Source organism: Indicator indicator, chromosome 5 (assembly GCF_027791375.1).
Source record: "Indicator indicator isolate 239-I01 chromosome 5, UM_Iind_1.1, whole genome shotgun sequence".
Lineage (NCBI taxonomy): Eukaryota > Metazoa > Chordata > Aves > Piciformes > Indicatoridae > Indicator > Indicator indicator.
In genome coordinates, this window is record NC_072014.1 from 14,933,372 (window position 1) to 15,057,397 (window position 124,026).

At 39.7% G+C, this 124,026-nt stretch overlaps 5 protein-coding genes across 5 annotated transcripts; 2 read left to right on the top strand and 3 right to left on the bottom strand.

The window, feature by feature from the left end:
- Positions 1-28,172: 28,172 nt before the first annotated feature.
- CPO (carboxypeptidase O) lies at positions 28,173-43,396 on the bottom strand. The gene is made up of 11 exons (XM_054381198.1): positions 43,317-43,396; positions 39,581-39,656; positions 39,042-39,166; positions 36,140-36,254; positions 35,338-35,439; positions 34,487-34,591; positions 33,763-33,873; positions 31,505-31,598; positions 30,719-30,921; positions 29,656-29,740; positions 28,173-28,444 (listed from the first exon to the last, which is right to left on the bottom strand). Exons 1-11 carry the CDS (start codon positions 43,394-43,396, stop codon positions 28,173-28,175), a joined length of 1,368 nt encoding a protein of 455 aa, XP_054237173.1.
- Positions 43,397-57,050: 13,654 nt separating this feature from the next.
- FASTKD2 (FAST kinase domains 2) lies at positions 57,051-68,136 on the bottom strand. Its single transcript, XM_054381182.1, has 11 exons — positions 67,453-68,136; positions 66,998-67,101; positions 65,741-65,849; positions 64,130-64,253; positions 61,980-62,119; positions 61,516-61,688; positions 60,962-61,125; positions 59,704-59,925; positions 58,700-58,784; positions 57,560-57,674; positions 57,051-57,159 (listed from the first exon to the last, which is right to left on the bottom strand). Exons 1-11 carry the CDS (start codon positions 68,134-68,136, stop codon positions 57,052-57,054), a joined length of 2,028 nt encoding a protein of 675 aa, XP_054237157.1. The 3' UTR covers position 57,051.
- Positions 68,137-68,707: 571 nt separating this feature from the next.
- MDH1B (malate dehydrogenase 1B) lies at positions 68,708-75,957 on the top strand. Its single transcript, XM_054381184.1, has 9 exons — positions 68,708-68,729; positions 69,159-69,271; positions 70,192-70,326; positions 70,487-70,629; positions 71,303-71,805; positions 72,782-72,923; positions 73,854-74,017; positions 75,072-75,211; positions 75,931-75,957. Exons 1-9 carry the CDS (start codon positions 68,708-68,710, stop codon positions 75,955-75,957), a joined length of 1,389 nt encoding a protein of 462 aa, XP_054237159.1.
- A 3,584-nt stretch (positions 75,958-79,541) lies between these two features.
- DYTN (dystrotelin) lies at positions 79,542-98,954 on the top strand. The gene is given in 21 exon segments (XM_054380959.1): positions 79,542-79,595; positions 83,792-83,864; positions 85,857-85,958; positions 85,961-86,057; positions 86,971-87,043; positions 87,414-87,450; positions 87,920-88,014; positions 88,660-88,731; positions 89,076-89,213; positions 89,215-89,240; positions 90,156-90,267; positions 92,031-92,176; positions 93,672-93,802; positions 93,805-93,845; positions 95,529-95,566; positions 95,568-95,594; positions 96,633-96,702; positions 97,463-97,730; positions 97,733-97,879; positions 97,882-97,940; positions 98,862-98,954. Coding segments are annotated over 21 exon segments (1,899 nt in total).
- A 3,620-nt stretch (positions 98,955-102,574) lies between these two features.
- Positions 102,575-106,840, bottom strand: FAM237A (family with sequence similarity 237 member A). The gene is made up of 2 exons (XM_054381397.1): positions 106,432-106,840; positions 102,575-102,720 (listed from the first exon to the last, which is right to left on the bottom strand). The coding sequence occupies exons 1-2, from the start codon at positions 106,838-106,840 to the stop codon at positions 102,575-102,577; spliced, it is 555 nt and encodes a 184-aa protein (XP_054237372.1).
- Positions 106,841-124,026: the final 17,186 nt, after the last annotated feature.

Sequence of the window (124,026 nt, forward strand, 5' to 3'; positions counted from 1 at the left end):
GAAAGCATCAGTATAAGGGTTTTCTAATAAAATTTGCTGAATCTGTGTGTAAAAATATGCTTATAGAAATATACTTTCTATGCTGCCAGCCTGAGGCCTGGCAAGAAAAATTCTGATTTTCCAACATAATCATTGCTGTTTTCCCTTAAACTAAAATAAGTATTGTTTCACGTGTACTATATCAAATACAAGGGCACGTGATACTGCATTTTAGTAATTTTTTAGACTGAAGCAGCACTTTAGTGCACCTTTGTTTTGCTTCGTTTTCCCCTTGGGAGATAAAGAGCAACCAAAAATACAACATGAATTTTATAAAGATTGGTCTAACAAAAAAGGAGTTTCCAGGGTCCAGAGTATTCTGCAGTATCCCAGAGTTGTTTATTGAGGGGGGTTTGTTGTTTGTTTGTGTTTGGTTTTGTTTTTAGTTTTCAATAGCCAGAAAATTGTATTGCTTGGATAAAAGGGCAAATGAAGAAGAGAAGGAACAGATTGAAATCTTAGATTCTTTCAGTGTTGTGGACAAGGCCCTGAACATTCTGATGTAACAACTATTTTTTAAACAGAGTTGAATTAGGTGTTCTTCTGAGGTACCTTCCAACATTAATTTTTCTGTGTTTCTATGATTCATTTCAGAGCTCTCACTGATTAAATGTATACTGGTTCTAGTCCTTCCCAGTCTTGTGCTGGCAGAACAGCCTGTAGGGTTTTTGTCAAACTATGATAGTTTCATCCTTATTAAACTTTATAAGGCTTCTTTGTGAGGGAGTCTTAGAGAGGAGGAAATATTAAAACAAAACACCAAAACCCTTAACAAACCAGTTTGAAGCAATATTGTACTATGAGATGTGTCACCACTGCAGGGACCAACCAGGTATTAAGGAAACAAGTTTGCTAGCCTGGAAGACCCATGTAATGTCTCAAAAATTATTTCCAGAACCTGAAATCTAAGCCAAAATGTATTTCTATAAAGCAGAACATTTAATGTTCGGGGTTGTTTTTGTTTGGTTGGGTTGTTTTGTTTGTTTGGGGTTTTTTGTTCATTTGTTTTGTCTGTCTTTTTTGGTTGTTTGGTTTGTTTGTTTGTTTTCCTTAATTCTTACTTTCCTCAGACTTTTTGGAACTGGGTTTCCTCTTTTTGTAGGCTAACACAGTACTGACCAAACACAGATGGGGAAAGAAGAACCTGAAAGCAAGACGAACCCCCAGATCCTTGCTTTTGGAACTGTTTTCACTTCAGGAGTATAAAGATAATTAATCGCTAGGGTGTGTGGCTAAAATAGAGTTGATCAATAAGATTGTCGCAGTAATGGAGTGTATCTTACCTGTGACTTTTCTGATACCTACAGAATCTGTCCTGACCCTAGACAATTTGGGCTTTTTAGCTGTCTCTAACACAAAGGTTGCTCCTCCTATTTAACATAGTTTGTTTATCTCTGTACAGAAGAGGTCATAAATGGTGCTTTTGACAAACTAATGAAAATCCAACTTGCTTAAGTGTTTATTTTTTCTCTGCCTATTCCCTTAATGTGTGTCCAAATCTTTAAATTTAAAAAAAAAAAAAAAAAGAATTTTTTGTAAATAATTTAATGCTTTTAGGCCAGCACCCAGTGGATCAAGGGCTTTTATTCTTGATTTCATCCAGGACTTGTCACATCCTGTCATTCCATCCAATAACACTGTTTTCAAGCTTTCATATCCTGGGTGATGCCTCTAACCCAACACTCTTAAAGTACTTTTTTTCCTGATATCATGTAGACTTGCACTTGCAAAGATCCCCACATACCAGGAACAAAATCAATGCTCAACAATACCTCTAGCTTGAAAAATGAAAATTATCTCCTCCCAGGATGCTACAAGTACCCATTGACAAGCTTTGCCTGTCTTTCATTGGCATTAAATTTACGCCTTCTTGAATGATTGTTTCCATGTCAAGCTCGGATACTCTTCTTCCTTCTGTCACATTTGTGTCTCCTTTTATTAGCAGTTTAGGGATGACTATTGCAGTCTTTCTCCTCCACAGCTCTACATTGGCTTCAGTGGCAAGATTTAGCATTGTGAAAATAGTAGGATCTGGCCTACCAGGTACAAAGATCTGCCTCGTAAAGCTGAGACTTTCCTCCTCTGTTAGAGGAAAAAGTCCAAGACATACTTATGCCATATAAGTTATATATATAATAATACAGTTATATATATATAAATTCTATACACAAAAACGTGGAGATGGGGGAGGTAAACTGCCTTTATGACCTCAAGAAGGGGTTTCCCTACCTAAAAACTTTCAAATGCAGGCATTATTTTTCAAACAGGGTTTTATAATTTTCCCTAATGCTTGTTAATGGCATTTTTGGTGCAGTAATTGAAGTTGAAACTCTTTGCGATTTTCAAAATGAAAGCTTTGATGATTTTTTTTTTGTTGTTTTTAAGAGCTTTGGTCCTAACTTCTATATACTGCCAGTAAAATGGTTCTTCACCTTGGGTGGAGATGTACAACAGTATACCATATGTACTTACACAGTAGAAGAAACTGAGCTACTGACTTACAGTTTGTAGTAGCCAACCGTGCCTATTGCTTTGATTTAGGGAGGGCACTTGCTGTTGCCACTGCATTTTAGAAATCATGTCAGCTTCTGTAGGAGAGGTGTTCAACAATGATGGGAAATACATGTTGCTGTGTACTGTGAATGGGTAGGCTGCCAATTTGGGGAGGGGAGGTGGGAAGGGAGAGAGACCAGGGCTTAGCATGTGCACACTAGTACTGAACTAGAATAGGCAGAAAGGTGACAATTTTAGCCTTTATTGTTGGTCTTTTGGAGAAAAGAAAAGCTAGCATGCAGTCCCTGAAAGGCCTGATGGCTGAAGGGCTGATCTTTACTTTGTATTTTGCAACATAGATCTTACCCGTCGCTCTGTGTTTTAAATCCCAGGCCTGTCAGATTCTGGAAGTGGATCAAAACACTGGTTTAAACACTGTTTTGTTACCAAGGCCATGTCTCTACCAGGGAAGTTGCCCTGTGTTGAAGTATCTGTCTAGTTAAAAATCACTTTGTAGCTGCACCTATTACTTGATTGCTGGATTGAGTTTGCATTGGCATCCTATGCAGTTAAGCTGAAGTGTGAAAAATGCTTCAACCAATTAAGATACCTCTACTGGAAGGATGTTGCACCAGTTTAAGTACCTGGTTTTAAAATCACTGCATATAAACCAAGAGCTTTTCCCTTAGAAACAAGGCCTTAGTTTAGCATATCTATTCATCTAGTTGAAAAGATAATAATGCAGGCTGAGATTTCTTTTTTCTTACTTTGCAAAGTGGCCTATTTTCTTTCTAGTTCTTTGAAACCTTTCTACCTTGATGTCTACTACACATTAGATTTTTGTTTGGGGGATTTTTTTAGGGACTATGTATGCTCCCTACTAATAAAATTAAAAAAAAAAAGAAAAAAATGAGAGAGAAATAACAAAAAACAAACAACATTGCTTGAAGGACTTTCATTTTGCACTATAATTTTTCTTTTACCAGATGTGTCTGACAAGTGCATTTTGTAGATGCCCTCGGTCACGTTCTCTCAGGCCTACTCTGGTATTTCTAATATATCACAGAAGTACCCAATCTTGTAGCCCTCAGTTCTGCCTTTTTTTGACATTTTATTTTTTTTAAGCTTTTTATATATATATATATATAAATATATTACTTTGTCAGTTTTTTTGCTGTACAAAAAGTCTTAAGATTTAAAAATATTATTTGTATTATATGATGGTGGTATGTTAATGTTACAAAATTATTAATGAAGAAAAAATTTATTTTTGTTACTGGTCTGTTTCATAATTCTTTTTTAAATTGGTATATTGTAAGATATCTATGCAAAAATGTTATGTGACGCATTTTTATTTAAGAATGTAATATGTGTAATAAACAGTAGAATGTGTTTGGCCCAACAGTGTTTAGTGTGCCTTGTATATTATTTCTTTATGAAAACTTCCGTGAACAGTGAAATGGTTTTTAAGTATCAGTTAAGGCTATGGTTCTGTAAACAGTTATTGACATAAAATATATAACTTTTTGGTATGCTTTTGCTCATCAGAATCACATTTTTTAATTTGAATATTTTTAAAGGTATTTTATTAGAGTTCAAATATTGCTTATATTCATTTTGAAAAGATGCTCAAGAAGGAGGTTTTTATTCTTAAAAGCTGAACAGATTTGGCTTGTAATACTGCTTCTGCTGGAGTCAGTGACTTCTGTTACTTGACAGTTTACACTGTTTGAAGATCTCAGCCAGTGTTATGTTTGTAAAAGACACAGAGAGCAGTTACATCGTGTTTCCCTGTCTACCTTTAAACTGGCAGTCAGTGATCAAAATAGGACTAGACTTTGAGGCTCCTGAGCACTTCTAGTCCATGTGTCAGGAGTGCCTTTTTGTTCTCTTTCCCTTGCCTAAGTCATTTATTCTCCCTCTTTAATTGCAAAATTGCAAGCACTTGGATGCTCAAGTACTAAAAATGTATTTAGGCAGTTAAAACAGTCACTCTGAGCACAATTACTTTGCAGTATCATGGCATTAAATGAAATAACTTTTTCAAGTCAGGACAGTATCTCTTCAGGTGTTTGCTGTCTTGTGCTCACACACTGCAGCAACCACAATAGGCATTGCATATGAACATCCGATAGGGCTCATCTGATGCCCACTTGATGGCTTTCATTTTTGGGTGTGGTGGGTTGAAAATTCCCCCCCCAACATAAAATTGCCAGACCATGGAAAGCAAATGAAGCTGTGTTTACAAGCAAAACTACAATCTAAAATACGAAATGCAATGAATATGTACAAAATATACAGTATTTACATGTATTTACAATTTATAAACAACACAAGAACTCCCTCTGGACAAACCAGGGGACTACTAATAGCTTCCCCCTCCCTTCTCTGTTCCCCCTGTACATGAAGAGAGGAGAGAAGAAAGGAGAAAAGCAGAGAGCAAGATGTTTGTTAATACTTAGCCACAACAAAACAATGCAGCCAAGGTCAGCAAAGCCAGCAGAAGTACAAATTAGTATCTGCCGGAGCAAGGAAGATGAAAAAAGAGAAGGTTAGTATAGAAAACTAACTTTTATGTTAGGTATTTGTCCCATGGGATTATTTAGACCTTATCTTTTTTTTCTTTCTTTTTTTTTTTTTAATCCAATGGTGATTTATTTACATTCTACTACTTTCTGTTCAAGATCTGTGGAAAATTTTCTAGGCACAGCTTGAAACTACCACACTGGGACATTCCTCACTTGCCCTGTTGGGAAGCCTGCTAGGACTATTTATGTCAGGCATACAGATGGTAAGATTCCCCTCCTGACATCTGCATCTAGAAGTCAGATGACAGTTCTAACCTACTCATTTATACTCCTGCTGTAGCTAACGAAGAGAAATATCCAGAGGTGACTCAGTCCAGGGGATGAGTTGAACGCAAAAGAAACCAAAGTGCTGTCAAGCATTTCTGAGAAGCACGTGGTAAGCTGGAAGACAGAAGTTACAATGCTGCCCATGGCTGCTCTTGTCACTCGGGTTGTACTGGGTGTTAGATGATGGACAAAATTTGTAGTGTTTGGGCACATGCTAATGACAAGCTCTTGAGCACTGGAAATGGGCTCAGCACAGGTAAAAATTTGGGGCTTGTGTTCTAAATGGTCAAAACCGCACAGTGCTTTGGCTGCTTCAGTGTGGCACTGTTGTTACTCTTACAGAGCATGAGGCAATCAGTTGTCACAGAGCTTTTTGCATTCTACCATGCAAGAACAAAGCCAAAAAACATTCTCTTTGTTGTAGAGACAAAGTATTGAAGTATTTGTATGGCATCAATATGGAGTTATATATGACATAGAACTCGTTCTGCAAATAGAATTTTGACTTTATAGCTTTTATCTTGTAAAGACAAGGTCCAGGTTCCTTTAGTTTCTCTGTTCCTTGAAAACCTCTGTAAACTTTTAGCATCTCACCTACTTCAAGCTTTGTGACAGTTATATGTCTGTATGTTTAGATAAAGATACTTCTAGTGTAAATTAATCCTCTGCACTCCACCTGTGAGAGGGACTTCCAGAGAGTGAGGGAACAACCTTTCTGAAGGAAACTTCTGGGCAGCACTGCTGGTTCTTTGGTCTGTATTCAACTGGCATGAATTGGACGGAGGATTATCAACTGCAGGTAAACATAAAACTGGCTTGTTTTCCTTGAACTTACAGAAAATACAATGCAATGCTTACTATCAATACTTCTTCTTAGAATTAAGTAGGAATAGCTGTCAGACACTTCCCCAGGCTGGAGTCTAGGGAAAAGAGACACTGTGAAAGAACTCCTTCCCTCTCAAATTGTTCAGGTAGCACACAATCATGCACCTTGGGCAACTCCCACTGTCAGGGTGTGGGAATTGTCTAAGGAAAGAATAGAAAAATTTATTCATTTCTAGGATTAGGAATAGGTTGTCATATGCATTACTTTCCTCAAGTATCCTCTTTCCTAAGGTACTTGAGCTGAGAAAAAGAAAAATGAAAACTGCTTTTTACAAAGCTTAAATATGTAGAGTTTTCTCCTTTTTTCTATCTTTTTTTTTTAGTATGTCAGTCACTTTTGATACGAAATAAACACTCTTAACCTCATCATCTCTATCCTTTTTCAGCATTTTATGCTGCCAGATGACAATTTCCCTTCTTAGCCCAAGACCATCATTACATTTAACTTGTCAAGTATAGTCCTCCCCTTGCTCAGAAACCCCATTCCCACAAAAGTTTGTTATGTGCTGTGCCTGGGCCAAAATCACTTTCTGCTTGTGATGGGTTTGGGTTTCCTTTGTTTTGGGGAAAATTATGGATGGTTAAAATACTAGATAAATCAAGGATTTTTATTCCTCCTCCTTCACAAGCCATGTGGCCTTCACAAGCCAGCTGATCCAGAAGAACTATTTGAAATGGAGGATGAAACAGTCTCTGAACCACTTAAATTCAAAGCTTATTGATTCTAACTGCCTTTAGCTGTGCTAGGCATGGCCAGCTGTGGAAGTGGATACACATCTGTTAAGAACCATTCCAACATCTGTTTTGTGTGCTGGCAACTGTCAAGGTGAACAAGTAATCACTGTCAGCGTGAATGCAGCTTTCTGTGTTGTCTCCTACACACATGTTTGTATTTATACACATGTATATAGGGAAATCCAAATTCTTAAGTTCCCTCCTGACCTTCCTGGTGACTCTATAAAACAATCCTTAGGAACATTCTCCTACCCCTATACTTAAGTGATGTGAGAGGAGGAGAGGAACAAAGCTTCTCTGAGCGTAGTAGTAGTATGGTGTTAAGAGGCTCTGTCTGCCAAGCCAGATACTCCTGTGACACTCTAAACCCTTCACTTTGGTCCATATTCACAGGCAGGATTCAATGCCTAAATATCTTTATTTGCATAATGTTTTCTGCAGGGGACCAGTCCATGCCTCAGCATTAATAATGTAGCAAATTAACAGTCTGCTCTAAGAACTGCTCCTTTGTGTGATGATAGCCCAGAGTGGCATATTTCCTACAACACCATAGTTTATGACTAATGCACTGGTTGGATGTTCCATGTACACTTATGCCACAGATTACCAAATGGCAGCAACAGTGGAGATCTTTTCCAGGCATTACACAGATTTCTTCTTTCTGTTTGTCTATTTTATTTTATTTTATTTTATTTTATTTTATTTTATTTTATTTTATTTATGTTTTTAAAAAGAAAAAAAAAAAGAAAGAAAAAGAAAAGTTTACTATCAGTTCACCTCAACACCTTCTTTTTTCTTATTTAATTTCCCCAGCACCCCAACCTATAAAACTGTGTGAAATCTTTCTACCAAAGACCTAAAAACCATGATATCCTCTTGGATTCATGTTTCATGTGGAATCTCAGGCTGAGAGAAGCCTCAGGATAGGACGTTGACTGACTGGGGAACAGCAAGGCAGTTGGGATGATACAGGGGAATTGGGGTGCTCAGTATGTTTTTAATGAAACTTGTAGCCATTGAATGAGCAGAGTTGACTGACACAGAGAGTTCCTATTTCCCCCTTCTGTCTGTAGCCTTTTCAACAGCAGAACAGTGTAAATAAATTTAAAAGGAAACTGGGACACGCATTTTCAAAGAAATATTATACAAAATTACAAGCAAAATGCTGGATAAAAGAAAAATTTGTTCCTTTTTTTACAAAAAGCCTAACAAGTTTTTTCCATGTTCTAACCAGAGAACAGAATTAAACTTTCTCTCACAGTTTCCAATGAGCCAATGGAAAGGTCAGTAATGGAAGAGATGAATTAAAAAAAGAAAGTAGAAATTGTTTCTCATTATCATTTTCATGACAGGGAAAAAGTTGCTAGGAAAACCAACCGTCCTTGAAAGGAAAAGCTTTAAAAAAAAAAGAAAGAAAAAAAAAAAGAAGAAAAAAATAGAAGTGAGCAACCAGGCAGAAAGGATATCAAGAATAGTGTGGCCAGCAGGAGCAGGAAGTCATTGTGCCCTGTACTCAGTGCTGGTTAGGCCACACCTCGAGTACTGTGTCCAGTTCTGGGCACCTCAATTTAAGAAGGACATTGAGACTCTTGAACGTGTCCAGAGAAGGGCAACGAGGCTGGTGAGAGACTCTATCTATTTTTAAAGATAATTTTGCTTCTGCTGTTCTTCTTTATAAATTCTTACATGTATTTTTATTTACTAAAATATTTTTAAAGCATTAGCAACAATTTTCCACATTTACCACATGTGGGACCATTTTTTTTGGCGTTGTTCACAAACACTTAGATTGGTAATCAAAAGATGTCCTGGACCCTCAGGAAAGATAAAGTTTTACATGGAAGTTTTATTTCTTCTTCTTTTATTTTACTTTTTGTTTACTTTTTGATTTACTTGATATTTGTACAGCTTCTTGGTGTTAATTTATGGTTTTCAAAAACATGATTAAGTAGTCCTCTTATAGAAGACAACATGAATAAAAATCCAGCTCCAGTCTTATGTGTACTTAGTCCTCAGGCTTCCAGAGAAACTAAAATGGTTCCAAAATATAATTTCTGATTAAAAGGTTGAAAATGTGCTGATAATTTTATAACTTATTCCCCAACCTTATCGTTTAATTAATTGCCTTCTTGCACACCCACTATATTTAGGAAAGAACTTTACATAGATGCATTATATATGACAAAGCAAATGACAAGGGGAAAAGTAAAAAAAAAATTAAGAGAAAGGGAAAAGAAAATAAGAAGAAAATTGAAAAGAAAAAAACTAAACCAAACCGCAAAGATCATGAGACAAAAAGGTAAAGCATAAAAAAAGAAGCTGCAGAAGAGAAACAGCCTCCAGTTCAGGAAAGACTTCCCATGTCTACCATGTCTAAAAAAGGTGACTAGGTGATTAATCATGTGCTTGAAGTTAAACACACAGTGAGTTGTCTTGCAAAATCAGGACATAGGAGTGGAAGAAATTCTGTGCTGAGTAAAACATCCTGATTTTATTTCCTCAAACACCTTCTTGTCTTTAAGACCTTGTCTGTTTTGTCTGACCAGAGAATTGATAATCACAGGACAAAATTAATCTAAGCTCTGCAGCAATTGATTGCCAGCAGGTCAGCTGAAGCCTGTCCTGTGGACAATTGATGGAGTTTTCCTGTTGCTAAGGAATCTTCTGGGGAAGACTGTGAAACTCAGCATATGTTTTTTCTGATTTTATTAGTGTGGGAACAGAAATTTGGAGCAGATCCTCATTCTTTACATTCATCCTCACTTGCAGGTATCTGAGTGCCAGGAATGTAAAAAAAAAAAAAGGACAGATTCTTATTTATGTTCTGATACCTTTGCATAGCTGCATAGAAGGGCCTTCATGTGAGAATTAAGAAAAAAATGGCACTGAATTATAAAGTGGTATAAATAGCATTTCTGTAAATGTGAATCTGACCTCAGGTATTTGGAGCTCCAGAGTGCAAGAGTAGTTAAAAAATGCAGTGGCAGAGAAGTTTAAATTCAGGTAAAACCTGTTAGGAAACATAAGACAGTGTGATATGTAAAGCCATTTACCCCTAGGTAAATCAGGAATAGTTTTCCTGCAATCAAGAGGGGTTGTAAATTGAGCCTGGAGCAAGATAGTACTCCTAGATAACATTTGCTCAGGTTACCTCCCTTATTGGAAGGATTGTCTGGTCCAGGCAGGTCTATTTGAAGCTGCAGCACAAGAGGATAAAGGAAGAATGTTTGAGGACTAATTAACAGGATACCAGCTGAGTGGGCCTCATTATTTTGAAATGTAAAAATTTTTGTTGATTAAATCTGGACCATTAGCTGTGCTCTGTCATAAAGGAAGTTTCATCAGAAGAGAAAAAAGAGGAAGCAAGAGGCTTTGTGGTGTTGGGAAGGCCATTGAAATAGTGGATCCATTGGGGAATGTCCCAAGAATAATCAGGTTGCTGAAAATGTGAGCAACTTGCCCTGTGCCAACTGGGGCTGAGAGGCTCATGCTCTATTCAGACTATGCAGAAAGAAAAATCATGACTTACACTGACCAACAGTTAGCAGTCAGTTTAAAAACAAGGCAAATTCCTGTTCAGCAGGATCTTGGTAATGTTTCATGTAAGTGTATGTTCCAGTGCAGCACAGGTGAGTTTTGTAAGATCTTTACCATAGTTTTTTATTTAGTCCAGATGCCTGAAATTCCTGTCCATGGAACTAAATTTCTGAACATGTAAGAAGACTTGTAGTGGATTTAAACACCCTGACAATTGATTTGCACTAGAATAATCACCTAATTTAAACCCTCCATGAAATGTACAATTTCTCAAATTCTATCCTCATTATAGCCCACAATGAAGGAAAAAATATTTGAGTTAGCAAAACAACCATGGATAACAAAGCCGTCCTTTCAATATTTCTGGTCCTGTGTTGTGCATTTCTAGATTTAAAATATGCAGTCAACTTCCAAACAACCTCTTCTTGACCTAGGTCAGGGAGCCAAGATCATAGCATTTGGATTTTGCAATCCAATTCTGTCTTCTTCATAAGTTCAGCAGGAGACTTCCCAGGCATATAATTACCAGAAATCATAGTGATCTTCTGTCTACCTTGGGAGAATGTTATATGAAATGTAGTTACCTGTATATTGAATGACCAAAGGACCAACAGTATTTCTCCACAGCCCTACAGCTCACTCACCCTGACAAAGTACTATACTCTGTGTGCTGCAACTTTCATGTAGATAGTGAGCAGTATTTTTCATGAAATTTGTGGTGAAGGCACTGTGTAAGCAGGCCAAACTTGCAATTATGGGGTTATCTCCAGCCCCACTACACTGATAATTGCTCAAGTTCTTGGGCTACAGAGAAGGTCTCTGTGGTATTTGAAAAGATGAGCCCCTGGAAGAACTAGAAGGCCTCCTTATGTATTGTCAGAGCAGAAAATAGTTCCTCCTTGTTGTTTAACAAGAAACAAGGATCCACTTTTCTCCTCATTCCGTCCAGACAGAGTTAGGCTTTGTTTTACCCATTCAAGACAGAAAACTTTCAACACTAGTATGAAAATGTAGGTTTGTGTCATGGTAGCACCAAGAAGAAATTATTAGGTGCAGGTTGCCCATTACACTGAGTGCTGCACAAATATCTGAAGAAAACTATCTGTGATAAAGATGTTGACTTCTAGTTTAAGATGAAGCATCAACACCCAGGGTAGCAGGAGGTGGAAATCTGGGGGAATGCATGGTTATAGAGACCAACTTTGAGGCTGTAAAATGGGTAAAGATTTTGAATTCTTGCCCTTTCTGAAGCTAAAGCCCCAGGAAGGGGACACCAATAGGATATGTAAAAAAGTTCTTTTGAAAAACTTTGTCTTTTGGCTTTATCAACTGACTAGCAGTTGTTTTCACTGCAAAGTAAAATGAAAAGTGAAGAAAAACAGAGAGTGAGCATACCAGATGCTTTTTATGTCTTTTTAATAAAGCACTAGTAGAGTATTATCCCAAATGACTTATACCCTCTCAAACAATCGTAGCTCTAGGAAAAAGCAAATATTGACACTCCAATATTTGCCCAGCAATCAGTGAGTGGTATACAGCACTCAGGGCATTGTTGTTAGAAGAATCAATTAGGAAAATGGAGAACTGAGGTCCTCCAATTAGGAGTGTATAGTAAATACTGTCATTATTGAATGTTCACTCTGAGAATCTTGCTGAAGCTATGCATTTATCTGCTTGTCAGTAGCTATCACTTGAAAGGCTTATTCAATCTGTCTACTTCCCAGTATCCATACCTTCCATTAAAATGTTATCTCCCACAGTGAAAATAGGTATATGTCATCCTAGGTTCACAGAGTATCCACCTGCTGTGCCTCCAAAAATGATTAGAACTGGCTTTATCAGAGGATGTAATCCTACATCTGAGGAGACATTGAAAATGTAATCCCAGGGAATGTTTCTTCTAATTCCCATTAACTGCATGATCTCCTGATGGTGACTTCATAGATTATGAGACATCTACCCTCTTCCTGCAAACACTTGTTTCCATCTCTGGGCTTGACTGATGTTAAGGTTAGCCTTCCTGTGTACCGAAACATCAAGAGTTGAAAATAAAGGCCTGGAGTCTTGAGTAAGTTCTCCTATTCCACTCTATGCCACCACCGAGGCAAGGGAGTCAGCAGTCACTCTTCACACAGGGAGAGCTGGAGTTCTAGCTCTTCTGTGTCACTGGGGCACTCAAAGCAGTTAGAGTAAGATAGTGACTGAACCCCTAAATTTTCAGTGAATGAAAGCTAGTTCCACTTGCTTGTATCTGCAGTGCATGGGATAGAAGATCTTACAGGAGATATTCAGGGACCACTCTAAGCACTCCATCAGGGACAGATCATTAGTGTGTTTCCTGGATGCTACTTTCTGATTCTATTAGCATTCATAAATGCCTCAATGTCTAGCATTTTTCCATTACAGCCTATGTAATTTGTCACTGCTTCTCCTAGGACAGATACTTGTTCTGGAAAAATGAATCTGATTGGCTTGCTTTTAAGACCATAGGTTTTTCTGTTCCTTCTTTTCTGATAGCTTAATTGTTGGTTTTGGCATCTGAGTCACAAGAAGATGTTATATAAAGGGTATTCACACTAGAATGAGGTTCAATGGAGTTGAAATTTAAATTCGCCTCAAATTTAAGACTATTAGAGCAGCGAGGTTGCAGTGAAGCACTGTTTGTCATTTGCAATTTCTGAAAAGCAAACAGCGTAAGTTCTGTGGTCATTTATTGGCTTCTTTTCTGGCCTCCTAAGTGATTTTCATTTGCAGCAGGGTCCCACATTGCAGAATGGAGATTGATGGAGCCATTCAGCACAGTGTCAGCAAATGTATGTAACCTCCGTGCTGACCACCACCAGAGTTAGTAGGAGAACGAATCAAAAAGGGTTTGAGCAGAAGATGGTGTTGGTACCATAGTGACCATGCAGTTGCTAGGATGTTATTATCACTCCGGTTTCAGGAAGGGGAGAGTTAATTGCTATGGCTTTATTTAATTTCTCTAAGGGAATACCTGTTTGCCAGTCCTACAAGACACAAAAAGCCCTGCCTGTTGCTCTTTGCAGCATCTGTGCCTGTTTGACCCTGAACATCTCCATTATGAAAGCAGAATACATAACTGTTATCCACGAAGTGCACACATGCAATGCGAACAACTGCCCTTTCCCCTCCCACTTTTTAAGCTATATTTCCCCCTTCCATGCACAACACGCACTTACTTGCTCACTTCCCTCTGGAAGTTTGAGAGCTTTTTTTCTTTTTCTCTAAGTCTGAAATTCAGCTATTAAGCCAAAGAAGGCTCAGGAAAATGAACTCTAATGTTTAGTGAGAAGAAAAATGCTACTGTAAGGATTGGATAAATAATAACAAAAAAAAAAGCTCAGGGTAATAGAGATTGGTCAATGAGTCTGTCCATGGCCTCAGATAGAACTGTGAGTTTAACATGGCAAGGTACAGTTAAGAAGCTAAGTTGTTTCTGTGGATATCATACAGTTTCATATTATCATGAGGAGCCATTTATTTATTTTTGCATTTGTGAGTCATTTAGGCAGTCCCTTTATGCTAGTGAAAATATGTTTATTTTCCCACTCTGTTGTGTGTTCTGTTAGTATCACAGTAGTTGAAATAGTTGGGCACACTAGAAACTATTTGGTGCTGAATTTGTTTTTCAGGTTTCTTTGTCTTTTCTCTTTCTTCTTTAGGCAGATATTTTCATAAACCAGTTCAAAAGCCCCCAGGCACTTTTAATACAAGTTTTCCTTAGCGCCTCAATAATAATCCACAAGGATGCTATCATGAGCACCATATTCATACTGGACTAGAATATGTACAAATAGGCTTGGCAGAGCCTCTCCAGGAAAAGGAGTCCCTCAATTCATTCCTATGTTTACACAGAGATGTAAGGTCTGTGATGTCTTTTACCCCTTTCAGACAAGATAGAGGTTACACTGTATTTCCCAAGCTTCCCCAAACAAATCAGAAGTGGCCACAGCTTCAACTGCTTCTATTTGACTGAAAAAAAAAAAAAAAGAAAAAAAATATCAACAAACCTAGAAGCTGTCAAAAGAGAAGCTGAAGTGAAAAGTAAAAGGAATGTTGCTGTGAGAAATACTGGCCCCTGACCAACAACAAAAATTACCATATCCCCCCTCCCTCACCAAGGATGGTCCTGGTAGCTGCTGCCACACATGCTGTTGCCCGTTTCCTCGTGGTAGAAACTAATGGGACACTGGTGAATGTGATCATTTTTATGCTTTCTGTAACCTCTTGGCTTCATTTGGATTTTAGTAAAGCATGGACACTCCAAGCAGGGATCTGGTGTCATGTCATGCTTGTCACTGTATGTGTAGACTATAATGAGGGTACTGAAGAGGTTATTATCTAGAGAAATGAGGCACGACAGGTTTGCAAAGGAAATCAGTGGGAAAAACGAATGTGAAGCGTTTCCAGCTGAGCTGAGCAGTTCCCAGCTGAGGGAAGCAACAGTTAAGAGCTCAGAATCCAGGAACTGGAGACAGAAGACCCAACTTTCAAATCTGACTCAGGTGTGCTCGCTCGTGTTAAAATAATGTGGAATAGAAGCACCCTTACTTGACGGAGGTGCCCTCCCCTTGATGGGCGCAAGGGGATTGTACTGGGGGCTCCAGGCAGTTACCTGTGGGCTCCTGAAGTCACATAAGCTGAATTGTGCCATTACTGCTGTCTGTGGCAAAGCAGGATGGCACTGAAAATGATATCCTCTTTACATCCTGAGCCAACATGACCCAGTTAGCTTGCAGCAGATGTCAATCAGGGTGTTTGCCTCTGATTGTGACTGAGCAGGAAGCCTGCTCTAGTGCCCCTGGCTTGGCTCTTGCTTTGCCCCCAGTTTGTGTCCCCATTATGTGTCACTATCTCCTTGTGCTGCATACTGTCTAGGTGACAAGGTGACTTATTTACATTCTTTCACTTTCTCTGTTCTGAACTTTGCAAGGAAAAATTAAAAAGACAGTTTCAAACCATCACACAAGGTATGTGCACTGTGTAAGAGGTGCTGTCTTTGTTTTAAATGTCACTATCACACCATGGCTCTGGCCTCTTGGTATTGGTCTTAAGAGCTACATAAATAAAAATTAATGCATAAACCCCCATGCCTTAACAATAAAGGAAGGGTGGGCTGGTCATGACCCCATGATGCATATTCTCACCCTCCTTAGGAGTCTTCAACCCTGTGTTGTTATCCCATGATGAAACTTATATTACCATGTTTTCAATGTGAGCTCACCAGCTTTCTCCTGGTGGGAAAGTGCCTCTGTTTCTTTGTTCTTTCTTGTTTGTATGCTTTGATTCACATACTACCTATCTGATGTCCTTGCCTCTGCCAGTAGGAGGGTAGTAATTTTGAAAAGGCATTGATGGTCTGTCATTTCATACATGCTTCAGATAGATCAATGAAAGTGATCAGTGAAAGTACCAACTCTTCCAAAGATCCCACTGGCCAGTAAGCAGATGCTATGTAAATGCAAAGAGCTGCACAGACCGCTCCACTGTGTGAGGCAAACAGATAGGAAAACAGGAACAGGCTTCCTGGAGAGGGAATCTGAATCTGAAAAGGGAATTACAGAAAGGGTGATTAGGCACTGGAATGGACTGCTCAGGGAGGTGGTGGAGTCACCATCGCTGGAGGTCTTTAAGAAAAAATTGGATGTGGCACTTGGTGGCATGGTTTAGCTGATGTTGTGGTGTTGGGTCATAGGCTGGATTTGATGATCTCGGAGGTCTTTTCCAACCTCAATAATTCTGTGATTCTGTGAAAAGAACAACCACAGGGAGCAAGAAATAGGAACAACAGATTGGAGGACAGCTATATTGGTGTCAGTCCTACTTTTCTAAAATCCAAAGAAGATGTGTCAGCATCTACAAATAAGTGCAAACTCAAGACATGAGAACTTGCCCCCTCATTGCATTGACTGTGCTGGTATTATCTACTTTCTAGTCACTTTGTTCAGCTGATGAAACAAGCCTGGTAAAACGTGTCATATATCTTCCCCAGGAACAAATCTGCGACATCTGAGTGTTTCTGATCTAGGACATCATTTTCCTCTGGTGTTACTAGCAAAATCAGTGCTACCACCTTATGAATCATCTTGTACAGCAGCAGTTTTTGAAGGTGTTCTGCTTTCCAATGCTGCGTATCTTTTAATAAGTCTTTTTCTAAAGTCCTGAGGCCCTAGGAAGCCAATTTATAACACATCTCTTTTTAAATAAAAGTGCCAGAACCCTACATATTCAACGAGCTTGATATTAAGTTCTTAAACATGAGGCCAAGATGCTAAAAATAAGCAGCAGAATTTTCAAGAGCGATGAAACCTGAAGAGCTTCAACACCACATCGAGAAACGATGTATTCAGTCCTTTTGAAAAGCCAGAAAATAACAGAAGACAGGGCTTGTGATGCAGCTCTCAGTTTCTATCTGCTGTGAAGTGTTTTACTACATTTAAAACTGATTTCTCTTTAGAGTAATACGCACCCACTGAGGGACTGCACCAGGGTCCAGAAATTTTCAGCACCTCTTATTGTTGATCTTTTCTCGTGGCTGCAGTTTCACCTTATATGAAATGAAAGGTGGGGATGAAGGATAGAAATGTAAGGGGAAAAGAGGAAATTATGGTGACTAGATTTATGAAGCAGATTGAGATCTCCTGAAGAAAGCAGGACAGAAAAGCCAGGAGCTATCATGAGCACCATATTCATACTGGACTACAATATGTACACATAGGCTTGGCAGAGCCTCCCCAGGTAAAGGAGTCCTTCAGTTCATTCCTATGTTTACACAGAGATGTAATTATAATTATTATAAGACTCCACAGTCCTGATGTAATGAGAGGGAAATTGCTGCTTTTTTATGTGATTGTCATATAACCAGTCCTCTGCCCCATAAGTCATTGCCCCATGACCTTGTTGTGCAGAAGAAACTTCTGTTACTGTACACAAACCATAAAACATGAAGCTATACTACCTGGCTTTTGGAGACCAAACAGTGGCTGTGCTTGGAAAATTACTTCCCTGGAAACTCTTTGTGCTAACAAAGTATGTTCCTTCCCTGCAGGCAGATCCCAGGAGGCAAGAGCATTCAGAATTCCATGACTTGGGATCACAGTGGCAGAACTGGGCTTTGTTTTTTTTTCATTATGAGCAGTCCCCTAAGCAACGAAATAGGTAGGAAGAAAAATAACTAGGCTAACAATAAAACTAGGGGAAATCCCAGCCTGAGTCATTGTAGGAAAGGGAATCAGCAGCCCCTTGAGCCTTGTGACACTTACTCAACAGGAAAAATTGCTTGAGATTGTCATCCTGTTACCTGATAAAGATGTGGGGTATGTGCTTAAGGGTCTTCCTACCTGTAGAACAAAATTTCTTTTTTGACTTACTGTCTGCTTAGCTTTATAAAAAGAGCAACATTCTAACAATTGAAGAAGGAGATAGTCTTCTTTTCAGCAGGAGCTACATTCACATTGCAACCATATTTTTCCCAGACTATCTTTAAATGGGGAAAAAAATCCTGGCAATTTCTACAGAATCGTTCTGGGCAACTTATTGCAGAGTCTCACCAATCTCACACTGAAGATCTTCCTAGGATCCAGTCTAAACCTACTCTCTTTCAGCTTAAGGCCATTCCCTCTAGTCCTGTTGCTAGACACCGTTATGAAAAGTCCCTCTCCAGCCTTCCACTAGGATCCCTTCAGGTGTTGAAAGGCAGCTATAAGGTCCCACCACCAGAGTCTTCTCTAGGCTCAATAATCCCAGCTCCCTCAGCCTATCCTCATAGCAGAGTTGTTCCAACCATAGCAGAGTTGTTCCAGTTGTGTGATGATAGTGGCTCTTATTGTGTATGACTACATATTATATGGCTCCTCAGCATTCAAGCTCATTTTTTAGTCATCCTCTTGTGGTTTGGTTCAGGCTTTTTCATGGTGGTAATGCAATTGAGTCATCTATGTCTAATAATCCTCATCATTTTCATGGGAAACAATAATTCAACAAAGCAGCATAATTAATGAAGTCTAGTTTCATCTGAAATTGTGTCTCTGCCCACACACAGTCTATAACCCACTTCTCTATTTCCATCATTAGTGTGCCAAAAAACACCCTCCATTTGTTTCTGCTCTTTTCTTGGAAAGACCTCCCCTGCTCTTTTCGTACAAGACTTAATTACTGACCTCATCACACCCCTCTTTCCTACTTAAAGTCACTAACGTGGAGTCCATACTCCACATAGCCACGTTTTTTTACAGAGCTCGTAGGAACTTCTTATTTTTGCGACTTCTTCCACACTGTCAGTTTGGCTGAAGGCAGCCAGCTGGTTCACAACTTTATTAAGGAGAGGCTGAGAGACAGCGTGATCTCTCAGGCCTTATTTCTTCAGATAAAGAGGATAAAACCACAAGGTAATTAGAACCCAAGTCTTTATGTCTATGGACCTGGGGTTTTGTCTTTATCCCATACAATTGGTGATTTTGCTGAGGAGTTACTGTATATATTCCCACTTGCTATTAATCATTACATTTTACTGCCATCCACTGAGGACAATAGAAATGTTTTAGTATAATGGTTAATTTGTCTAGTTGGCTGTAAGAGACTGGGAACTGCATTTAACCAGGGCAACAATTCCCTTCTTTTTTTAAACAGCTTGGAAGTTTCCGGCGACCTTGTCTGACTCCTGGTACTTCTCCCATACTGTTCCCTGTCTTCTAAATTGGCGTGTGTTGCCAAAAGTGCCTGCTGCCCAAGGAGTGGATGACAAGGCTTCCTGTCAGGCTGTCAACATAGTTCTTTTAATCAGTCAGGGATTTGTTGCTGAATGAAAGACATCTCCCCCAGACATCTTTGAAGTGAATGGACTTCACAGAATTCCCAACCCAAATTGCCGTGGGAAACTAGGTAAAAAGATTTTAGAAATCAAGCTCTGTTCTCAAGCACATTAGGGTTTACAGGGTCAGATCCAGCATTGCTAAGGCCAGGAGAAGTTTGGCTATGGACTCAGTGAGTGCAGGATTAAGCCCATTGCCACTTGGCTACCATGGTGACAGGTACCTTAGAAATTTCTGAGACATTGCTGGTGTGCTGGACTAATTTCACACAAATTTGGAATGGTCTGTACAGCAGGTCTAACGTTACCATTTAAATTACAGTCAACTGCTTTTTCTCCTAAAATGTATTATATAATATATATATATTTACATTATGGAGGTACATTGTGGTTCTGCAAGTTCTCTTCTAGAAAAAAATGTCTGCTCACAAAAGAGGATTGTTTCTCTTTTAGCAGCTTCTGTTTCCACCCTTGTGTTTGGAAAATGGTGCTGTTCTTTAGTGAAAAGCCCTCTGAGACACTCTGAGTTTTCTGCAAGGTCAGAACACCTCACCCGCTCACTGAAGTCTGCTCCTAACATAGTGTTAATGTTCCTGGTGGGTGTTTCTAATGTGTCTGTGCTTTTTGAAGCTGAGGAAGAGGTGGGCTCGGTAATTTCACAGAGTACTGTAACTTCACAGAGTACTACAGCACCATGTCAACATTTGGGTTTAGTTCTCTAAGTGAAATCTTCTGCACTTGATACTGAAATCAGATGCCTCTCAAAGAAAAGTGACCTTTAAGCTGAGTGTATTTCACTAGAGCACCTTTTAAACACACTATCAAATACTTTTCAAGGCTTTTCTGTAGAGAAGCAAAATGAAAAATTTGCACTACATTACTAGAAATACTGTGTAAGAGAAATGTGGTGGGCAAAAAAAGCATTGATTAGCTCTAGGACACTATGTGGTTTCAAAGTAGACCTGTGCATAGAAACAATTTCTCTTCCTGTGGAGCCATTTTTAATTTCAAATCTCTGTGGCTCAGTTTGAATGCTATGGCTACTGACTGAAACTCCAACGATCTGGGCCCATTCTGTGTTCTGCAGTACATCTTGCTAGGTACCCTTAAAAAAATGGTGTTCTTTCCCCCCAGTTTACACATGATTTGTTGAGTAGTTTCTCTTGCTACTGAGAGTATAACTTTCAACAGCCATGTAGGCCTCACTGGGGGTATGACAGTCGCATAAAAGGTATTATTTTTCTGTTCAGAAACTCCAAATTAGTTCTTGATAGGTATCATTGTGTTTGATTGTACAGGGAGATGAAATAAATTATGTCTGTCCCTGAAAGTTTACAGTATGAGAAAGTTCCAATTTAGCCTATTTGGAACATAAATTATTCTTTCTTTGTCACTTTTGCATCAACATAGCCCTTCTGAGAGGACCTTCACCTAGGAGAAGATGGAAGAATAACAGCTAGATCAGTAAGACTGACTAGACTGCCTAATTTGAGTTATGTTAACTATGGAGTAGGTGTAGGATTAGAACAAGCTTTGTCTCAACAGCTATCTCAGGCTAGAGAACTGAGGTGTAATTCCTGATTTTTTTGTGGAAGGTAGGAAAACAGCTCAGTCTTCTGCTAATATTATTTAAAAGCATACAATAGTTTTAATGTCAGATTCCTTGTAAACTGGACAAACCCCATACATTACAGATGGGGGGAAAAAAAGCTTCATGGCTGTCTTATTAATCCAGTCTAAAGGAAGGGACAATTTCTGGAATTTACTCTTGTGCAGTTCCTGGGGCACTGTGGGTCACAAGGTAGATAATTAATGGGTGAAGCCAGAGGCTGTCTCTGGATCCTTGAGAGACTGTGGGATTCAAAGAAGTAACTAAGAAAAGTAAGACCTGCTGAACCAAAGAAATATATATGTATATGTATGCATATATGTGAAATATGTATTTCCCACACTGAACAAAGTCATATATATTGGAAAACATTGAGAACTGAAGGTAAAAGTACAACTCCATACATTTTCATGCTCTTTAAAAGGAGCAGGACTCCTATCAATCTCTTGATCTGTTTTCCTGGCACACACAATGACAGTCCCATATGCAGATGGAGCCAGGGAAGTTTTACTGTACTAAAAAAAAAAAAAAAAAAAAAAAAAAAGCTGAAATGGTGAAATGGCTTTTGGATTCACTATTTCTCCACCCCCATCATTCTGATACTTCTTTCCATTTCTTTGCTGCTTACATTGTATGACATTTCTCCCACTTGTAAAATATATGCTTTATTATAACATTTCTCATGCAGTAAAAAAAGTGCTAAGTCACATAGTTACCAGACTGGAAGAACTACCCTTCCTCCAATTAGCTGAGCAATCATGTAAGAGCCATCATGTTAACTTTAAGTATAGATTATTATTATTAAGTTTGTATTACCTTGGCTGTTTGCCTAGAATACCCTTTATAACTCAGGGTTGCACAAAAAATTAGTAATACTCTAGTCCTACACAATAAGACAAAAGATCAGCATGATAAAAATGACCTTAGCATTCAAGAATCCTTTAAATTTGTCATTTTAAATTACATTTAAAAATAGTTTAGATTGCTTTCCATGAATAATTACTATTAATCCTTATTCCCCTTCTTTCCTCTTCCCAAGATTATTAGTGATTCCCAGTTGCTCAGATGCTAAGTATATCCTTGGATAATGTTTTGGGGATTTAAGGCAGTAACATGCTTATGCAATTAATGGGATTCTGTAGGTAGCAGACAAAAGACAGCTGGATTTCTCCATACACAAGTAGTTTGATACCTGTCTTTGAGATGCATTTTGACTGTGCACTCTTGTACAATCATTTCCTCAGTCAAATGACATTATCCTGATGCGGGATGGTTTGTCCCTCCTGAGCACAACCCTTTTATAATACTTCCTAGTCAAGTGTTTGACTAGGTTTTTCCACATTTCTCCCTCTAGGTAATGATCTCCCTAAGTATTTTCAGAATCACACCATAATTGGTTCAGGTCAATGTCACGGGTGACAACTGGTGAAGCAAGCAACAGCGAATTCAAACAGTTACAATATCCCAAGTGTTTGACCATGAGGGACGTTGTTTATCCTAAGGAATAAAATCCTTAATTTGTGTCTAACTAGGTTGCAGCATGCAAATCTAAAGAATGTGCAGAAATAGTGATTGAACTGAGAAGAGAGAATTTAGAGTAAAGTGGCCTTTCATGGACTGATGTTTTTCTGTTATATATTTAGAAACTAGGAACACAGACATTAAACACAAACTTACTTGCTGTGTGTTAGGTGATAGCAGTGGATATGGCATTCTTGCCACAATCAGTTGGTTGACCCTAAATGACAAAAAAAAACCCAAACCTTTACTGCAGCCTCAGGATGGAAACTTCTATTATGTGGTTCTGGCAAACAGACTTTTACACCTAATTATCACAAAGTCTGCTGCCTACTCCTGTGTTCCTTACTGTCTGGTTATGCTTGTGCTCAGTATCTTCCTCACTAGTTTTAGTTCTTCTGCCCTGTGCCTCGCTGATCAGAGCTAAGTAACATCCATTGGTGATCCTTCTCCTGCTCAGCCCTCTCCCGGGTATGGATGTTTGAGAACAGGAAGAGTTTGTATTTTCAAAACAAGACACTCATGCAGAAGAAGCTAAAACTAGGGAAAATGACATTATTAGTCCATCTGTGACCTACCCATTTCCTCTTTCCCACTGCTAAAGCCAGTGTTACTTACACCTTTGTCAGCACAATAAATTTCCATCATTTTCACAAATGCTCTCCCTCCTCTAGGGATTTTCCATTGCAGTTGGTACTAGGCAATCCTAACTACCTCTCCCTAAATTTCAGCACCTTCATTTGAGGCATTCCCACACAACAGAGCACAGCTCTGATACAGGGATGTACCTTGGGTCAAGACTGAGAGTTTTTCACTTAGAATAGAATCTGCACAAAATAATAATGTTTGAGTGGATTTCTGGAGCATAAGCAGTTTATCAGGAAGCAACAGCAAGTGCTTTCCTAGAAAGGTCAATTGACAGAGATGTTTTCCACACTCCCCTCAAAACTGTAGGTTTTTACTCTTCCATTATGTGATGCTCTAAGAAATGAGGCTACACACATTCATTTAATATTATAGTTCCCCTGTGATTTCTCTACTTTCCTTAATGAGGGCAGAGATGCTAACTTGTTAGGAGCCTGAGGACTGTATCAAATTAACATAGCATGGAGGAGAAATTAACAGAGAGAGGAGCTCCTTGCATGAAATGGAATGAGATCACTGATGGCTCTTTCTTCAATCTTTATTTTTGCATTGCAAACAAAATGATAACAAAGATAATATAGAATGCTGTTACTCAGAACTGGAATGCCCTTTTTATTCAGTAACCCGAATGACCAAAAGTCATTAATCCTTTGCAATGCTAATCATATAATAAAGCAAACATAATGTGGATGTTTAACTCCAAGAAAGAAAGGGAAGAGGCATGGGTCTTGGTAAAATTATTGTGGAGAAACAATTAATAAAATAATCTTTTAGCTTTGCATGATAGCCTGCAGTTTTGCCTGTTCCTACTGTTATTACAGTAGGATTATGGCCTAGATCAGTGATCTGTGAGGTGGGTGAGGAGCTGGCTGACAGGCCATACCTAGGGGTAGTCAGGAGTTCTATCTCAGCCTGAAAGCCAGACAAAAGTGGGATCCCCCAGGGATCAATATTGGACCTAACACTGTTTAGTATCTTCATAAGTGACCTGAATGCTGGGATCAAGAGCACCCTATGTAAGTTTGCAGACAATACCAAAATAAGTGGGAAAGGTGACACTCTAGAAGGGAGAGCCACCATCCAGGAAGACATGGACAGGCTAAATGAGTGGGCTTGCAAGAACCTTATGAAGTTCAACAGTGACAAATGTATGATCTTGCACCTGGGAATACATAACCCGGGAGTGCAGCCCAGACTGGGATCCCTGTGGCTGGAGAACAGCCCTGTGGAAAGGGGCCTGGGGGGTCTTGGTAAATAACAAGCTCAGCATGACTGAACAGAAAGCCAACAGAATGCCAGTCTGCATCAACAAAGGCATTACTAGGAGAGATAAATAAGTCATTGTTCCACTCTACTTAGAGCTTGTCAGACCACACCTGGAGTACAAGATGCAGTTTTGGTCCCCACTGTACAAAATAGGTGTGGACAGGCTGGAAAGTATCCAGAGAAGGGCCAGGAGAATGATCAGAGTACTGCAAGACCTGTCATGTGAGGAAAGGCTCAGAGAACTGGGTGTGTTCAGTCTTGAGAAGAGGAAGCTTAGGGGAGATCTCATGACCACGTACCGGTAGATAAAGGGTGGCTACCAGGACAACAAAGACTCCTTTTTTTACAAAGAGTCACATGGAAAAGACAAGGGGTTATGGATACAAGTTACTCCTGGGGAGATTCTGACTGGAATCAAGAAGACATTGAAACAATCTCCCAAGAGGTGGATTCCTCTACATGGGTCAGTTTTAAGATTCAGCTTGACAAGGTGCTGGGCCATCTCATTTAAACTACATCTGGAAAGGGAGCACCAGATGATCCCTGGGACCCTTTCCAACCTGGCATTCTCTGTGATTCTGTGAAATTAGAATGCAGCTCTCTGCATAGTTCATCATAAAGCAAAACCTGAGAAGAGTCAGAGAAAGCAACAAAGGAATGCAGGAGAGATAAAACAGGCAATGGGTTAATGAAGTAAGGGAAGGTTCAGTAGAAACACCCACATTATGCTTTTCTTTAAAAATTTCCTTTGCAAAACACAGTTGATAAAATCCACCCTCTCTGCAGTGTTTTTTGTCAGCCATACATATCACTCTTCTACAAGCATAAAAGCTACACAGAGAAGTCAGCAGCTTGGGAGGATAGAGCCTGTGTAATGCTTGTAGAGATCAATTTGCTGCAGCCTTGGCCTTTTAGTGGTTGTGGCTTGCTTGTGCAATGATAGTTTCTAAAAGGGGCTGTAGGAACTCATTGCAGGGTGGGTGTTCTGCAGCGGCAATGGGACAAGGTGCTGCTTCCACACCACCTTCATTTGTGGTTTCACTATACAAAGTGGGTGAGTCATTGCTGGCAGAGCTGTAAGCCCAGGCATGATCAGTGTACTGACGATAGCAGACTTTGAGAATATTATTGCCAAATATCTCATTTCTTTTCTGGCAAAGTCTTCCTCTCCACTTCTATGATTCTTGAGTGCTGATAATGCTGGAGGCTAAATCCCCCTACATTCCCCTTCCTAGGTGCCATGTGCAGGAGTATCTTCCCCTGCCTGATGGTGGCTAGTACAAGAGGAGATAATGGGGGACGGAGCCAGTCCTCATACAAATTAACTTTGGGACACACTTAGTTGTATCTTGTAGTGATAAACAATTTTATCAAAACATATCCAAGATCATTAAAACCAGCTCCCTTCCTCTCTGGTTCTAAGCTGTGCAATGTCTCTGAATCCACTAAAGTAGCCCTCGCTGGCAGGGTTTTGTAGCAGTGTAGTCATGGGTTAGTTTTGGAAAGCACTTGGTGGCAGCCCTAGCTTAGGTTGGCTTTGGCGAGGTGAGCATGTGGGCATCAGTCCCCAACGGGCACTGCCGTCTGCTGCTGGTGCCACTGGGGAGCTTCATTGCCACTTGCCAGCAAATGGCTACCAAATACTTGTGGTCAAACCCTACTTGCTTAATGATAGCTCAGAGTCACAGGCCAGATGGACTTCTGTCATTTCTTACGGTTCCAAAGACACAATATACAAATACAGAGGCTTACAAGTGACATCCTAAACTAAACATAAGTTTGGGGAGTGGTGCTCCTATGAGAAGAAGTGCTAATTAGCAACGCCTTGTGCTACAGAGCCCAGCAATAGACAGATCATACTGTAAATGGTTGGACTGGAAGTACTATGCTCTGGGGGACCTGCAGGAGTTAGACAGATTTAGCTACACCAGTTGGTAATAATCTGAGGACAGTGAACACAGGAGCTGAGATTTGTTGTCTAATGCTACAGCCAAAATAATATGGAATGACTGCAAGGTTTGTCTTATTTATTTATTTGTTTGTTTGTTCATTTATTTATTTATTGACAGTATGATGGTCAACTGATATGCATCCTTCTCTTGGCAGCACTAGAAAAGAACTAGACAAAAGAATTTTCCAGGTTCTGCCATGAACCTTCTATGAGATCTTAGTCAAATCACTGAGTTTTCTTGTACCTGTACTTTATAACTTGAGGGCAGTAATATTTCCATCTTCTCGATCTCCTTCTTTATGTGCAAGCTTTCTGGTGCTTAATCTGCATTCACCATCACTAATCTTCAAGCAGTCAAGGGGCAGGGGGTTGGGGGTGGGGGGGGGGGAAACTCCATTCTCTTCCTCAAAGTTGGAAATATTTTGTTGAAAATCTCTGGTTAGAATACTTTCAATTTTCAATTGGAATTTGCTAAGAAATTCAGAGATTTGATTGATTTTTTTTTCCCCTGCATGCTTTATTTTCTATCAAAAAAAAAAAAAAAAAAAAAAAGTCTGTGCTATTACCTGTAATAGCCTAGCCTTGTGTACCCATTTCTGGGATGCAGGACTCCTGTATGCAAAAGCAGACAAAATACATGTTAAAATAGGTCGTCTTCATTTCGGTGAGTGCCCTGCACCTTCTGGTGTTGGCTGTAGCAATCCAGAACCTTTTTCCTTGGTGTTTCCTTTCAAATGGCTCAGGTGGAGGATCCTTGCTCATAGGGCTGAATGAGAACCTTTCCTCTGGCACTCCACATAGCTTCCAGTTTTGCATGAGGGTCCCAGGCAGGTTCCTGTAAGCTGCAGGCTCCCACAAGCTGTGGAGAGCAATGCAGCTGGGTCCCAATCCCTCTGCAGAGTCAGCCCCAAAGGATTAAGGTGGTTGGTAGGAAAGGCACCCCTCTGCAAACAGAATTTTTAAAATGTACCATCTGTAACGAAATCCCTGAGGAATCTGACCTTAAGAAAGAATTTGTTGCCACTGGTCACATCATTTTGTGTTGAGGATGTGAAGTTGATGAAGCAAAGAAATTGGTCTCTGCTCTGTACAGTAGAAGTAGCACCTCATCCTCATCTTCCTTTTCCCTTTCCTTTTTGTATTTTTGAAGAATTTGGGCAGTCTCTATCTTCACTAATCTGACTGCATGTAAGTGACAGGGCCACACTTCTTGTCTGTCCCCAGATGCTTGCACCAGCTTCACTCTTCAGCTTGTTTCAGGCTGTTGTTGGTGATTAACTGATTATGAGCTTCCCCTATCAGCATTCAAGGCCCCATATTTCCTGGTAAATCCCACTCTTAAGGGAAGGGAAGTGGATATCAAGGAAGCGATCCAATTGTCTGTAATGGGAAATGGGAACATTTGTGTCTCATAGATGTCCTGCTAATGCCAGCAAGACCCAAGAATCAGCAGGGTCAAACGTGGGGAGAATTGTGACAGAGCAGAACTGTGGCTGATGGAAGGGCTCTATAGGCTCAGGTGAGCCCCTGAAAACATGAAACAGGGAGCAGCAATATTCTTTCCTAATGTGTATTTATCATGGCTTCTTGTGAAGTGAGCAAGTGAACTTGGGAAAGTGACGCAGCACTTAATCCTTTCCTCCTTCCCTAAAACAGAGCTATCAAAACAACAAGTGGATGCTTGCATTTTGTGGTATGAGCCTTTATTGAAGTTTTTGACATTCGGTTCCTCTGCTCATGTAATTTTGTCTTTTCAAAAGGACAGTGTGCTTTGCATGGGAGTCTTCTGCTGGGTTCTCTAAGCCATTTTTAAGAAGCAGTCCATGTAAGTACAACATTCAGGCAAAGGCTCAGGCAAAGGCTGATGCCAGAGGTCAGCATCACAGCCCCATCTGGGAAGTACTTGTGGTCAACATAGTCTATGATAGCTGTCACAGCCAGCATAGTCTCCTCACATGTTGGTTGGATCTGGTTAGAAGGTAGAAGAAATCCGTAAGTACCCTTGTCTCGCAGTTCAAATGTATAGGAGAAAGGAATGCCAATCGTGTGAGCCCAGTCCCGTGAGGAGCCTGAGTTACTGTCTGTGAATTTAAAAACAGAGGGGAGATGTAGGAGTTAAGCATGGTCTTTCAAAATACTTCTTGCTGTAGTCAATTCAAGATTATACCAGAATCCCTGAACTGAACTGTATCTGTATATCATTGTGATGTGGAGAGCAGAGTTTCTAGGTGCTGCAATTCTTAATTATAGTAAAAGCCTTCCACAGATTTTCCTAAGTGAACCAACTCTCCATGAGATGGTATTGTACAAGACAAGGAGGTGAGTTCCAGGGTTTCTAAGTTTTTAACAGTTTTCTGTGATTAGTGTGGGGTACAAGAGGGACTGGCCATTTCTCTGTTCTGGTGCTTCATTTCCTACTCTGTCACTGCCTAGAATTTCTTTGAATATTTATTTTTAAGCATAATTTTGGTCATGTTTGAAATTTTCTGCCTACTCCCCAAATCAGTGTTCATCTTCCTCATGTTTTTTCTTACCTATGCAGTATAAATACAAACCCTGGCAAAATGCAGTCCTAGGTATGGACAAGATACTTCATACTTACACCACATTGCTCCTGCAGTAGGGGACTTGTGTGACTCAGGAGCTGGCACAGAGAGATGCTATGAATATGCAAAACCATAGGGGTACTGGAGCCAACTACTTACTGTGCTGAGTGGCTAGCATAACTTACTGCTTATTAGGAAAAGAATGTATTTACCAGACAGTCTCTAGGGCTCTCTAGTCCTCTATGTAAAAGACTATCAACTGGTGTGTTGGTGATGTGGCTATCCAGCCTATTAGGAAAAGGGTGAAACCAACATATTTCACAGAGAACTGTAAGAAGCTGCCATGAGATAATGTTCTGATGGAGTAACTATAGACCTGATGAGGATTTTAATTTTTGCCTGACTACAGTGAAGACAAATAGGAGTTTTGCTGCTGACTTCAGCAGAGCCAGGATGATCTATCACCAATGTCCTTCTGTCCCTTGTGATGTATCTGTGAGGAATTCATATCAATGAATTCTAATCAAGCTTCTAATCAATGCCTCCTTCCTTCCTGCAGTCAGCTTTATAATGTACAGTGTTACCTTGTATTTAAGTGCTGCTGCTTAGTTGTTCCAACAGGCCAGTCCATTAAATATTACTCAAAGAAGAAACAGCAGAACAGTACCTGCTGATGCTTGTGGCACATGGATTGACACTCTTCTTTGCAAAACAGAGCAATCAAAGGGGAATATAAAGAAACTTACATAAAATTAAAGAGGTTGGTCCTACTTGATAGCTGGTCCCATACTTTCCCACCAGGGCAGAAGCTGCTTGCTTTGCAACAAGCATCTGTAAGTTCAAAACAGACACAATATTGTCATCAATGCCAGTACATTTGGCAATTATTTATTACCTAAACAATAATACATAATACATAAATTACCTAAACTTTGATCTCTTTCAGTTTTACATTTATGTATGATCACCTTTAAGTCTTGATATTATTAGTTCAGGACTTTAGAGAAACCTATTATAAATGTTTGGGCAAACCTGTTTTGATTTTTTAAAATGCAAATTACGTTTACATTTTTTAAATGTCTCTGCTATTAGGTAGAGAAGGTACTTGCTTTGTTGTAAAGGAAGCAGGCTGCATTTTTGAGAATTAGAGTATAGGCTCTTTAACACTGATACTGACTGCAGCAGTGATTGATCTCTTACACTTGTTATATTGCCATAGATTCTGTATCACACCATCTTTAGAAACTGAACCATGGACAGACTAAATTACTTCTCCAATGACTCACATGAAGTCTGAAGCCAAGTCCTTCATGCTCTTGACTACTGCTCCAGATATTGGAATGTTCATAGATACTCATGTTAATGAGGTCGTATTAGAAAACTCAGAAATTGAGGGGACAAGTAACAAAGTAATAGGTTCCTACTTTACTTCCATTTTCCTAGTGAGCACATTTGGAATACCCATTCTGGACACAATTGTGGCAACCATGTGTGTATGATGTGCTGGCATCCTATAGTGCAAGCACATGCTTGTATGCAGAAAGAATTTGGTGTTTTTCTCCAGTTACCTTGCATCACAGTAACACTGTCTGTAGTAGTTTAATTTTCCTGACTTGAAACGAAGGATTAAGATTAATTCTGAGGCAAATAAAGCTTTTTGATACTGTGCAGAGTGTCAGCAGCTCTGGGAACGAATGCCTTAAATAAGCCTATCTCCTCTGAAGGAAAGGCAAGAGGGCAAATAGAGTTGTACTATATGGTACTACCTGTACTTATTCTCTACCATAGAAGATTAATGTTTTGCCCTACCAGTTCTTCACTGTTACTTGGAGGTTCAGTTGTTGAGCCATAAGGCGTGAGGATGTACTGTCCATAAGAGTGCATTGTTAAATAGCACAAAATGTCACTCTTCTTCTGTTCAATAAACTGAGCCACAGCTCTTGTCTCAGGCTCTGATTCTGGTCCAGATCCACAGAATACTTCACTGCTGCAGTTGTGAGAAACACCAACACCTGAAGAGGAATACAGAAAGTGAATCAAAGGAGAAACATATAAACACCAGTTCAGAGGGAACAGGGGAATTTACATCAGAGTGTTAAGACATGTGTTTATGTGGGCAGGGAGACTAGACAGCTCAGTGGGACTTTAACATTTTACTCTGTTGGTAACAACTAAAATTTACTACAAGACTGAAGTATTTAACACATATTTACAGGCTGCCAGCAATGAAAACAATCTACACCACCACAGTGTTCCACCTGCCAGGGAAGCTTTGGGGGCTCCTTGAAATACATGACAAACAGAAATACTGTCTTTTAAGTGACTAACTCCTAGCATTGCTGGCCAGAGCTGATGCTTGCTGCTGCAGTAAATTAGAGGTATAGTTATATTAGCAGCAATTTTCTGATCACAAAAGTAAATGCCAGTTGAAAGTCAATGACTTAATATTTTTACAAACCAGGTTTTTATATTTACATATGTCTTGATAACAACAAGATGAGTATTCCTTTCTTATAGGACCTCATTTTCCTTCAGAGACTATTTATTACTCTTGCTTTACATTTGTGTTTATGATCTGAAGTACTTGAAACTTACTGCCCCAGGAGGAATTGAAGTTTCGGTTCAGATCTGTCCCATAGCAGGTGCCACCGTTCATATGTGGAGAACGGTTTTTCCTCCACAAACGTTCCTAAACAAAAGGAACTTCATTTACATAATAACTCAGTGATGCATAGGACCTAGTGATAATATGGTGTAAAGACTTCTTTATTTTAGACCTCCATATTCTGTAGAACTCTTTCAACTATGTGCAAGGCTGAAAAAGCTTCTTGATAGAACTTTTTACGGACTACAGCCAGGCTGCCATCTTCCACAAGCCTGTATCGACCTTGAGTTTCCTGAGCTTTAAAAAACAGAGGTATGCTTTTTCTGTAGTACTCAACTGCTTTCGTGCAGTGTTACACTCCTTATAAATACTTGGCACTGTGAGGGGTACTTTTGTGTCCAAGAGATGATAGCTGAACTTATGCTTGTTTCAGACACAAGAAGATGAATGCTTTTTTTTTGTCAGCTAATCTTGCCGCTGCTCTGTAGTTCCCCACTATACTCACTGCTATACTTAGTTCTCTGCAGACCTCACTGCACTGCCTGTATGAGCTTCCCAGCTGAATTACTTCTACATCCAAGTGCAGTGTGTAGCGTGCCCTAAGCCTGCCAGGGAGCAAGCTGGGAGACAGCAAGATCCAGGTGGTGGTAGGCTAAGCCTGTGGGGCCATGCTGAGGTCCTGCATTAAAAGGTGTTTCAGCTAAGCCCAGGAGCCTGGAAGTATGGTGAGACTTGCTGAAGACCAATATTTTGCATTATCCTCTGTAGAAGGGAATAGATTTAAGGTTTCTAGGTATGTACTTTCAGCTGCCTATGACCTCTGTATAGCCCCAACCCAAGATAACGCATGTGGTCACCCGAGAGCTTGCTTGCTTTGTAGAGTAAAAATTTTACTTGTTAGACTACAGAACTATAGATAAAAAATGAGGCAGGTGGAACATTGAAGAATAACCATTGTCTGTGGCCATTGAGCTCTCACTCGACTTAAAGAGTATGCAGTTTTGGAAGGTCAAGAAAGAAAGAAGTTGTTTCGAAACCTGACAAGAAAGAAGAACAAATGAGAACAGACTGAACGTTTATGAAATTCTGTCAAAAGTTCTAAGAATTCCGAAGATTATGTATGCTCTGATAGAATCATATATATAGAGATAGTTATAGTCTGATTCTTTGTCACTCTCTGAGGAGGTGACCCAACGCTGCTGTTCCTGCTAACCCCTCACAATAAAGTGCTGTTCAGAGTAACCCATCAGAGTTTGAGTCTCATTCAGGGTACAGTGGGAAGCTGCCTCTTTCGTTTTCTGCTTCATCCTCCATGTGAGAAAAGGAAGATTGTGGGGGCATCCCTATTTCTGTTGCCAGTTAAGGATTCACTGGTAGATCGTAGAGGTGAAACACCCCCAAGGGGTGGAACATCCCCAGAGGGAGGCCGCAGGTGTTGTAACATTCCCTGGCTGCATTATTCCCATTATTCCCATTCCCTTTTCTGCATTAGTCCTGTATAAGGAACAGACCTTCTGGTCAGCTCTCTGTTGGCTCTGGGCGTTTTGGCTCGTAGCTGTGCCATCGCTCTCGGCTGTGTGGGAGGGAGGCCTGGCTGGCAGGAATCATTTTCTGCTGCGTAACAGGGCCTACGGGGGGGGGGGACTAGGCTGTCCCCGATTCTGACTGTATATGTCCTTTTCCCTTAATGCCTTTTGTACTTTGTTTACTTTTGTAAATATTATTTCTATGTAACTTCTAGTTCCATGTGAGTGTTTTTATGCACTCCTTTGGGTTAAATTCTGTAGCCTGTCCTGAGCCAGAGGCTCAGCCCAGAACAGTTTCAAGATCAAATAACCCAATATGTGGACCAGTTCTCCTCTTGTGCTGCAGAGGTGCTTAGATCCATCTGCTGGTTCAGATCTCTTGTGAGGAATGACTGACTCATCCAGGCATGCTTAACTCTATCAACAAAGCTTGAGCTGTTAGCAGGGTAGTAACTCAAAAGCAATTGATCCTGAGCTTTTGTCCTTCTTTCTTCCCAGGTCTCATGACATTGGCCAGGAATTTTTAGCCCTGTAATCTCAAACGACTGCTGATTTACCAGAAGAACCAAAACCTCTGTAGGAGGATTTGTGTGAGTAATGATTCTGTTGTTGTTCTTTGTTGAAATATAATTACTGTGATTGTATCTGAAATTAACAAAACATGCTGCACACATCTAACCTAGTTCCTAATCTAATCTAGTTCCTGGATTATGGTTACTTACTTTTTCCCAGGAATACATGTAGCCATCAATATTGAGGACTGGCAAGACATAGAGGTCCAAATTCTGCAGAAATCTACTTATCTTTGGGTCAGATTTGTAATTTTGAAGAATCTGCAGAGAAAAAACATAGAGGATTGAGTAGAGTCTCTAGTGGTAATCACTGGAAAGAGCTAGTTTAGAGCTATCATCAGGGAATCATTCACTCCTGGATATCACCATGGTGTACAGAATCTACTTATCTCCAGGTATGTTGAGATATCTACTTTTTGCCATTGACAAAGTGACAATGTAGCCAATTACAGTATACTTCATGTGGATACAGTCTTGCAGGTATGAAAGCCATATGATGGCATACCTGCACTCCAGATACTCCATAACAGGTGGAACATTGTTGTGCCACATCTTTGGGTTGCTTTATTCCAGAAGGACTGTGGCTTTGTGATGCAGAGAGGCTTAATCCAAAAGCCACTGTGGAAAACGGAGAGATTGCTATCAAGTTCAGTGGTTTTGGAATCAGTTCAAGTGGAGGAAACAACACACTAACAAATATTGTCCCATATCTCTTCTCAAAAAACTGTGATTTGGATTTCAGTCTCCACATTAGTACTATGTACTAATTTTGAAAACCATATTTTAAAGGAAAAAGCATAATTCTTGGTACCACAATACAGAAGAAAGTATCCAAAGCGATATGAATTTTTAAAGTGGAAAAGTGAGGACTCACTTCTTTCACAAACCACTGGCAGAAGGCCGGAGAGATCCATTCTCTGGCATGAATTCCACAGTCCATCCAAACAATCTTTTTGGTTTTATGTGATGGCTGACTGATCTGAAAGAGAGTAAAAATGATCGTTAGAATAAAATAGCCTAGCATAATACGAAAGAAAAGGATGTGCCTTGATTTGCCATTGAGCTTTCCGAGATGATTATAATTACAGACATCATTATGGCAAGCTCTACTTCCTAATAACCTCATTTCCCTAGTATTGCAGGGCAAGAGTTTTAAAGTGTCTGTTGTGCAGGAGTGTCAATACAATATTTCTTTTTAATTTATGGTAGTCATTCACAGGACTGGTTCCTACTTTGAGATTTTCTCTTTTCAGAAGGGGAAGCACAAAAAGGCAGGGAATTTAATTTTACTCAGTGATAGGAACATATTAGACAATAACTAACTCAATTATTAAGACTATGGTTTTTACTAGAACATCCAATAAAAAATATCATGGAATACTCAGAGCAGAAAGGCTGTATGCTATAAAAGTAATAAAACCAACAAAATAAAACTTTTTATCCTCACACACTGCTGTTGCCAAGCTGGTTTCAATTTTATTTGTATTTCTAAACAAGACTTCCATTAAATTTGTTGTTTTCACTGCATAGTAGCAATAGCAAGGTTATGGTGATAGTGTATATGAAAGCTGGCAAATCTTACTGTACTGCAGAAAAGAAAAATGATCTGTTATTTCAGTGTATTGTGATGAGCACTATCTTAGGAAAGATCTGAATCTTCTCTTCTCCGGTATGCTTTTTTTGTGAAGATACCTTTTATTCATTTTAAGAAGATTCTTCCCTTACCTGTAGATAGTACATTTCTCGATTCTCAACTGTCTTCCCCAGGTAATGCTGAGTCACCAGCTCACTGTAGCTCTTCTGAATCTGAATCATCCATTGATAAATCTGAAATAGTCAGAATTGTTGATCCAAGGTGAGTTTCCTTCTCTTTCTCATCTCCATTTCTGGATTAAAGCGTATTCTTTTCCTTAGACAAGCAACGTTTTCCTCAGAGCTTATTTCAATCTGTATATCACTGAGACTCATGGAAAGCCTTTCACTTGCCTTTGAACAAAGGCGTGGTTATATCTCACTAAGTGATAAAAGATAATATCACAGCAATACAACACTGGTGCTCTATCCTGGACCTCATTCAACAAGCCCATCCTATTCAGCATATTGATTTCACCAAATACGGAGTCATACCACCTAATCTTCAAAACTGTATTACATTGCACTTCACATTTGGTTCAGTATCAAATACGCTATGACTTAAGTGAATAAATACTAGAGATAATGACCAGGCATTACAGGGCAGAAAGGTAGCAAACCAACCAACTGAACCCCACCATATCATTTGCAAAACAGATGGCTACTTCACACAGAATATTTAGGTTTTGGTCATGGACGAACTGAGGATTTAATCAAAATCAATGGCAAATTCATGTTCACTTCAACCAGATCAAGATTCTAGTCAAAGAGTAAGGATTGATTCTACAAAGAAAACAAGCCAGAAAGAGCTCCACTGACTTCAGCTGAGCTTTCTGCAAGCATAGTGTTGAACTGTGTCATTTGCAAAAGAGCAGCAGCTTGCATTCCTCTTTACCTCTTCCATTGGATGATATTCAGTGTAGACATAACCTTCTGGAACCTGCCTATGGCTGCTCCTTTCCCTTGGCATGCTCTGATCCACAAGTTCCTGCACATTAGGAATTAAGACTCTAGGGAAGGGGAAAGAGGAGATAGAAGAGAAAGCAATCACTAACAATTACTGCAAAACTTCAAAGTACTGAGATTTTCACTAGATTTTAACAATAAGTTAATTAATTTACCAGATTTTTTTCCCTAACATTGACAATTCTATAAAAAACAATCAAAGAAACATACAAGTAAACAAACAAACAAAAGTGATATCTTTTCTTCACCTCTTCTGCTTCTGGGCAAAACTCTGCTTGCATTCTAGCTACAGATTAGTTCAGAAATAAGTGTATCACAGGTATTATTCCATGGTCAATGGAATCTTTTCATTGGCTTCAGAGGGCTTTGGGTCTGTGCTTTCTCACTGCACTCAGCCCCTTGCAACACTGTTACAAATCTGTACTCCTAAAGGCTTGCAGTAAAACAATTGGAAACGTAGCTTAAACAGGATTGATTTCCAACACTGTAAGTACTAACAGGCTATTCTGCTAACAGTGGCACTGATTGGCAATTCTGGAAACTACACATAAGAAGCTTTTAAGAGTAGACACATCTGACTTTCAGTCTGAGCTTTGATGTTTATTCACATAGGAACTTCAAACGAAAATTCAGGCAGTGCAAATTCCCATGAACTGAAATCACACACAGAAAATACCTGGAGAACTGAAATCCCAGAGTCTGACACAGTCAGAATATTGATGTTCTGATTATGATTTGTCATTTCTATCTCTATCATTATATACCTCACTGTCATGTTACCTTCCTTGCATGTCAACTGCCTTCTAGAAGGTGGTTCTTGCTTTGAATCTAAGAGCTTTAACATTGCCATACTCCTTCCAACCCCTTTGAAATATAAAGCCAAAATTTCAGCTTGACTTTTAAATTCTTCACCTCTTTCTTTCAGGAACCCCACACAAGGTGGATACAGCTTTGGCCCCAGTCCAAGGGGAAAAAAAATAAAATTAAGCTCCTAACTTCAGTTTAATGTTTCCATTTCCACTATAATCACCTGAAACCATTAGAAATTGAAGAGTCTTGACATAAATAAGAGGTTAAATATCTTCTGGAATGTTACCTATGTCCTGAATACCTAAACCTGACGCTAGATCATTTGTACTGGCTTCCACCTCACCTCTCTCCTACTCTGGTTGTCAGGGCATCACACTTACTAAAAAGAATTTGTCAGGCGAGATGCAGGATGTCAAGATCAGCTTTAACTCTAAACATCTTTGAAGTGGCACTGGTCCTCCTTTAACTTATCTCTGATTAGTAATAAGTAAATGTCAGTGTAAGCCTATAGGACATTTGTCAACAGCTTTGAATGACCAGCTTTGTAGCCAGCAGGACAAAGGAGGTTATTCTTCCCCTGTACTCAGCACTGGTCAGCCCACACTTTGCATACTGTGTCCAGTTCTGGACCCCTCAATTCAAGAAAGATGTTGAGGTACTGGGACGTGTCCAGAGAAGGGCGATGAACCTGGTGAGGGGCCTGGAACACAAGCCCTAGGGAGGGAGCTGGGGTTGTTTAGCCTGGAGAAGAAGAGGATCAGGGGTGACCTCATTGCTGTCTACAACTACCTGAAGGGAGGTTGTAGCCAGGTAGGGGTTGGTCTCTTGTCTCAGGCAACCAGCAGCAGAATGAGGAGACACAGTCTCAAATTGTGCCAGGGGAGGTATAGGCTAGATATGAGGAGGAAGTTCTTCACAGAGAGAGTGATTGCCCATTAGAATGTGCTGCCCAGGGAGGTGGTGGGATTGCCATCCCTGGAGATGTTCAAGAGAAGACTGGATGAGGCACTTAGTGCCATGGTCTAGTTGATTGGATAGGGTTGGGTGATAGGTTGGACTGGATGATATTGGAGGTCTTTTGAAACTGGGTAGATTCTATGATTCATTGATTCTGTGATTCTAAGATTGCTTATTTGAAATAGAGCTAGCTACTGGTTATCTGGAAAAGTGAATTCCAAGTGAGAATGGGACTGTGTGAGGAATAGATCTTATTTAATCCCATTTGGCTTTATAAGCAAACTTTGTATCTGGATTAGATCTTCTGGTTGGAAGTAGAAGTGTGGCAGCTAGTGAAGAAGTGTGGCTGGGTAGGTGTGATCTTAGGCCATTTGCATCCTGTGGCTCCCAACTGTGTGCTGTGGGGTCCTGGGATAAAGGATCCAGGCTGCAATGTTGCTGTCTGTCTGGTCTTGGGAAATTCTCACCAGAGGTTTGTGTGTGTGAGACAGGAGTAGGAACCTGCAACTTGGAAGAACCTGGCTAAATATAGACTTTGAAAGGGTTCTTCTGCAAACCAGAGGAACAGAAAAAGATGGAAAAGGGAAAATGAGAGCTACAAACTTCTTCTCTGCAGTAATACCAACTAAATGCTTGGATTCTCTGAAAAGAAGGAGGACCCTGTGTTCGAGTACCCATGCTTTCCAAGAGGAAAGCATGCTTCTGTAAGTGGTGGTTGTACCAAGTTTGGCTTCCTGACTGCAGACAAAATAACAGTCATACATCTGAGTGCCATCCTCTGTCACTGAGACAGCAACAGCAGGAAACAAGATAGATAAGGCACACATCTCAGCTCCAAATTTACAGTCCAGGCTACTTGGAAGGTGGATAAACAGAGCATAGAGGAATGTGCTTTTAAAACCCAAAGGGATATATAGCATCTGTGCATTGGGTAGGTCAAGGTAAATTGGAGGCACTTGGAGCAAAGGTTGGGTCCTATCATCAGAACTTGCTGACTGTTCATTTAAAAAGGCCAGGTCCTTTTGTGACAGCAAGGAAGATTGTTAGGAAATTGGAGGGTTTACTTGTAGGAGACCATATGCCGATCTAAGCTGTCTTTCACCTCCTTCACCAGAGGGGCTGAGACCCTTATATGTAGGTCTTCTCCAACACAGATATCTTGAGGCAGCAAGGGTTTCCACAAATCCAGCTGTGCAGAGAAGGAATGTACAAATCAAGCTCTGTTTTCAGAATGAGAAAAAATATTTAAGACAGAGTAGATGTATATCAGTAAATAGAAGAAATTTTCCTTCAAATTCTCCTCCTAACTGTTCTGTAGCCATCTGTTCATAGAGCATGCAGCATAGGCTTAAAGTTTGCATTGGCTCAGGCATGACTGATAAGGAGCAGCACCTTTAGCGAGTCATGCAAAGAAACTAGATTCTTCCCATAAATTCCTTTGGGTAGTGGAATGGCAATTCCACCCTGCACTAAGGAAAAAAGAAGTTAGGTAAAGCTCTTTCAAGTTTATTTTAACCTTCATTCCTGCCCACATTTACATGCTCATCTGTTCAACAGACCAAGACCCACTCTGTTTTTTTTGGGCACACTTGGTTATTCTTACCAGTAAAGTGCTGCAGAGATGCTGAAGATGCTGGACTTGTTGAAATGTTTCTGGAACAATATGTAAGACCTGATGCCTAGAAATTGAGCAGAGGAACAAGATCAGTTTCAATGTCTGTTAAAGTATCTGTGAATTCATAACCCAAAAGAAAATATTTTCTTATGTAGAAGAAAGACAGAACATGTAATCAAGTGCCGTTCCAAAAAAAAAGTATCTGGTGAATACGAGTGGTGAATTTCTGGAATGTTTTAGCTACAAATAGAACTAGGTGATGTGAGTTTTCTGTTGCTAGAGCATTAGTATGACTCTGCTCCCTTGCCACTGGCAATTTTTTTTTTTAAATCATATCAGCTTCACTGAAGCCAACTGCTCACATGAGCCCTGGTCTTTGCAGGACCAAGACCAAACCAAGATAAGTAGTAATATATAACAAACCATTTATTTATATAAGATGTCCTTTTCTTTTTTCTTTTCTTTTCTTTTCTTTTCTTTTCTTTTCTTTTCTTTTCTTTTCTTTTCTTTTCTTTTCTTTTCTTTTCTTTTCTTTTCTTTTCTTTTCTTTTCTTTTCTTTTCTTTTCTTTTTTCTTTCTCCTTTTCAGGAATTATTCCAGATAAACTTGAGTCTTTGTTGATCTATTTCAGCATGCAAAAACATTAGATAGCCATGATAAATGAATATTGCTGAGAGCCTTTTGCTATCAGCCAATTGCTGATATGTTCACAAGCTACTTGTCATGAGAACAGTTGATTTATTCTACAAATAGCTAATAGTGCAGTCTCCAAAACTGTGTATTATTACTCAAATTTCTAGCCTACTGCTTCACAGTCGCCTTCAGTGACTTCAGTGGGCCTTGGACCCTTTACAGAACAAAGACAAAAAAAAAAAAAAGGAACATTTTGCATTTTAAAGCTTTTGTAACAGAAATTCTTGTTGCCAAAGCTTTGCATGGTTTTTTATTAAAGCCATGGTCATTATGGTCACCAATATACTATGTTCTCATCATCTGAACTGCAACTGCTATCATTTGTGCTTCCAAATGTGCAATTATCAGCTTAATATACATGCAAATAGAATTCACTATTCAGTCACATTATCCATGGAAAAATATGGGGATTTGGGTTTTTTACGTCTCTTTTAAAAATATCACCTTTGCTGACAGAAACATAGAACCTGATAGTTAAAACAGACTGTTTACTACTGGTTCAGGTGACGCAGTTAGACTATTGGACCCTCATCTATGGGACAAAATTATTACATTTGCCTTGCTAATGATTTGGTATGATAGTCATGATAGCTTTGTAATAAATCTTGTAGATACAGGATAAACATCTTTCCTAGGAGAATAAACATCTCAGCTGCAGTTCAGAGTTTATTCTCTCTAAATGCCTAGGCTCGCTTTGCTCTTTGTCTATCAGGAAGGGGAACAATATCCTGTAATATCTTTCTATCCTCATTGACATTATGTCTTAATTACACCAAATGAAAGAAATGCCAGACAGTCAGATTGCTGCCAGATGGCCAGCTCTTATTTACTGATAAACCTTTTACAATAGCCAGTGTGGAGAGAAATGATTTTTAATAGTAAACTAAGATTAGAAAGCACACACTCGTTTATGATTATGGACTATGATTCTCAGTGGAGAAGTACAAAGTCAGGCTATGTGACCACGTGAGAACAACAGTTTGTTTTTTAATGCTACAGTTAAGCTTTCTTACCAAATTAAAAAACTGTTCTCAGCACAAGCTCTGTTTCCTTGGATGCTCATATACTGCAGAGCAAATGGCAATAAAAATGGGCTTTTTTAGTCATTTTATCTTTGTGCAGGTACTGCCCACCCAGTGTCACACTGACCATTTGATTGAGTGTGTTTTTAAACTCCATGCAAGTATTCAATAGGTTAAGACCTGGACAGCAATAAGAAACAAAAATGAAGACTGCATTACCAAGGGTCTGTTGAATTCTCATCAGTGAAACTGATAGGCTCTGGCTCCATCTGAAGACTAAATATTATCCAAGGCAAAAAAAACACATTCTAAAGAGAGAACTAGTGATTCTGTATGTTCTGCCAAGAGCTTTGCCAGGAGAGGTATTGAATAGGTATACTATGAAGGAACTTACTTGTAGCAGGTATGACTTGGTTTTATCTCCTTTTTGAAACTGTATTCTGGGTATATATAATTAGTCTACAGGCATTCAGCACTCAGCTACTTTTTTCTTACTTTAGAAAATTCCATGTGCAAAGTTATATGTGGATAGCTGGCCTCTCTCCACATTATATTTTTGCCCCTCCAGCAAATACCAGCTGCTGTAAAGGGAGAGTGACCTATCATTCCTTGTGAAATTGAGGGTAAATGAAACCAAATAGTTTAGATAGGCAAAGAGCATTGTTTTATATCACTCATTTTCTTATGAAGCAGAAGGGAAAATGGAAAAGGCATAAAAAATAGACATTTCATGCTTTTCAAAAACATTAATCAGTAATAAAAAGTGTGATAATCTAATTCTCTGAACACCTTGAGGTGAAGATTGTCTGAACCAGTTCCATTAGCATTTTGTTTGTTTGTTTGTTAATGTTTCATATTTCCTACAGGGGTTCTGTATCTGAGCTTCTTTTGAGACACTACCTTTTCCATAAAACCTCAGCTGTCTTTTATTACTGGGTAATTTTGCCCAGTCATACACACACATACACTTTATACTCAGAAAAGGCACTTTATTCCTACAGCATCTGATTTCAAAATTCATTATGAAAGAGACTAAGCTAAGCCAAACGCATTTCAGCTAATGGAAGCAAAGCATCCTGAGGTACATTGTCTCCTACGGCTGCAGCCATATCTTTGTTGGCTTGGATTTGGTTCACTCTTTCTTCATTTCCCATCTTTATAGTTTCTTTCAAAATCTTATAAAGCTTGTATCTTAGTAATCCTTTCTCCAGATTTTCAGTTCATAAATGTTACAGAATCACAAAATCATAGAACCACAGAACGTTAGGTGTTGGAAGGGACGTCTAGACATCATTGAGTCCAACTCCCCTGCCAAAACAGGATCACCTAGGGCAGGCCACAAAGGAATTCATCCAGGTAGATTTTGAAAGTCACCAGAGACGGAGACTGCACAAGCTCTCTGGGCAGCCTCTTCCAGTGTTCTCTCACCCTCACTGTAAAGAGTCTCCTCATGTTGGGTGGAACTTCATGTGTTCTATCTTGTACCCTGTTACTGGGCACCAGCAAAAAGAGACCATCACCTTCATTTTGACACCCACCCCCCAGATACTTATAGACATGAGTGAGATCCCCTCTCAGCCTTCTCTTCTCAAGACTAAACCGGCCCAGCTCTCTCAGTCTTTCTTCATAGGAGAGATATTCAAGTCCCCCAGTAATCCTTATAGCTCTCCATTGGACTCTCTCTTGAACAGGGGAGCCCAAAACTGGACACAATATTCAAGGTGTGGTTTTCCCAGGGCACAGTAGATGGAGAGGAGAACCTCTCTAGACCTGCCAGACTCACTTTTTTTCATGCACCCCAGGATGCCTTTGGCTCTCTTGGTCACAAGGGCACATTGCTGTCCCATGGATAACTTGCTGTCCGCTAGGACTCTGAAGTATTTCTCCATGGGGCTGCTTTCCAGCAGGATGACCCCTAGTCTGCACTGCTTACATTACTATTATTTTTACACAGTTCCTGGGAATTTCACTGCATGCACAGTTCTTCATGATACCCTGTTCACACTCACCTGTCATATGGCAATTTCAAGCTGAGTTTTCCAGGAATTAACATCCCCAGAGAAAAGATGATCCCAAGAAAAATCTGCATCTTTGTGCAAAGGACCCAGCCACAACAGTGCAGGACTAGAGAGGAGGATAGATCTGGACCAAACACTTCATTTATGCATTTACAATATATAACCAGACTTATCCTGGGAGGGAGCCTGCCCTTGTTGAATCATTAACTTCACTTTAAATAGTCCTACTTTTTTATGATTCTCAAATCTCTCTTGCCCACCAGAAACATATACAAATAGTCACATGGCTTCTTCTAAGAGGTACAAGGATTATTCTACATGTCACCTTCAAATTCTTGAAAATATGTGACAAAGTTGTTAGTCATCAGAGAAAGTGTTACTCTGCAAGGTCCATGGCAACTAGTAAAGATTAGCTTATGAAAATCATAGGGATGGGAAAACCAGGAGAACATTGGTAAAACAAGCTCAGTCCTTGCTTTCTTCTTTCCTGTGTTTATGTCTTTGTGGAGCATTTCTTTGTCTTCTTAACTGTGATTCTGTCATTGGCCTAGCCAAAAGGAGGACATGAAAGAAAGAACCAACGTTCCTGTAAAAGGAAAAGATGGGGACATCAGTCTCATGTAAACCACTTTGAATTGAACCAGATCAGTGTCTGGCCACATACTATCAACTTTATACTGTCATAAACACTGTTTTTATTACATATTCAAACCAGTGGGCTTGTTACTATCTAAAATGTTTAAATTTTTTGCTTAGCTCATGTATCAAGGGTAAACAGTTTAATTTCTTCCTTAATAGACTACACTTAGACATACAGCACAGTTCTACTGAAAGAAATTGTTTCACTCAACTTCTCTCTTGGATTAAAGCTATCCCATGGTGATTTAATGCAGAAAACTGCATGGATTTGGGGTGAACAGAGTCCAGTAATTCAGTTTTTTTGTGTACGCGTGCAGTGGACACTAATTGTAATGATGGTACTTCTGTAAATCTTTCTCAGCAAAGCAGTCCTCTTCCATTACTGCCAAGACTGCCATCAAGGAAACAGGCAGCAGAACTAACTCAGTGTAAAGGAGTAAGGGCTTAACTCAAAAGTGTGTTCTCACAAAACCAGGCTGCATGCAAAAGAAGAGTATGTTCTTCTTAATAAATGACACCAGACTCCATTTTCTTGCCACACACTATAATCTGCTCAACAGCCTGAACCTGAAAAAGGTCAGTATTTCCCTCCATGCAGATACCCAATCTACAGTGAGTTCCAGAAGAGCTGAAGGAAGTCCAGTTTACAGCATTAGAAGCAGCTCAGTTTGGGAGGAATTAGATAAACAAGCTTGTGTTGAAGACCATATTCCACACCTGAAAGTCAGGACATCTGCTCAGATAACCTTTGCATTTGCTTCCTTTGCCTCCATCACTGCTGTGAGGTGGAGTAATGTTTTGAAGTCTTCCTCAGTGTTGTTTGTACCCTTTGACCAGATTGAAATGTGGGGTTCAATCCGTTGACAGAGACTCAGAATGTAGGAACAAGAAAAATGGAGGAATAAAGGAAAAAGCGAGAAGGATTTTTTTTTTCTTACAAAAAACATATGCACAAATAGAACAGATCAGGATACACACTAAAATTCAACCTCAGTCCAAAGCTTACACTTCCAAGCTGAAAGCAGAATCTATTTATTCTGTGGTGAAAACATTATTCCTATGATGCCAAATAGTTATGAAGATAGATAGGGTCATTTTACTTAATGGGCGTAGGACTCTGAAGAAATGACAGTTGCTTACTAGGTCTTTGATTCAAATTCCTTTGAAGTCTGGTTGATTTTAATGGGCTTTAGATTAAAGTCCTGTGCAAATAATCATGGATATTTCTCACCAATTTAAAAAATGGACTTGTCTGGGGAATCCACCAGAAGATTTTCTCAAAGAAGACAATACTTAAGCATGTACACAATGTTCAGCTTGCAAGCAGCACTGATAAATTCAGAATAAAAGCCATTAGAGGTAAAAATGCAAAAATATCTCGGGACAGTTAACTTCAACAAGCCTATTGCCCTCTTGGCCATAAAAACATCTCTCTCAGTAGTAAAGTCTGCTCTTGGTCAGGTTCTTACTGACAGCTGCTTATCTTTCTAGCAAATGTGCAAGGCAGCTTAATCCATTTATTCCCTCCTTGAATACTGCATGAAAAAAGGCACAGGACATTATGGGGAAAGGAAAGGTCATAAACACGGCACAAACACGCCACAAATATGAAACCATGCAGTGTGCTTTCTCACGATCAAGTTTACTTTGCAGGTCTTCCATATGTTATTCATAGAGATTCAGAATATTTCTTCAGCATCGGTTTAGCCTCTCAACTGCCCCATGAGACAAGCAAATATTATTTCCACTACTTAAAAGATTAAGGAAAAAGGGGGGAAAAGTGGCTCCCCAAGGTGACATAGGAACACTGCTGCAAAGCCAGGAATAGAATTCAGATCTCCTGGCTCCCTGTCTAGTGCTTCCTTAAATATATGACCATCTGCTCTCCTGCTGGAAGTATAGATACTATATGCTGACTCCAACAAGCTAGCTGCTAAGCCTGTTAGTTTATCCTCTTTTTATCCCATACTGATATCATCTCAAGCTAAGCTTTTGGCCTGGCGTCAAAGTGATTTCCAGTGTTTGAATGATTTGACCTGCTTGTTATTGTTTTAACCTTGCACCACACATATGCTCAGCTATTTGTGACTTATCTGCATACAGTCTGTGTAGCAACAACTACCAGCTAGAACTGTTTTGTTTAAAGATTTCATACTGAAGCACAGCACATGTTTTAAACAATTATCTTACAGAGGCAAATTTGATCCTTGCAGCTCCCTGCAACCAGATTTCCTACTGAGCTGAATGTAACTTTCAAGGACAAAGACCTTATTAAAAAAGACCAAAAAAATTACACACTTGTGTGTTTCCACAAACATCAGATCATCATGTTAAGTTTTCTCAGTTCTATAGCAAAATCCCACACTGACACCATCTGAACTGAAAAACAAACTAGAACTAGATGGAATTCAACATGATCAACATGTTGGCTGCTTTTTTTAAATCATCACCTTGATGCTGAGAAAATTATCATCCAGTAAATCTCCTCTTGTTGCTGCAGAAAACTCACAATACATGTCCAAGACAGAATCATCACTCAGTAGGGTCAGTACAATAGCATGCTGACTAATATGCCTTAAATCTCAGTCTCCTCCCCCACTGAAGATGGGAGGTGGATACTTCAGATGTTTTAGGGAAATATTCTCTGATTACCACTGTAGCTTTTCTTGGAGGAAACACACAATGAATTGACAGTTCTGTTTCCCATTGACTTATCATAGGAAATAGCTTATTCTATAGGTATTGTCTTTTTCTATAAATACTAAAAGATAGTTCTGTCTTTCTGAGCAATGTCAAAATATTCCAATTCATTCTACAATATTAAGTATACCGTCTTAATTCTATAGCACATGAATATTCAGTAATACATTGTATGGTTTGCAATGTGAATCATTGTTCCTCTCAGTATGATAAGCCTTAGGTTCTCACAGCTTTGTTAGAGAAAGGTTTTTCTGAAATTCTCTGGACTCCATTGTGGTTTGACAGTGCTAACTCTTCTGAAGCCTCATTAGCTCCAGCAACAATCTTAGTATAAGCTCTCTTCCAGAGTCCTCTTACTGAGTTTTCCTCTCTTTCTGAGATTACACTGAAAACACCCCATTAACTTTACATTTGAGATTTTAACACAGTCTTAAACCAGAAAGAATTCCATCCAACATACACTGGATTCAAATTACGTTACTAGCAAGCCTTAACATTGGTTCCATTTAATCCAGCCTTAAGTGCAAGCAAGATCATCCAGTGACATAGGATACTTAAGATTTAGCTTAATGGAACAAATTTGACAATTGGTACATGATGTAGTCATTTCAAGATATACACGTTTACAGACACTTTCACAGGTTTCACAGCATTTATACACACGCATAATCACATATTTTGAGCCCAAACTGGAAATATCAGTGCGCTGTGTCGTTGTGGGGAATAACACCTAACTTTTCTCCACAAGTCTCAGGATGCCAATTTTAGACAGCTTTGTTACCAAAGAGGAGCTTCAAGCACCATTTCATTTAGCAGATCCTTGCGGAACTGTATTGGTATTGGGCTGGCAGAGCAGCTTCCTCAGACACCATTTTGTTTAACCAGGAAAGGAGAATGTTATCATTTAGTTATCTTTCATTAAGTAACCTGGGTGGTTATTTTTCCTTCATCCTTCAGACATGAAAAAATGTCACTGCTGAGGGATTTTGTGCAGATTTTTTCACATACAAGCTGAACTACAGATATTTTCCACTTGTTAGTAAAACATAAGAAACACTGTTAGTTCAGCTCCAGCAGTTAAGGGTGGTGGCCTTTACAAGGAATTGTGCACAAAATCCTACAATCCTACAGTTCCTATGGGAAAACTGCCTGCACAGGGATTGTGCAATTTGACTTGAAAAAAAAATAGTAGGAGTGTGTTTCAGGTGCAAAGGTGAATTGCTGAACCCAAAGACAGACATACAAGCTGGCTGCAAAATGCTGCCCTTGTAGTTTGATCAAAGGAAAGATTCAATTTGCTGACAGTTTTTAATGTCCCTGAATCCATTGTCAGAAAGACCAGATAGATTTTCATGCTCGCCTTCACCAGTCCTGAAAACTGTTCCTCATAAGAATACCTTCTGATAACGTGATTAGAATGTATGATTTCAAAGGTAGTGCACTGGGGGAAAGGGATTTTCAGAAGTGTTTCATCCTATATTGATGTTCTGAGTGTGCAAGAATTAGGCAAGGATCCTCGATTTTGTGAAGAAAGAAAATTTCTTGCAAACTTTTTGCTGCCAAAGCAGTATGTTTGTTTTAATTAGGCCTTTTAAAAGATGTTGTGTAACATTAAAAGACCATCTTGTATTTTTAAATAAAATAATTACCTTGTAAGTAAATAAACTAGTATTATTTTAGTGCTACTAGCAGCCTGCAGAGGATGGCATATAAGTCTCCATTATGGCTTAATAGTTAAAAGACAAGCTTACTGCATTGTATTCTGGAATAACCAACATTATATTTAATGACTTCTATTACAACCACTAAAATACTTTATGATTATATGTGAATGTGCTTGCATAAGATTTCTTAGACCTAAACAATATATACTATATTCACTTTAACTGAAGTAATTAGTTTTTGCAGCTATAAAGCATGTTCCTATTAACCTTTGGCCTCCATTCTATCAATGATATACAGACTCAGCTTTCTGTTCAATACCAGCACCATTGAGCAGAACAGTAATGCTTGCAGCACACAGTTATGTATGTACATCCATGCAAGGCGAGTAGTACTACAAACACCTCAACCATCGTGAGGATCTGTTAGCAATGGTTATGATGCCCCCGAGGAATCTCAGTCATTATTGCTTAAACTAATAGTGCCTGACAAAAGATCTAAGTGGATCTCATCTGGGCCAAACAAATCCGTTCTACTCAGTCATTCTACTTCTACTCAGTAGAATTTCCAGTGTATTTTTGCAAATAAGCCTTAAAAGAATTTTTAAGCCAGGTTTGTATGCATGGGTGTGACAGCCAATAGTAACAGCTTGTATTGGTGTCTGATTTTGTAAAAAATGGTTGCTACTAATACTATCTGCAGAAGAGATTGGGTAGTGAAACTTTGGAGTGCTCTTGTTACAGGGTTGAGTAGGTTTACAGAAAGGCTATTACCATGGCTTGCACAGGTTACAAATTCTGGGATTATTCAGTGAAGGTAGGCTGCTTCTTTACAATTAGCCAAGGCTTTCGTTGTTCTCATGGCTGATCTGTTACCCCTCTTTGTACAAGGAGCAGACCTGAAGCATCAGTCAACATCTGTGCTGGGAATGTGCCTCTGCTACCAAGCAGGGCATTCAAGTCATGACACTATGAGGATAGTATGAACACCAGGACACCGGGTGTGCCTTGAAGACCTCCTGAGTCGTTTGCCCATAAGCAGACAGATAAGTGGCGGCAAGCAGGGAGCTGAAATCAAATTGCCCATGTCTCTGTCTAGTAACTTAGTGTCAGAACATACTCACTGTTCAGAGAGAGTGGGTTTGATCCCTTCATTGTTGTTCTCTTGTTTTCCCCTTCAAATACTGAGTTATTAGATTCGACAAATTAATATCAAGCTTATCACCAGCAGTGGAAAGTTTGGAAAGTTCTCTTTTTTATTCTACACCAGTAGAAATAAAACCAACCTTCATCTTTCTGCCTACTGAGAATGAAGTCTTCTTGCTGGCATCAGTGAAGCACTTACTATTTTGTGCTATTCCTTAAGCATAGACTGATACAGAGCAAATCTCCAAAGACACACACACATATTTTTTTGCCTGCTTAAATTTCCGTATCTCTAGAATTTTCCTTGCATTTATATAGAAGTGACCCAGTCTGAAGATTAATTTACAAGATGTTGTGTCCCTGGGACAAGTAATTTATGGACCATATTCTAAAACATCGGAGACAAGTGCATCAACAATCTTTACCCTCTTCTTACATCATACATGATAGTGTACAAGAGGTTTAGGTTGCCTGTGTATTTTCCAGATAATTCTCCATATCAAGAAACAGTCTGTTCTAATAAAGCTGCTATCTGACTGCTGAGCCAGCACCAAGGGCAAGTAACAACCCAGGTATTGGCCTTCAACACATATTTTTTGAAAGATCAAATATTCTTTTATGTGACTGACATTTCAAATCTGGGCTTTGTGCTTGGTCTTTCTTCCCTCTCTAGATATTGTGTGCGGTAACACCTCAGCATACAAATATGCAGTCTTCTCCTCCTCTAAACAAGCTATGTATTTCCTGAATCTCATCTCATCTATGTCTGTACACAGCAAGACTTCAATAACAGTTCTCACCATTTACACCAGCCTCTGTGCAATCAGAGTCCGATTCACAAGCTTTTCCCTGCTGCAGAAAGAGAAACCTGGGCTCTCATAACAGCTCAAGTTTTCTGCTTTGAAGCTGTGAAGCCACAGCCTCAGCTGTTGTATATTGCTCCAGTGCCCTGACTTTGATTTAAACCAGCTGATGAGCCTCTCCCTTCTCTATACTTCCCACACACATCCTCACAGTTCTAAAGGGTGGTTGAGTACAGATAACATATTGTGTGCAGTGGAATCTATACTGTGAAAAATCAAACAGGCAAATACAGAAGATTTAGCAAATGCCCTTTGCGGAAGAGTAAACTATGGCATATGCTTGGGAATCACAAAGAGTGTTCAGTAATTGCTCTGTCTGAAGGCATGAATATACCCCCTTACCTATAGCACTGAAAAGTAAAAGTCTCCCATGTATAAAAATTTGCACTTGCTACCTAAAGCAAGAACATATCTGGGTTTTGATGGGTGCCATGGCAACAATGTTACTGGAGTATAGCATAGGAGCATTTTCAGAGAGAGGGAACAGGATGAAAGAAAAAGCTCACTGATTATCTATGGACACAAGGACTTTTGCTGCAGACCCAAAGATAGATTCTCCTTCTTGTTCCTTGGTGGCTGTTTACAGTTGCCACCACATTCATACGTTCACTTTATCAAGAATCAAGAATCAAGAATCAAGAAGGTGGGAAGAGACCTCAAGGATCATCGAGTCCAACCTGTCACCCTACACCTCATGCCTATCTAAACCATGGCACCAAGTGCCACGTCCAATCCCCTCTTGAACACCTCCAGGGATGGTGACTCCACCACCTCCCTGGGCAGCACATTCCAATGGCCAACCACTCTCTCTGTGAAGAACTTTCTCCTCACCTCCAGCCTAAACCTCCTCTGGCGCAGCTTGAGACTGTGTCCTCTTGTTCTGGTGCTGGTTGCCTGGGAGAAGAGACCAAACCCCTCCTGGCTACAACCTCCCTTCAGGTAGTTGTAGACAGCAATGAGGTCTCCCCTGAGCCTTCTCTTCTCCAGGCTAAACAGTCCCAGCTCCCTCAGCCTCTCCTCATAGGGCTTGTGCTCAAGGCCTCTCACCAGCCTCGTTGCCCTTCTCTGGACATGCTCCAGCAATTCAACATCTTTCCTAACCTGAGGGGCCCAGAACTGGACACAGTACTCCAGGTGTGGCCTAACCAGTGCTGTGGACAGGGGTACAATGACCTCCCTGCTCCTGCTGGCCACACTATGCCTGATGCAGGCCAGGATGCCATTGGCTCTCTTGGCCACCTGGGCACACTGCTGGCTCATGTTCAGCTGCTGTCAACCAGTACCCCCAGGTCCCTTTCCACCTGGCTGCTCTCCAGCCACTCTGACCCCAGCCTGTAGCTCTGCATGGGGTTGTTGTGGCCAAAGTGGAGCACCCGGCACTTGGACTTGTTGAATGCCATCCTGTTGGACTCTGCCCATCTGTCCAGCCTGTCAAGGTCCCTCTGCAGAGCCCTTCTACCTTCTAACAGATCAACACCTGCTCCCAGCTTGGTGTCATCTGCAAATTTACTGATGATGGACTCAATCCCCTCATCCAGATCATCAATAAAGATATTGAACAGGATGGGGCCCAGCACTGATCCCTGGGGGACACCACTAGTGACAGGCTGCCAGCTGGATGTGGCACCATTCACCACCACTCTCTGGGCTCGGCCCTTCAGCCAGTTCCTAACCCAGCACAGTGCTGCTGTCGAAGCCACAAGCTGCCAGTTTGGCCAAGAGTTTGCTGTGGGGGACAGTGTCAAAGGCCTTGCTGAAGTCCAGGTAGACTACATCCACAGCCTTTCCTACGTCCACCAGGCTGGTCACCTGATCATAGGAGATCAGGTTGGTGAGGCAGGACCTGCCCTTCCTAAATCCATGTTGGCTGGGCCTGATTCCTTGGCCATCCTTCAGGTGTGCAGTGATTGCCCCCAAGACAATCTGCTCCATGATTTTCCCTGGCACTGAGGTCAGGCTGACAGGCCTGTAGTTCCCAGGTTCTTCTGTCCGTCCCTTCTTGTGGATGGGCGTCACATTGGCCAGTTTCCAGTCTTCTGGGACCTCTCCAGTGAGCCAGGACTGGTGGAAAATGGTGGAGAGAGGCTTGGCCAGCTCATCTGCCAGCTCTTTCAGCACCCTAGGATGAATCCCATCAGGTCCCATGGACTTGTGAATATCCAAGTGACTCAACAAGTCTCGAACTAATTCCACATGGATTTCAGGAGTACAACACTGCTCCTTGACCCCATCAACCAGCTCAGGAGGCCAGTTATCCTGAAGTCCTCCTGCCTTACTGTTGAAAATGGAGGCAAAGAAGGTATTTAGAATCTCAGCCTTCTCCTCATCCTTAGTTACAATGTTACCCTCCACGTCCAATAAAGAGTGGAGGCTCCTCTTGCCCCTCTTTTTAGCATTAATATATTTATAAAAATGCTTATACTGTGGTATGCTATGGTTGTCCAGAAATAATGAAAAAGGCGAAAATCTTCTACAACAGGTAAGAAGGACAGATCTTAGATGTATTTCAGAGTTCCATTACATTTGCATCACTTAGAAGAACAATGCAGAACTACAAAACCCACTATGGATACAAGCAAAGAAAAAGACCACGGGATTACAAGTCCAGTAAAACCTATGCTTAAGCACTATAATTGTTTTAAAAGCATGCATGTAGAGAACAACAGATAGCTGTGGCTCTGCTTTTGTTCTGAAATAACTAATTTCAGCACATTTCACCTAGGCACCTAGGAGTGAATGCTCCACCTGTTTTGAGTTCTATAAAACACCTGCAATTATTTTCAAATGCAGATACTCTAGTGTCAGTAAACAGGTACTGAAACTGGAACCTCTTTCATGCAAGCTTATGTGCTCTAAGGTTTGTGTGCAATGAGAATAGTTTAATATTTTAAATGGCAGCAAAAATAGTGTCTACTGCAATGGGCAGTAGGAAAAAAAAAGAAAAGCATTAGAGGGAAATCTTAGTATTTTCTTCACTTTAGTAATTGATCAGATCCTCATATCTATAGAAATATATGTATAGAAAGCATTATTCAACCTCTTGTCTATATAGAAGTAGTTGCAATACCTGAAAAACAGATATTCATGTTCTGATCCCAAGGTCCAGTTTATTTAGATTTTTATTTCTTAACAAAAATCAAACTTCTAGTCCCTCTTTCCCAGCTACTTTTGAATGTCTTGGCCAATTTGAGAAAAAGCTGGAATTTTTAAATAGAATTCCTGGATGTTTGTTGTGAATCAGTGGCTGGAATATTTCATACCCTGAGAAGGCTGCAGTTAGGGCTCAAAAGTGGTTTTAGAACATAAGCAAATCTAAGCAGTAGAGAACTACAGGTCATCATTACAGGGTCTGCAAATCCAGCTGCTTATGGAAGCAATTTGTTTTTCCAAACAGTCACTCTTCTCATTCTGAATCTCTTCACATACTTTGTTCCATTTTTGCTCAGATGGTACTGGTTTATTTTCTGTTCATGCAAAAGCCTTCTTGACCCTTGCAGCCCACATCTTCTGCCTTCCAGTTTCTTGTGCTCATTTTAGATCTCCTCACACACCCTGCAATGCTAAATATCATCCTTGATCCACTGAAGTTTGCTATATAACTTACATTTGTAAAACCCTCTCACAATGTTTTCTTATTGTCATGTGATACATGACAATGATCTGAGCTTCTTGGTTTTGTTTGTGGACATCCTTCATATGACTTGGGGAATTCAAAGGATGAGCAGTATACACATTATTCTCAAGAAAAAAATTACCAGATAAGCCAGCTATGTCATTTATTGTTTTGTAATAAAATAAGAATTATAAATCAAAACTGTCTAACTGAATATAAAAAACAGGAATCATGTAAGGCAACATCTTTGTCTTTGAGATTAGCAGGACACGACTTAAGTCCAGTATTTCATAGCTCAGAGTGAAGGAAAGATTGATACAGATCTACTTTTCAGATTTCTTTGTGGCCCAGAACAAAATATGAATCTGGTCAAACATATGGTTGTTTTGTGCAGCCGAGTCCACTGTCTTTAAGTCATAGCTACATAATCAAGAACTTCACTTGCTTATCTTCTTTGACAAGCCTTCCAATTCAGTGAAGATCCTCCCCCTCCCTCAGCAATTTCATTTACTTAATAAATTACCTATTTCCATTTCATGGTAACCTTCATCTTGCTACAGATTGGGTGCAACCTTGAAATACCTTTAGTGAGTCAGACACCACAGCGAATATCTGGGTTCCATCCACTTATAAGACAGAGCCAAGGGCTCTATGAAATAAAGCCATATTCGGCTTCCTGTTTCTTCACTCCTTGTTCAGAAAAAAATTCCAGCCACTGCACTTAGAAAGTGTTCCAAGTGTGAATAAAGGTTAGAAACACATGTTCCAGAGTCTTGAGGCAGACTCTGAAAATGCTGGAGAGAGGTGCAGCTTCCGCTCCTGGTAGCTTCACCGGCAGGTCAGTTGAAAACATGTTTAGTGTCTGTTTTGCCTAAAAAAAAATGGGATTTTGCACTTTTTGCACCAAGTAATCCATGCAGTGTTAAAATATGTATTTACACAAGCAAAATGGTTGTTGCTGATCTTTGTGGGGAGTCTCCCATTCATTTTAATAGGCATAATTCAGGAGACAGAGGAGAATAGTATTTTAAACACAGGTTGTAATGCATAAAATTGGGGATTAGATCTCCCTTACTACACAGACACCTGACAAACCTGCGTTTATTCCAGGCACTGCAGAAAAGTGACTTTCAGCAGATGTAAAGATTCAAGAAACCCACAGCTCCGACATCTCTGGCAGCAACTACATACTGCTTGGAACTATGAATCAGTGTAGGTGACATAGTAACAACTGAAAGCATTGATGGAGCATAAAGCAAGATGATCACTATGCAGACTATTAGACTTCCATATGGCTTTTATAAGTTTCCACCTGCTCACAAGGTGTTCAAAAATATAAATGGTCATCAGCTCACTTAAGGTAAGATTCTATGGTATTTTGTGCACACTGATGGTTCATCTGGTTCAGGCTGCTAGTGCTCCAGAAGACAGCATACTTCCCTGCCTGGGATTTTGTTCCTGAAGAGATGGGAGCTACCTACCTGCTAAAGACCTGGCTGAACAGCTTGAAGAAGAGGAAGCAATTCCCTAGCCCAGATGGAATTCCCAGCTGACACTGCATAAACTTGGTTTGCAGGGCTTCAGCTTTGAATGGCACCAAAACTTTGTCAAACACAGCTCTGAGCACTACCCGTATACATCAAGTATTTCAGATGTCTTCCAGTGCAGGCCAGGGCCATGAGTCAGCCAGCTCAGAGCATCAGAATGGCTCTGATCGGGCTGCTTCACTCATGAATTTGTATGGACAATGCTTAATTGAAGTAGCAGTTCCAGGAAGAGGGCACAACAAACTTCGTGAGCCCAGCAGATGAAGTCTGGCCTGGTTGTTTCACAATTGCATCACCTCTGTTTCTCTGCACATGCTACATTTCAGAGATGGAGATACCAAAAAGCTGGTTTTCATGCCAGACTGCTGACAATGCTTCTTTGGTTGCAATTCCCTTCGTAAACATGCCCTTTATTGCATCTACAGGATCTGCAAGAAGCTGGGCAGTGACTTTTTAAGCACATTGTTTCTTTTCATCTTATCACCGTAATACCTTTTAAAATCTCCTTATTGCAGCATCTTAATGATGTGTCCATGCTGCTTCAGAAAGACAAAGAACTGTAGCACTTTTAGCTTATCAAGTGAAGCAAGGCCACCACCCTTAGGTAGCAGAGAGTCACTGCAGGAAGCATGGCTGTTTCCCTTCATGCAGATTGGCCTCTGGCTATGGTACAGCAAAATTGTGACTGAAGATCTGATTATACTGCAGAAACAAGCCACCTGTTGTTGGCAAATGTATGTATTTTGAGCATTTAGATGCACTTCAGCAACTCCAGCACAAACGGATTTTACCAGTAAATGTTACCAAGAATGGAAAAGATGTACTATACCAGTTCTCTCTTCTCCTTCATATCAATTTCCAGACCTGCTATTAACTCTATGACTCTGACAACATAATCAATTCCACCACTACCTAACAGACCACTGCAGATGCATCACAGTATGTAACGAACAAATCTGAGTATTGCAACACCTCTTTTAAATAGTTGTGGAGACACCTAATATCAGAGAGCAAGAGTCTGTTTATAGCCAGACCCATGTTCTCGTACCAAGAAGTCTTGAAATCTATTACAGTAGCAGTAAAACAAAACGTTCAAAAAAAAAAAAAAACCAAAAACGCATGCAGCTAACAGAACCACTATTGGCCTGAACTTACAAAAACTGAGGCAGATTTCTTCAGAAACTTCTCATGTAACTTCTGATGTTTTTGGTCCTGGGAATCCTTCCAGTACATTTGTAGGCTGGGTTTCAATGGCACTTGAAATAGTAATTTCCTTCCCCTTACACAGCTCAAGAGAGAAACTTGAGTTGGGATGTGGGGGGAGGCAAAGCTTTTTGGATTAAGAATTAAATAGTTCTCTCCACTAAAAACCCACTCCCACTTCACAGGAGAAAACTCCAACTACCAGCAGACACTGTTCGCTTCACAAACTTTACTCAATCTGTAGCATTTTGGAGTAGGCAGTTGTGAATAAACTCCTTTATCTCTTCTGTTAAAACCTTACATCAGTTACACAGGAAAAAAACATATCAGGAGACTCAAAATTGTTAGTTTATTTTAATTACTATCTTCAGAGAAACAGCAAGCATCTTCTGAATAAATTTTTCCTTTCAAAAACTCAACTGCATTTTCATTTGTCATTTCCTGAAACTTCTTGTTCGGAACCTGAAAAAAGGAAAAGGAAAGGATACATTAGTTCTGTGGTCTTTACCAAACTACCCTGTCTCAGAAACCAAGCACTGAGTGCTGGAAAGACCACAGGGAGTTGTTGTATTTCAAAAACAAATTTACTTGGATCATTTATTCTATAAAAGTCAGGAAAATATGCCAACGTCACATAGGATTTTTAGGTACAAAACAATTCAGTAGCTTTTATTTTTTAATTTTTTTTCTGAACTATATTGCTCCTCTGTCATTTCTCCCTAGTGATATCTAGTACCATCTAAGTAGAGATGATATACAATTATCACCCTGGAGAAGGCTCACCATTCCCTACATGGCCTGTTCTACCAACACTGTGCTGCTAACTGAACCAAAACAGAGAGTGTAAGAAGACTTTTCTTACCAGAATCACATGATAGCCCAGTTTATTCAGATGCCGCATCTTCATTGCCAGCTTCCCTTGGGGGTGTGTTGTACCCACACAGAAGGCAGACATAGGAACAAAGAGAAAAGCCAACCTACAAACAAGGAGAATTTCACTGAGAATTCACATAAGATTCCATTGTATGAATGCAGAATAAACATTTTTAAGACAATGATTCCATGTGCCAAAATGTTAGGACTGCACAAATTTCACTATCCAATTCTCCAGAATTAAATAATTAAGACTCTCTTATCTTCCGTGAGCTTCATACAAGTATGAGCCTCTACCCAAACATCTAGAGCAGAATGAAGTCCTTGGATCTCCACTTTTCCAACAATGAGAAGGGAATAGAACATTCCAAATTCTACTTTGATAGCTTCTGCATTTACTCCCATCCTGCCCTAAAATCAGCTACTTCCTGCCCTAAAAACCTACTTGGAAGGGTAAGGAAAGCTGAATGCTTTGAAAGCCTGACTGTGACTTTTTGTTACACAATTCACTAGTTCCCTTCTTCCTAAAAAGCAAACTATACAAAATACATTGCTGTACAGTGCTCCAGCACACAAATGTTAAGTATTACCCAATCCTACACAAGCATTACTTAAGTGATGGATGTCGCACTTCAGTTACTGAGAGGTCATTCTTCTACAGAAGACTAAATTAATCACCTAAAATGAGGAAATAAAGGTCCTTTTTACTCAAATTATATTTCAGGAGATGAATTGTCATACCACTGAACTGCACATTTTAGAGACTTAAGAAGATAACTGAACATTTAACTGGACAAACAAATGATTGGAATTTTAAGCCTATACTGTATCAGTCTTTTTGGAAGGAATTTCAGTCATACTTCAAAACCTGTATCCACTACAAGAGTATCAGATAACTGATGTTTGTTCCTCCTTTTTCTGAAACATGAAGTTCAAGCTTCTGATAGAAGGTAGTGAGCTGGATGAGTTGTTGCTCTGAACTGGCATGGTAATTTTTCTATGTTTCAGTGAGCAGAAATAACAAGTACTACTTTTTTTTTTTCTACAAATCAGTGAACCAAAGTAACTGGATGGAGTACATACAAATAAAACTAGCCTGCTAGAAAAAATATGCTGTCAAAAAAGACACCTTTGAACACTTGAGTCAGCATGAACATCTGTTGCAGCTACTGGGAGCACTTTCTTTCTGTCTGAATCCATTCTGATTTCAAAATCTGAAAATAGAACAATAAAACATTTAACATCGCAAGAAGTTACAATTAATGTTCTCATTTGAACATTAGCTGTTCAAAATGTTTTCAAATGAACTGCTCATTTGAAAAAAGTTAACAGACACCATCACTTCTCTGTGTGTAATTGCTGTTCTCTAGTAATTTACATATTAGTGATGTTTTTTTCCCCTCCCTGCAACCAATATAAACATCCATAGCTTGTACACCTTCAGAAGGAACCCACACATTTGTTCTTGAAACTGTAAATAAAACCTTATGGAAATGAAATAATTTAAAGAACTAGACTCAATCACAGTCTGTTATACCTATTCAGATCTTCCTGTAATACTGTTTCTCATTAGAAATATTTAGGAAAAACATTACAAATACAGAAAAATTGGTAAGCTGGGCAGCTGGCAAAAAATATAAAGTATATAAAATATAAAAGAAAACAAACGTTATCAAGTGATCACCCATCAAAGAAATTCATATCCCACTTCATAAAGGAAAGTAGAACTCAAACCATAATCAGAACTTCAGAGAAGAAACAAGTTAGAAAAGAAGACTGCTGTTTGGCTTTGTTTCTAATATGACTTAGTGTTAACGGGAACTCTCTAAAACAGCTGGCTATATTGGATTTATGGACATACAATTAACATCTGCTCACTGATGCTTAACAGAAAGTCCAAAGCACTTTTATAAAAAAAAAAGAGCAATCATAAAGTTTTAGTAAATTGACTGAAACAGTTTAACAGAAGCATTCTAGAAATTAGATTCTGCAATTGAGGACACCGTCTATTAAAAGATTGTGTCTTCAAAGTGTTACAATTTTAATCACTTGCACCCTATGTAAATTTATTACCACTCTGCTGTTTGGGATATTATGTACTTAAAAGAGCATGTGACTAATTTTGCTTCATACCAATATGATATTTATATGGCAGCTGAACATTTTCCCGAAACATGTCTTCATCTCCCAGAAGTTCTATCAGTGCCTTTTGAGCCTTTGTGAGATTAAAAGAGACTGGAGAAGAGAAATTCTCAGTCAGCACAAATGCATGCTTTGTGAAGGAAGGGCTGTCAAGTTCCATACATGTTTTCACACAGCGAAGCATCACTTCCTTTTGTTCTTTGTAAGTATCATCTGAAAAAGGATACAAAAAAAAAAATTACACCCCATGTAATGAGGCCTTGAGCAATCTGGTCTAGTGAACGGTGTCTCTGCCAATGCCGGGGGGGTTGGAACCAGATGATCTTTAAGGTCCTTTCCAACCCAAACCGTTCTGTGAATCTATGTATCAACTTACAGAATTTTTCATTTTATTATCATTAATAATCTGTTCTTGCAGAGCAAATCAATTTCAGTGTAGGAATAACTATTGTTTTTTCACCAAATATTATTGAGGATCTTCAATATATTGTTAAATAGACATCATCAGTTTCCTAACTATAGTATTCAAGGCTGTAGCTGGGACCTGCCCATTTTTCCAGTTTTTGTTCTCTATTGTACATAGCTCTGTGCACGCTATTGGTTATTACACAATAGTTAAGGAGAACATGGAATGAGAAAGCATGCATTGAAATTATTTATAAAATACAGACAGCTACAAGGCTATTTAGAAAACAAAGAAAGAATATCAGACTTGGTCACAATTTTGAAACCATACTTCAGGAGTACTCAGCTGTGCAAACTCTAAGCAGTTCTACTCCACTGAACTACTCTACCAGCTGTAGAGAATTGTAATGTGGAATCCAAATTCTACTGGAAAACATTTCAGTTCTCATTAAAACTCAAAGCAGTCAAAAAAACCCTTTTGCTTATGATTCAAGGTCCTAAAGTTGGTTTACAAAAGTTAAGACTTCCTGTTTTAAAGATGCTTAAATGTGCTCTTACACATTTCTATCATTTCCACAGATTTCATATTCACCCCTCTCCCTGTGCATACCTACTATTAAACTGTTATCAACATGAGGCCCAAGACAATAAGCCTGATGCCCTTGTGCAGAAACAGACTATTCAGATCACAATCACTACATCAGCTTTGTCTTGATGTCTTCACATTTAGTATTAATCACATTTGCATTCTTTAACTTTTAAACTTTCAAGGCAATTACAACAAATTGTATAAGAAGGCAGACTATCCCTTTTAACACAAGAACATGACAAAATAAGGCCTGACCTGGCAGTATCAGTTCACCCTTGCTGTCCTTTTGCAGCAGCTCATCAAGCGCACGATGAGGAAGGTATCCTAGGATGCAAAGCGAATACACTGCCTTCAGAAGTTCTGTGCTGGTAATCTGAGGGAGGTACTTATTCAAGCAGCTATCAAGAGTCTCAAAAAACCTTTTCAAAATGCAGAAGAAAAGTATCTAAATACACAAGTAAAGCTATATAAAATATATATTTTAAACAAAAACACAAGCTAGAAATATTTACTATCATTTATAATCATATGTTGTGTAATCTAACATTAGCTTTTGATTCTTGAGAATTCAGATGGCTATCTATCCACACATTTAGTAGCCTGGTCAGTCTAGAAGCAAGGTCTTCATTTTCAATGACAAAGAAAAATTCCCACATGCAAAAAATGTGAAAGGATACAGCAAATTTATCTTACAGATTAATAAAGTAGAATTATGAACTCTTTCGCAAGTAAAATCAAATACTGGTTACCATACGTCACTCTATAATGACTACATAATGCATTATCAGGCATTCTAAATGAAAACCTACAGATGCTTTTGGCCTCTGGGAACATAGTTGAGTCGTGCATACACTCGGAGAATAATCAAAAGGTTTTTCAAGTTGAAGAATTCCGGGTCTTCTGTCACCTTCTCAGCAAAACTCTCCATCAGCTCACGAGGCTGAAAGCCAAGTGTCTCAAAGGCAGAGAGAAAAAGGGTAATCTAAAGGAAAGGACAGTTTTATAAGCTCAAGAAAGCCAGCAAAGTGGACCCTATCTGTTGCCTTCATAAAAGACATTTGTAACGAAATCAAAGTTTTCAAACTACGCCACCCCTTTTATTTCTTATTTCTTTATTCTTCAGCAGTTTTAAAAATTAATTGTATCAAATTCATCAGACTGGTATTCTTAAAAAATCTGTTCTCCAAAAACCAACCAAAAACATGAAGAAAGGTAAGATGGAAAGCACCAGATATTCTACTTGTACCACTATATTATTTGGTCTCAAACTCACTTGTCTTTTGTCCCAAAGGCAGGCAGTAGAATTAACATAGTCTGCTAACACTGAAAACAATTTTGCATTACGGTACCGGAGAGTGTCACAACCTTCCAGAATGAGAATTAAGTGCCGAAATGAAGCATCATGGACATTCTCTGCAAGAGAAAAGCAAAAAAAGGAGAAATGATACAAAGCAATGGAAACTGTAGGTTGGAGACACTGTGGGAATGCTTTGGCTCAGGGAGGGCAGATAAGGAACTGCGCAACAGCTTGAGACTATCTAGGCAAAATGAGCTAAAACATCATGAAGAAACTGACAGGTAGAAGAAACCAAAGTGAGACAGGATCAAGCTAAAAAGGGATAAATCATCAAAAGGGGATAACATTAACAAAATAAGCAGGCAGACTTTCTTCCAGGAACATCTTCTGTTCCAGGATTCTGATTTTTCAGCACCTCCCTGCACCCTGCATGTAAAATCTCTGATTAGCCCCTTTAGTACTCATTGAGCCTTCCGGCTGTCCACCTCATGTCAGCTGAGGGAGTAACAAAGATGTGGATCTAAAGCAATTTACATTTTTTTCCTACTTGGTTTTACAAAACAGCAAGAAGCCACGAGTACAAATCTATGTCTAAAAAGTACCAGAGGCTGTCAAAGCACCAAAGCGTTAATTAAGCCAAAATGGAATACATGGAACCAAAATGCAACTTTCTGGCATATGAGCATGATGACATAGATTGAATGCAGATGACAACAGACTTCTCTGCACAGGACTGCTGCTTCACATACCACACAGAATGGACCTATTCCTATGAAAAGAGTAAGTAGTAATAGCAATGCCCTCTCTTGAGCATCTTGAACATTGTTTGCTGCTATGAGGGGCAGAAATATCATAAAAGACAGTGACTGCAAGAGGAAAGAGCATAGTTACAATAGTAGGATTGGCATCCATCAAAACTAGACTTTATTTTCAACTCTCCCAGAGGACTTAACAGCATAACAGGAATTTTCCTCTGAGTCGTGCTCAGCAATTTTCCAAGTTCAGTATAAAACAGTTTTCTCTTTTCTTGAAGAAGTGAATGCTGACAACTGCAACCGAAGCCAATGAGTATTATGCACCAAATAAACTGACTTGTAATGCTAAGTACTCACTACTGGACATTTTGATCTTAAGCTCTCTGCTGCATAATTAGAAAATCAGTATCACCACTGGGTCACCCCCATGCTGCTACAAAAAATTAACTCAAAGAGTACCTATAACGTACATAGCCATTACAATTCTGGTCAGGTCCCCAGAAACGGGAGGGGGGACTACTTTCTTGAGAGCCCTAGCAACAGCAGAGGACCCAGCAAACCTGAAAAATTCCTTTGCTGCATGGCCCCCAACATGTGCCCCTACCTGCCCTTCCTATTCCATCTCCAGCCTCTGTTAGGGGTCACTTCTCCCCAGAAATTAATCGCTTTGTCCCCTGAGCATCATTTGTATGATGTGTGTTATATAAGTCCTGAGAATATGCACTAAAAACAAAAGCAGAAGAAGGTACTGAGTAGCTGCTCACTGTGTGTGTTCCATCTATCCTGTGTACTGAGTGTGGCGAAAGCCTTATGGGAGAAACCATTATGTGTAATTCAAGACTGTGTCCTAACATATATAAACCACTAGGACAAATAAAGGCTGTACAAACACTCCTGGTTCATTTTTGTTAAGAATGACATTTTGCCATCTTAATGGTTTTTAGACACAAATTCATATGTATTTTAAATGTGAATCTATATATGCTGATCATATATTCTAATCACACTAAGCCACCAATCCATCCTGTAAGTATCTACTTCCAATTCAGAGTTGTTTTAAAACTTTTTTCTGAAATCTTTTTCTTGCTAGAATTCAATTCTTTTTTTCCTGAAGTCTGCATAAAGAAAATTGCAAATAAAAATATGTAATTCAAATAAATGGTAAGAAAAGCAGAGAAGACAAGAGAGAATTGCTTTCCCTATTGATCAGTAATTTTCTGTCTTGCTGCTTGTCAAATGGCTCCACATTTGCTGTAATTCCTGTAAAACAAAGATGTTTCCTGAGTTTTAAAGGAAATCAGAAAAGCGAGATGAGATGGAAATTAGGAAGAATTTGGTATAAGGAAGGGAAATTTAATTTTTTTTTCTTACCCTGGATCTTTTTACTGCAGGCATTCAGGATTGGAATGGAACAATAATTCATTGCAACAAGAGCCAAGAACACACGCAGAGCATTCGGGAACGTCAGATGGTTTATCTCTTTCAAAACTGCCATCTAAAATGAATTAGAGTTTATTAAATCCTTCATTCTTCAAGTATATTATCACTGCTTTACACTGAAGGTATTGTCACTAGAGCTTTCTCAAATTCCTGTTCAGGCTTACATGAAAGAAAAAAGGAGCAAAAAAACCAGCAAAAGCATAAAGTAACTACTCTCAGTTTACTCTCAATTATAGCAGATCAAGTATTCTAGAGCTGTGTCACTAAGGAAGTTACCAGTAACTTGCATATACGTTGTTTTTTTTTTTAAAAAACAAGTTTCAGTAAAACTCATTCTAAAGACTATGAATATGTATCTTCTACCAAGTCTTTAAAAAGTAGCAGAAATATAAGTGGCACAGTTGACTTCTATAATAGTACTTCGATTAATGGTTTAGATGCATGGGAAATCTGTATGCCACCTGACTGCACACTGAGTGCTTATCTTCAATACAAACACCCAGATACAAATGTGGACTGAAGGCACAGAAAGTCAGCTGTATTACCATAAGAAACTTAACTGAAGCAGGAATTAGGCTGATAAATGGCAGTAAAAATCAGGCTACAAAGCATATTTGCTATTAAAATACAGTAGTTTTACTGTATACAGATCAAAGGTTAAATGCAAAATATGTCTACAATAGAAATCACACAAAATTAAAAATAACACCATTCAGTTAACAAGTGGAAATGTTACGCTGCTCTCAGTTCCATATTCTAACACATCTCCTGCCAGTTTCTCACCATTCTGTTAGAAATGGTAACTCGTCCAAGGTTTTAAGATTTACTGAGATTTAATACATTGCATGAGACCCTTTTACTGCTTTATTCCTGCCCAGTTTCCCATCAGTGGCATCTTCCCTTACCTCTTTGTGAATGCTATCACAAACTCTGACCTCAGAGCCCTTCAGTTATATGATGAAAGCACTAGCAGGCTTTGTGTGAAGGAAGGTTTCCAGACTCGTCTTTAAATAAGGGGACAAAACCCAGTACACCCTGCTATAAAACCTAAAGCCTGCTTCCAACTACTGGGGACATTTCAAAAACACATGAGGTAGCTGAGTTCTCCAGGTGTCTCACTCCCATTAGCCATCTAGACCCAGACCATTACTGGACACAGCATCATCACAGATCATTTTTCTGTCATCTTGTCTTCCAACCACAAGCTGGAAGGGCAAGGGAATGAGGGAACAGCCTGCAAGTGCTTCTGTGAAATACCAGATAGCCAACCCAAACAAGAGGTGAAGGCATTGCCATTTCACTGCCTGAATTCCTTCTGTATCGTCTCCTTTACTTTCTGTCCCCTTTCATGGTGGAATATTCAGAGCCTCTAAATTCAGTTCTTCCTGCAGATATAGCTGGACTATGATCCATATAGCAAATGCAATTAACCTTTCTATTATATTTCCTGTTTCAGTGTCTATAAAGAGCAATACACAATTTATAAACAATGCAAGAGCACAGGCTTCATGGAAATAAAAATGACCCTCCAACTAAATTTACCTCTAATTTCTTTTTCAGAAAGACTGGAGCATCTTTTCCCATGCATTTCATCAGGTTTTGCAGTATAAAGATGTCTCTGACACTTGGAATGCGCTGCTCCACTAGTAACCTGATGAAGAAACACACACAAGGCCTTGAGCCAGAGAGCAACTGTTAAACAGAGCTTTCCTCACTTCAAAAGAAACAGGTAGTTACTCCCATTCTCCCTCACTAATGTATTCCCAAGTTAAAGCTGTAGTTCCATGCTCCTCTCCCATCTCCTTTTTCACATCTGCACAATTTAGTTGCAGTACTGATATCTTATACATAGAAATAATTATATATGCTTTCTTAGTGCTATCCTGACAGGTAAGTGTTGTTCTTCATACATTAGCAGCAGGGGCATCTGACCAGCCTGTGCAGATGTGAGTGCTTCTGAGCCTCAAGGAATTAACACTCTTCTGAGGGGGGAAAAATAAATTAGGCATTTTTATAACAGAATCTTCTATGTGCATGCACATTTTGAAGCAGCTAGGAAACTCAGGGGAGGACACTAACAACTGGGTGCAAGTGAGGGAAAAACAACAAGCTGTGCTGAAGGGGATATCATAGCATTGAGGATCATAAGCATAAGATGAAGGAGTTCTGCATTCCCAGCACCCCTCTTTCTGGCTCAGAGGGAGATACTGTAATTGTTATGTCTGAATCACCCTTAAACATACCTGTACAGCTACAAAATATTTTGTCACTTTCTAAGGCAGTGAACTGCTGACACTCATCCCTGCACATACGGCTTCCTGGAACAAGAGCTCCAGACACCAAGATGGAGAAGAGCTGTAGATGAATCTCCTGCTTTCCACCAACTTACAAGAACTGTGTATTTGAGCTTCAGGATATAGCATGACAAATCAAAATACTTCACAAAGTAAGCTAGTCACACTACCTCCGTTCTACACATGGATAAAATACAGGCATGGATACATCAAATGACTTGATCAACAAGACTTGATTAAAAAACCCCACAAAGGTAGAGCTGAAGTCAGAACATGAATCCTCTACATAGTAGTCTAGCACCCTATGTCATTGGAAGCCTTTCTGCTTGAAACTACAAAGACAACACCAAAAACTACTGTCTTGCACAGATGTTATCTCATGTGATCACTGAAGTCCTAAAATCACAGTACATCTTTTACATACAGACATTCCCCCCCATAATTTCTGACACATACATTAAAAAATTTAAATACAAAGAACACATGAAAGATATATTTTTCTCACTGTAATCCAGCTTGAAGAGCGCTCACATTCTTGTCTTTATCCATCCCTGACAAAGTAGTTGCCAAAACTGAGAGACATCGGTTATCCAGTTGATTGAGCTTTTCCTGTTAAATTTTCACAATGTCAGGTTACTTAAGTTCACTAGAAGTTTCAGAAAACAAAAACTGACCAGTCTTAGTCTGTACCTGCTGTCTTCTCTTTACCCCAGACATTAATTCATAAAATGTGACATAAAAGGTCAAATTTAGTTGATTTGAAAAGGGTAATGATTTTTGCAACTTCCCTTTGTTAAATCTCTCTGAAATTAGGTATACCAAAAGTACACAGAAATGAACTATGGGAGCCCTGTTTCCACAGAACATCAGATTAAACTAATGACATAACCCAGCTCTGATGTTGCACAGCCTCCAGTGGTTTCAACCCAAACTCAGAAGAAGAGGGGTTTTGATACTTACTTGGCACACTCTCACCAAAGTCTGGACTAGAAGGGTGTTCTGAGGAACACCTAGGCTCACCACAGCATGCAGACTGAACACTAAGTCACCCCGGGTCAGCCTTCTTGAGTTTTGCAGCAGCTGCTGACAAAGCCTACGAAAAGCTGGGTGCTCAAAAATCAGCTGCTTTTCATAACGCTGCTGGTCATCAGACAGGTGTTTGAAGAGCCTCCACAGTGCTGTTACACAGTTTGTGAAATGCTTAGTGGAAATAGCAGACTCTGAAGCCAAGTCCAGTACATCGCAAGGACAGGTACATTTCTGAAGTCTATTAAAGAACAATTCACTAGGATCTGTTTCGTGTTTCACTTTGATGCTCCCAGAATCATCAAACTTTTCAAGTTCCACAGAGCTCTGGGGACCCTGCTCATTCACCAAAGCCTCTGTACTCTTCTCTGGCTGTATTTCAGCACCTCTGCTAAAAACATCTGGGTTTTGAGACAGAAATCGAAGAGATGACCCATGCAGAGAAGGAAAAATACTTAAAAATAATTTCCTGAAGTTCACGTTTTTCGGGGGATCCCTGTAAATGCCAATCCATAAAACGTGCTTTCTTGTTGTGGCTGAAGATTTAGAATTGAGCACAGAACTCCACCTACGCATACATCTGACAGTATTTAACAAATAACTCATTTTATTATTCATTTTTTGTTGATATCGCTAACAGATTTGAAATGCCAAATCAAGTAACGGATCGATGAAGTTCTACCAGTAGAAACAGTCCCGGAAAAACTACGTAAAACCACTTAGCAGTAAAAACAAATGAAAATTATGGTTTAGATACTTCCATGGCTGGAGCACCAGGCTCGGAAAAAGCCTCTCGGTTTCGGACTCGCTTTCTGCAGGCGATGGGAACGCTGGCCAGAGTGGTACGGTAGCCGCAGCATAGGCCCGCGGCCTGGTGCCAAGGGGACAGAGGTCTTTCGGCAGCTCCGCACCGGCTCGGAACACCCGGACACAGCGGCAGGGTCTCTCGCTGGGTCGGCCGCTGCACGGCTCAGCAGCGCCGGGGAGGGACGAGCGCGCCGCGCACCAGACCCGCGCCGCCCAGTGACTGTTTCCTTGCACGCGGCGGCGCCATGACACCCTAACCCTCCTCTCCACGCGCTCTCAGCAGGCCTCGCGAGAACGACGGCGCGGGCCGAGGACAAACTACATCTGCGCGCGACGCGTTGCTGTGCAACGCTGAGGCGACGGTTTGGAGGGTGCCGCGCGCATGGCCAAGTTTGTGCTGGCAGGTGAGGCGAGGCAGGGCGGTGGACGCCGGTACAGAGTGGGAGGCGGTCAGCGGCGGTAGCTGGCCTGTGCCCATGGCCGCCTCTTGTCTCTGCAGGTTCCGTAGACTGCTGTTCTTTCAGTCTTTTGTTGAAATGGGCGTCTGTACGGCACGCTGCCTCAGCCGTTCCTGGGTCAGCTTTTTCCTTCGTCCCGTCGGTGAGACTTCTGTCTCTGCTGCTGTCCCTGTCCCGCTGTAGCCTTCTCAGCCCTTTAAGTGGTTGTTGACGAAACTGTTTAACCTGGCTCATACACTTCTATTAACTTTCTAGGAACTCATAAAACTTTTTTTTTTTTAACTGGAACAATTGGAAAAAAGATTTTGCTATTAATCCCTTATCAATTAATGTCACCAAATTTTCCATTTGTGGTGGTGTCACTTGCGTTCACAGGTAAGGCAAACTGCCCTTACTATGCTAAAGCTGAACTCCTGGCTGACTATCTCCAGGCTAGCTTGCCAGACTTCAGGGTTCACAAGATCCTCCAGCACCCTGACAAATGGGAGGTAAGGAATAGTGAGTCAATAGTAAGTTGGAAGATGCTTCAGTGCTTTACTAAGAAACAAATAGTCTTATCTTTAGTGTGTCTCCCGATATCAGCATTTTGGTATCTGGGTAGAGGTGCTGCAAAAGCAGCTTTGGCCATGAGAGGTAGCCAGAGGAAAAGTTTGAATCTGAGAGGCTGGCATTCTCAAGAGTCTAGGCACAGAGAAAGGGCACAAAATGTGTGCCATCCTAAGAAGTTAATTTTATTTTTTTTTAATTATGTATAAGTGGCTGTTCAGTCTGTAAAGCTTTTGCACACTGTGATTGCCTATGTGCTCAGAGTTGCTAATCATCAACGGCATTTCTGGCATTCAAGGGCTTTGAATTACAATGGAAGTATGAAATTAAATCTTACGTATTTGTTTACAATGTGAGTAGGCCTTTCTGAGAACTCTTGCTGTAGATGTCATGTCTACAATGTAGTCCCTATGAAGAACTGAAAAAAATGCAATATTCCTTCATGGGATAGTACTAACATGTTGATTACCTCATATATTTAGCTTAACACCTCAGCCAAGTAACTCAAACAGTAAAGTGAACAGCAATTAGCTTCTGCAACTTACCTGCTGCTGCTAAATAGGAAGCCTCAGATTACTGCTTCGCAACACTGATATCTTCAGTGACACTAAAGTAACAGAGCAAATTTACAGCAGTAAAATCAAGCAGAACGAGGACCTTTTGCTCCCTTGCTGAGGTGCCACAGTGTATCACCATGCCTTGCTTTGTGTTTTTTTGTCCCATTTTGTACATGCTGATATGTAAGTTGTGAAGCACTTTGTAGTTATGGATTGAGAAGAAATAATCAGGTTTATAGCTGTAATATCAGTGTTATCAAATGTGAAGAAGTATTAAAACCTTTTGGTGGGGATATTTGCATTAGCAGTGGCTTCATGACATTTGTGAAATAAATGGATGGGAACACAGACAGTCTCCTATCATTTGGAGAGAACTGTTGGACCGAGGAGGGAAAGGTCGGCTTCTGGGAGGAGTTAATGATTTTCTGGAACATGCTCAGGTAATGAGCTGCCTTTAATACTGTAAACCCATATTTTACTTTCTATTCTAATAATGTTGTTCTTTATTCCTCCTTTAAATGTGAAACAAAGCTTTCCTTTCTAATGTTACCTGGCTGTTTGGATCGTAATTTGATTAGAGATCATTCTTTTTGTTCTTAGCGCTATTATGGCATCACCTCAGCGATGCTGGATGAGGAAGTGTTAGACATTGCTGAGGAGAACCTGAAGACGTATATTGAAATTGAAAAAGAGGAGGAAGAAATTAAAAGTCTTGTCAAGCCTTTGCAAATCTGGATCACCAGGTAAGAGCAAAATCAGTATCTGTGAAGTTTCATTCAGCTTCAGGAGAATGCACTTTTCCTGTCACGTATAACAGGTGTAACCACCTGAAGTTATACATGAACCCTGCAATTTGCTGATTTGAATTGGATTCTACACTCCTCACTATGAACATTCAGTATACAATTTAGAAATTATTTCTTTTTTTGTTAACGTTTTGCACCAGTTCAAGGTAAGGATGTAAACAGACAACATTTAGACCTGAGATTACCCTAGAGAAAAGCAAATGTTTGCAAAACAAGCTACGAATTTTGTAATGCAACTATCCTGCATTAAATGTTTTTGGAAATACAGGAGTAAGTAAAGAGTACCTTGCATTTCTAACTTTAGAAATGTCTGTATTTCTGGTAGCCCTAATAGAGCCACCTAAAAATAGTGGTTCTTTTAAAGTCAACAATTTTTAAGTAACAGTATCAACTGACATATATAGGATGAAAAAAAAGCTTCAAATGAAAGGTGGACCCAACTGTTTTATCTTTTAACCTGTTAAAATGACAGAGCAAAAAAGAATTGAAGGTGATGGTCTATTTAAACATAACTGACTACAAAAGATCTCTGTGTTTATTTATCTAATACTTCCAAAACAGCAGTGGTTAATCATCAACTACAAATGTTCTATATCCTTCTCTTTATCAGTGCATCATCTCCAGTCTGTTATCATCTGATCCCTCTGTTGGCAAATGGAGAAGTGTTTGGGATGACCACAGATATCAGTATCCATTTGTTTGACACTGACAAGTTTAAGGAAGTTCTTTGTGGTATCGTAATGGAAGCTGAAGACATGGCATTCCCACTCCTCCGCAGTATTTCAGAGCACACTGAAATACACGAGGCTTTTGTTCAAGCTGATATTGTCATTGTTCTTGATGATGTCCTCTTAAACCATGAAGTCCAGTCCCTTGAGAACTCCATCAGAGACGTGAGTGAGATCTGCCAAGTATATGCTCCTCTGATTGAGAAGAATGCCAAGAGTGAGGTCAGAGTAGTTTCATCAGGAAAAAACTTTGTGAACCTTAAGGCAATGCTGATCATGACATACTGCCCATCCATTAAACCTGAGAATGTCATTGCTGTTGCAACATTGTGGGAAAGTTTGGCTAAAGCCATGCTAGCCAGGAAGCTGAATATGAATGCAGCAGGTGAGTATGTGTTCTGGTAGCATTTGGGGAATTCAGTGGATGGATATCTTTGAGAGTACATATTTCATTGCAGAACACAGTTGATGTGTGTGCAGAAATGCAGCCAGAGCAGTTCATTCACTGAATGGAATGGCTGTACAGAATGCCAGAGCGTGACTATCAGGTGCTACCATCCCCTGCTAGCCACTCTCTGGGTGTGTGCTTGATTCCATGAATGTCAGGTTTTTTGCTAATGCTTGGAGACTCAGCCCTGCCATTCAGGTGTCTGTTCGTGCTGGAACTATACTAAGAAGGGCTGAGCAGTGTTGTGGGTCAAAGACTGAGATTTTAAGATTGCATTTGTACTCTGCAGCGCATTGTTGTATTGGTGACACACAACCCAGCTGTGAATTAACATAGCACCATACTGCTGTGCAGATAATGAGAGTACAGTAGAACTGTGTTGTAGTATTATTTCAGGGTTAATTAGTTTTCTTTCTCAGGTCAGTTGTTAACAGCTTGGTTATGTTTTCATGGTTCTGCATGGCAAAGGTGTGGTCCTATAGCCTGCTCGGCATCAGGATTCTTTCAACATTGCAGGAGAAGGGGTGACAGTGACAAGTCTAGGTATTTTGGAGCCTAATAAAATATAAAAGTAAGTTAATAGGCTCAGTAGCCTATCAGCAGGTTGAGAAATTCCTTTTGCACCAAGGCAGATAGTTTGGGATTTTTCTAATGATTCTTTTCTATGTATGCATGTACAGGATTGCATGTATGCAGTATGATTTGGTTTGGGGTTTGACATCTAAGTATTTACTAGGTTTTGTTTTTCTGTACCATAACATGATAGAAATGATAGTTCATTTTTCAGCTTATGATGAGGTTTCATGTTATGAAGAAACTTTTTGCATTTTTCAGATGATAATTCATCATGAAGGGGCCTACATTGTGAAAATATGTGTCTGTCTCCTTATCTCTATATTTTCCTCCGTTACAGGTGTTAAAGATGTGATTGTTTGGGGCAATATTACTGGCCGCAATTACATTGATTTGTCACATGCAAAACTTTATGGATACGATTGTGCTATTTGGGGTCCAGCTGATTTTCCACATCCTTTGTTGAACATGATTTATGATAGGTACAGTACAGAGTTGTTGCTTTTTTTTTAAGTAAAATAAAAAACTGCTTTTAGTCCATGTTTATCTGAAATGTGTAATAAATATCAAGAGAAATTTTTGTTTTCAAGAGTTGTCTTTACTGACTAGCTCTATACTTAAAAGAAAACTCAAGCTGAAGTACTCTGTCTACAAAAGGAGTTGAGTAATTCCTAGTGCTATGTATAGTTCTGACTCTCCTGCCAACATTGTTTATAACTATATTCTCTTCCATACTAAGTGTGTTTCTCTTCTATCATATTCCAAGCAGCCTGTAAGAAGTAGTGGAAGTTTGGGTAGTGGCTTAGATGTCTGGTATGTGTGAAGAAACTTTGAAATAATACTAAATGTATCTGCATCTTAAAGTACCTGAATTCCCATTAAACATATGGCCTGAACACACTAGTGTAGTCAGTTACCCAGATCAGGCAATCTGTTAACCTATATAAAAAGGATACCAGACAGCTAGATAGCTTCTTTTGGGAAGAGAAGTAGCTGAGAAAGGATGAGTGCAGTGAGAGGGCAGCAGATGTGACATACCCTCATACCTGACTATACTGAGCTCCCACTCTGGTCCAAACCTACCATTTACTGGACAGCAGACATTCATTTTATGTCATGGCTGTCTTTTACATAAGATGGTAATACATAGTGATATAATGATTAGTAATAGAGAGTACAACTTGAGTAAATATCTTTCATAGGTAAGTGCTTTATTGCTACCTTTTGAATAATTTTTTGTTAGATCCTATTTTTTCTGTCTTTAAGTGCCTTGCCTTCAACAGTGAAGTTTGAGTAAGTTTTGACTGTTTTCTTCCCACAGGTTTAATTATCTTTTTGCCTCTAAAAAACTACTCATCCTATAGTCACCTTCATTTTTTCTTCTCCCCCTACCCCCACTTTTTTGTTGGTAGTGAATGGGTCCATTCAGAACTTCAGTCTGCACAGAGTTCACTGAGTTTCCAGGTCAACCATTGTGTAGGAATGTTGCCTGCTCATGCAGTAGCCACTGTACTGAGATACTGGTATCATGGCTCTCCTCCTGGGGAGATCATTTCTGTGGGAGTACTTACTACAGGTAAATCTAATTTTGTTGGTTAATCTTTAATAGCTTTCCCCAGGACATAGAACATTATATTTAAAATCTAGATTTAAAAATAAATGTGTTAAACCAAATCAGGATCTAATGGGAGGCTGGGGGATTTTTTTTCAACATAAGAACCTTGAAATCTAAGAAATTTTACTCTCCGGAGTTTGTGATTTGACACTCACTTCTTATAAGCATCTCTTGGGTTAATATTAACTTGTCGGAGATTGTCTCTTAGTCTTTTAGTTTAAATACTTTTCTGGTACATGTGGTATATGTGTTGTGTCAAGGACTATTTATAGTTCTTAGAGCCTAAGCTATGAAAACCTTTTCTTATGTAGTTACATGGGCCAATAAATGGAACATTTCACAATAGCTATTTATTCTTTGTATTAAGTAAAATAAATATTCCCTCCCCTTTATAAGATGTAAAATGGTTGCAACATTTCAAATACAGCATAGGAAAGACATGGACCTGCTGGGCCAGGTCCAGAGAAAGGCCAAAAATATGATCTAAGGGCTGGAACATCTCTGCTATGAAGAAAGACTGAGAGTGCTAGGGTTGTTCAGCCTGGAAAATAGAAGGCTCCGGGGAGACCTTATTGCGGCCTTCCAATGCTTAAAGGGGACCTATGAGAAAGATGGGGACAGACTTTTTAGCAGGGCCTGTTGTCATAGAACAAGAAGCAATGGTTTTAAGCTAAAAGAAGGGAAAATTTAGATTAGAGAAAGAAGTTTTATACTGTGAGGGTGGTGAAATGCTGGAACAGTTTGCCCAGTGAGGTGGTAGAAGCCCTAAGACCTTTAAAGGTCCTTTCCAACTCAAAGTCATGTACATCTAACTAAAATACCAAGTTACAATGAAAGGGGAACTCTCTTGTCTTTGAACCCTACGCTGACAAATGCAGTCTCCATTTATACTAGGATCTTACAGTTGCAGATTTTTGCAACTCTGTAGGACTTAATCTTGGCACTGGGTAAGATGTGTTTTTAATCAGAAACAATATGTTTGGGTAATATTAAGAGTTTTTTCCTTCTACTTCAGGTCAGTTTTGTGTTCCTGAAGGAATTGTCTTTTCTATGCCAGTAAGATTCCAGAATGGTAACTGGGAAGTCATGACAGAATTAGAAATTAATGAAACGACAAAAGAAGTTCTGGGCTCTTTAGCCCATGACCTGATTCAGGTGATGATTTCTTTTATCTAGTAGTATGCCCATTCTGCCACCTATGGGTCCCTTGCAATACAGCTTTGAATGCTGAGATCTTTGTTCCAAGTGTTAGGTGTACAGTTGTAGATGTACAATCTGCACACATGCACTTATGCATGGTAAATACCAGATATTTAAAAGTGTAAGGTATTATTTATGTATTGAAATGAACAGACAACTGTTCTGTTGTCCAAGAAGGAGCTGATAAAATAAATTTACCTGTGTAAGTGTAGAATTTGCATCCCAAGTTCTGCAGGCTTTGTGCCAAACAGAAATAATAACATTAATTTACTGTTTCTATGTTCTGTGCTGCTGATGTTTATTTTGCTTGTGATTTAGGCTACTATGCTAGAAGACTTATTTCTGGGGATCTTAGTGGCTGTGATTCAGCATGAATCAAGGCCAGATTTTATTTGAATTAGAGATTTTTCAGAAAATACAAAATGAGCGAGCAGTAATTTCGTCATGAACTTCTTGTTCACTTAGAAAAGAATAATTTAATTTGATTAAATATTAAAGTACTAAAAAGACTAATCTCAAGCTCCACATCCTAGCTTCAATTAGATTTTGTGATCTTCAGTCATACTAGTAACATGTGAGGACTATTTTACTTCAACATATTTTAAGTTTGTGCTGGACATTGCAGTGGATGAAAGAATTGGTTATACTAAAACTGCCCTTTTTTTCCCATTCAGGAAAAGCAAATTGCTCTAAAGGAGTAGAAGAAATGCATCACTAGTAAAAAATACTTGCTTCAAGGTGTGTTTTTTCTCACCATAAAAGATGAGGTCAAGTTTTAAGTGAGAATTTCAGTAAATGGATTCTTATGCCTCTTTCATTTAAAATGGATGTGAATTCCTTCAGGAAGGAATAACAATAACAAATGTTTGCATGATGTATCGTGACCATGCCTGGGGCATGGTGATTTGAAGGGAAAGCCTGCATGGTAGCAAGCTTGTTTTGATATGTTTCTAGTGTGTCATTCACAGTTCATGAATATAAAAATTGAGCATGCATAAAACATTTAGCATGACATCTTTTATCTTAGGTTCCTAGTAAATATAAAATTTATTTAACCAAATTAACTATTACTAGAAAAGTACTTTCACCATATGACCTACTATATGTTTATGAAGCTATTCTTTACTATACTGTCTAGAAATTATGAGTTGAATTTGTAACAGAGGAAAAATACTGTAAAATGGAACTCAAACTTCTCAGTTTTCTGTTTGTTACAGTACCAGTTTCTTCAGTATGTTTACCCTCTAAGCCTGTCAGAAGAGGTTGAGACACGCAGATAGTAAGCTGAAAAAGATATATTGTTGCTTTCCATAAAGAAGGCAATGTCCGTAAGTGGCGGCCACATCTACCACTTCTTTCAGTTACAATATCTGAAAGATCTCTTAGAGGTCCCTACATTATAAATTATTAAGCCATTTCATTTTGTTAGTGACACACCAAGTTTATAATTAATTATATTTTTTTTAATGCATAGTGATATGAGAAATTTTATCTAAAAGCCTGCAGAACAATTCTAGTATCCCTTCCTAAAATTTAGGAGCATGTGGGACGGCTATAGGCCATGTAATATTGCCATGGCAAAAGCCCCCTGAATACACAATATGCCTTTCCTATGCAGAATAAAAGCCCCACATATTCTCCCAAGTCTTTCTGTGCTGCTTTTTGTTTTTTAAGTCCTCTTGAGATTATATAGTAGAAAGAAGAATCATCAAAGTAAGAACAGATGAACTTTACAATGTATTTAATTTTTGTTTTCTCTAGCTATTTCTTTCTGCTTTCAGGTCCTACAGGCCTTTTCCTTGGTTGTATTTCTTTCCCCCTTCCTTAAAATACTTTCCAGTACTTTTATGTCATCATTTACCATACTGTGATCTGTTCTTCTGTGTTGAGGGCAGGCTAGAGTATAGGGAAACTTTAGATCTTGATGTCCAGCTTGATGCCTTTAGTGAGCACATAAGCCCATGCTTGTTTCTTAGGAAAAGACTACAGAAACAATAGGATTTTCTTGATAAATGCAGGGTTTAATTATTCCATTACTCCTGACCTTGATTAACCCAGACAGAAGATTCCCAGTTAGCTAGGAGTATGCTCTCTGCTTGTATGGCACTGCTTTTTCTGCAGAGCTGCTTTCTTGTGGCTGCTTGAAACACAAGCAGAGGGTCTTTCCATTGCTGGCAGCTAACTGCTTAGTTTGTGGCCTACTCCTGAGACATTAGCATCAGGTTCCATACTGTTCAAGTATTACAGAAATGACTTGCTTATCTTCTTGCATGTGTGTTTTAGGAGATTGGCAAAAGTATTTACTGGTTTTGCCTTTTTTTTTTTTTTTTTTTTTTCCTACAGAGATGGAAACCTTGCCTACTGGTTCACTTTAGCCAGAAGGAGGAGGTGTCTGGAGGAAAACATGCTGAAAATTCCCATACTAAAACAACATTTCCATTGCTCAGAAGAGTTAACTATGAAGAAAGCTTAAACATTGTCATAGCTTTTACAGCATCTTTCTCATCAAAATCCCAGAAATCTGTAGGCAGAAATATATTTCAGAAACAGTGTGAATGTAGCATTCATTAATCTAGAGATCAAAGCAAAATTCATACTGACTTCAATGATTTCATTTGCATCCAACAACTTGTCTCTTCAGACCAATAAACTGTTTCCAAAATATTGTTTAATGTATAAAATGTTCATATTATGAGGACTTTGAGCAAAATTATCAGACATAGAGTAACAGTTTTATAACTCCAAAATCTTGTTTCAGATGTAATGCAACACAGTAAATGTAAATGCATACATCTCCTTAGTGACAAGAGCATTTCTGTTTCCATGTTTTTTATTTATTTCAAGAGTTTCATAGGGACTAAGATGTTCTAAGTCAAAGATGCAATTAATTATGTCATTGTCTGAAAGGGATTGTTGAGGAACCACTTCCACTTGCATGTGTTAGGTGTCTTAAAAGATGGAGACTGTGTTAAACTAAATAGGCTATTCTAGGTCATTACCACTAAGACTTACTATTTTTCCTTTTTGTGTAGTTGCAACGTTTGTTACAGCAGACTGCTTTCTGTATTATTGTGCTAGCTTTCACCTTAATTTCAGTCTCTATAGCAACACTGTTTCTCAGCAACTAGGAGCTGCTTAGTAAAGGCCCCTCAATTTAGAAATATTTCACTCCAACCATATGGAAAAATTGCTTTGAAACAAAGATCAAAGGATTTTTATCTTTAATAATTCAGGATATTTATTACTAATTAATTAGTGTTCTCTGTTTTGACTGCTTAGCAATTACCTGATACTTTGATCTGGGCCTTTGCCAGGCATTTGTTGTGCACGGCATTCATTTAAAAGCAAAACCTTTAGAACTGTGTCTTGAAGTCAACTTCTAAGTGGTATAAAACTACTGGACTTCTCTGGCAGTGTCGTCCAACTTCCAGGACTTTAGTCAGTAGCTGAGAGAAAGGTAAGTGTGGTTATAATATTTAAGAGGAGGCAATAATTTCAGCCTTTGAGTGCAACAAAGCATGTTTTCACCCTTCACATGAAACAAGAGTAATTGTAGTTATTTTTTGCGTGTTTAAAATGTTGATGATATGCTGTCTGATTTCAAAAGAAGGAAGGCCTCTTGTGATGAAGTCAATTGATCTACTTGGAGATTTCTGCCTTACTTGATCCAGTTTGTCTTTCTCTGTACTTTAACTTAATTATACAGAATGTTTAAAATTGCTTTTCATTTGCTAAAGTACGTGTTCTGAGAACCTGTATAGGCAAACAAAATACATATATGTAATCAGAGAAGTTACTTTTCTTGAGCATTCCAATAGGATTCAAGAATCAGGCTGCTTCTCTACATAAAAATGTTTGTGTTAACTGGATCAGGGTTTATAATTGTAAAAATTTTGTTTCCTATACAATTGTAATTAATTTAAAATTTGTTTTGTGGAAGTGTTTTTAATTATTAATACAGGGCACATGTAGCTGAAATAAAACACACTGACTGAAATAGTGTATTGTTAGTTCAGATATGATGGCAGGCAGATACTGCTTCTACTTTCACATTACGTTTGTTACAAATTAGATGTGCTAACTGTGAAGCAGATCCTGTTCATTTCACCCAAGCACCCCTACTGAAGTCACGATCTGGACTCTCCATAGAGTTTTGCATATCAAAATGTAGACTTTACATGTTATAATGCCTTTCATAGCTTTTTGGAGGGAGGGTTCCTGGGTATGCTATTACGATGTTGCACAATTACAGCTAGTTTGGTAAAACATACTTAACTTTGAGACCATGAGTGCCCTAGTACAAGAGAATATTGCGGTTAGCCATATGGAGAATTTAAAGGTTAGACATTGCACTGTACTGGATAGAGCTTGTCATCTTACAGTAAGTATCAAGTACTAATAGATAATTCATGCTGTATAAGCCCAGTGGATCTGTCCTTACTTCAGTGAGCAAATAGTAATGAGTTCTAATTTAAGTGAGCTTAACCTGTATTTTTTATGTTCATCCTTTTGCTTTATTTTATGTACCTTTGGTGGGGAGGGAAAAAAAAGGAGGAAAACATCAGGCAAGCTCTGTTTGTAAGTCTGTCCTTTAGGTTGCTATATGTAGTTTTAATCAAGCACTTATGTTTTAATTAATTGCTTAGAATCTTCAGATTTCATTGATTTCTGTACATTGACTTTTCTGTCAAGCTATGCAGAGGCATATACTACTGCACTATTTTAGGAGTGGAGTAATTATAAAAGTAAAGCTTCATGCCTGTGTACATGTTGGACAGAACTGCAGTCTTGCAGAACCCAGGGTTGAGTCCAAACTCTAAACCTGAATAAGGAAGAAAATGGAAGAATGGTGAAAAAGTAACATAAGCATATTTCTTTCAAAGAAAGACTTCAATAAAATCTGTGGCATTGTAGTCTTTTATTGAAAGAGTTATTAAAGCAAATCTGTATTTCAACCTTTTAAGTATTTATAGGTTATTTAGAGACTTAAATATGAAGTTGCAGCTTTCACCAGTTAAAATGATGAGAAGCGTATTTATGGTATCATAGATCCCTGAATGTTTATGCTTCATAATTTGCCATTATTCTGTCATGAGAAATGATAACTCTCACTGGAAAAATGAAGTGAATATTTGGGTAAATTCAGATACCAAATTTATTTTAAAAGTTTTATATATTCTGAAACTATTTAATTTTTATTTATTCTAGCAACAGTCCCTTTTTTTCCACATCATGATAAACCATGTATGTGGTCTTTGGAGTCTTAGAATCATAGAATCAGTCAGGGTTGGAAGGGACCACAAGGATCATCTAGTTCCAACTCCAACTTCACTCTCATGGTGAAGAACTTCCTCCTCACATCCAGCCTGAATCTCCCCACTTCCAGCTTCATTCCATTCCCCCTAGTCCTGTCACTACCTGATATTCTAAAAAGTCCCTCCCCAGCTTTCTTGTAGGCCCCCTTTGGATACTGGAAGGCCACAATAAAGTCACCTCGGAGCCTTCTCTTCTCCAGACTGAACAGCCCCAACTCTTTCAGTCTGTCCTCATAGGAGAGGTGCTCCAGCCCTCTGATCACCCTGGTGGCCCTTCTCTGGACATGTTCCAGCATGTCCATATCCCTCTTGTAATAGGGGCTCCAGAACTGGATGCAGTACTCCAGGTGAGGTCTCACCAGAGCTGAGTAGAGGGGGAGAATCACCTCCCTTGACCTGCTGGCCACACTTCTCTTGATGCAGCCCAGGATCTGGTTGGCTTTCTGGGCTGCAAGTGCACCTTGACAGCTCATGTTGAGCTTCTCGTCCACCAGCACCCCCAAGTCCCTCTCCTCAGGGCTGCTTTCTAGCCAGTCACTGCCCAGCCTGGATTTGTGCTTGGGATTGCCTCAACCCAGATGTGTAACTTACATGTGTTATACCTAGTATTTTTCAACTGTAATGTTAGCCAAAAGGTAGTTGGTATACTGAATTCATATTTATTCATATTCATAATTTATTTTTGTGTCTAAAAATATAATGTCATTTATAGTGTTACTGAAATAAATCCTGAGGGGAGGCATTTAGTTTCTATTATTATCAGGGATATGATTACTTTTGCTTTCAGGATTGTGTAAAGAAGTCAGTTCATGTTTATGCTTTCTATTTGCCTTTCCTCTCAGCTCAAAAAGAACACGTGTCAGCTCAGATGAAAACTTTATTTCTGTTTGAAAATTTTAGAAAATAGACTTGTGAGCAATTGCAATCAATGACTCTTGGGAAGAATCTGATGTAAATGTATGCCCTGTCTGACCCAAGATTATACACTACGGACTGTGTAGTGATCCTGTATGTAAACACTGGACTCAGTAGTGAAAGGTCCCATTTCCTGTATTTGAAATTTGGGTTTGCCTGGTACTGTTTTGTAGTTATTAGAATTGCTTCTGCTTTATCCTGAGCAGAGAGTACACAATTTTCTGGAGTTTCTCTGCACTTGACACCAAAACTTATTATATTGTTTTGTGTATTTTTTTCTAATTCCATTTCTGAAATACATCCAGTAAGTTGCTCAGATTAAAAGGTTTGATCTGAATGGTTCAATATATCTCTGTCTAGAAAATGTGCTTTTACACTTTGGCTTGTTTCATTATAGAATGCCTAATGCCATCTGTTTGTTTCAAATGGATCCAGGGTAAGGATTCTTCTCATTTCCCCCCCCCCCCCCCAACTTTTCTCAAGAGATGTGTATTGACTTCTGTGTCTTTCTGAATAGAAACTACTGAGTTATGATCAAGTTGTGCCACTTTCAGAATCTCTGTGCTGTAGCACATAAATGACAAATTGCATAGCTGTGATGTCCTGTCTTTAGTTTTGGATCTGTCCTGACACCTTCCTTGCCATTATCACCTTGGCACAGGGGCCGCTTTCCCTAATTGTGTGAAGGATGGACATACATTCCCTTTGAGTGCAAAATCATAGTGAATACTTCATCTGCTAGATAATGTAGTACAAAATGCAGAGCTTGCAAGTTACCTATGAGAAACAAAAGAGTTTACTGCTCCTAAACACCTTGTCATAAATAACAATCCTAAAATATTTTGTATTTTATTTGGGATATTCTTATTTGTCCACTGTTTTACTTGTGTGCTCTCAAGTTAAATCTGGAACTGTTCTTGAAAGGCACAGAATGCTGTGCTTTGAGGCCACATTTTGTCTGTAAGAATGGACTTCAAATGAGTAGCAGATGGCTACTGAAACACATTCCCTCCACTTAGAAAGTCATTTTGCACATGGAGGGTTTTTTGAGTTGGATCACATGTGTGCTTCTAGCATTTGTATTTGAAAATAAGCATTTGGAATTTAATCCATAGCCTACTGAGAACTGTGGGAGTTTTTCTGTTACTTTCCAAAGAGATTTGGATCAGTTTACTGAAGAAAAAAGACCTGATGATACATAGAATTCAAAACTAATTTTTCACATTGTGTGACATGGTACACTACATCTCCAAATAAGTTCTCAAAACACAGTATGACAAGAGCAGGACTAAACAGATGGTATAGCAGATACTGCATTATTTCTATATCTTAGGCAGCATCTGGGAACCAGCAGAGCCTGTAATTTACTCACTATTAACATTAGTCTGCTACATTTGTGGGAAGGTATTGCACACAGATAGGCCACTTTCTGGCCTAAACAGGTAGTGTTTTGTGGATTATGTCTACTTGGTTATGTACATTTGTTGCTTGTCTAAGACCTTAGTCAACTGTGAGTAACACTTCCTCTATGAACTACAGGGAGAAAGAGTATGTGAGGACAGGAGGGTAACTGATAAATCATTTCTAGTTTCTAAATTTTGCGAACAAGCCTTTTTTGTTTGTTCATTTTGAAGTTCTAGGTATGCGTGTAAAGTATGAGGTATAGGTCATGTTTAGAAGCCCTTACATCCTACTCAAGAAAATGTCCTTTAGTGATGTGAAAGGAATGAGCTGGCATGTAAAGGTACAGGGTTTAGTCAAACATCTTGAGTGAGATTACTAATCAGAGATGTCAAAAGCCAGTTGCTCTGTTCAATTACTTACGATCATCTGTAAGAGTCCCAGATGTTGGTCTTATCAGAACGTTTGTTTAATGCTTGAAATTTATCCAAAATGATAACCCTGTTGTGCTGACTGACAAACTGTTTCTTGTAGAAAAGTCTCTCTTATCAAGATACACTCTTTTGCCTGAAAAAATATTATTTCATTGTGATCTTGGCTAAATGTATGCACAGTGCATATCCTTTTTTTCTGGTCTGTGAATAGACTTGATACCCAAAGGTGTGGTTTCTATGTTAAATACTATTTTTATGTCTTGTCATATCACTGGTCATAAGAAGGCCATTTCCCTCACAAAGCTATTATAAAGGGGGAAAAAATGTTTTCATTTCTCCTACTAATTTTTTTTAATTGCCTTCAGAGTATTGTGGGTTTGGTAACAACCAAATTTGGTTGTTTTTGTTGGTGGTGTTGTTTTTAAAACGGACACTTACTGTAATGTGGTGTTTGCTTTTTTCTCACAGAGGTGTTCAATGATGTTCAGAGCTCCATCTACAGAACAGCCCTAAAACTACGCTCAGTACAAAGTCTGTGCCAATGTGAGTCGCTGACGAGAATCCTGTGCTTTGATGGGGAGAAAGATCTGTAAAAAATTTATGTTGCTGTCACCATGAGTCATTGTGCTACTTTTCTCTCATTTTCCACCTGAGAATCTCAGAAAGCATTATGAACACGTAAGAGCTAGATAGTGCTTTATATACAAATTGATTTTATTTTTTTCCCCTTCTGAATGTCAGTAGAAATACATCAGTAAAATTCTAAAGGCACAGAAGAATAAAATTATTATTATGATCTGTAATGCTGCTCTGTAGACACCACTGGAAATTATGAATATTTATCTGCAGATTATTGTTTCTGTTGTTATATCTATTATTATTGCATTATCTATTATTATTACATGTCAAATTCTTATGTGTTTAGGAATTGATTTATTGGAAATAATTGTGTATTATCACAAATGCATTGACAGGCAGTATTTTTAATGCTGTAAGTATTAATAAGAAGAAAACAAAATATAATAGACCAGAAATCCCCTGGGTAGCACTCATTCTCCCTGTCTTTGGAGTGAGTGAGAATTCTGTGCAAGTAGAAAGTTAAGAAACAAAGCCCTGGTCATCTGGCTGACTTTGAAATTGCTGGATATAAATTCCATATTGAGCTAAAATGCATGTAAATCTTGAATTTTACAGCTCAAATAATCTGTTGCTGAAAATGTGCAACACTGTAAGTGAGGCCTTCAGGGTAGCACAGAAAAGATTACTTGTTTGCTGGCTTTGGCCATGTCACAGTACAGAAGTACCTATTCACACAGCTACTGTTTTTCATTAGCTCTGTTGCCTAGTCCTCCATGTCTCCTCTAGGCACCCACAGCATCTACCCCAGTTACTCTGCTCTTCCCTGAGCGCTGGTGGTCCGGATTGCACATGGCTTTACAGAGTGGGATTCACTAGTGTCTCACACTGGTATTTTCCCACCTGTGCTGGAGAGGCCATAGGTGATATAATCAGAGATTCATAGAATGGTTTGAGTTGGAAGGTGCCTTAAAGATCCAACCCCCCAGCACTGGCAGAGACACCTTTCACTGGACCAGGATGCTCAAAGCCTCATCCAACCCAGCTTTGAACGCCTCCAGGAAGAAGGCATCCATGACCTCCCTGGGTAACCTGTTCCAGTGTCTCATCAGTCAGACTGTAAAGAATTTCTTCCTAGTATCCAGTTTAAACCTGGTCTTCTGAAGCTTCAATCCATTCCCTCTTGTCCTATCACTACAAGCCCTTATAAAAACTCCCTTCCCAGCTTTCTTGTAAGCCCTTTTCAGGTATTGGAAGGCTGCTTTAAGGTCTCCCTGGAGCCTTCTCTTCTCCAGGCTGAACAGCCCCAGCTCTCTCAGCTGATGTAAGTTCTCTGCTTCTTTAGCTATCAACAGACTTTCAGCCTACTACAATCTCTCTGTTCTGACATTAATTCTAATTGATCATTCATCTGCAGTACTGAATCTGGCCTTTAAGAAACCATAACCCTCTTTTCCCACTGAATATCAATTTTTCCATGGCATATTTATAAAACAGCTTGTTTGCCCCTTTCTTGGCCATAGTGCCACCCTTCTCTTTGTATTTGTGCATGAGGAGATAGCTTACATCAATGCATAAATTGTTTTCACAGTTTTCCCATTGAGGTTTTTTTCTGAAGTACTATATTGTGTGTAGCTTTATGCTATATCTATACATAAAATGGAATTTAGTTCTATAATTTGTATGCAGTTAATTGTGCTATTTTCTTCCCTTCCTACCTATTCCTAAATCACACCCAGGGAATTTAAGTTGAGCTGTTCTGTCTTTGTATCACAAGTTTGGCTAGATCCATAAACCCCACAAGACCTTTCTCAGATTATTTCCTTTTTACATTGCATATTGGTTTAGACTTCATTTTACAGACTTGTCCTAGCTAGGCACTTCTAGTAAAAAAACGTTGAGCTTTCATTCATTGAAATGGAGGAATTCTCATTCATTTTTCCCTTCATTTTCCCACAGTGGATTTGCTTGATGTTTCTCTGGTTCAGCACTTCCTATCAAGTGAATTAAGCCAGAGGGGAAAGCAGATTGCTCTGAAAGTACAGCAGATCTCCGGAATGCTGAAAAAATGTTCCAGAGGGTAAGATTAGAAAAACCAGATCAGGCACATCCAAGAGCTGCTGAATTCACATTGAGCCTGCTAGCCCCCATGTATGACAGGTGAGAGGAAATACAGCTCTAAGTCTATCACAAAGTACTACTAGACTGCACCGTTTCTGTATGCAGCTCTCCCTTTTTGATTTTTTCTTTCTTGGTATACACAATGATAGTAGTTCATCTATAGGATGTAAAGCAAAAGATTGATCAGAGAAACAGTGGTCAAATGTTTCCAGAATTACCAAGGCATCCAGATGTCTGCTGGTCCATACTAACTTTTTCTCTCAACAGCTTTACAGAGCCTAGCTCTTCTTTTTGACTATCAAGATTCTTGAAGACAATTTATGTAATGATATTCTGAAGTTCAATACTGCTTTGCAAAAGTGATATCTTAAACACAGAATTCCAGGATTTCCTGATTTACAGTTTCCAATTCATGTCTGCTTTGTCTTCACATAAAGAAATGTTTTCCATTAGATCCCTATGTTGCAAACTCGGGCTCTAAATTAAGCTCCATTCTTTATAATCTGTCAAAACCAAGTCTTGGCTCTTCCATATATCCTTTTGAATAAACAGACTGGGAATGAAATTAAATGGAATCAGCCCAAGAGAAATTCAGTGCTGATCTGGGGCCACAGTGAAGCTGCTTGATGATATAATACAAAACCCAGATTGTAACCCTGCTCTCTCTTCCAGAGAGAATATTTTTAGGACATGTATTGTAAGTGTAAAATTACATTTTATTTGGAATGTGAGATCTTTGAAAGAGATGTTGTCTTTTTGGTTTATGATTGCATAACTTGAACAGTTAGCTCAGCAATTATGTTCAGTGACAAAGGATCCTAGATAAAAGCACAAAAATGAGACACAGGGTGTGAGTTTTTTAAGTTGTCTTCTGACATAGCAATATTTTTTTCTTTTGAGGTTCAGTTTTTACATTCTCAGTGACTGTAGTGAATTTATTTTATTTTCCTAGATCTGGAACGGGTTATATCAAAATTAGATCTGCTGCAGCTGCCCTAATTGTCTTTTCAGGTGACACTCTACAGGTAGGAAATGTATAATTTTATATATTGCCTGAAATACTGAACATTGAGAAAAGTCTCTTGTATTTTTTTTCTTAACTTTGAAAGAGAATACAGTTCTGCTGTGTACAAAATAAACTTTGTTGACTGCTTAGTTCTAGAGAAAGGCTGATGCAGAAGAATACATTTCCATAAATGGCTGTAGCTGTCTTTGCATAAGAAGTCTCCAAACTAATTGTAGTAAAGTTTAAGATAAGTAGAGCTTAAAAATGAAGGCCATGTTCTATTTGCCTAGCAGGAAAGAATGGAAAATGCCTAGTCTTAAATTTTATTGGATTAGAAAACAGTTTTATCTGTTTGATCCAGGAAACTTTTAGAGCCCTTTTAACATTAGACAAAAATGCTTAAGGAACTAAGTTCGACAGATAGAGGTAGCCTAGTGCAATGTGCAGCGCAAGGATTTCTGCCTGAATTAAATACTCAGGATGGAGAATGGACCACAAGTGATGTATTTGCCTCATACTCTCCCACTGCATATTGTGTATTTCCTTACAAATTGCAATATGGAATTCACAATTTAAAGGGGCATATCTTGTATTTAAATATTTTTAATACAGCTATGAAAATGAGCTCATTGTTCCTTCATCCTTACTTGTCTGAACTGCTAGGAATAAGGAACTGCCATAATTTCCTTGCTTTCCTTCTCTTTCCCCTACCTCTAAGAAGAAAGTATTGTCACAGTAGTCACTGAATGCCTGTTAGATGGACAATCAAGAGGAATTTTTTGGAGGGGTTTATCTGGTAGGCTGCAATCATCATGTAGATAGTTTGAGAGTAAGTATCTACAAGGCGCTTTAGGCTCTGCCAGGATTCCAGTTTCTTTCCTGTGGTTGTTTTCAGCTTTCTTCCAGCTTTATGCTGTCCTTGATGGCAAGGAAGCCTTGATTACCCGTAGTGCCCTGAGAAGCCTACTAACAGGTAGCCTACTAAATCAGGTAATACCACTGCTGTGCTGTTATACAACAGATCTTGTAGGAGTATCCTTATCTAGGAGAAAAAAATAGATGGTTGATACATTTTGTGTTTGATTACACTATAGGACTGAAGTCAGTAGGGTGTTCTGTGGACATAAGGAGCTATTATGTAAAGTAGGTAAAAGAATAGAATCCTATAGCTTTTCTCAGTCAGAATAACCCCTCACATCAGTGCCTCTATGCATTCGTTTTGCCTGAGTTTACAGGTCCTAAAGAAACTCCAAATTTCAGATGTCTGTATTAATTAGAATAGATTGCAGTTGCAGAAAAATGCCTTAGCATACAGGTATTTTCAGCTGAACTGTTGCTGAAAATGGGGTCTGAGAACGATCCCCAGGGTTCAAACCCAGCATCCTGTAGTAGTATGGCAACATAGTATGTTGATCCATTTCATTGAGCTGGAAGCAAATCATTTGGACACATACTGAACTATGAAACAGCTGTGTACTGGTGATAGGAATATGAACAGGCTTTCTTCACACTGGTGTGTAAAATGGCATTTCTATAGCTGCTTCACTATCTGTGTTCTGTCACCATCTCAGCAGAACACAATAGGAACGTCTGGGTTTTTACTGAGGTGTTTCTGAGCCTTTCTTCTTGATGCAGATCCCAGGTGTTGTGGGAGAAAGCCTCACTCTGTCTTGTGTGGAAATTGCGATTCACAGCTCCTTCCATGGGGTGAGTGAAATTCTGATGTTTTGGGAAATTATTTTAAATGTTGTTGTTGATCAAAATTGCAACTGTATCATCATATAACATCCACAGGTATCCACTTTTAAGAGGCAGGACTGATTATTGGTTTCACAGTATAAGAGGATTTATATCTATAGGAAATGTGTTCATTAGGATACTACAGAAGCTACTTATATTTGTTCCAAAACCTCTAGAATCCAGTAATATTTTATGTTAATAGGAAATCTATGCTAGCAGAGTCCAATATCAGCATTTTTATTAGGAACTGTAGATGAGACACCAGTTCTGTTCAAGCAAATGGATGAACTTGATTCATGTATTTTTTCCAGGTTCTAAATTCAGCAATTGTTGAAGAAAAATTCTTGCCGTGGCTGAGACTGGAGCCTGCTGTTCTCCTGTGGCTCCCTACATGTCACAGATTATCAGCCACAGAAATGGTTTCTCACCAAGCTAGATGTAGAGTCTGCAAAAGTTTTCCCCATTACAGGCCTCAGGTGCGTCAGTAATTACTGTAGTCTATGGCATCCACATAAATAGTTCTTACCATTGTTTGCGTATTTTATGTGCTCTAACTGCTCTATTAACCAACAAACTTTGGACATAATCTGATTTCAAAAGTAAGATAAGGACAGAACCATCACAGGCTAGTGCTCAAGCCTGCATCCTTTTTCCTTTTAGTTCATCACCACAGATATGATCATGGAGACTTACCGAAAGTAAACTGGCAGTTCAGTGGTAAAGTCAGTTAAACCTATGTATCTCATTTCTTTGTTCATTGTTCTTTGTCCCATAATCAGCTTGATTAACTGGCTAGTTAAGTTATCCACCTTAGCGTCTTACTCATCTAAGTAATGGTGCAAAATAGCCTGAGAGTATAAAAAGTACTCTATCTGTTACCTACTGACCACAATTTTCAGAAAAGCATTTTACTGTTACTCTCTTCTCACTAATAGTAACCTTGTGGGTTTAGGTTGTTTTGGTTTGGTTTGGCTGTTTTGTTTGTTTTTTGCCAGGCTGCAAATCTTGCATCAATAATGTAGTGATATTACAGTTCTATGCCAACAGCAAATAGAGATAGGCTAGTACATTAGAAGCATATAAAGATGTAAAAGCATTGTCAAAAATGGCACTAGAAGAACCGTTTCTTCCTCGGACTGAATTTTGATGCAGCAATATCAATTGTCATTGCAAACAATATCAAAGTCATTAGAGGGTTCTGGAGAATACTCCACTATCATTTGGACAAAATAACTTTTGCATTCAGAGAATGCTGAGAAAAGGCATTATTCTAATAATGGTGCTTCTCTGCATTTCAGAACACAAGGATCTGGATTTCCAGTAATTAAGCTCTCTTACACCAAGTTCTTATCTGTGGGGAAGTAACTTAATCCTTCTGTTTTCTCTCACAGGTATCGCTGTCTGAAGTGCCTCAATTTTGACCTTTGCCAAGTCTGCTTTTTCACTGGCCGTCTCAGCAAGCCACATAAGAGGTCACGTCCTGTTGTGGAACACTGTGTGCAGGTAGAGTCCTATTGTACTGATACTTTTCCCTGCTCAGGTTGTTCACATAGGCAAGTAGGTAGTAGACTCTTTGTCGTGGTTTTAAAGTGGACAGAAGCTCTTTTACCCCTCCCCAAAGTAGTAAAAGAAAAACCCTCCCCACAGGATTGGAAAGAATCAGAAATTTAAATGGAAGTACTATTCACAGCTGTATACAACAGTATAAAACATATCAAGTACACAAATTCATATTCAGCCTCAGACCAGTTCTCCATCCTGGGTTTACCAAAACCTCACTAGGCCAACATCATCCAAAACCTCCCCTGCAACCAGGCCAAAACATCAGGCCTCATGCCTGTCCACACACACCCCCCCGCCCACTCCCTGCTGCCTGTCCAGGCCCAAATGGCATAGTAAAAATTAGCCAGGCTGCTCAAGGCCTCCCCCAAAGTACCAAACAAGAGATAGCAGTCCATCCTGGGAGCAGGAGAACAAAGGACAAACTGCCATTTGAAGATGCAATTGCAGGAGATGATGGTGTGAAGACAATACGACCTGTACCTGAAAGACACCCAAAGAAGGACAAAAGATCATAATCACTGCCAGCTCCTAAAGGAGCTAAAGGTACATCCAAAACCCAACACATGGTCACATTCAGGAGGCTTAAGGACAACTGGCATCTCTTGTCCTCTATGTCACGCTGTAAGTCGCTATGGCCATACTATGTGCAAACATATACATTGGTGTGTGAATGCTAGGGAGACTGCTTGGACACATGCATGGTAGTGCTTGTGAGTGAATGAGCGTGAGTGAGTGAAATCAGTTTGGTTTTAAAAGTAAATTCCCTTCCTCTCCTGTAATGTCTGACACTGATTTTTTTCCCACATTGTTGCTGCAGTATTGCAACTGGATCTTTGAACATAGGTTTCCTTTATGAAGGTCTATTCTAACACTGACCTTGTAAATATTAATTTTGTGGCCAGAATTTATACCAAAATGAAAAGATAAGCTACTCACTATGTCCTTTGTGTGGGACATAAAACAATCAATAATAAGCCACATTTTCCATTCCTTCCACTCTTAGTAGATGCTGTTCTTGGCTGGGTAAGTTTTCACGTTGCCTTTATCAGGGAGTGGGCCGTGGAGATTTGAAATATCATCAGTGTTTTTCCTTACCATGCTGACACCTTGTGGTAATGCTACTACCATGATAAGAAATTACTAGGAGGCATACTGTTTTCCTGTTCGCTCTGTTAGGGCTCACCCCATGTTAAGCAGCAGTCACTTCCTGGGCAGAATTGTTTTTTGTCTGCCTATACTACAGCTACTGAGTTCAGTTGTTGTAGCTGAGCTTGACGCTGCTGTGACAAATGGTTTTTACAGTATTGTATGAGAGGAGGATGAGAGCCACAGAAAGCTGTATCTATTAACACTTCACACAGGTACTTCTTTCTATTGATCAAGAGGGAACTTAGACACTAGGGTCAGGCTTAATCATTACAACTGCTAAAATCTTGCATTAAGCATTTCTAAGCCTGAATGTGACCCAGGCAGAGTGTTTTTCTTACCTAACAGAATTGGAGTCACTCTTCCCTGCCATCCTGCATCATCATGTACCCTAACTCCCTTTCTAGGGCTCAGGCAAGCAGCCATGAGTCTCTTCAATCTCTGAACAGCTGCACCTTTGCTTTTTTGTGTCTTGCCTTTGTCTTGAGCTGTGTCTACCTCAGGGCAGCATCTGTTTGAAAATTCACTCCCTTCTTTATTATCCCTCATTCCAATAGATGTCAGCAAAGGAGAATGCAAAGCACTTTCTCCGCACCACCAGGAACAACCTGTTTCGAGAGTGCTGCAGAAGAAAGGAGGCTCTAAGAAGGATGACTCTGAAGATAGTAGAGGAGAGGCACTTTCCTGCTCCCAAAAAGACTTTGTGAGTTTCTGTTTCTGATGAATTTATAATCCCTGGGAAATATGTCAGGCTGTGGGAAATAGCCAAGTAAATGTTTTTTTTATGACAGACACCATCTTATGATGTTTCCATTAAAAAGGGAAAGCATACATGGGAAGTTGCTGTGCATTTTTCTGTGGCTCAACTATGACTACAATGCTGACAAGCTAATGACCAGTTGTCTTATAGAATATAATATGCTTGTGTCTTTCTTCCATCCTTCCTTATGTAATTTCTCTCTTTCCATGCCATTTTTTATGCTCAGTCTAGGGTCAAGCACTGCAAATATTTAGTACCTGCTACAACTGCATGGGATTTTAAGCACCTCCTCTGTGACAAATTCATTGGACATTAACTATGAATACTTCCCACATGTCATCCACAGTGCATTCACTGACAGTCATTCTACTCAAGCCTGACTGAATTACTGTTCTGGGAGTAGTGAGTAGCTGATCTTACCATCCCACTTCTTTCAGATCAGTTCTGGTTTGTGTGCTTCTGGTTAGCATGTAAATTCATTACCACTGAGCACAGTGGTTAATAATGAGCATGGGTTTCCATATTGTTTCTCCCTCTTGCTATGAGGTTTTGGTTGTTCAGATAAGCACTACAAACATATGAAGGCTAAGATTCCTTCCTAGTTGTATGAAGACCTAGCAACTATCTTTCATCTCACATATGTTCTCTAAGTGAGGCTCAAGTGACACTGAAATATGGAAAAAAATGTCACTCCTCTTTACAGAATTAGTTTCATCCTTTCACAAAGGAGGAGAAAAACCTGTTCATAAAACTTGAGTGTGCTACACTGCTAGGCAGTACATTGCTACTAGAAACCAACTTTTTTTAAAAACTAAGACTGAGGGATGATAGCTACAGTGATTCTCACAGAGAATATTGTTCAGTGTTTGTTTTCAGAATGTGGTGAAATACAAAACATTTTCTGTTGCTAGTATTTCCTCACTTATATTCTGAAACTTTTTTTGTCTTTTTCTTTTTCCCATTTTGAATGTAAATTAATTCTTGTGTGATCAGTCAAGTTTCCTCTGTAATTCTGTGGAGTTTTGCTTACCTAACACTTAGGTAGCAGTGAAAGAAAGAATTTGGGGTTGCCATTACAGGTGTCACTGTGGGGCTGATAAGTATCTGGGCTTTTCCTAGCATAGAAGAGACTGAACAGCAGGATATGTGGTCCTCTGTCACCCTGGTTTAGGTGAATTTCCCAAGACGTTTCACTTCTGGCTAAAGGAAGCAAAAAAGACAAGCAGCAAATTGCACTGATACTAAATGGGTGGAAAGAAGAACTTCTTGTTGACATTCTGTTGAAAGAGTAGAATCTGATTTAAGGATTTCATTTTTTCAGCCAAAATATATCAGCAGGCATAGCTAAACCATGCTTCTTGCTTAGCCATAGCACTGCTGTCTGTCTCCTTACTGTGCATTAATTTAATTTTGATCTTTCTGAGAACCAAAACCGTAGACTCATCATTTCTCTGCTGGTATACAATATCCCTCCAGAACTCAGTGCTTCACCGCTACCTGGCCCTGAAAACTTGTCTTTCCTAGTAGACAGACCTGTCCTAAAGTTATCCAAATTCCTATCTGAAAACAGAATAACAGCATGACACCAGAGCAAGACAAAACAAAAGCTCAGGTGAGCGAAATAAGAAGCTGTACAAGTGCTAAAGCAGTGAAGAACACCTACGCAAATTAACCTTCAGATTGCTTGCCAATTTCCAATGAAAAATAAACATAATGGGCAGCCTCAACCTTTCTGTTAATTTCTCACTGAAGGAAAAAAAATATGAAATCTGAAAAGTGAGTGGAGCTTGAATTTGATACCCTCCCAAGATTAGTGACTAACTCCTTGACTTCCATGACCTTCAAAAGCATTTTTAAGAATATTTGCCTTTTTTATGTGTGTGTGTGTGTCTGTGGTTGGTTTGGTTGGTTGTTAGGGGATTTTTTTGTTTGGTTGGGTTTTTGTTTAGAGTAGCACATTAAGGACTAGCTAAGAGTGGAATCTTCTCTCTATTCTGACTGTAAAAAATGGCATCATGTCCTCTTACTGCAAGCAAACGTTAAGGAAGAACACCTAAATTCTTCTTAGGCTCAGGCCATTTTTGTCACCATGGTGATAGCAAGAGGACAGAATGCACCCTTCTTAAGGATGAACCCAAAGTAGTGTTCACTCCAACTAAAGTAATTCATGCATAAAAGCTCTCCACTAATCTATTTCCAAGTTCCCTGCAGAGAAACAATGCTGGAGGAGTGGGTAGACTGTGTAGATAAAAATAAGTACGTAGCCTTTTTTTGTTTCTGTATTTATTTGAGAAGTTGGTAGTTCAGCACATACCTGGAATATAGGGAACACTGGGTTGTGTTCAAACCAGTTTGTGCCTTCTTTTTCTTCCCGGAAGCCAAGGATGCAGTAACTGAGAACAAGCCAGTGCATATCGGGTCAGTCCTTTGGCTGCTATTTCTGTGTTGCCCTTTAAAAGACCTATACTTTAGTACTCTGCTGTCCATATTGAGACGGAGTGCCAGCCAGCAGATCTCTGCAGGAGACCATTGTGAGCAGACATTACATGTAATTTTGATGGCTGGCATTTGTAGTTTTAGAAGACAGTGAGACAGGACTTGCATCCCTGTAGTGGAATTCTGTCACATGCAATGCTCTCTTGGGCATTTTCTCTCTGGGCTGAGAATTATTTTTGAGCAGTTTTGTACTGATTTCCAACATTTTATATGCAGATGATTTCAGTGTTGCTTAAAAAGATGCAGTCTATAAGTCCAGTTATAGCTTTTAATAGAGTCCATGAGCTTGGCAGCCATGAATCAAGCCTAGCTTATACCATGCCTCTAAAGCAGTTTACCTGGAAAGTATTTGTTTCCCTAATTTCTGCACCACTGTCCCCTACATGGCTCAGAGACTGCTACTTCCATCCAAACCCCAGTAGTTTCTGTTCTTTCTTGTACATCCAGTCTTTCCCTCCATCTCCTTGTCCCAAAGCATTTATGAGACTTAGGAGAGACTGTTCAGAATATTCCATTTTGCAGAAATTCCAGGGAATGAGGTTTCTGTTGTAATTTAAAACAAAACAAGTTCTTATACACTTAAAATTTGCCATAAGACAAAGAATTTTTTCCGTAGAGTAAATTTTCCACTTTAATAGCCATTAGAAATACTTTAATGCATCAGTTGATTGCAATTAGTTAAATAAAAAAGTAAATCTGTAAACGAGACCAAATCCCAAACTTGCCATGCCTTCTTAAAGAAAAAAATGTTATTGCTGGTAAAGTTATGAATTGATAACTTTCTCCTTTTTTGTTATAGGTAATAGCCGCTTCTGAAGCTGATATCTTAAAAAGTCATCGTCAAAAGCATTCACAATGAAAGCCAGTAGGTAAATGCAGCAGTACAATCACTGAAGGCTGGCTGGAAATGCTGCTGTAGTGAAGAGTTAGAAAACACATAATTTTTCTGATTAGAGATTTGGAGATTGTGGGGAAAAAATCCTGTCAAATGGGGATGAACGATAAGAAAACCAATTTCTGGCAAAGCAAAATGTTTTGGTTTGCTTCCATCAGTACTTCCGCAATTATTAGTTTACATTTCTAAAAGTTGTTTTTAAGGGACAAAATGTTCATTCACATAGAAGTATCACAACAGCAGACTTTTCTAAATTTGTCTCTGAATAAGGCTTAGTCAAAACAAATTTCATAATTTGCATGAAATTTTTAAGTCAGAGTAGAATATCTTTCTAAAAATATGCTGTAAGTCAGAGATAACAGGCTATTGGTAAAAATTATGCGATTTAGTGATTTAGATTATCACAGAAGTCCCTTTGATATGTAAACCATTGACATGATAAAATATTAATTCCTGAACCACAAATTTCCTGGGTGATTTGTTGAGGGGTGTGGGGGGGTGTTGTTAGTATATAGGCAACTATGCTTACCTTTGTCTTTTTATTTCCCCTCCTTCATTTTTGTAATTCTATATGAATGACGTGTAGATATTATCAAATCTCATGAGAAGCAACTGAGGGAACTGGGGTTGTTTAGACTCCAGAAAAGGAGGCACAGGGAAGAATTTATCACTCTCTACAATTGCCTGAAAGAAGGTTGTGCTGAGGTGGGTTTCGGTCTCCTCTCCCAAGTAAAAAGTAATAAGGATAAGAGGAAACAGCCTCAATTTGTGCCAAGGGAGGTTTGTGCTGAACATTAGGAAAAATTTCTTCACCAAAAGGGTTGTCAAGTACTGGAATAGACTGCCCAGCAAAGTGGTTGAGTGACCATTCCTGGAAGTATATATCAGTGTAGACATGGCACTTGGGGACATGGTTTAGTCATGGATTTGGCAGTGGTAGATAAGTGGTTGGACTCAATGAAATTACAGGTCTTTTCCAATCTAGAGTCCATGATTCTATGTCTGCAGCCCCCGAAAACAGTGGAACTACAGCAAAGTGTTGAATTTGATCTCGAATCTACTCTCCTTAATTCCTTCAGTATGCTCAGTTCCCTCTGTTCCTGTTTTGCTTCATTGTAATAAATCAGTGTGCAGTTGCTGCATCAAATTCACAGAAGGGCACTCCAGAACTAGAGAAAAGCAATTGCAGTTTCATATTAACTCTGTGTTCTTACCTCCTTCTCTGTTCTCACATGGGAAAATAAAGAGATACGGCACAGATCTTCAGCTTTTGTTTAGATTAGCAATAGTTGAGAGGATATCTATAAAGTCTACTCCTGCATCACCCTCTGACCCAGATATATCTGGATGAATGGATCACGTTGCTCATGGGAAGCTCTTTGTTCTGATTTGTGGACCAACTTCCAGCATTTGTTTGCCTGCTCACAGAACTGGGCTCTGAATTAGTTGCAGGTAGTCAGCATTTTACAGTAAAGACCCATTAAATGCTGTTATAAGTGTGAGCTGGTATAGGTGATCCTGCTCTGGCAGGGGGTTGGACTGGGTGATTTTTCAAGGTCCCTTCCACCCCCTAGCATTCTGTGATTCTGTGATTAAAGCATATAATGTCTTCAGATTGGAATGGTGGAAAAAAAAGCCACATAGATTTATCCAAACTCAAACATGAAGTTTATTTTATTGCAGGAAAATATTTTATTTGGCTTAGTTCACCAGAAATTTAAAAGAATAAAAGTTATTTTCCTACCTATTTTGGTGCTACCAAACCAAAATTATCAGTGCTAGCAAACATGATTATCAGTTATTTTCACAAAGTAGTTTCTGTGTTTTGTCTGTTGTAGACAATGTTGCAGTCATCACAGCATCCTTTTCCACAGTGTCAGAATATGATGCCCAGAAATCCACATGTCCTGCTGGAAAAGAGGATGCAAGGTGGGTTAAATCCTGCCCAAATAAGGCCTGCTTCCAAAGATTTCCAGAGTGCACATGCTCTGAAAATTCCCAACTCTGCTTACAAACACCTGAGGTTCCCACTGCAGTGGAAGTTTGTGTTCTCAGAAGACACATTGGGTTCAATGTCCCTGCAGAGCGACAGATCTTTTGTGGGACAAAAAAAAAACCAAAAGAGAATGAAATGTATCTACCTGAATTGGCAGAAAGGTCCCTCAGTGGCTTCATGAGGAATCCAGTTCCTACTCCTACTGCAGTGCAGCTACTACCTGATGAGAAGGATGTCAGTGAGAAAGTAGAACTGCTGCAGTTCTAACAAAACTCAAGGATGCATTGTCTCTCCAAGCCCAACCGGGTATAAATATCCAAGTTACCTTGACCCTGTCTTTTCACCCTCATCCAATTTACTGTATAATGTTGTTCATAATCATTTAACCCTCAGAGAAAACTCAGAATATTGCCTTTGCATTGTAGAAGTACTGTAGCTCTGTACTGTAAGGTAGAACATGTCCCTGTAAGGTGGAATATAGCTCCTAATGCTGGAATAATGTGAGACAGGGTGAGTCAAAATGCATAAGAGGAAATCAGTCTCAGCAAACAATTAAGGAGCAAACTTACACTGTTGAGGTCTCCTCTGTTGCTGTTTTTGTAAGAGAGTGGGGCTGTTTAGCCTGGAAAAGGAAAGACTGAGAGCGGATCTTATCAATGGTTATGAGTATCTGAAGGGTGAGTGTCAAGAGGATGGGGACAGACTCTTTTCAATGGTGCTCAGTGACAGGACAAGAGGCAACAAGCACAAACTGGGATACAGGAAATTCCACCTGAACATGAGGAAAATCTTTTTTACTTTGAGGTTGACAGAGCACTGGAACAGGCTGCCCAGAGAGGTTGTGGAGCCTCCTTCTCTAGAGATATAAAAAACCTGCCTGGACATGATCCTGTGCAGCCTGTTGTAGGTAAACTTGCTTTATTTAGCTGAGGCATTGGACTAAATGATCTCCAAAGCCACCTTCCCACCCCTACCATTCTTTTATTCTAACTATGACTCTAGTCCAGGCAGACATACAGCAGTACAAAATTCCTTTGTAGTCTATGGTCTTACACAGCAAAGCTGTGGCCAATGCTCACAATGCCTCACTTTTGATAATGATAACATAATGAGAGTGACAGAAAAGGCTGCCATTTCTACAGTTGTTTTACATTAGTGATTGATGAAGAGGTTTTCAGGGCTCCGGCAGCATGCAAATGCTCTGGGATACTTAAAATATGTTCTACTTTTCATCTCAATAGTCTGTTTTGCAGCAGGAGTTCTCTAGAGCGGAACATGTTTGCAGATTCTTTTCTGACCTCATCAACCAAGTAACTTCACCAGCTTGCAAATGATGGAAACCATTCACCATACATCTTCACTGAACTATTTAAGGTAATTGATGCCATGTCAGACTATTTAAAGTATCTCAGTTGTTGCATTGTAATGACCCAGCACAACAGATTTCTGCATTAACTGACTTCACCATGAACCAGAAATAGTGGTAAGAGAACAATGTTCTGTTTCTCCCTCCTGTGCAGTACAAGTTGACCCAGCTGATAAAAACCAACATGTCTTTACTAATGTACAGTGACTTTCAAAACGGTCCTACCCTGTCTTCCCTTCTTACTGCTAGCAGTAATGGCTAGTGCTTCAGGAACATTTACTTTTTATATGAGAGTTGGCTTGAGTCAACTGTTTTAGTGATGTATTTTCTGTCACGTTGTTGTTTCTTAGAACAAAGGAAGGGATAAGGTCTTAATTGTCAGACTTCTCAGTGATTGATATTTAAATATTCGTAATTTTTCCAAATTACTGAAATAACTTTTAAAGGAAAATATGCGTTGAACATTTAAAGGAATTTGATTGTCTTAAAATTGTAGAATCATAGAATGGTAGGGATTGGAAGGGATCTCCAGAGATCATTGATAGAAGAGCTTTCCCATTATTGATTACATTATATATTACCATAGAATGGTTAATAAGAATGTAATGGCTAATATGAATGTAATTTCACCTGTAGTAGCATCTAAAATGTGAGAAAATATATTTTTTTTTCCCGTGGTTACTAGTACTTCGTATTTGATGAAACATATCTAAAACTTCCAGAGTATTAAAAACATAACCAGAAGTTGTACATAGTTGGATTGTTAACTATTTGTTTATTGACAGCTTCATGGAACTAATGAACTAAGGGCAAATGCACTAAGTATGGTTACTCAGCAGTGCAAATGATTGCCCATTTCTCTCTCAAGTTTTTCACTGAATTTCAGAATCATTAAGGTTGGGAATGATCATCAAGTCCAATCGTCAGCCCAACACCACCATGCCCACCAAACCATGTCCCAAAGTGCCATGTCTACATATTCTTTTAATACCTCCAGGGATGGTGACTCCACCACTTCCCTGGGCAGCCTGTTCCAATGCTCTTCCAGTAAAGAAATTTTTTCTGATGTGCTGTCTAAAACACGTGTAGTACAACTTGAATACAAGTTTAAGAGATCCACTTCCCTCAGCCTTTCCTCATAAGGGAGATGTTCCACTCCCTTCAGCATCTTTGTGGCTCTGTCCTGGATTCCTTCAAGCAGTTCCCTGTTCTTCCTCAACTGGTGGGTCCAGAACTGGACACAATATCTAACACAAAGTTTACAGAGGACAGTGGTAAGAGGCAATATTCTGTCTTAAACAACAAGGACGTTTTGAATTATCCCTGTACAGCAAATCTGGTTGCATCTCATACTCACAGCACTTGATTTTTTTTTTTTTACCCTTAATTCAGTCACCCTAGAAAGTGGCAATCTATAATAAGTGAATCAATAGCAAACATCAGCATTGTCTTGTGTTTTCATGCCAAATTGTTGAGACCTGGATAAAAGCAAGCAAGACCTAAGTTATAAAGTAGATTTGAGTTCTGAGGCCTTCAGTGAGAAGAAATTATCTGAGGTAGGAGTTCCTTTAGGAATGTTGCTCACAGTTTTACATGTAATTAATTGCATCCCCTTTTTTACTTCAGCATAATTAATAACAGATAATCTCCTTTACATCAGCAGTTTCCAAATGTTCTTCATACTGTGATGTATGTTGTAGAGTCATCTGGTTTTCTCTTTTTTTCCTGCCTGTTTCCTCAAAGGACAAATGATGCTATAGTCTGTTAATTAAAAAGCTTGCTGAAGCAGGGAAATTGTTTTTTATTGTAAATTTGCTTTTTTATGTTGCTAAACATCAGCTTAGCCCATAGTGGTATTTCACTATTTCTGTTTCTATCTAAAGAGAGGAAGAAAGCTGCCAGCAGCCCTTTCCTTGGGGATCCTGTTGTTACAAGTGGGATCTAACATGGAAGAACTAGCCTCTCCCAAATGGCTGTGTGGAAGATTACCTAAGATAAACAGTACCTGTTCAGATAATCTGCTTGGGTTTACATCTGCTGGAGCTTGAGAGCATGTGGGAGCAGGTAACGTCTGATCTACTACAATACCAATCCTTCTCAACTGAGGCGTACAGCCCTTAATACTCACTTTATCAGTTGCTGGTCTTAATAGCTGTAAGGACTGTGGGTGAGGTCTGTGTCTCCCTGTTAACACAAAGTCGTGCACAATGGGGGTTTTAGATATATTAATCTAATTTACATAATTAACAACAGGAGTGAGCAGATCTGTTGTAACAATGCCCTTACCTCCTTCCTGCCCCTCCCGCATGGTAGCAGAGCACTCTTGCTGAGAACAGAGGCAGCTGGGGCAGGGTGGGTGTTGCTGAGTATTCTAAACCGTGTTCTGTGCTCATCCTGCTTCAGTGTTCTCTTGCGTCTTTGAATGTTTAAATGGTTTACTGTATGCTTGACTTTAACCACAAACACGGTGCTATTGAAGCTGAGAGCTCTCTTGCAGGGTTTTTTTTTTTTGTCTGCTTCTGTAGGATCCATTTCACCCAATGGGACTATGTTTAAGATTTCTTTTGTTCACACCCAGTATGCATTTTGAGATTTTAGTCACACATTTTGCTACTTAAACCTATTTCTGCAAGCTGACGAATATTCAACAAATGAGTTTTACTTTGGGCTTTTTGGAAAAAAATATTTAAAAGGCAGCCAAATATTGCCACATGCTCAAGGAAAGAAACTTTGAATGAGCCTCTAAATGTAGTTGCCCTGCAAAGCTGAACTTTGTAGTTGCATTCAGCCAGGCAGACAATGGAAATGTTTCATCAAAGCATCAAATGTTACCTACCCAATGTTATGGTGAATGAGTTTAATATAAAATTGCATAATAGAATTATCAATAACAGTCAGAGGAAATTGATTTGTCTACAAAGAACTTGAAACTGAAAAAGAAGCAAATTCAAGTTATGTGTGAGAATTCTGATTAAACACCTTAACTGAGAACGTATAAAATTTTTAGTGTTTTTAATACTTAAAAATTGAGGGAAAATAATATTAAAATACCATGTGAAAGCAAAGAGGTGAGCTGATAAAACCTGTTAACTGGTTTACTCTTGCTGGAAAATAGAAAATATTTTTGGAAGGTATTTTTAAATATAAAAATGTGTACTACTTTAATAGCAAAATGTCTTTCAGCAGTCGTTGCTTTGTACAAGTATACAGTTTTGCATACAACAAAACATCACCATCTCAACTTTAATCCTGTCTTGAAGACAGTGGAGGTTTTTGGCAACTTTCTGTTCTGGTTGTCTGTATCTTATTAAGTATCAGTTATTCCTGATTTGGCACCCAAAATAGGTCATGTGCATTACAAAAAGCCTGACATACACACAGATTAAAATAGGCAACTGCTTATAAATCATGCAATTTATTAAGGAGGCTGATTTCATAGGTAGTTAAAAAAACTCCACAAGTCCAAGTAAATCAGAGATACACTGCTCTTAGCTATAGGCCTTCTTCCATCATATAAATTGACATCCATAGGGACTAAAATGAAAAAATTAAAGAGGAGTAGTTAAAAAATATCTACAAATCATTTGACTAGCTGTGTAATTGCCTCTTCTTCCCTAGCTGTCCAATGATTCTTCCAAGTAATGCAGATCTATTCTTATGAGTGCGAATACTTAAATCTTCAAATGGGCCTTTCTTCTTCAGAACTGATGACCTCTGAATATGAGGAAATATCCCTGAAAAGTGACATGAAAATACATATAAGTGATCAATTTCCAAACAGCAAAGAGCAGCTGAATATTCTGCTTCCCACATCCATGTTTCCTCCATCTTTAGATGCTGCTGGTCCCCTTAAACCTCTTGTTTTGGCAACAGCTATATCCCTTTATTTGCAAGTTTTCTTTCAGTGACAAGTTACTTTGATCTTTTCCTTAAGCATGTAATTTTTCTTCGTTCTCCCTTTAAAACTCTTGCATTTGTAATCACTCAAGTCTGATCACAGTCTTACTGAGTCATCAGCTTGTCATCCACCTCCTTGCACACTAGATGAGATCTCTCACACTCAGTAGCACATTGTTTCCTTGAGGAATGATAGGGCATTTTCTTTGCAGTGTTCCCCAAAAGCTAGTAGACTGGCTTTATTTCTTTTAGACGTATTTGTCTTCTGAAAAAGTAACTGGCCAACACAGTACTTGTTTATTTACCAGACCTCAAGTGCAGAGTGCAGCAGACTTTGCCCCTCAGGCCTCCCTGGCGCTCATTAAGAGACAGTTGTTACTGCTTTAATGTATCTGACTCCAGTATTGGAGTTATGAAGCCTGCTTTTTCAGAGTGTTTGGGTTTTATTAGGGGAAAAGGATGAGTTACGGAAGATGCCTTAGCTAGGCAACTGTAAAGAACTCTCCCTACATATCTCAGTTTAAAGCTGACTAACTTCTCTGCAGGTTATCCAGGGAAGCTCAATTGCTGCTAGGCTAAGTAAGATGTTAGCTGGATGGAGTTTGTCAGGTAACTCTTAAAGAGCTGTTTTGATCTTGTGGTGCTTTTCATGGATTGTGTGGAGTTTGAAGTGTATCTTCAGACCTGTTAGTAACTACGACCTGGAAGGACTAGACGGGTTCAGAAAACAGTGTTTGAGCCTTTAAGTTTGGACCTGGCATACTTCTACCCCTGTCCTGGTGCATGCTCAGACAGACTTGTTTTCCCAGGAGGGTAAAGTAGAGGGAACTGCAGAAATGCTTCCTAGATGTGATGAAGTTCTGTTCAGTACTTCTATTGAGTCCTTTTACCAAGGACTTCACTAATTTTTTTGCTTGGAGGGCTTGTCTTAGAAAAAGCTCAGTTCCTGATATTCAGTTTTCACAATGACCTCATGGGATTTATCCTTTAGTTCTGAAATCTAACACTAGAATTAACAACACCTTAACATCAGCATTTCTTTGCCAAGTCTAGAACTCTGTCATGCTTTTCCAAGTCAATTATATGTTTAAGGAGCTACTGTGGTTGGAGTTTACAGACTGCTCCTGATTAATGATCTTGTTTGTAAAAATAATAAAAACCACCAACCAACCAAAAAACACAATCCACAATCAGATTGAAATTGTGGCTATATTTCAGAGAGATAAGATGAAAAAATCAATATGGAGCAATAAGAATGCTATCAAGAGTTGCAAAAATTAATGATAAAGCAAAAAAAAAAATCTTGTTTTATTGTTTGACTTTTAGAACAAACCTCTGAAAATTTTTCATACTTGACCATTAGATGGGAAGTACACAAGGTTGCTCAGATGCTGATAGTGCTGCTCTCTGGGCTAAGCAAACAGGCTTGTACATCTCTTTACATACAAGAAGGTGTACTTCTATTACTCATCATTTGCTAGGATGTGATTTCTATCTGCAGTTATTAACAATTGATTTCTGCTTTCCCTGACGAAACAAGGCAGTAGGGTTAAAAAGATTAGAACAGCTAGCTTTGTCAAGAAACTGTGAGACTTGGATGATAGTTTAGATAGCTCCTCCAAAAAGTAAAATTTAGGTTGTGACTGCTATAAGCTGCCTGCTACTGACTGATGTTAATCAATTGTACAGAGAAACGGATTATCTGATTACCGTTCACAAAACAAAGAGATAAAAGAATAGAGAAGGGGAGGAATTATTGTTTGTTTCAAAGTGCAAATACTTAGTGCTTAAAATCTCTCTGTATAGGAGTAAACAAAAGTAAGTCTAAATTAAAAAAAAAGTAATTCAAAATACATTAGACTGTTATGCTTAATCTTGGCTGGAACAAAAGCTCTTTAGGAAAACTGGTGTGATATAGGCATGAAGAGCCAGATGTAAACAAAAGGCTAAGGGGGAAATTAAACAGTGGTATTTAAAGCTACAATCCTGAAAACAAAAATTCACCTGGGGCTTTAACCTGGTGGGCATCTCATTTTTTGATAGTACTACTGCCTCATGTATCTAAAGGTGCATTCCATTTGTACCCAAAAGTGCATCATTCTGGTCAGGACTGAGAAACTTAGTGCTTTTGTGGTGTCTATGACCACTTGAGAACCTGAAGGGTGATCTGTGTTCCCTGCTATCCCCATATCTCAAGAAAGGGAAGATCTTCTTGTAGCTATGTGATAGGTCAGATTCTTTGCAGAGCAGCACTGGGTACATGCCTTGCTTTTAAAGTGCAGATAGTGGTTGTTTGGCTCAGAGTTTAGAAACAGGCCCTGTGTGTAAGAGTAGTTCTTCAGTCTGAGGCAATTGATTCAAACACAACTCCTATATCCTATCTTAATGGCTAGGATACTCTCTGTAGGTAATGGGGTTAAGGACCTCTCAATCTTCTCAGTCTCAAATCCTATCTTTACCTTGCTATACACAAAACATTTTAAGGGCTTGACAGTAAGGACTTCAATCCCTTTTTTTTAGAGATGCTGTAATGGGTAAATGCCATGGATGTTTCCCTCAAATATCTTAATAACTAAGACACCAATCTCAGAAGTGGGGATAAGGGTCTGAATCCTTTCAGTTCTGCCTTCTCCCTGAGGGTCCACTGTGCTACATTGTTGTTGATAGCACCAGCACTTCCAGCCATCTATGGCTCCTGTCCCTTTGTGAAGGTGGACATTCTCAAAGGAAGGATACATTTGTTGGTAGCAGGATCAGAACTGAAGTCATTGAAGGGAGTGAGATTTAGGAAAAGCTATGCTTTATCTTCCTGCTAGGAATGGAGAGTGTAAGTGACAAGCCTCTAGCAGATCCTGCTTTGAGGTGCCAGTTATCACCTTACCACATATACAGACACTTACTTTAAGCCTAGGAATTCAGCTCTGGGGCTGGGAACCTGGAGATTAGGAATTGCAGCATTTAGTGTCATAGGTATTGTTCTTCCTCCTGAAGCTGCATCTGAAAGCATGCACGCATCTGAGTCCTAGGTCTGCTTCTATTTTATGGTGGGCAAAGTTACCAGTATGGAAATAGGAAATATCTAGTGGTTGACTACTAGATGGCAAGTAAACTACCTACTCTTCTGCTGAAAGGCTGCTCTTCTCCCCAGCAGCAGCAGTGCAACACACTCCTGGGGTGATGCACCTCTCAGAATGAGGACTTAAGAACCAGTCTGTCCTTGGCAGAGCAGTGATAAAAATGCTGCTGTGGAAGAATATCCTTGTATGGTGAGTTGCTGTGCTGCTTGCTTTGTTTTCTGCTACCCCTTTTCCCCTACTGAACTGAAACTTAAAAGCTGTCATTAGAGTTCAGGTTGTTTGGAGGTCAGATTTTTACTGAGATCACTTTGACCATAAACATAGCTCTATATTGGAATGGGGAAAGTGGGGGGAAGTTGTGCAGCACTGTCCTGTTTTTGTACTATCACCACATAACACAATATTCCTATATCCCTTTTCTTTCCCACTAGTTCTAGTTATTGCCAGTGAGACATGTATTAAAGTAGTAACCTTGGTTTCTCCCCATGAACTGGGAATGTAGAGTAGCAATCCTCTGTTCTGCCTCTGCTAGCTGCCTTCTTCCTAGGCCATGGGTTCTGGAGAGCACGCAGTCCACATAGATATCCCAGAAGAGCTGAGCCAGGTCCCAGAACAGAGCCCCATGTTTCAAGTTCTCTGATGATTTCAAGAAGATCATGAAGTCCCAAAAGCCACTGACGGAGTCGGAAATGCGAGGCTTCCTCATCTCCAGTAACAGAGCTGAGGAGGATTCCCAACAGTGGGGGTCTGCTCGCCCAAGAGCTAGTGGGTCAATCTGGCTGTGGCAGAGGAAAGGCATCACACAGAATGCTCCCATGATTAGCAGAGTGCAGGTGAGTCTCATGTTGCAGTGGATTCTTCCTCTGTTTCTAAGGTCCATTGTGTCACTGAAATGTAACAAAACCAAAAGAAGCTGAAAAACTCACTGTTAGATGCATGAACAAAGCATGATATAGAAGACACTTCAGATGTTGGTTAACTTTTTCTTCTCCTCAGAGATCTGTGTATGCTTTTTTTTTTTGCGTAGTCTGCAGATAGTAGGTAGAAAACTGTTGAAAGTGTGTTCTAATGAATTAATGGTAGGTTGCAAACCCATCCATTGAACAGGAGTTCTACCAGCTAGAATGCAGAACAGCTCTGAAAAGAGAGTATGGTAAAGCCACAGCATAGCAGGTCAGGTTGCTCAGCTGACCTTGAATGTTTCCATTCAAGGGATGGGGCTTCTACTACCTCTTTGGGCAACCTGTGTCAGTGTTTCTCTACCCTTGTGGTAATGAGCTTCTTCTTTGCATCTAATCTAAATCTACCTTCTTTTAGTTTATAAGCATTACCCCATGTCCTGTTGTAACAGGCCCTCCTAAAAAGTCTGACCCAATCTTTCTTGTAGTCACCCTTTAAGTACTGAAAGCCTGCCATAAGGTCTTCCTTGAAGCCTTTTCTTACCCAGGCTGAACAACCCCAGCTCTGAACCTGTCCTCACAGGAGACACGTTCCAGCCCTCTGATCATTTTTGTGGAGCTCCTTTGGACCTTCTTGAGCAGGTCTTTCCTCTACTGAGATTTTTAGTATTTAAAGTACTCATGGTTATTGCTGTAGCAATTGTCTGTAACGTTTAAATTGTGAAACTTGGTAAGCAGCTATAGAATGATAAAATTATAAACTTTTGGGGACAGGAAGGCTCACCTGTCTCCATCAGATTTCATTTCTAGTAAGTGCTTCTATTATTCATTTTCTAGCATGCTTCTAGTATTCCTCCTATTACATTTCTGATACAGGTTTCTAACAGGTTTGGGGGTTGTTTTTAGTGTAACTCATGGCATATGGAGAACCTCCCATTTGTGGAAAAGAGCAACACCTGAGATCGGTTTTAAGGACAAACAATTCTGTTTAATTTGTGTGCAGATCTCTTGAGTATTCATTCTTTTATGCTTATGGTGTGATTGTTGGAGGTGGAGAAGCTACCTCTGAATGAGATCACCTTAGTAAGAACCTGGCTTTTTGTGTAGAAAGACTAAGAAATCATTTAGAGCACAATGTTTCTCTGCTATGTAATGAAAAATGTCAGAGTAAGTTTGTGCAGATGGATTGTGTGAGAAAGCTAACCCAGCCACTGCCAGTGAGCAAGACCAGGGAAAGGTAAGTGGCTTTGTGGAACGTACCTCATTGTGCAGCTAAAGGGCTCTGCAGAGATTTCAGCCCTGGCCAGGCCATTCTTACCTAGTCTCTTATTTGGCTACATGGTCAGGTTCTGGGAACATTTTGGAGGTATTCAGACTTTACTCTCCAAGTGCTTACAGTCACCTTTAATATGATCTTATTTTAATATGATCTTATTTTAATATGATCTTTTTTTTTGGGATCCTGTGAGGAGGAGAACTGGCATAAGCCTTGGATCTGAATGTTTCTTTTAATGAACAGAAGGAAAGCACACCCTTCTCACACTGCACTGCCTAGTGGGATGTCACTTATGACAGTGGTGGTGGTAATGGTGGTGTTCTTATACTGCTACTGAGATTTCCAGAAGCATTGTCCTCTTCAGAGATCTGCTTGGCAGACTGCCATGGGATACAGCCCTGGAGGGAAGAGGGGCCCAAAAAGCTGGTCAGTAGTCAAGAACCATCTCCTTAGAGCCCAGGAGCAGTACATTCCAAGAAGGATGAAGTCAGGCAAGAGTGGCCAGAAGGCTGGTGTGGACAAACAAGGTGCTCCTGGACTTACTTGAGAAAAAAATAAGAGTATATAAGCAAAGGAAAGAGGAACAGGCCACATGGGAGTACTAAAAAGAAGTTGTTCAAACAGACAGGGATCAATCAGGTTAGGAAAGCAAAAGTGCAGATATAATTCAACTTGTCTAGGGACATAAAGGGGAGTAAGAAGAATTTCTTCAGGTACATCAGGGATAAAAAGGTGGCTAGGGAAGATGTGGGGCCTCTCCAAAAGGCAAATGAAGACCTGGTCACGACGGATATGGAGAAGGCTGAGGTGCTCAAGACTGCTTTGCCTCAGTGTTCACTGGCAAGAACTCCAGCTGTACCACCCAAGCTACAGAAAACACAAGTGGGGAGTGGGAAAAGGAAGATCTATCCACTATAAGTGAAGAGCAGTTTTGAGGCCATCTAAAGAATCTGAAGGTGCACAAGTCCATGGGACCTGACAAGATGCACCCACAGGTCCTGAGGGAACTGGCAGATGAATTTGTCATCATATTCAAGGAGTCATGGCAATCTGGTGAAGTCCCTGCTGACTGAAAAGGGGAAACATAACCCCCATCTCCAAAAAGGAAAAAAAGGAACACCCCAGAAACTACAGGCCAGTCAGCCTCAACTCTGTGCCTGACCAAGATCATGGAGCCTCCTGAAGGCTTTGATAAGGTATACAGAAAACGAAGAAGAGGTGACTTGCTTTACCAAGGGCAAATCATGCCTGGTGAATTTGGTGGCTTTCTGTGATAGAGTTACATCACCAGTGGATAAGGGAAGAGTAACTGATATCTACCTGGACTTGTGTAAAGCATTTGATACTGTTCCTCATGACATCCTGGTCACCAAACTGGAAAAGTATGGACTTGAGGGGTGGACCACTTGCTGGATAAGGAAGTGGCAATATGGCTGCACTCAGAGAGCTGTGATCAATGGCTCAATGTCCAAATGGAGTGACATGGTGTTCCTCGGGGGTGCATACTGGGACCAGTGTTTTTTCACATCTTTGTTGGTGATATGGACAGTGGAATTGAGTGCAAGTTTGTGGATGACACCAAGCTGTGTGGTCAGGTTGACACACTGGAGGGACTTGGACAGGCTTGAGAGGTGGACCCAAGGCAACCTCATGAAGTTCAACAAGGCCAAGTGCAAGGTCCTACATCTGGGCCAGAGCAATCCCAAGCACAAATATAGGCTGAGTGAGGAGTGGTTCAAGAGTGGCTGGCCTCAAGGAGAAGGCCTTGGGGGGTGTCAGTCGATGAAAAACTCAAGATGAGCCAGCAATGTGCACTTGCAGCCCAGGAGGCCAATTGTATCCTGGCCTGTATCAAAAGAACTGTGACCAACAGGATGAGGGAGGTGATTCTGCCCCTCTGCTCTGCTCTTGTGAGACCCCACGTGGAGTACTGTATCCAGTTGTGGTGACCCCAGCATAAGAGGGACGTCAGACTGCTGGAGTGGATCTACAGGAGGGCCATGAAGATGATCAGAGAGCTGGAGCAACCATAGCTGAAGCTATGGGGGCAGGCTGTGACAGTTGGGGCTGTTCAGCCTGGAGAAAAGGCTCTGAAGAGACCTTATAGTGACCTTCCAGTACCTGAAGGAGGCCTACAAGAAAGCTGGGAAGGGACTTTTTACAAGGATTTGTAGTGATAGGACAAGAGGGAATGGATTGAAGCTTGAGGAGGGTAGATTTAGACTGGATATTAGAAAGAAATTCTTTATAGTGAGGGTGGTGAGACACTGGAACAAGTTGCCCAGGAAGGTCATGTATGCCCCCTCCCTGGAGGTGTTCAAGGTCAGGCTGGATGAAGCCTTGAGCAACCTGGTCTAGTGGAAGGTATCCCTGCCCATGGTGGGGGGGTTGGAACTAGATGACCTTTAAGGTCTTTCCAACCTAAACCATTCAGTTAATCATTTTGTGCCCTACTACACAAGGTAGGTTTTGGTTGCTTTCTCAGAAGCAAAACTGAAGACATCCTGTGAGTCACTACTTCATTCTTACTTGTTCATGCATCAGAGCCTTTCCACTGGGCAGCAGACACCTGTACATAGATGCTATGCAATATACATATGCTGTGCATATGTGCATACATCTGTTTATTCAGACCTTTTCAAGAGATATCATTAACTTTCTTTTCAAGATTCTAGTTAACAAGACAACCTAGCATCTCACGTGTGACTGTGGGGAGGAAAAAAAAGTCCAACCACAAGAAATAGTTCAAAGAAAGGAATTATACTAAAATTGGCTTTTGAGGCTGGTTCCACCACCTGGATAGGGGCCATCTGGTTTGCACTGTTAACAACCAAACTGGTTGTTTTGCCTTTTTTTTTTTTTTTTTTTTTTTTTTTTGCCTTTGGAAACTTTCTGCTTTGTAAAACTGCCTAAGAGAAGGGCAGATCCAGAACCCTTGTCAGAGGTGTGAGCAAAGGCACTGCCCTGGACAGGGCGCTGGCAGGGCATTAATATGAATGTGTGAATGGCATTAGTCAGGGTCAGTAGCCACCACCACTAGTCCTTATAGCCTGGTCAAACTCGGACAGCGTTTTGCTGTTAGTCAGGGATCAGTTTTGTTGTCGCCTTTTTTTTCTCCCCCCAAGTGGCTGAGAGCTGAGGGGATGCTCGGGAAATGTCAAATCTCAGTAATCTCTTACCTGTGCTGCAGCAAACGCATCTGTGCAATTCCCCCCTCGCCCTCCAATCTTTAGTTGTTTCTGTCCATAACCTGGAGTTTGTGTGCACTACTTAAACCTTCTGACTCCCTCCCGCTTCCAGTCGTGAGCAGTGCCTTACAGTAATGACAATAGAAGTTAATTAGCTCATTCGTTACCACGGTTCGCTCTGTAGGAGCGATCAGTTACAAATAGGCAGTCAATCGACCCAAGAGCTCGAAGCCGCAGAATCCGGTCCCGCGGAGCAGGGCTGGCTCCCGCCTCGGCACTGAGCGGTCTTTGGGAGCCAGCCCTGCGCGGTTCCCCCCGCGCAGCCGGAGCCGGGGCAGCGCCACCCGTGCTCTGCCCTGGCGCCGCCGCCGCCCGCAGCCCCTTACTTACCTCGCAGCTTGGCGTGCAGGCTGGGTCGGGCAGGTAGGGCTCTCCGCGCCCGGCGCCGCCGCGCTCCTTAAGAAGCCAGAGCGGGTAGCCCCACTTAGTTTTTACGTCAGGACTCGGGGAGAAGCCCCCACCCCCGGAGTCCCGGCCGCTGCTCCTGGGCACCCGGTGTTTCCTCCCACCCTCTGCGGAGCTGTACCTGCTGCAGGCGTGCTCCACTTCTTTGCTCGCCTGTCCTCTCCTCCTTGCGGACCCCTCCCGGGCGCCAGCCTGGCAGCGCTGTTGCCTCCGGCCGAGGGAAGGCTGTACCCAGGGGCAGTGGAAGAGTTACAGGCCGGGCATTTGGTAGAGCTGCTGCCCTCCCCTTGCCTCTTCTCCTAGCAGTGCGGCGTCGGGGGGTACCAGGAGTAGAAAGCAAGTCCCCACCTTGGAGCCCAAGTTGTTCCGACCTGCTTTAGCCCTCACACATATTGCTTGCTGTGCCTGGCTGCTGGAGGTCACTCCACACCAGAGCAGGAACCTGCGTGGCACTGCTAAGGCTATTTGCTGGCTAGTGCTCCGCACGTATGGCAGCAGGGCCTGCTCTTCTGGGAGCTGCATTGGAGACCCAGAGAAGTAGAGAGTCCCAGAAAAAAGCCAGTAAAGGCATTACCTACAGCGATGGAGCTGAGCTGGTCACTACAGCTCAATTCACACAACTTCAGGTAAAGGAGAACCACCTTGGAGAGCTGCACACCCTCTGGCTGCGTTTTCCCTCAGGGGAAACAAGGTAATGTTGCCTATTACTGCATTTTCTCTCTGTGAGGTTCTCGAGTGCCACTGGCACCTCCTTGGAACAGCCACAAACCTTTCTACACATTAGGGATGTGAATGAAGCTACTGGTGAAAGGGCTGTCTCCTGGTACATCCTTCAGAGAGGAAAGTCTGATCTTAACTCTGCCTGTGTTCACTGTGCCTGCTGTAAGCACCCCCATGCATGCACAAAACATACAACATACAACATACAAGAGCTGGGACTCCAGGAACAGGCTACTAACCAGTGTCAGGCATAACTTTTTTAACACTAGCTATTTGAAACAATAGGGAGGGTGAGACCATTCTTTTTTCATAACTTTATGTAGGCTGTAGGTCAAATTGTGTAGCACTCTGCTGTCTGAAGCCAATGCAGCTGCATCAGCCCATACCAACTGGGCAGTAGCACATTTTTTCAAGACTTCGCTGGCAACTCCCTTCTGTCTGCACTTTGTATCATAATCCTTTCTCCATGAAGCAACTGTGCTTCAGTACCACTAGGTTTTTCGTTTGAAAAGGGAAGTCAGTGGGGCCATACTAGTTTATACCAGCTGGAAAGCTGGCTTGAAACCCGGTTTTGCTCGTAATCTTCTATATCCTTATAATTCATATCTTTCTGTGCATCCATGTAAATGGAGGGGCATGTTCCTTTTCTAGTGCATGTCTGTGACAATAAATGGTGGTGTTCTTTCCTCCTGCTGCTTTTTTTCCTCTTCTCAACGAACAATCCAGGTGAATGCTACTTTTTAACAAAAGTGAAAAGAACTTTTTGTGGGTGAGAGATCATCTTGCTAGAACCAATGTAGATACTTTAGGTTTTCTGCAAATTTGCAAATGTTCCATTTCTTTCTCAAAAAGTGGGAGACTGGGGAGATAGTGAGCATTAGCTCCTGAAACAGACTTCAGGAGGAGCTGAAGCATGCAACACCTTGCAAGGAACCCTTGCAACTTGGCAGGGAGAAGAGTCTCCTCTGTTTTTGATCTCCACTGTTTCTTCTCTGCACTATCAAATACAGGCTATTCCAGTAGACTTCCTTCTCCCTGATTCTAGGGTTAAAACAAACCTTGAAGTTTTTGGTCAGTTGACTATTTTGTTGTTGTGATTTGTTGTTTTGTGAGTTTATTTGTTTGTTTTGGTTTTTTTTGGTCTGCTCTTAGAGACAGATTCTGGGCCTGTGTGCTATCTGAAGGTCCCTTGGCAAGTGAGTAAAACAGTCAGAGTGCTTCTCACAGGCTCTGTGTTTGCGTATTGAACTGGGTGAGAGAGAGAAGGAAAGCGTGCCTGTAAGACATGGGTGTCATGATGTAACCTAAAGGCAGCTCCTGGGCAGAAAAGGCCACAGAAGTGTATTTTGCTGATATTGCTGTGTCTCTGGTACAGTGCTCTAAGTACTCTGCCCCATGTTGTTAAGGGTAGAGTAAAAGGCTGCAACTGGGAAGGAAAAGGCAAAATGTTTCTTCTGAGTTGAAAGGTTTCTGCCAACTTGGAACCTTTCTGGAATCATTGGTAAGAAGTGAGTTTATTGAATTGAGTTTCCTTCTGGAGAGCTCTATATCAAGTTTTGAATCAAGAATGACATTTGTTTCATTTCACTGTGAGAATCCTTCTTGTAAACCCAAGGGTGCTGAACCAGGGGTTTTCAGAGAAACTTGAGTCACTGTGCAAGATAAATACTGCCACAGATAAAATACTCTGCTCCACAAATGCTTCCTGAGCCTACTGCACTCTCTTCCCTCTGAACCAGAGCACTCATTCTATTTCTGGGAAAGAGGTTTTTGATAATTGGATTCACCACCTCAAGCTCCTAGTGCAGAAGAAACATTGAAGGATTTGCCATCTCACTCAGTTCCATGTACTCTCTCTCAGTAAAGCTTTCTGTGCCCTTTTTAAGCTATCAATAATCTTTCTTTCATGGCACTACATGATGTATTCCCTTGACAGCCAATGTTCACATCTTCAGTGGGTCTCTGTATCCTATGAATGAAGTTAGTTTGGAAGGGCTGTAGGTCATATCCAGAGTCATTTGCAGAAGGATTCTTCAACTTATAGATAAGAGAGAGATTTAAGGTCATCTAACACTACAAAAATTACATTTCTACCGGGGAAAAAAAAAAAAGGAAACGAGAGAAAGAAAAGGTTAAAATAATTTGGCTATGGGAGGCAGCAATGTGTGTAGGTACAAATTGCCTGTTACTTCCATAAGCAGCCACACCTGGACCAGGTATTAAGCTCTGTAAAGTGATCTGCATGGTGATGGATTGTAAAGTTTCATCCAAAACTGCTTTAAAGACATATTCTTCACTGAAAGTTTGTGTTTTGCTGAACTGGGTTCCAAATTGTCCCAGCTTTGTGTGAAACCTGGTAAAAGGAAAACTTGTGATTCTCAGCTGGGGAAAACCCAAAGGTCTGTTAGTTTTAAAGTTCACAGTACAGAGCAGAGACTTCATTTCTCTTCAAAATCCACAGAGGTAAAGTGGGGAATCTACCTTTTCAAATTCTCTTTTAAGCAGGCGATTAAACTGTGGTTAAAATTGGCTCCTTGACAAATATACTTAAGAGCTTCTTGGAAATGAAATACTTATGCTTGATCCAAAGTCTGTTTGTGGATATTTTTTATTAATTTTTAAAATGATATTTAGGAGGGCTTTGAGTCAGGACTCTGAGTGGACTCAGAGTTATACTACTGCCTAGTAAAGAACAATGAAAGCCTCTGAATGCAGAACTTGTTTGAAAGCTAGAATATCTCTTTTAAAAACATTCATTTTAGATGGGAAATTGTATAGGACAGTGAGCAGTCCGTATCCCATTAACAGGAGAGTGAAGGGTTTTAAGTGGGAAGAGGGACAAAATTGAACAAATTCTTCACCAAAAGATTTGATCGCACCCATAACCTTCACCCAGAATGGCTCATGTAGTTGTTGGTAAGTAGTCTGTGTTGAAGTACTGCTATTGAAACATAGTTTGTTACACTTTTGATGGCAAATCTTCCAATTTATGTGTTTATTTTTCTGGTGGATTGAATCTGCAGTCACAAAGTGTTTGATGACCTCACACTGCTCAGAGCAATCCTCTGGATCTATTCTCTGTTGAAATGGCAATCAGAAAAGTCAGTGGGTGTGATGTGATGCTTAATCAGTTCTAACTGGTGGAGGGATGGTAGTTACTTAAACACGGAAGCCTTAATGCTGTACACCTGAAACACCTCCATGGAGCTAGCAGACAAGACATGGGACAGGCAGGAGGCAAGTGTATTTCTGGCCATGACTTGAGACACCCTGGCATGTCTCTGGCCTGTGCCTGAGAAGTAGACTCAATCCCCTGCTGGCTTAGGCAAACTCTGTGGTGCTCTGCTTCTGCTGTTTTCCACCACTGGAAACATTCCTGTGCAGACTACCCTAGGTGATTCTGCTTTGGCAGGGGGGTTGGACCCGAGGATCTCTGGAGGTCCCTTCCAACCTCTAATGCACTGTGATACTGTGACGTACTTCTGGTATTTCTTTCTACTTGCATGCTGTATCTAGCTGTTCTCCTTGCCTATAACTTTAAAAGGCAATGTGTTTGTTGCTGCTAAGTCCTACTTTTAAACCTGCCTGGAATGTAAAAGCCTAGTTTCTTGATTAATTTTAATGCACAGGGTTTTGTGACACTTAAGTTTAGAACACAGCTTGAGTTATGGGCAGGTGTTTGTGGTATCTGTCTGGAATACTATTGGATTTTGCCAGTTTCTACTAACTGATAATTTCTTGTATACTCAGAAAAATGTATGCACATATCTTCACTGGGGGCTGGTGCTGCAGTTAGTATTTCATGTAAGAAAATCAGGCCAAAGCCCATCTAATTTTTTACAGGATTTTTAGTTCTAAATCTCTTAATAAATCTGATATTATGTGATTATTTGTGTGTCATGCAAACCAAGCAGTGTGTTTTGTTTTGTTTTCCCACTTGTCCTCAAATGGGTCATGTTGTTTTTTTATTTCCCTGCTGCAGGGTAGATCTCTAGATCATAGCACTTAGAGGTTTAATTCTTATTGCTAGATCTTCTCATCTTGTTTCAGCAGTGTGTAGGAACCTTCTTTATTTTAGGTCTGTTGAATCATTGGTATATTTTGGCCTTAGTGTAAGTGGCTCAGGTTTGTGTTCGTTTATGTCCACAGGTTTCTGCATCCACTACAAGGTGTGAGGAACTGTAGTTCCTTGTTAGAAGAGACCTGTCTGTCTTTATTAAAGTTTTCTTATCTCTCCTTGCCTACTAGGCATTGTATGCAAGCAGTTCTGTCACCAGGGAGTGTTTTCCCAAGAGTAAATTCGGGTGCTATTAGTCAGAAGCTTGAAATGGCTTCATCATGGATACTGATTTAAATAATGACTGAGAAAAGTAGCAGTTCTTGTGGCAAATGTATTTAGCACAAGCTTTAAAAAGACCTTTGGAGCAGGTATTTTACAAGTGCAAATTAAGCAACGTTGGTTGGAAAAATTAATATATATATTTTAAAATTTAATTTGATGACATGTGACACTAAATGCAAATGACCTCTGCAAGGAATGTGACTATGAACCTCCCATATTTCTAACCAGACTTAAACGTTCCAATAAAATAATTAAACAACCCAAAGTGATTAATAGAGTACATTAAATGCTAACTGTTCATTTCCTGTGGGTGGGTTGTCTCACTTTAACCATTCAGTGCATTTTGAGAGAGATTTTGATTAATCTTAATGGCATCTGGGATATTTATTAAAACCAGACAGCTATTAATTTTTTAATTAAGGGATTCATTGCCATTTGGGTGCTGCACTGATATTTCTGTGCTCAAGAATAAAGTAAATGTTTCTTCCTGATTTCCCCCACTCCCTCTACCTCCTCAAGTACTCACAGGCAATAAAGGAACCCTTCTGACCTTCAGGCACTCCAGGAGGCAGAAGTGAGGGTCACGCTGGCAATGTCAGGGGTAGAAGAGCAGGTGAGCGAAACATGCTTTCCTACAACTGCTGTCAACACCTAAGAAAGCAAGCTTCTTAGGGGATCAGTGTCTGTGTCTGCGGTACAGCCAAATCATCTGGGGAAGAAGACCACATCCAGTATGTTCTTTCTTGAAGGCAGTAGGATTGTCAAGTGGTCTCTTTTACCTTTCATTCCTCTAAGGGTATGTCTCTCCTTCAGCTCTCAGGAGAAAAGCGTGTTTGGAGCATGCTTGCCTCAGGACAGCTCCTGTGCCATGCTAGTGAAGCAACGCTGGCTGTGCCACTCTCACGCTCACTCTGCAGCACAGGCATGCCCTGGGCAACCAGGACCCGATGCTGGAGGCTTGCATGTTCAGATTGGAAGCTGTTTGGGAAACTAGTCTGCAAGAAGAAATTGGAGGGCTGGTAGCAAATTATATAGGACCAAGAAATGTGTCACAGCAGGTTCTGGAGAGTGACAAGGATATCCTGTCTCCTGTGACAGGGATGGCCGTGGGGGATCCTCAGCTTTCTTTGGTTACCTGCTGATTCTCAAATAGTTCAGCAAACAATCTGCTTTACTATGTGTTCTGCTACTAGTTCTGGCCTAGGGTTCCTTGGCATTTGTAAAGTCCTTACACCTCTAAACTGGAGATGTGATGCCTTATACATACACTAATGCTACTGCTGTTGTCAGAGTAAAATGGTTGTTTCCATGCAAAATCTGATTAGAAGTGTCAATATATTGTCATGCATAACTTTTTGGCAGGTAGTTCTGCCTTCTTAAATGATTTTTCCAAATGAAGATATACAAATTTCATTAATATACTCAGATTAGACAATCCATACAGGCATTGTTTTTAAATTTATTTATTTTTCATTGCTCAGACCACTCAGCCTTTGAAACCCTCCCCACCCAATTTTTTTCCCCACTAATCTACGCTTTGAAACCTATTCTCAAAGGAGATGATACAAAGTTGGTAACAGAATGGAAATTTTTTTATTGTTTCTCTTTAAATCAGAGCATCTGGGGCTTCTGTAGGTTGATTTTAAAAGGTCATTTCTCTCCTGTTCTGTTCTTAATTAGATATGCTTAAGGAGTAGTGTACTTTGTGAAGAATTATAATTTATTTTTGAATGCCTGTGTATGAGGGTGTAATAAATGTATCAGCCAACCAACTCTACCTAAAATTGGAGCTCCCCAGGCTAGGTGCTAAAAGTCACCTTTGAGTAAGACAGTTCCTGTCCTAAAGATCTTATTTTGAACTGAAACATACCCAGACAAAGCAGAGGAAGGAAAATGGAAGAAAAACATAATGGACCTGAATCTTTTACCTACCTGTTTATAGTGATACAACAGTATGCAGTCAGGATCCTGCTATGTAAGGGAATTGTTTCTTCCTGAGAATGAGGCTGGCTTCAGTCTTTAGTTCAGAGCCTCATCATTAAACAAAAGAAAAAACAACTTCCATTTTCTGAAGCTTTTCAGTGTATGCTGGAGGGTACTGTAATAGTTCTAGTGTCTTGTGACAGCCTTCTCGTTACACGGAAATCCTAGTCAAGCACGTACTGTAAGCTATGTTATTGTTAATAATGGCTGTAAAAGTAACTTAATAAGGGAGCAAGTCTTATAAAGGCAATGAAGAGTTCAGGTGTGCCTGAAAGGAAGTAGGGCAGAAATTACAGACTCCAAAGCAAATACGCTCGCTTGCGTACTTTGCATTCATCTGGTTTCACTGCCATGCCACCCTTACTCAGAGAGGAGCATACTGACAAGGGAGTAGGTCTGGGGAGGAAATGGATGGTCAGAATATGCCAGATGCCTACATAAATATATGAATGGAGCATGGAGGCTTAGACTGTGGTCCTTGTATTTTAAAAGTAACTTGAGCCTTCCCTTTGGAAACAACTGAGACTGCTTAATGCAACCATGAGCACTGCTACAGCAAGATCTGTAGAGTCATTCTCTAAGTGTGTAGCGACTGGTATGTTTTGGAGCAAAGCAGACTGTTCTAAATAATGTTTTGGGACTGTTCTAAATAATGTTTTGGGAAGATAAACAGCTGTTTGCATAAGCTGAAAAGATGAGTGGGTGGAAGCATACTTTGTGTGACTGTACTAAGGCTGATATTCAGGCTTTGCCAAGCTTAAGTGCTATAGAGTTACAGAGCTTTAAGTGTCCATAACGCTGCTGCCATGCAGCTCAGCACACCGACCAGTGGAAAGCAGGGTGGGTGTTGTGCCAGCATGACCTAGGCTCTTCCTTCAATTTGACAGCAAAAGGTGCCATTTGGCACAGCTCCTGTTGCATTTGGGACATTGTCTAAGGTGACATGAAGCTGCAGGGTCACAGGAAAAGGAATTGCTGCTGGTAGTTCCATTCTCTTCTGTAACCCCCTGGGTGACAGGACTTCCACTTGAGCTAGTCTGTAGCTCAGTAGCTCGCTAGGAGGGGAAGACGGACTTGCTTCTCTTGGGTAAGACAATGCTTCTGTGGTTAGAAGTGCTGTGAGTTACTCGGTTGTGCTGCAGCTCCACAAGGCATCCAGTGGTAGACACTGACACCTGGTAGACACTAGGGGTAGATCTTGTTCAGTTTTCTGAAAAACTAAATCCTTTCTGGGAATGGTAAAGCTTTCACGTGCTGATTAGGGGTGTTTCACTGTTCTGTGACTACACAGCATCCCAAGCAATATGTGTATTGAAGGGTCCCCTCTAAAGAGTAGGTATTTTAAACCTCAGCCTTTCAAGTCTGAAGACCCAATATGTGGAAAATTGTCCTGAATTAATAGTCAGTGTCTACTCTGTTCCAAGGCAAACTGTCAAATTTGTATCTTGAATCTAATGTGTGAGGGCAACATGTGTAAGGATATTGATTCTTGTTTCTGTATCATAAAACGGTAGGGATTGGAAAGGACATCCGGAGATCAAGTCCAACACCCCTGCCAAAGCAGGATTGCCTAAGGCAGGTCACACAGGGATACATCCAGAAGGCTCTTGATATTCTCTAGAAAAGGAGACTCCACAACCTCTATAATCATGAACATGCACAAAACACTTTAAAAGGAGTCAAATGGAGAAACTTGGAGCTGTCAGTTCTTAGCTCAGTGCTTCTTGCAGTTTGATAAAAGCTTTCTCTTAAAGCTTATGCAAATAGCACTAGATTTGAGGTATGTAGATGCCTTTCATTCTTGGGAACAAACTGGTCATTATCTTACCTGGAGATAGGAAATCAGTCACAATTGCGGTTTGTGTATGTCTGGACAGTGTCCAGGTTAGACTGCAGAGAAGCAGTGCAAGTTTATGTGTGGGGACACTTCATTTCTGCATGAGGCAAGTCTGAGGTTGTGAAACCACAGTACGTTACCAGTCTGTAATGTAATGAGTGTGCCATATGCTCATGCCTTGGCTGTCTGCAAAAGCAGGTAAAAAAAACACTTAGTTTCTTCGTGCTTTGAGTTATCAGCTTAGGTTGGGAAATTATTGTACTAGCTCAGGAAGTGCCACACCAGAGCACAGCCCATATGTGACAGTATTAGTGGTAAAGATAAGTGGTGTCCTGTGGCTTATGACAAAAGAAAATTTTAAAAGACTTATTTTAAATAGACTGCCACTTGATTTTGTTTTTCTACAGGTTAGAGCATTCTGAATTAAGCTATGTTCATCAGTTTGTAGACTGATGCTCAGAAATCACATAAGTGGATGTCTATGCTGGACTGACATGGAGTCCTTGTACCTACCTAGAAGCACCACGTCGTCTTGTGTTACATACTTCCAATAAATAACTTAATTCAACAAACCTACAAAAATGTGAATATGTGCTGCTGTGCTGAGTTCTGAACAACCTGAACTGGATTACAGTAAGTGAAGCTTTAAGAAAATGTTGTTGTGACCTTTTGCTTTCAATGGTACTGGTTTGAGCATCAATACTACTAAAATTCCTAGTTACTTTTTAATTTTTCTTCGAGCTTTCTGAGGGCAATTGAACAGTCTCTGATGCATTTCTGATGGATGATTCACTCTAATTTTTCAGCTCTTGTGGATAGGAATCCGTAGCAAGTGTATTTAGAACAAAGGAAGGTTTTTTGGGTTTGTACAACATGACTTGCTGATGTATTGCTTTTTGTTCTTAATAGTAAGAGCCCCAGCATAATCACTCTTTCAGTATTTTGTGCTGTCATTTTGAAAGTTTTCAAAAAACAATTTTCAGAATTTTTCTGGTTCAAATCAAAATCCTCTATCTATATATTGGGTTTATATTCTGCAAAAGGCTTAACTCATATTTCAGGAATGACAGCCTACTATAAATATAGCCAAAATTTTGCATGTTCATACTGAGTTTACAGATAAAACCTTCTATATTCAAATGACAGGAAACAGAAGTGGATAATAGTGTATCCATTAAGGACAGTGTTCCCTCATTCCATAGTTCTAAATCAGAAATATGCTTTCATTTTTAACCTTGGGAGGTATTAAGACAGAAATAGTTTTGTTTCTCTGTCTGGAGCCGGAGAAAGCAAAAGACAAAATTGTCAGCAATTACCTGGTAACTGTGCCATGCATGCATTTAGCTTTCCCAGGCTGGCTTCGCTAGTTGGGCAAAAACCAAAAAGGGAAAGAGTGGTTCATTTAGTAATCCACTGAAAATGGTGATCATATTATTTGGTTATTACAAGGCCTTCAGAATATTTTAAAGTAATTGCATAATTACATAACATTCAGATTTTTGGCTTCACTCAACAAAGGCATGCATACAGGTCTCGTTCCACTCTGAAGCCAGCAGACAGGACTGAAGGAGGCCCAACAGCCCTCCTTCTGTCCGTCTGCTCAGCTCTGGGTGCTGAGGTCCTGTTCCCACCCACATCAGAAATCCTGTGTGCAACCTCCTCTCCCAGACATAGCCTCAGTCTGAGATGGGATGTGGTTTTAGAGATCTTCAATGAAACAAAACTCCAGTCAGTTTCCACTACTATAAAGGTCATGATATCCCAAACAAATAAAATGGAGAGAATAAATAAGGAAAAAAATGATTGGAAATCAAAAACTACTCCATTCCATGTTCATGACATTTTTTAATACTCATCTTGCTAAGATGCAGAACAAGGACTATTGAATTTCCATTCATTAGCAGCCAACAAGATATGAATGAGTTTTCAAACAAAAATTGATTTATAACATCAAGTTGTGTACTTAAAAAATAATTACAAATAATTTTTTAAAGGAAGAGTAACAGTGGAAGCAATAATGAATATAAAACATGACTGATTTAGGTTTAAAAATCAACTTCAAGTATTCTATGGCATTTCCTCAGACATTTGTCTTAAAACTGTTTGTGCAATACCCATCTTTGCATAGTAAAGAAAAATTGTTTGAACTCCAGCTTTAAGTAATCTGTTTCTTTTAACATGCACCTATACAGTTGTTAATTTGCCTAGCAGACTTCAGATCAAATCAGTGAGATCATGCAGTGAACTGGAATGAGCTATACAGTTACCATAGTTTCTCGTCCAGGTAAATAGATAAATAATGGAGTAAATGCATAGTGGGTGAAGTGGAGGCAGTGCTGACCAGGTCTTTCTCTGCTGATGTTTTGTGTTGCAAAAATTAACAGTAAGTACAGATGTACTTCCTAAAGCACAGCAAAGATGTAGAAAACTGACACCTACAGAAGCCAGGTTTTTAATTTCTACCACCACAGAAAGCACTTTAGCCTGCACCTGCACCGAGCCGTGCTGTCACTTGTGTTCTGTACACACAGGGCAGAAAGCAAATGTGTTCTTCCACATACACTCAGTGGCTGATGAGTGGAGCAAAAATTCAGTCAAGAAATCGTAATTTCTATGAAACTGCTGGTGTAAATAATAAAGTTACTCCAGCATTGAACATATGTACATAGTAGTTGGGGACCACTGTGGTCTGATTTAAAACATCACATCACACACTAACAATGCTGTTTGTGAAATGCCTCTCAAGGGTTTATTACACAGGTAGTTTATGTATAGCCAGTTGATTTTACTTAGTTTTTGGTAACTTCTAGTGTTTTTGTTGTGGGTTAGACTTGCTTTGGAAGCAGAACCCTAACAAATATAGGGATTATGCTCCCAAGCAAAGTACTTTTAGAGGACAGTAATTACAGTTGCAAGAATTTTTGATTTGCCACAAAAACGTCGTCACTAACTTCGTTCTGCTTTAAGCCAGGCAGGAATTTTTCAGAGTAAGAGTTACAATATGTACCAGTATTGACTACCTGTGTGCAGCACCGTTAACTCATACCATAGTAAGTGTTAATGTGATTATGTTAAAGCTGTTTAAAAACACTAAATAATAACTGTCAACAAAAACAATAGAGTGTAGTTCTCTCGTGAGACTGTTGGATTGAACATTGTCATAGTAAGAAATTTAATTGAAATGGAATTTTGTAAATCACAGGAAATCTGCAGCATTTTCTTAATGTTTTGGCTCTTAAAGCTAACTCAGGTAATGGATTTCCATTGAAAAAGCTGGAGTAAGCAATTAACTGAACTTCCATTGTCATTAATATCCAACTTTTAAATTAAATACTTCTATGACATAAGTTTTAAGT

Bases quoted from the DNA above. Each gene is read 5' to 3' on its own strand.
- CPO (XM_054381198.1), bottom strand. From the start codon at position 43,396: ATGCAGATTTTTCTTGGGATCATCTTTTCTCTGGGGATGTTAATTCCT. The intron at 36,255-39,041 runs GTAAACCCTCCA...CCCCTTCCCTAG, and splicing joins CGGCATATGGTCTCCTACAA to AGTCTTAATTCCTAATGTGC. The intron at 35,440-36,139 runs GTAAAGAGGAAT...TGACTATTTCAG, and splicing joins AATATCATCCAATGGAAGAG to ATTTATCAATGGATGATTCA.
- FASTKD2 (XM_054381182.1), bottom strand. From the start codon at position 68,136: ATGAATAATAAAATGAGTTATTTGTTAAATACTGTCAGATGTATGCGT. The intron at 65,850-66,997 runs GTGAGAAAAATA...TTTCTTCATCAG, and splicing joins GCTCTTCAAGCTGGATTACA to GTTACTAGTGGAGCAGCGCA. The intron at 57,675-58,699 runs GTGTCTTTTTTG...CCTTGTTTGTAG, and splicing joins GCTGACTCAAGTGTTCAAAG to GTTGGCTTTTCTCTTTGTTC.
- MDH1B (XM_054381184.1), top strand. From the start codon at position 68,708: ATGGCCAAGTTTGTGCTGGCAG. The intron at 69,272-70,191 runs GTAAGGAATAGT...TATTTGCATTAG, and splicing joins AGCACCCTGACAAATGGGAG to CAGTGGCTTCATGACATTTG. The intron at 75,212-75,930 runs GTGATGATTTCT...TTTCCCATTCAG, and splicing joins TAGCCCATGACCTGATTCAG to GAAAAGCAAATTGCTCTAAA.
- FAM237A (XM_054381397.1), bottom strand. From the start codon at position 106,840: ATGGACCTTAGAAACAGAGGAAGAATCCACTGCAACATGAGACTCACC. The intron at 102,721-106,431 runs GTTACTACTTTA...GTCACTTTTCAG, and splicing joins GTTCATGGGGAGAAACCAAG to GGATATTTCCTCATATTCAG.